This window comes from Coregonus clupeaformis, chromosome 3, assembly GCF_020615455.1.
Source record: "Coregonus clupeaformis isolate EN_2021a chromosome 3, ASM2061545v1, whole genome shotgun sequence".
Taxonomy (NCBI): Eukaryota; Metazoa; Chordata; class Actinopteri; order Salmoniformes; family Salmonidae; genus Coregonus; species Coregonus clupeaformis.
Genome location: NC_059194.1, coordinates 16,207,073 through 16,351,251, shown reverse-complemented (window position 1 = coordinate 16,351,251; position 144,179 = coordinate 16,207,073). Strand labels below are relative to the sequence as shown.

The following is a 144,179-nucleotide window of genomic DNA, read 5'->3' as shown; positions in this document are numbered from 1 at the left end:
ATAGAGGCAGTTACTTAGAAGTTTGGCTAAAACCATTTTTGTTGGTTATCTTTCTCAGCAGACCACTTCCTCTATATGCCAAAGAGAGATTTTGTTTGTTTAAAGGCCCAATATATTTGGTACAAATCATTCCCTAAGTCCCAGAACTCAGCTGAATCTGGTAATGAATGGTGTTGCTGTTGAACAAGTTGAGGAGACTAAATTACTTGGCATTACCTTAGATTGTAAACTGTCATGGTCAAAACATATAGATTCAATGGTTGTAAAGATGGGGAGAGATCTGTCCATAATAAAGAGATGCTCTGCTTTTTTGACACCACACTCCAAAAAGCAAGTCCTGCAGGCTCTAGTTTTGTCTTATCTTGACTATTGTCCAGTCGTGTGGTCGAGTGCTGCAAGGAAAGACCTAGTTAAGCTGCAGCTGGCCCAGAACAGAGCGGCACGTCTTGCTCTTCATTGTAATCAGAGGGCTGATATAAATACTATGCAAACCAGTCTCTCTTGGTTAAGAGTTGAGGAGAGACTGACTGCATCACTTCTTCTTTTTATAAGAAACATTAATGTGTTGAAAATCACAAATTGTTTGCATAGTCAACTTACAGTACTAGTCAAAAGTTTGGACACACCTACTCATTCAAGTTTTAAAAAAAAACTATTTTCTACACTGTAGAATAATAGTGAAGACATCAAAACTATGAAATAACACATATGGAAAACATAGTATCCAAAAAAGTGTTAAACAAATAAAGATATATTCTATATTTGAGATTCTTTAAATAGCTACCCTTTGCCTTGATGACAGCTTTGCACGCTCTTGGCATTCTCTCAACCAGCTTCACCTGGAATGCTTTTCCAACAGTCTCGAAGGAGTTCCCACATATGCTGAGCACTTGTTGGCTGCTTTTCCTTCACTCTGCCGTCCGATTCATCCCAAACCATCTCAATTGGGTTGAGGTCGGGGGATTGTGGAGGCCAGGTCATCTGATGCAGCACTCCATCACTCGCCTTCTTGGTAAAATAGCCCTTACACAGCCTAGAGGTGAGTTGGGTCATTGTCCTGTTGAAAAACAAATGAAAGTCCCACTAAGCCCAAACCAGATGGGATGGCGTATCGCTGCAGAATGCTGTGGTAGCCATGCTGGTTAAGTGTGCCTTGAATTCTAAATAAATCACAGACAGTCTCACCAGCAAAGCACCCCCACACCATAACACCTCCTCCTCCATGCTTTACGGTGGGACCTACACATGCGGAGATCATCCATTCACCCACACCGCGTCTCACAAAGACACGCCGGTTGGAACCAAAAATCTCAAATTTGGACTCCAGACCAAAGGACACATTTTCACCGGTCTAATGTCCATTGCTCGTGTTTCTTGGCCCAAGCAGGTCTCTTCTTCTTATTGGTGTCCTTTAGTAGTGGTTTCTTTGTAGCGATATGACCATGAAAGCCTGATTCACACAGTCCCCTCTGACATTGACTGACCTTCATGTCTTGAAGTAATGATTGACTGTCGTTTCTCTTTACTTATTTGAGATGTTCTTGCCATAATATGGACTTGGTCTTTTACCAAATAGGGTTATCTTCTGTATACCCCCCCTACCTTGTCACAACACAACTGATTGGCTCAAACGCATTAAGAAGGAAATAAATTCCAAAAATTAACTTTAAAGAAGGCACACCTGTTAATTGAAATGCATTCCAGGTGACTACCTCATGAAGCTGGTTGAGAGAATGCCAAGGCAAAGGGTGGCTATTTGAAGAATCTCAAATATAAAATATATTTTGATTTGTTTTGGTTACTACATGATTCCATATGTGTTAGTCTCCCGAGTGGCGCAGTTGTCTAAGGCACTGCATCGCAGTGCTAGCTGTGCCACTAGAGATCCTGGTTCGAATCCAGGCTCTGTTGTAGCCGGCCGCGACCGGGAGACCCATGGGGCGGCGCACAATTGGCCCAGGGTAGGGGAGGGAATGGCCGGCAGGGATGTAGCTCAGTTTGCAACGCCAGGGTTGTGGGTTCGATTCCCAAGGGGGGCCAGTATGAAAAATAAACTAACTGTAAGTCGCTCTGGATAAGAGCGTCTGCTAAATGTTATTTCATAGTTTTGATGTCTTCACTATTATTCTACAATGTAAAAGTAAAGAAAAATCATTGAATGAGGAGGTGTGTCCAAACTTTCAACTGGTAGTGTACACACAGCTCTGATACACACACTAACCCCACCAGACATGCCACCAGGGTTTTTTTCACTGTCCACAAACAGCGTACAGTATTATATAGAGCCATTATTGCATGGAACTCCGTTCCATCTCATATTGCTCAAGTGAACAGCAAACCTGGTTTCAAAAAACAGATAAAGCAACACCACACAGCACAACGCCTCTCCCATATTTGACCTAGATAGTTTGTGTACATGTATTGTATGTAGGCGATGTGTGCCTTTTGTAAAAAAGAAAAATATTGTAGTTCTGTCTTGAGCTGTTGTTGTCTATTAATGTTCTGTATTATGTCATGTTTTGTTATGTGTGGACCCCAGGAAGAGTAGCTGCTGCTTTTGCAAAAGCTAATGGGGATTCTAATAAAATACCAATGCAGCCATTTTTATCTCAATATCAAATCATATCTGGGAAACAATTAAGTACATTACTGTGAAAAAAAAAAGTTTAATAAAATAGCTTCTTAGCAAAGAGCAATTTTTCAAGGAAGAATATTGCAAGGACTTTCAAACAGCTCTTACACTAAAAGGGCATTATCATCATTTTCACAGTTTCACATTATTATTCAAATCCCAGTGTGGAAAAATATAAATTATAAAACCTGGGCCTTTAAATAAATACCATTGTCTTAGCTTGTCTTAGATGTTCTCAGCTTGTCTTTCTCAATCTTTAAGGAACCCCATATTAGATTATAGTGATGGGGGAAAAAACCTATACAGTTACATATTGTATCGTTTTGACAATATCGCAACATTATCTTTGCGCTCGTTAGCTGTACCTTCAACAAAACTCCAGTGTTTTTCCTTCATAGCTTGTTCTCCATTTTCTTTTTAAATAGGGAGCCAGTTTGTTTTCAGCACTTTTACTGATCAAAACTAGTTTTCTCATGGCTCTCACTTGTCCCTATCACGTTTCAGGAGAAGACCCAGATGCAGACAGTGTCGAAGTAACAAAAGTATATTACAAAAACAGGGGGCAGGCAAACGACAGGTCAAGGGCAGGCAGAGGTCAGTAGTAATTCAGTTCAGAGTCCGAAAGGTATTGAACGGCAGGCAGTCTCAGGGTCAGGGCAGGCAGAGTTCAATAATCCAGGGTGGTGTGACAAGGTACAGAATGGCAGGCAGGCTCAGGGCAGGCAGAAAGGTGAAAACTAGAAAACAGGAACTTGAGAAAGACAGGTGCAAGGGGAAATAACTGGTAGGCTTGACGAAATAAAACTAACTGGCAACAGACAAACAGAGAACACAGGAATAAATACACTGGGGATAATGGGGAAGATGGGCGACACCTGGAGGCGGGTGGAGACAATCACAAAGACAGGTGAAACAGATCAGGGTGTGACAGTCCCTCTGCAGAAGACATACTGTATGGTGAGCAATATGTTTCGAACGTCGAATCACAATAAAATCACAGTATCGAATCGCAAATAAATATCGTAACAGCACCTAAATATGGTGATAATATCGTATTGTGAGGTCCCTGGCAATTCCCAGCCCTAATAGAGAACATGGACTTCATTGAGTTAGTTGTGTATCTCAGTTATTGGCATTCAATCAGGCAGAAATGCCGCCGGTATGACGTAGCACCGTGAAAAAGTCACTCTCAGTACCCTGGAAGTTAAAAGGAATACGATATTTAGATTGTGAAAATGTCTATCGTACATGTCAGATTTCAATACTGGCTGATGTCATAACTTGGGAGGATGTCTTCTCTCGAATGAGCCATTGATTATATTTTTGCGATGTTCCTACCTCGAGAAATGTGTGATTTAACTGTGGGTCTAGCACATTTTCTCTATTTGTCTGCCTCTTTAGTGCAGGGTGTATTGCATGATGCCGTTGCCAGAGATATTATAGAAAGGAGATAGGAACAAGCATTATGATATGCAGGTCTGCTGGAAACACGCTCTCTGGGTTCTAATCTCTTGCAATGTGTGAATCTGTGACCAAAGCTATTTTAGATCAAATTCATCAAGAATGGAAGAATTAGCTGGTAGAAGACCCTGCCAAGGACTCGTATTGGCAGTTCATTTAATTGAATTGTTTCAGTGCCATCCCTAAAACAGAATAACCCAGCCAGGAAGCCTCATTAACTCTTGTACTCTCTCTTCCATTTCCTGCACCCATTTCCTGTATACACCCACTGGCAGATAGATCCTTGTCAGTTATATCAATATGCACGTGTCAACAATGTATTATGTTGCTTGTTGTTAGTACTGTATACTATAGATATTGTAGATATAATATTTTATTGGCAAAGTGAAAAACTATTGTGTTGTGTTTAAACTTCCTGGTGCTGACCCATTAAACAAATCTGTCACAACGCCAGATTTCCTTTCTGAACTGAACAATGTGTTTAGCCTCTAATTCAAGCTAGAGTGCCTTCAGAAAGTATTCACATCCCTTGACCTTTTCCACGTTTTTTTCTGTTACAAAATGGGATTAAAATGGATATAATTGTCATTATCTGTCAACGAGCTACACAAAATACTCTGTAATGTCATAGTGGATTTAAAATTAATGAAAAATAAAACACTAATATACACTATATATACAAAAGTATGTGGACACCCTTTCAAATTAGTGGATTCAGCTATTTCAGCCACACCCGTTGCTGACAGGTGTATAAAATCGAGCACACAGCCATGCAATCTCCATAGACAAAGATTGGCAGTAGAATGGTCTTACTGAAGAGCTCATTGACTTTCAACGTGGTACCGTCATAGGATGCCACCTTTCCACCAAGTCAGTTCATCAAATTCTGCCCTGCTAGAGCTTCCCCGCTCAACTGTAAGTGCTGTTATTCAATCAATCAAATGTATTTATAAAGTCCTTTTTACATCAGCAGATGTCACAAGGTGCTTATACAGAAACCCAGCCTAAAACCCCTACAGCAAGCAATGCAGATGTTGAAGCAAGGCAGGAACTTAGGAAGAAACCTAGCTGAGTATAGCCTACGAAGATCTCCTCCACTGCACGAGCCCAAGGGGGCGCAGGACCGGACAGGAAGATTACGTCAGTGATCAAGTAGAGTATAGCCAAAAAAAGCCTGGCACGGCGTGACACACCCCTCCTAAAGATGGCATGGAAGAGAAACTAGTAAGCCAGTGACTCAGCCCCTGTAATAGGGTCAGAGACAGAGAATCCCAGTGGAGAGAGGGGAGCCGGCCAGGCAGCGACAGCAACGGCGGTTCGTCGCTCCAGTGCCTTTCCGTTCACCTTCGCACGCCTGGGCCAGACTACACTCAATCATAGGACCTACTGAAGAGATGAGTCATCAGTAAAGACTTAAAGGTCGAGACCGAGTCTGCGTGTCTCACATGGATAAGCAGACCATTCCATAAAAATTGAACTCTATAGGAGAAAGCCCTGCCTCCAGCTGTTTGCTTAGAAATTCTAGGGACAAGAAGGAGGCCTGCGTCTTGTGACCGTAGCGTACGTGTAGGTATGTACGGCAGGACCAAATCGGAGAGATAGGTAGGAGCAAGTCCATGTAATGCTTTGTAGGTTAGCAGTAAAACCTTAAATCAGCCCTATCCTTAACAGGAAGCCAGTGTAGAGAGGCTAGCACTGGAGTAATATGATCAAATCTTTTGGTTCTAGTCATGATTCTAGCAACCATATTTAGCACTAACTGAAGTTTATTCAGTGCTTTATCCGGGTATCCAGAGAGTAGAGCATTGCAGTAGTCTAGTCTAGAAGTGACAAAAGCATGGATTAGTTTTTCTGCATAATTTTTGGACAAAAGGTTTCAGATTTTTTCAACGTTATGAAGATGGGGAAGAAAGCTTCCCTTTAAATATTCTTGATATGTTCGTCAAACGAGAGATCAAGGTCCAGAGTAACGCCGAGGTCCTTCACAGTTTTATTTGAGACGACTGTACAACCATCAAGATTAATTGTCAGATCAAACAGCAGATCTCTTTGTTTCTTGGGACCTAGAACTAGCATCTCTGTTTTGTCCGAGTTTAAAAGTTAAATATTTGCCACCATCCACTTCCTTATGTCTGAGACACAGGCTTCCAGGGCAGGCAATTTTGGGGCTTCACCATGTTTCATCAAAATGTACAGCTGTGTGTCGTCCGCATAGCAGTGAAAGTTGACATTGTGTTTCCAAATGACATTTCCAAGAGGTAGAATATATGGTGAAAACAATAGTAGTCCTAAACAGAACCTTGAGGTACACCGAAACGTACAATTGATTTGTCAGAGGACAAACCATCCATAGAGACAAACTGATATCTAGACCAATTAGGGTTTCCAATCTCTCCAAAATAATGTAGGACTTCCAGTTTGGTGTAGTGCCAGTTCCTTTCCAGTTTTCTGGAAGCTTACTTCAGGGCTCGGGTATTTTCTGTATATAAGGGAACTCATTTTTTGAGACAAATGTTTTTTGTTTTTAGAGGTGCGACTGCATCTAGGGTATTACGCAAGGTTTAATACAGATCCTCAGTTAGGTGGTTAACTGATTTTTGTACTCCGACATACTGGGGTAGGTGGAGGGAGACTGGAAGGGCATCTAGGAATCTTTGGGTTGTCCGAGAATTTACCGGCTTTGATAATCCTTGGTTGGGGTCTGAGCAGATTATTTGTTGTGTTTGCAAACATAATAAGATGGTGGTCCGATAGTCCAGGATTATTGCGCTTGGTGACGTCTGACTGTTCCATACTAACAAGGAAACTGAGATATCTTTCGTCCTCAAAACAAGGGTCTGGCGTACTGCCAAATTGCAGATACTGATAGTGAGGATTCGTTCAATTAGTCACTTGCATGAACACAGAAATTGGTTATTAGAAAATCACAAACATGGACATTTCCATCACATTCCTTCCTCTTATCACTTGTGTGATAATAATCATTACATTTTAAGGTAAGCATTAGATTATAGCTTCTATCAAAAGGTTCAACACATAAAACCAGACACTTCATCATTTCAAACCCTTCATTCTGGGTTGTACAATCCTTCTTGTAAAACCATGGCTTAAGACCTTCGCTTCATACAGTTACACATATGCTTCATTACACAATTTCATTTATGGATTCTGGCAATGACATTTCAGCTGGAGCTTTTGTCGCGAGTGGCATGTTAATGACAGATCAGTATCTCAATGCATTTCTAGTCTAAAGTACTATACATTTTGCAGTGTGCAGACCTCCACAATCAACCTGATACCCCAAATTTTGTTGTTGTTGTTGATAAGCCTAAATTAATTACGGGCACGGTTGCCCACCCCCCTCCTCCCGACACTCATTCTTCTGGCGTTTCAGTTCGTCCTCCCAATTGCACATGTTCAAAGTAGAAGGCCCCTGATAATGTCCCGATTTCTCTCACCTGAGCCACCACTGTCCTTTACAGTCCATTATGTCTTGTCCATTTTCCTACCAGTACACCAGTAGTTTGGACGGGATTTCTCCCCATGCTCACTCCACATGGACTCATGTCGCACTCCTGAGAGAAAAGGCAATAGAGAAAAGGCAGTTGATAGCTTAGACTGGATGCTGTGTACAGGTTGCTGGCTCGGACACAGGTTTCAGGAAGAAGTGGTGAAGGACCATACTGAACGCAATTGTCGCCATCCCTTCAGCCGGTTAGAGGGGTTGAGGTTCACACTGTTCTCGACCGAATTATCCCTTCCATGTATCTAGATACCATCTATGGTCACCTTCGCCATAACCTCGATAGAGGACAGATCAGAACAACAGTTTAGTTTAGGGCATTTCTGATTCAGGAAATCCAGACAAATAATTTACTGTATGACAAATTATTACTACTACCGATATTCTTAATACAGATTTCTAAGATAAAGTTCAAAGAGAATAACAACACACAGTTGAAACAATTTTTTCCCCAAATTGGTTTATACTCCCCTATCATCTTGGTGATCTCAACGCAGAGTTACCGGGTCAGGGAGTCAGAGGGCTAATCCTTAGGGAGAAATCTCAACCATCCAGCAGTCCCAGTCTGGTGAGATTTGTATTGAAGCAAGACAAAAACAAAGAAAACAAAACAACAACAGCAATGAATTTCTTCGTATATCACTCGATACACTTCTTCATATATCACTTGAGGTGGGGAAAACTTCAATCCATTTGGAGTAACTGTCAACCATTACCAACATATATTTATTCCTTTTATAGGCAGGCGTGAACAAAATTAATTTGTATATTTACCAAAGGGCCCCAGGGGTAGGGCTGTTGCGGTGACCGTATTACTGCCACACCGGCGGTCACGGGTCATGAAGGCAGTCAAATTCCATGTGACCGTTTAATCATGGTAATTAGACTCTGATGCAGCTGATGGTCATTAGTAACCTACCAAACTTGCTAACTGCCTTGTACTCAGCACTCTATTGTCTCTCAAATCACTGACATCAATGCAAATGTCTTCGAAAATCGAATCAAACACTTCATGAGAGCCCATGAGCTCATGTTGCGCAACATTTCTATAGGCTATGCAATTGCGGGAGAAAACAGAGTGATGGCCTCTACTAAAAAGAAGAGGATCCCATCAGCTTTCTATAGGCTAGGCCTACTATATTTATTTCTCAACTTTCCTAATATTAAGCACATTGTGAATCCAAGATGGCGTAGCAGTGCGGTCATGTATTCTGTAGTGTCCTCATGTAAATAGCCTGTTTTTAAAGTTTTTTTTGTCTTTTTCGTATATATTTCTCAATCTCACTTTCCATCCTTTAACTAAATATACTTTCCTGTAACCCGCCTCACCCAATGTGGAACGGATTCTATTTATTTCGTTATACCTTTTTATCTAGAACCTCCGGCTGAAACTAGCCAGCTAGCCAGCTAACTAGCTAACTAGCTATTAGCCACTGTTAGCAGTCTTCACCATTGTCCGTGGCCTGCACTACCTACCAGCCAGCTCTAGCCTGGACAATTATCGGCCAGTCTGCACAGTCTGCACAGAGCATATCGGATTTTCTGCCGGAATCACTGAATCACTGGACCTTAACACCAGATCATCGCAACTAGCTAGCTGCAACTGAATGGCTGTTGTTGTTGGCTAATCACCACTGTCCTGAAGCAAGCACCAGTTAGCCTTGAGCTAGCCTCGAGCCAGGCCCATCTCCCGGCTATCTACCGCTCTGTCAACCGGACGGGACCTCCTATTGTTGACACAGAGCCCCGCCGATCCATTACGACTGGTCTGCCGACGTAATCGTCTGATGTGGTTTCAACGGGCTTCCCGTTGCAATGACCATGAGGATCCATCTGATAGCACACGCAATCAACAGCCGTGCCTCCTGCTCGCCTGTGTCGTAGCAGCCACCGAACTGCTCCCGGACTCACCTATTGCTGTTCACTGGACCTTATGATCACTCAGCTACACAGCTTATGCCTGCTGGACTGTTCCTTTATACGGTACCCCATCCCATTTATCTGTTTAGCCTCAGCCCAAACTTTCATCGCCATTACCAGCTGTTGTCTTAGCTCTCTCGAATAACACCTGTGATCGCTTTATGCCTCTCTCCCATGTCAATATGCCTTGCCTATTGCTGTTTCGGTTAGTTCTTATTGTACTATTTCACTGTAGAGCCCCCAGTCCCGCTCAACCTGCCTCAGATAGCTCCTTTGTCCCACCCCCCCATACATGCGGAGACCGGCTCAATCGGTGCCTCCAGTGATGCTATCTCTTTCATCGTTACCCAACGCTTAGGTTTACCTCCACTGTACTCATATCCTTCCATATCCTTGTCTGTACATAATGCCGTGAATCTATTCTACAACGCCAGGAAATCTGCCCCTTTTATTCTCTGTACCCAACGCACTAGAAGACCAGTTCTTAAAGCCTTTAGCCGTATCCTTATTCTATTCCTCCTCTGTTCCTCTGGTGATTTAGAGGTTAACCCAGGCCCTGTAGCCCCCAGTATCACTCCTACTCCCCAGGCGCTATCATTTGTTGACTTCTGTAACCGTAAAAGCCTTGGTTTCTTACATGTTAACATCAGAAGCCTCCTCCCTAAGTTTGAGTTATTCCCTGCGTTAGCACACTCCGCCAACCCTGATGTTCTAGCAGTGTCTGAATCCTGGCTTAGGAAGGCCACCAAAAATTCAGAAATGTCCATCCCCAACTACAACATTTTCCGTCTAGATAGAACTGCCAGAGAAGGCGGAGTTGCAATCTACTGTAGAGATAGCCTGCAGAGCTCTATCATACTATCCAGGTCTGTGCCCAAACAGTTTGAGATTCTACTTCTAAAAATCCACCTTTCCAGAAATATGTCTCTCACTGTTGCCGCTTGCTACAGACCCCCCTCAGCCCCCAGCTGTGCCCTGGACACCATATGTGAATTGATTGCCCCCCATTTATCCTCAGAGTTCGTACTGCTTGGTGACCTAAACGGGGATATGATTAACACCCCTGCCGTCCTACAATCTAAACTAGATGCCCTCAATCTCACACAAATTATCAAGGAACCTACCAGGTACAACCCTAAATCCATAAACATGGGCACCCTCATAGATATCAACCTGACTAATTTACCCTCTAAATACACCTCCGCTGTCTTCAACCAGGATCTCAGCGATCACTGCTTCATTGCCTGCGTCCGTAATGGGTCCGCAGTCAAACGACCACCCCTCATCACTGTCAAACGCTCCCTAAAACTTCAGTGAGCAGGCCTTTCTAATTGACCTGGCCCGGGTATCCTGGATGGATATTGACCACATTCCGTCAATAGAGGATGCCTGGTTGTTCTTTAAAAGTGCTTTCCTCTCCATCTTAAATAAGCATGCCACATTAAAAAAATTCAGAACTAAGAACAGATATAGCCTCTGGTTCACCCCAGACTTGACTGCCCTTTATCAGCACAAAAACATCCTGTGGCGTACTGCATTAGCATCGAACAGCCCCCGCGATATGCAACTTTTTTAAGGGAAGTCAGGAACCAATATACACAATCAGTTAGGAAAGCAAAGGCTAGCTTTTTCAAAACAGAAATTTGCATCCTGTAGCACTAACTCCAAAAAGTTTTGGGACACTGTAAAGTCCATGGAGAATAAGAGCACCTCCTCCCAGCTGCCCACTGCACTGAGGTTAGGAAACACTGTCACCACCGATAAATCTATGATAATCGAGAATTTCAACAAGCCTTTTGCTACGGCTGGCCATGCTTTCCACCTGGCTACCCCTACCCCGGCCACCAGCTCTGCACCCTCCGTTGCAACTTGCCCATGTCCCCCCGTTACTCCTTCACCCAAATTCAGATAGCTGATGTTCTGAAAGAGCTGCAAAATCTGGACCCCTACAAACCAGCTGGGCTAGACAATCTGGACCCTTTCTTTCTAAAATTAGCCGCCGAAATTGTCGCAACCCCTATTACTAGCCTGTTCAACCTCTATTTTGTATCGTCTGAGATCCCCAGAGATTGGAAAGCTGCCGCAGTCATCCCCCTCTTCAAAGGGGGTGACACTCTAGATCCAAACTGTTACAGACCTATATCCATCCTGCCCTGCCTTTTGAAAGTTTTTGAAAGCCAAGTTAACAAACAGATCACCGACCATTTCGAATCCCACCGTACCTTCTCCGCTATGCAATCTGGTTTCAGAGCTGGTCATGGGTGCACCTCAGCCACGCTCAAGGTCCTAAACGATATTATAACCGCGATCGATAAAAGACAGTACTGTGCAGCCGTCTTCATCGACCTGGCCAAGGCTTTCGACTCTGTCAATCATAGCATTCTTATTGGCAGACTAAATAGCCTTGGTTTCTCAAATGACTGCCTCGCCTGGTTCACCAACTACATTACATTTACGACATGTAGCAGACACTCTTATCCAGAGCGACTTATAGGAGCAATTAGGGTTAAGTGCCTTGCTCAAAGGCACATCGACAGATTTTTCACCTAGTTGGCTCGGGGATTAGAACCAGCAACCTTTCGGTTACTGGCACAACGCTCTTATCCACTAAGCTACCTGCCGCCCCACTACTTCTCAGATAGAGTTCAATGTGTCAAATCGGAGGGACTGTTGTTTGGACCTATGGCAGTCTCTATGGGGGTGCCACAGGGTTCAATTTTCAGGCCGACTCTATTCTCTGTGTTTATCAATGATGTCACTCTTGCTGCTGGTGACTCTCAGATCCACCTATACGCAGACGACACCATTTTGTATACATCTGGCCCTTCATTGGACACTGTGTTAACAAACCTCCAAACGAGCTTCAATGCCATACAACACTGCTTCCGTAGCCTCCAATTGCTCTTAAACGCTAGTAAAACTAAATGCATGCTCTTCAATGGAACGCTGCTTGCACCCGCCCGCCCGACTAGAATCACTACTCTGCGGGTCTGACTTAGAATATTTGGACAACTACAAATGCCTAGGTGTCTGGATAGACCGTAATCTCTCCTTCCAGACTCACATTAAGCATCTCCAATCCAAAGTTAAATCTAGAATCAGCTTCTTATTTCGCAACAAAGCCTCCTTCACTCATGCTGCCAAACATGCCCTCGTAAAACTGACTATCCTATGATGAAGATTTTTTAGTAAACTATTGGATAACCAAAGTTAATTACACACATGACAAACAAGGAGTCATAATTAAACATTGGTACATGTACTCCTGAGTGGCGCAGTGGTCTAAGGCAATGCATCGCAGTGCTAACTGTGTCACTAGAGATCCTGGTTCGAATCCAGGCTCTGTCGCAGCCGGCCGCGACCGGGAGACTAATGGGCGGCGCACAATTGGCCCAGGGTAGGGGAGGGAATGGCTGGCAGGGATGTAGCTCAGTTGATGGAGCATGGCGTTTGCAACACCAGGGTTGTGGGTTCGATTCCCACGGGGGGCCAGTATAATAAATAAATAAATAAATATGTATTCACTAACTGTAAGTCGCTCTGGATAAGAGCGTCTGCTAAAATGACTAAAAAAAAATACGTTGTTGCTAGGCAAGAACTTAGTGAATTCTTCTCACTAGGTTTGTGTGTGTGTAAAATGGACATCTGACCTGTTATTGGGTCAAATTCTACAGTTGTCTTATGTTATCTGTGACTGCAACCAGACTATGACCCTATAGCTCTCCTTAGGCATATCCCTGGAACGAGCCAGGGTTGAACAGAGTTCAGGCTAAACCTTTGTCTCTCCTTGGGTATCTTCTTGATTGATTACAGCATGATGGGGTGGGGTTTGTGTATGTTTGAAAGATTAAGTATGGACCTGTCATGTCCAACAATCAATCTTCAGATCAAGCCCGGGAGAGCTGGGGTTGAACAGAGTTTAAACTGAACATTAGAGTTTTTGCAAGATAAGGGATTGATTGTATTACTATTGAATCTGAACTGAAGAAAAGTCCAATTTAGCCGCTATCATAGACTAAGGGAGTGGGCGGAGCGGTAGAGAGAGGGAAACCAGAATGGTGGTAGGGGAACCCAAGAGGGAGGGGCTTTAAGCTAGGCTGGCCCTCACTACATATTCATCGCCAAACCCACTGGCTCCAGGTCATCTATAAATCACTGCTAGGCAAATCCCCGCCTTATCTTAGCTCATTGGTCACTGTTACGAACCCCGTGGCTTTGAACGTCTAGGGTGATGGACATGAGACCCGTAACATAATTCACGTAAATTATAAGTGTGGCATGGAACAGTGAGAACAAATATGACACAACAACCATGAACTACCGTCAAACACAAATGGTTTATTTCTGAACACACGGTAAAGGTTTGGGAAAAAGGGCTGAGCAGGACCCAAGAAATGAAACAATAGTGTAAAACACCCCTAAACTGATCTTGCCTGCCTCAAGAACCGCTAGGCCATCCTAGCTAACCATCCCTAAAAAACGGCGTAGCTCTCTTCTGGTGGTAGGTGCGGGAAATGCGTTTATAGCGGAGACCTTGGCATCTACAGGGCGCACCTGACCATGGCCGACCTGTTTACCAAGATAAGTAACAGTGGCCTTCCCAAACTCGCACTTTGCTAAGTTCAGGGTTAGAGAAGCGGTTTGCTAGACGTTCACACACTACCCTTAGAGTTTTAACATGATCAGACCACTCAGTTGAATAAATTACCAGATCATCAAGGTAAGCACTACAATTAGGAACTCCAGCCAATACTGTGTTAACCAGGCGTTGGAAAGTGGCTGGTGCGTTCCGCATCCCAAATGCCATGACAGCATATTGTAGGAAGTGATCTGGGGTCACAAAGGCAGATATGTCGGAGGCACGTGGGGTTAACGGCACCTGCCAGTAACCTTTAGAAGATCTAGTTTGGTTACATAAGTAGCAGCACCAACAGTATCAATACAGTCATCCAGTCTGGGTAACGGGAACGAGTCGGGCACTGTGACAGCATTGACTTTCCGATAGTCCGTACATAATCTGGATGTCCCATCAGGTTTAGGAACCAGAATGCACGGAGAACTCCAAGGACTTGAACTTGGCATAGCCAGGTTATTCTCCAGCAAATAACCGACCTCACCCCTCATTATCTTTCTCTTAGAGACGTTGACACGATAAGGATGTTGCTTGATAGGTGCAGCGTTTCCAACATTAATGTCATGTTCTAACACATTTGTACATGTAGGAACATCATTAAAAAGACATGGAAAGCTGTGTAATAGCCTCACAATATCATCTGACTGTCTGTCCGTTAAATGAATCAGGCTTGACGGGAGAGACAGCAGCATCTCTGAATTGGGCAATCTAGCACACTGCTGCTTAGTATTGCGCAACTCCAAACCATCTCCGTCCACATCATTAACATGACCTCCCACTACAGCCGTAGCAGCAATAGAGACAGCCGACTCGGCCAGTTTCTCTGGACTGTCTACCTGAGTGACGGGTCTGGTGTGGTATGTCTTCAACATGTTAACGTGGCACACACGAGATTGGCGTTTTCTATCAGGAGTCTGTATCACGTAGTCAGTTTCACTTAGTTTCTTTTCAATGACATAAGGACCAGAGAAACGTGCTGACAATGACGCTCCTGGCACAGGCAACAATACAAGAACTCGGTCACCTGGCTGCAGTGAACGAGAAACAGCCTGTGTGTCATAGTGTCGTTTCATCCGTTTCTGTGAGGGAAGACAGCGCTTCCTTTGCTAGAGCACAGGCAGCATGTAGGCGCTCACGAAAGCGACTAACGTAGTCCAACACATTTTCTTTCACACACAACTCTTGTGACAAAAACTGATCCTTAAGGACTTTCATAGGTCCTCTCATGGTGTGTCCAAACACCAGTTCAGCTGGGCTGAACCCTAGGGATTCCTGTACTGTCTCACGGACAGCAAACAACACTAGAGGAACTCCCTCATCCCAATCTTTCTCAGATTCCAAGCAATATTTACGGAGCATAGACTTCAGGGTCTGATGCCAACGTTCAAGCGCACCCTGAGACTCTGGGTGATATGCGCTTGACACACGGTGTGTAACTGACAAGGATTTTAACACCTGTTTGAAAAGTTTAGAAAGGAAATTCGTACCCTGATCAGTTTGTATCACCTTAGGTAACCCAAAAGTTGAGAAGAATTTGATCAACGCTTTACTCACCACTGGAGCAGTAATCCTTCGCAGAGGAATGGCCTCTGGGTACCTGGTGGCCACACACATAATTGTCAACATAAACTGGTTACCAGCTTTTGTTTTTGGTAATGGTCCAACACAATCAACCATCACATGTTCGAAGGGTTCACCTATGGCCGGTATGGGACAAAGAGGCGCGGGGGAAATAACCTGGTTCGGTTTCCCAACTACTTGACAGGTGTGGCAAGTCCGACAGAACTGAGCCACATCTTGTTTTAAACCAGGCCAAAAGAAATGTCGCAAAACTCGATCATAAGCCTTGGTGACTCCCAGATGTCCGGACCACTGGTGATCATGAGCGAGGGATAAAACATTTTGTCGAAAGGCTGTAGGAATCACTATTTGGTAAACAGCATTCCAATCTCCGCCAGCGTCAACATGGGATGTCCATTTACGCATGAGGAGATTACCATCAATGAAGTATGCCATGTTTTTCTTCTTTAGCTCCTCCTCTGAGACAACACTAGAAAAACATTTAGCCAGGCTAATGTCAACCTGTTGGTTAGCGATCAGCTGCTCACGAGTAACTGGTAACTGTATTGCCTCAGCAACAAGTTCTACATCCTTCTTCCTTTCTCTGGGCTCTTGGTCAGACTGCACCAGCTTACCAGAGGTAGCACCCGAACTATCCTCTGGGTCACACTCTCTGAATAGAATCGTGTTCGACAAATCTATCACTTCACCCACTTGTCGTGCTTGAGCACGTGTGACAGCACAAGCGGGGAACACATCTGGATAACCCTGTGCCAGCTCCTCGGAGAGAGACTGGTCACTTTTATCCAATACCTCCAATACGGGTATCACCTTTCCTCCGGCAATATCGTTGCCCATTATAAATGTCACACCTTTTACTGGCAACATAGGACGTACTCCAACTCTGAACACTCCACTGACTAACTCAGAGTGTACGTTCACAAAGTGCAATGGCACTGGAACAAATCCCATTTCAATTCCTTGTACTAACACACTGGAACCACAATATGTATTATTAGACAAGGGCAACACATCAGCTAGTATGAACGACTGCGCCGCACCAGTATCTCTGAGGATTCTAACTGGACGCTGAGACGCTTCGTCATCTGATATAGAAACAAACCCCTCAAAAATGAACGGTTCATAACTGTGATCTGGGACAGGGACTTTCAAACCACATTCACTATGAGGCCTCTGTCTTGATTCCGGCCTTACAACCGCATGTAATCAGCCCAACACCCGTTGGCGGCCTGGCGTGCTGAGGCATCCCGGTTTGCGTTTTAGCAGAAAGCAATCATTAACCATATGTCCCACCTTATGACAATAGAAACAGTGACGCACATCTTTTGGGCGTGCTGGATGTACTGCTGGTCGACTAGGACTAAAAGTTAGCAACTCCGCAGCCCTGCTCTCCGTACGAGCCGAAAACACGCTCTTATGCGTCAACACAAACTCGTCTGCCAATACAGACGCTTCCGACAGTGAGGATACTTTCTGTTCGTTCAGATAAACTACAATGCGTTCGGGTAAGCAATTTTTAAACTCTTCTAACAAGATTAACTCCCGTAGAGAGTTAAAATCAGTTACCTTACTAGCACTGTGCCATTTGTCAAACAGATTTCCTTTGTCTCTAGCAAACTCCACATGAGTCTGAGTAGGAGACTTTTTATGAGACCTAAATCTCTGTCGATATGCCTCAGGAACAAGCTCATAGGCACGAAGAACAGTAGCTTTGACCACGGCATAATTCAAACTGTCTTCAAGAGGTAGCGCTGCCAGAACCTCTTGGGCTTTACCTGTTAGTTTACACTGAAGTAATAGGCACCATACCTCTTCGGGCCATTTCAATGCTACCGCTATCCGTTCAAACACACTGAAATAGGAATCAACCTCTGACTCCCTGAACACAGGTACCAAGGTGATCTGCCTACTAAAGTGGTTATCCCACTGGCTATAGGGTGAACGCACCAATTTGTGAGTCGCTCTGGCTAAGAGCGTCTGCTAAATGACGTTAATGTGCCCTTGAGCAAGGCACTTAACCCTAATTGCGCCTGTAAGTCGCTCTGGATAAGAGCGTCTGCTAAATGACTAAAATGTAAAATGTAAATGTAAATATCAAACGTAGCAGATGACACAGCTGGTGAGGATGGCTCACTAGCAGGCATAGTATTAGCAGAGACTAACCTCGCTGTTTCTGCCTCTAGTTCCATTTTACGCACCTCCAGTTCCATCTTACGCATCTCCAGTTCCATCTTACGCGTCTCCAGTTCTTGATCAAGCCTACGCGTCTCCAGTTTGTCTAGCCTGATTTGTGCCCGCTCTTCCGCCTCCATTTGGAGCCGTGTCAAGCGGACATCCATCCTGGCATCACTGTCAGTCAGTGGGGAGAGTGGGTCATAACGGGGCAATGTGGCCGGAGCCTCGTCCTCAGACACTGATGGGCTTACAGGAACAGCCACCACCTCCCCTACAGGAGCAGCAGACTCAGGCGGCGGTAACTCAAGCACTCGCTCGCTCAACAATATTTCTAACACTGCTTTCCTCACTTCGGCTTTCACTAAAACCCTTGATATCGGTACAGAAAAGTGGTCAGCCAAAACCTGTAGATCCACTCTACGGCAATTCTCAAAAACCCCCCACGTAGGGTTTTCCAAAAATGCTTCCAACTCAAAAGTTTACATGAGTAGCATGGGATAGATCCCGGACGAACCCCCACTTTATGTTACGAACCCCGTGGCTTTGAACGTCTAGGGTGATGGACATGAGACCCGTAACATAATTCACGTAAATTATAAGTGTGGCATGGAACAGTGAGAACAAATATGACACAACAACCATGAACTACCGTCAAACACAAATGGTTTATTTCTGAACACACGGTAAAGGTTTGGGAAAAAGGGCTGAGCAGGACCCAAGAAATGAAACAATAGTGTAAAACACCCCTAAACTGATCTTGCCTGCCTCAAGAACCGCTAGGCCACTGCTACCATACAAAAATACAGTGGGTGGTCCGCTCAGGTCTAACTAGTGTTTATAGACAGTTCTTTCTACGGGAAATGTATGCCCAAGGGCAGCTAGCTCAAACTCCCCTTTTCCCAGAAACACACAATAGTTACCAAACAGAGTAACCAGCAAACTAATGAGTACTCTAAACACAGGACATCACAGTATCCATTACTCACATACAAAACAGTGGTCTAACAGAATTACCAATCATAGTAACCAGCAACTGAGTGAGTAAACAAAAACAGGACACCACAGTGTCCATACTCACATACAGAAATATTCTCTCTCTCTAACAAACACAAGTGACTGGTTTTTATATAATGGGATGTGTGATTGAAAAAACGAGTAACAGGTGGTGCAATGCACAGGAATGTTCACTGATTGGTCCAATCAGCAGACACCTCAACGACCACCAATCAGGAACATACAGGACACCTGTGATTAGGGCAGAAGGAGTAGAAACACACAAAAACACAGGATATCTGTATCCGTAACAGTCACCATAGCAACACATTTACATCATTTAGCAGACGCTCTTATCCAGAGCGACTTACAGTTAGTGCATACATTATTATATATATATTTTTTTTTATACCCCCCGTGGGAATCGAACACACAACCCTGCCGTTGCAAACGCCATGCTCTACCAACTGAGCTACATCCCTGCCGGCCATTCCCTCCCCTACCCTGGGCCAATTGTACGCCGCCCCACGGGTCTCCCAGTCGCGGCCGGCTACGACAGAGCCTGGATTCGAACCAGGCTCTCTAGCGGCACAGCTAGCACTGTGATGCAGTGACCACTGCGCCACTCGGGAGGCACCCGTAGTATGCGCTCCAGCAGGTATATCTCACTGGTCATCCCCAAAGCCAACACCTCCTTTGGCCGCCATTCCTTCCAGTTCTCTGCTGCCAATGACTGGAACGAACTGCAAAAATCTCTGAAGCTGGAGACTCTTATCTCCCTCATTAACTTTAAGCATCAGTTGTCAGAGCAGCTTACCGATCACTGCACCTGTACACAGCCCATCTGTAATTAGCCCACCCAACTACCTCATCCCCATATTGTTATTAATTTTGCTCATTTGCACCCCAGTATCTCTATTTGCACATCATCTTCTGCACATCTATCATTCCAGTGTTAATACTAAATTGTAATTATTTTGCACTATGGCCTATTTATTGCCTTACATCCATAACGTACTACATTTGCACACACTGTATATAGATTTTCTATTTTTCTATTTTTGTTTGTTAGTACTGTATACTATAGATATTGTAGATATAATATTTTATTGGCAAAGTGAAAAACTATTGTGTTGTGTTTAAACTTCCTGGTGCTGACCCATTAAACAAATCTGTCACAACGCCAGATTTCCTTTCTGAACTGAACAATGTGTTTAGCCTCTAATTCAAGCTAGAGTGCCTTCAGAAAGTATTCACATCCCTTGACCTTTTCCACGTTTTTTTCTGTTACAAAATGGGATTAAAATGGATATAATTGTCATTATCTGTCAACGAGCTACACAAAATACTCTGTAATGTCATAGTGGATTTAAAATTAATGAAAAATAAAACACTAATATACACTATATATACAAAAGTATGTGGACACCCTTTCAAATTAGTGGATTCAGCTATTTCAGCCACACCCATTGCTGACAGGTGTATAAAATCGAGCACACAGCCATGCAATCTCCATAGACAAAGATTGGCAGTAGAATGGTCTTACTGAAGAGCTCATTGACTTTCAACGTGGTACCGTCATAGGATGCCACCTTTCCACCAAGTCAGTTCATCAAATTCTGCCCTGCTAGAGCTTCCCCGCTCAACTGTAAGTGCTGTTATTCAATCAATGAAATGTATTTATAAAGTCCTTTCTACATCAGCAGATGTCACAAGGTGCTTATACAGAAACCCAGCCTAAAACCCCTACAGCAAGCAATGCAGATGTAGAAGTAAAGCAGGAACCTAGGAAGAAACCTAGCTGAGTATAGCCTACGAAGATCTCCTCCACTGCACGAGCCCAAGGGGGCGCAGGACCGGACAGGAAGATTACGTCAGTGATCAAGTAGAGTATAGCCAAAAAAAGCCTGGCACGGCGTGACACACCCCTCCTAAAGATGGCATGGAAGAGAAACTAGTAAGCCAGTGACTCAGCCCCTGTAATAGGGTCAGAGACAGAGAATCCCAGTGGAGAGAGGGGAGCCGGCCAGGCAGCGACAGCAACGGCGGTTCGTCGCTCCAGTGCCTTTCCGTTCACCTTCGCACGCCTGGGCCAGACTACACTCAATCATAGGACCTACTGAAGAGATGAGTCATCAGTAAAGACTTAAAGGTCGAGACCGAGTCTGCGTGTCTCACATGGATAAGCAGACCATTCCATAAAATTGAACTCTATAGGAGAAAGCCCTGCCTCCAGCTGTTTGCTTAGAAATTCTAGGGACAAGAAGGAGGCCTGCGTCTTGTGACCGTAGCGTACGTGTAGGTATGTACGGCAGGACCAAATCGGAGAGATAGGTAGGAGCAAGTCCATGTAATGCTTTGTAGGTTAGCAGTAAAACCTTAAATCAGCCCTATCCTTAACAGGAAGCCAGTGTAGAGAGGCTAGCACTGGAGTAATATGATCAAATCTTTTGGTTCTAGTCATGATTCTAGCAACCATATTTAGCACTAACTGAAGTTTATTCAGTGCTTTATCCGGGTATCCAGAGAGTAGAGCATTGCAGTAGTCTAGTCTAGAAGTGACAAAAGCATGGATTAGTTTTTCTGCATAATTTTTGGACAAAAGGTTTCAGATATTTTCAAAGTTACGAAGATGGGGAAGAAAGCTTCCCTTTAAATATTCTTGATATGTTCGTCAAACGAGAGATCAAGGTCCAGAGTAACGCCGAGGTCCTTCACAGTTTTATTTGAGACGACTGTACAACCATCAAGATTAATTGTCAGATCAAACAGCAGATCTCTTTGTTTCTTGGGACCTAGAACTAGCATCTCTGTTTTGTCCGAGTTTAAAAGTTAAATATTTGCCACCATCCACTTCCTTATGTCTGAGACACAGGCTTCCAGGGCAGGCAATTTTGGGGCTTCACCATGTTTCATCGAAATGTACAGCTGTGTGTCGTCCGCATAGCAGTGAAAGTTGACATTGTGTTTCCAAATGACATTTCCAAGAGGTAGAATATATGGTGAAAACAATAGTAGTCCTAAACAGAACCTTGAGGTACACCGAACGTACAATTGATTTGTCAGAGGACAAACCATCCATAGAGACAAACTGATATCTAGACCAATTAGGGTTTCCAATCTCTCCAAAATAATGTAGGACTTCCAGTTTGGTGTAGTGCCAGTTCCTTTCCAGTTTTCTGGAAGCTTACTTCAGGGCTCGGGTATTTTCTGTATATAAGGGAACTCATTTTTTGAGACAAATGTTTTTTGTTTTTAGAGGTGCGACTGCATCTAGGGTATTACGCAAGGTTTAATACAGATCCTCAGTTAGGTGGTTAACTGATTTTTGTACTCCGACATACTGGGGTAGGTGGAGGGAGACTGGAAGGGCATCTAGGAATCTTTGGGTTGTCCGAGAATTTACCGGCTTTGATAATCCTTGGTTGGGGTCTGAGCAGATTATTTGTTGTGATTGCAAACATAATAAGATGGTGGTCCGATAGTCCAGGATTATTGCGCTTGGTGACGTCTGACTGTTCCATCCTAACAAGGAAACTGAGATATCTTTCGTCCTCAAAACAAGGGTCTGGCGTACTGCCAAATTGCAGATACTGATAGTGAGGATTCGTTCAATTAGTCACTTGCATGAACACAGAAATTGGTTATTAGAAAATCACAAACATGGACATTTCCATCACATTCCTTCCTCTTATCACTTGTGTGATAATAATCATTACATTTTAAGGTAAGCATTAGATTATAGCTTCTATCAAAAGGTTCAACACATAAAACCAGACACTTCATCATTTCAAACCCTTCATTCTGGGTTGTACAATCCTTCTTGTAAAACCATGGCTTAAGACCTTCGCTTCATACAGTTACACATATGCTTCATTACACAATTTCATTTATGGATTCTGGCAGGGACGTTTCAGCTGGAGCTTTTGTCGCGAGTGGCATGTTAATGACAGATCAGTATCTCAATGCATTTCTAGTCTAAAGTACTATACATTTTGCAGTGTGCAGACCTCCACAATCAACCTGATACCCCAAATTTTGTTGTTGTTGTTGATAAGCCTAAATTAATTACGGGCACGGTTGCCCACCCCCCTCCTCCCGACACTCATTCTTCTGGCGTTTCAGTTCGTCCTCCCAATTGCACATGTTCAAAGTAGAAGGCCCCTGATAATGTCCCGATTTCTCTCACCTGAGCCACCACTGTCCTTTACAGTCCATTATGTCTTGTCCATTTTCCTACCAGTACACCAGTAGTTTGGACGGGATTTCTCCCCATGCTCACTCCACATGGACTCATGTCTTACTCCTGAGAGAAAAGGCAATAGAGAAAAGGCAGTTGATAGCTTAGACTGGATGCTGTGTACAGGTTGCTGGCTCGGACACAGGTTTCAGGAAGAAGTGGTGAAGGACCATACTGAACGCAATTGTCGCCATCCCTTCAGCCGGTTAGAGGGGTTGAGGTTCACACTGTTCTCGACCGAATTATCCCTTCCATGTATCTAGATACCATCTATGGTCACCTTCGCCATAACCTCGATAGAGGACAGATCAGAACAACAGTTTAGTTTAGGGCATTTCTGATTCAGGAAATCCAGACAAATAATTTACTGTATGACAAATTATTACTACTACCGATATTCTTAATACAGATTTCTAAGATAAAGTTCAAAGAGAATAACAACACACAGTTGAAACAATTTTTTTCCCCAAATTGGTTTATACTCCCCTATCATCTTGGTGATCTCAACGCAGAGTTACCGGGTCAGGGAGTCAGAGGGCTAATCTTTAGGGAGAAATCTCAACCATCCAGCAGTCCCAGTCTGGTGAGATTTGTATTGAAGCAAGACAAAAACAAAGAAAACAAAACAACAACAGCAATGAATTTCTTCGTATATCACTCGATACACTTCTTCATATATCACTTGAGGTGGGGAAAACTTCAATCCATTTGGAGTAACTGTCAACCATTACCAACATATATTTATTCCTTTTATAGGCAGGCGTGAACAAAATTAATTTGTATATTTACCAAAGGGCCCCAGGGGTAGGGCTGTTGCGGTGACCGTATTACTGCCACACCGGCGGTCACGGGTCATGAAGGCAGTCAAATTCCATGTGACCGTTTAATCATGGTAATTAGACTCTGATGCAGCTGATGGTCATCAGTAATCTACCAAACTTGCTAACTGCCTTGTACTCAGCACTCTATTGTCCCTCAAATCACTGACATCAATGCAAATGTCTTCGAAAATCGAATCAAACACTTCATGAGAGCCCATGAGCTCATGTTGCGCAACATTTCTATAGGCTATGCAATTGCGGGAGAAAACAGAGTGATGGCCTCAACTAAAAAGAAGAGGATCCCATCAGCTTTCTATAGGCTAGGCCTACTATATTTATTTCTCAACTTTCCTAATATTAAGCACATTGTGAATCCAAGATGGCGTAGCAGTGCGGTCATGTATTCTGTAGTGTCCTCATGTAAATAGCCTGTTTTTAAAGTTTTTTGTCTTTTTCGTATATATTTCTCAATCTCACTTTCCATCCTTTAACTAAATATACTTTCCTGTAACCCGCCTCACCCAATGTGGAACGAATGCTATTATTTCGTTATACCTTTTTATCTAGAACCTCCGGCTGAAACTAGCCAGCTAGCCAGCTAACTAGCTAACTAGCTATTAGCCACTGTTAGCAGTCTTCACCATTGTCCGTGGCCTGCACTACCTACCAGCCAGCTCTAGCCTGGACAATTATCGGCCAGTCTGCACAGTCTGCACAGAGCATATCGGATTTTCTGCCGGAATCACTGAATCACTGGACCTTAACACCAGATCATCGCAACTAGCTAGCTGCAACTGAATGGCTGTTGTTGTTGGCTAATCACCACTGTCCTGAAGCAAGCACCAGTTAGCCTTGAGCTAGCCTCGAGCCAGGCCCATCTCCCGGCTATCTACCTCTCTGTCAACCGGACGGGACCTCCTATTGTTGACACAGAGCCCCGCCGATCCATTACGACTGGTCTGCCGACGTAATCGTCTGATGTGGTTTCAACGGGCTTCCCGTTGCAATGACCATGAGGATCCATCTGATAGCACACGCAATCAACAGCCGTGCCTCCTGCTCGCCTGTGTCGTAGCAGCCACCGAACTGCTCCCGGACTCACCTATTGCTGTTCACTGGACCTTATGATCACTCAGCTACACAGCTTATGCCTGCTGGACTGTTCCTTTATACGGTACCCCATCCCGTTTATCTGTTTAGCCTCAGCCCAAACTTTCATCGCCATTACCAGCTGTTGTCTTAGCTCTCTCGAATAACACCTGTGATCGCTTTATGCCTCTCTCCCATGTCAATATGCCTTGCCTATTGCTGTTTCGGTTAGTTCTTATTGTACTATTTCACTGTAGAGCCCCCAGTCCCGCTCAACCTGCCTCAGATAGCTCCTTTGTCCCACCCCCCCATACATGCGGAGACCGGCTCAATCGGTGCCTCCAGTGATGCTATCTCTTTCATCGTTACCCAACGCTTAGGTTTACCTCCACTGTACTCATATCCTTCCATATCCTTGTCTGTACATAATGCCGTGAATCTATTCTACAACGCCCGGAAATCTGCCCCTTTTATTCTCTGTACCCAACGCACTAGAAGACCAGTTCTTAAAGCCTTTAGCCGTATCCTTATTCTATTCCTCCTCTGTTCCTCTGGTGATTTAGAGGATAACCAAGGCCCTGTAGCCCCCAGTATCACTCCTACTCCCCAGGCGCTATCATTTGTTGACTTCTGTAACCGTAAAAGCCTTGGTTTCTTACATGTTAACATCAGAAGCCTCCTCCCTAAGTTTGAGTTATTCCCTGCGTTAGCACACTCCGCCAACCCTGATGTTCTAGCAGTGTCTGAATCCTGGCTTAGGAAGGCCACCAAAAATTCAGAAATGTCCATCCCCAACTACAACATTTTCCGTCTAGATAGAACTGCAAAAGAAGGCGGAGTTGCAATCTACTGTAGAGATAGCCTGCAGAGCTCTATCATACTATCCAGGTCTGTGCCCAAACAGTTTGAGATTCTACTTCTAAAAATCCACCTTTCCAGAAATATGTCTCTCACTGTTGCCGCTTGCTACAGACCCCCCTCAGCCCCCAGCTGTGCCCTGGACACCATATGTGAATTGATTGCCCCCCATTTATCCTCAGAGTTCGTACTGCTTGGTGACCTAAACGGGGATATGATTAACACCCCTGCCGTCCTACAATCTAAACTAGATGCCCTCAATCTCACACAAATTATCAAGGAACCTACCAGGTACAACCCTAAATCCATAAACATGGGCACCCTCATAGATATCAACCTGACTAATTTACCCTCTAAATACACCTCCGCTGTCTTCAACCAGGATCTCAGCGATCACTGCTTCATTGCCTGCGTCCGTAATGGGTCCGCAGTCAAACGACCACCCCTCATCACTGTCAAACGCTCCCTAAAACTTCAGTGAGCAGGCCTTTGTAATTGACCTGGCCCGGGTATCCTGGATGGATATTGACCTCATTCCGTCAATAGAGGATGCCTGGTTGTTCTTTAAAAGTGCTTTCCTCTCCATCTTAAATAAGCATGCCGCATTAAAAAAATTCAGAACTAAGAACAGATATAGCCTCTGGTTCACCCCAGACTTGACTGCCCTTTATCAGCACAAAAACATCCTGTGGCGTACTGCATTAGCATCGAACAGCCCCCGCGATATGCAACTTTTTTAAGGGAAGTCAGGAACCAATATACACAATCAGTTAGGAAAGCAAAGGCTAGCTTTTTCAAAACAGAAATTTGCATCCTGTAGCACTAACTCCAAAAAGTTTTGGGACACTGTAAAGTCCATGGAGAATAAGAGCACCTCCTCCCAGCTGCCCACTGCACTGAAGTTAGGAAACACTGTCACCACCGATAAATCTATGATAATCGAGAATTTCAACAAGCATTTTGCTACGGCTGGCCATGCTTTCCACCTGGCTACCCCTACCCCGGCCACCAGCTCTGCACCCTCCGTTGCAACTTGCCCATGTCCCCCCGTTACTCCTTCACCCAAATTCAGATAGCTGATGTTCTGAAAGAGCTGCAAAATCTGGACCCCTACAAACCAGCTGGGCTAGACAATCTGGACCCTTTCTTTCTAAAATTAGCCGCCGAAATTGTCGCAACCCCTATTACTAGCCTGTTCAACCTCTATTTTGTATCATCTGAGATCCCCAGAGATTGGAAAGCTGCCGCAGTCATCCCCCTCTTCAAAGGGGGTGACACTCTAGATCCAAACTGTTACAGACCTATATCCATCCTGCCCTGCCTTTTGAAAGTTTTTGAAAGCCAAGTTAACAAACAGATCACCGGCCATTTCGAATCCCACCGTACCTTCTCCGCTATGCAATCTGGTTTCAGAGCTGGTCATGGGTGCACCTCAGCCACGCTCAAGGTCCTAAACGATATTATAACCGCGATCGATAAAAGACAGTACTGTGCAGCCGTCTTCATCGACCTGGCCAAGGCTTTCGACTCTGTCAATCATAGCATTCTTATTGGCAGACTAAATAGCCTTGGTTTCTCAAATGACTGCCTCGCCTGGTTCACCAACTACATTACATTTACGACATGTAGCAGACACTCTTATCCAGAGCGACTTATAGGAGCAATTAGGGTTAAGTGCCTTGCTCAAAGGCACATTGACAGATTTTTCACCTAGTTGGCTCGGGGATTAGAACCAGCAACCTTTCGGTTACTGGCACAACGCTCTTATCCACTAAGCTACCTGCCGCCCCACTACTTCTCAGATAGAGTTCAATGTGTCAAATCGGAGGGACTGTTGTCTGGACCTATGGCAGTCTCTATGGGGGTGCCACAGGGTTCAATTTTCAGGCCGACTCTATTCTCTGTGTTTATCAATGATGTCACTCTTGCTGCTGGTGACTCTCAGATCCACCTATACGCAGACGACACCATTTTGTATACATCTGGCCCTTCATTGGACACTGTGTTAACAAACCTCCAAATGAGCTTCAATGCCATACAACACTGCTTCCGTAGCCTCCAATTGCTCTTAAACGCTAGTAAAACTAAATGCATGCTCTTCAATGGAACGCTGCTTGCACCCGCCCGCCCGACTAGAATCACTACTCTGCGGGTCTGACTTAGAATATTTGGACAACTACAAATGCCTAGGTGTCTGGATAGACCGTAATCTCTCCTTCCAGACTCACATTAAGCATCTCCAATCCAAAGTTAAATCTAGAATCAGCTTCTTATTTCGCAACAAAGCCTCCTTCACTCATGCTGCCAAACATGCCCTCGTAAAACTGACTATCCTATGATGAAGATTTTTTAGTAAACTATTGGATAACCAAAGTTAATTACACACATGACAAACAAGGAGTCATAATTAAACATTGGTACATGTACTCCTGAGTGGCGCAGTGGTCTAAGGCACTGCATCGCAGTGCTAACTGTTCGAATCCAGGCTCTGTCGCAGCCGGCCGCGACCGGGAGACTAATGGGCGGCGCACAATTGGCCCAGCGTCGTCCAGGGTAGGGGAGGGAATGGCCGGCAGGGATGTAGCTCAGTTGATACAGCATGGCGTTTGCAACACCAGGGTTGTGGGTTCGATTCCCACGGGGGGCCAGTATAATAAATAAATATGTATTCACTAACTGTAAGTCGCTCTGGATAAGAGCGTCTGCTAAAATGACTAAATAATTAAAAAAAAATACATTGTTGTTGCTAGGCAAGAACTTAGTGAATTCCTCTCACTAGGTTTGTGTGTGTGTAAAATGGACATCTGACCTGTTATTGGGTCAAATTCTACAGTTGTCTTATGTTATCTGTGACTGCAACCAGACTATGACCCTATGGCTCTCCTTAGGCATATCCCTGGAACGAGCCAGGGTTGAACAGAGTTCAGGCTAAACCTTTGTCTCTCCTTGGGTATCTTCTTGATTGATTACAGCATGATGGGGTGGGGTTTGTGTATGTTTGAAAGATTAAGTATGGACCTGTCATGTCCAACAATCAATCTTCAGATCAAGCCCGGGAGAGCTGGGGTTGAACAGAGTTTAAACTGAACATTAGTGTTTTTGCAAGATAAGGGATTGATTGTATTACTATTGAATCTGAACTGAAGAAAAGTCCAATTTAGCCGCTATCATAGACTAAGGGAGTGGGCGGAGCGGTAGAGAGAGGGAAACCAGAATGGTGGTAGGGGAACCCAAGAGGGAGGGGCTTTAAGCTAGGCTGGCCCTCACTACATATTCATCGCCAAACCCACTGGCTCCAGGTCATCTATAAATCACTGCTAGGCAAATCCCCGCCTTATCTTAGCTCATTGGTCACCATAGCAACAGATTTACGTCATTTAGCAGACGCTCTTATCCAGAGCGACTTACAGTTAGTGCATACATTATTATATATATATTTTTTTTCATACCCCCCGTGGGAATCGAACACACAACCCCGCCGTTGCAAACGCCATGCTCTACCAACTGAGCTACATCCCTGCCGGCCATTCCCTCCCCTACCCTGGACGACGCTGGGCCAATTGTACGCCGCCCCACGGGTCTCCCAGTCGCGGCCGGCTACGACAGAGCCTGGATTCGAACCAGGATCTCTAGCGGCACAGCTAGCACTGCGATGCAGTGACCACTGCGCCACTCGGGAGGCACCCGTAGTATGCGCTCCAGCAGGTATATCTCACTGGTCATCCCCAAAGCCAACACCTCCTTTGGCCGCCATTCCTTCCACTTCTCTGCTGCCAATGACTGGAACGAACTGCAAAAATCTCTGAAGCTGGAGACTCTTATCTCCCTCATTAACTTTAAGCATCAGTTGTCAGAGCAGCTTACCGATCACTGCACCTGTACACAGCCCATCTGTAATTAGCCCACTCAACTACCTCATCCCCATATTTTTATTAATTTTCCTCATTTGCACCCCAGTATCTCTATTTGCACATCATCTTCTGCACATCTATCATTCCAGTGTTAATACTAAATTGTAATTATTTTGCACTATGGCCTATTTATTGCCTTACATCCATAACGTATTACATTTGCACACACTGTATATAGATTTTCTATTTTTCTATTGTGTTATTGACTGTACGTTTTTGTTTATAAAAAATTCCCTGTCTTAGGTCATTTAGGATCACCACTTTATTTTAAGAATGTGAAATGTCAGAATAATAGTAGAGAGAATGATTTATTTCAGCTTTTATTTATTTCATTACATTCCAGTGGGTCCGAAGTTTACATACACTCAATTAGTATTTTGTAGAATTGCCTTTAAATTGTTTAACTTGGGTCAAACGTTTCGGGTAGCCTTCCACAAGCTTCCCACAATGAGTTGGGTGAATGTTGGCCCATTCCTCCTGACAGAGCTGGTGTAACTGAGTCAGGTTTGTTGGCCTCCTTGCTCGCACAAGTTCTTTCATTTCTGCCCACAAATTTTCTATAGGATTGAGGTCAGGGCTTTGTGATGGCAACTCCAATACCTTGACTTTGTTGTCCTTAAGCCATTTTGCCACAACTTTGGAAGTATGCTTGGGGTCATTGTCCATTTGGAAGACTAATTTGCCACCAAGCTTTAACTTCCTGACTGATGTCTTGAGATGTTGCTTCAATATATCCACATAATTTTCCTTCCTCATTATGCCATCTATTTTGTGAATTGCACCAGTCCCTCCTGCAGCAAAGCACCCCCACAGCATGATGCTGCCACCCCCGTGCTTCACGGTTGGGATGGTGTTCTTCGGCTTGCAAGCAACCCCCTTTTTCTTCCAAACATAACGATGGTCAAAATTGCCAAACAGTTCTATTTTTGTTTCATCAGACCAGAGGACATTTCTCCAAAAAGTACGATCTTTGTCCCCATGTGCAGTTGCAAACCATAGTCTGGCTTTTTTATGGCAGTTTTGGAGCAGTGGCTTCTTCCTTTCAGGTTATGTCGATATAGGACTCGTTTTTCTGTGGATATAGATACTTTTGTACCTGTTTCCTCCAGCATCTTCACAAGGTCCTTTGCTGTTGTTCTGGGATTGATTTGCACTTTTCGCACCAAAGTACATTCATCTCTAGCAGACAGAACGCGTCTCCTTCCTGAGCCGTATGACGGCTGCGTGGTCCCATGGTGTTTATACTTGCATACTATTGTTTGTACAGATGAACGTGGTACCTTCAGGCGTTTGGAAATTGCTCCCAAGGATGTACCAGACTTGTGGAGGTCTACAATTTTTTTTCTGAGGTCTTGGCTGATTTCTTTTGATTATCCCATAATGTCAAGCAAAGAGGCACTGAGTTTGAAAGTAAGACTTGAAATATATCCACAGGTACACCTCCAATTGACTCAAATTATGTAAATTAGCCTATCAGAAGCCATGACATCATTTTCAGGAATTTTCCAAGCTGTTTAAAGGCACAATGAACTTTTTGTATGTAAACTTCTGACCCACTGGAATTGTGATACAGTGAATTATAAGTGAAATAATCTGTCTGTAAACAATTGTTGGAAAAATGACATGTGTCATGCACAAAGTAAATGTCCTAACCGACTTGCCAAAACTATAGTTTGTTAACAAGACATTTGTGGAGTGGTTAAAAAAAGAGTTTTAATGACTCCAACTTAAGTGGATGTAAACTTCCGACTTCAACTGTATGTAACTCTGTGTTGTTGTTGTTTTTACCACACTGCTTTGCTTTATCTTGGCCAGGTCGCAGTTGTAAATGAGAACTTGTTCTCAACTGGCCTACCTGGTTAAATAAAGGTTAAATAAATAGAGTTGTAATGATATCATGTCATAGTATTGTGAGGACCGAGGTAGAGTTACGAGATAATTGGTTTGGTTCCACTGAGTCTACATTCCTTATGTCAAAGGAGATTACTGATGTTTATGGTAGTATGATTGATGGACAGGATATAATGACCTGGGGCAAAGGGTAATAATAACAGAGAAAGGGAGTGCCTATGATGGTTGCCAGATGTATGTGAAAGGAAGGATAACCAAGAGTATAAAGGAGGCGATATTTGTGTGTAGGGGCAGTTCAATTGACAAAGGGCAGAGCTATGTCCGTTTGTTAGATGAACCCACGAGCTCGTGATCCAATAAATACTTGGTATAAAATCTCCACAGCATGTCTAAGCAAATTCTTGCATCCTTGATTACTTGAATACCCGAGAAACTCATCATAACAAGAGTATAGCCTACCTGGCTGGCATGAAAATGAACCAAGGGAAAATCGTCCTCCATTCGCTATTTAAGTGCATAGATGACATGTATTTTTTCCCACAACCCTAGTTTCGAGACAGGTGCATGATAATTGTCCATTCTATATCAAAACAAATTTCACACATACATTATTTAGTATATGTTAAGACAAGATTAAATCAAGAATAGTCTGATGGGTGACAATATTAGTCTATCAATTGTGAATGATATATTATCACTTGTGAATGATGCCCAGCATAAGATACTGCCTATTTTTTTTGCTACTTTTTCTAATCATAGTCGCACACCTCATGTAGCCTAGTCCGTAGGTCTATTTGTTTTGATAAGGTTTGTATCACAACTAAAGTGGCCAAATAACTTCTTAAAATTAAGCACGTTAATCTGCTTTACCAGTGGTTTAGAGCCTAACTGGCATACATAAGCAGCGTGCGAGTTTCAAGTTTGGGGAAGATAATTTTCACCATAAAAATGCACCTTTATAATAAAAGCATTAGATGCATAATCACATTTGCGGTCACTTTTGATAATGGTGTTTTCCCGCTAATTGAACATTTGCGCTTATAATCTAATGCCATGTGCGTATTGCTACGCTTATGATGTGAAGAAATAGCCTAATAGTTTATCAACATTTAAGCTAAATGTTCTAATATGTTGCGTCAGCCACATTGCGTAAAAAATGTTTTTTGATGCAAGTCGTATTAATTTGGGATCTATTGCAGCCCACAGCTGTCCCAGACTATGTTTGGAATATTTGTTTCTCGCACAGAATAGGTAGACTTTTGTACTATGGGGGATAGTAGATTGACATAGGCTAGTGCTTTTGCTGTTCGTTAGACCTACACATCTTGTTGGCTGACGAAAAGTAAATGTGGACAATTCTTCCAATATCTTCAATATTCACCTTGGAATTGGATAAGGACCTGTGCATTTGCGTCTCCGATGTGTCTGTCTTCACTTGTAGTCTGTGAGAAAGACCCGATCACGTGATGGAAAGCCATGTGAGTGAGAGGTGCTTAGGAGCACGCAGCACTCAGGGAGAAGGGCACAAAGCAGCACTCCGGGCCAAGCGCAGAACGGCCACTGGCCGCAAAAGGCATGGATTTTTTTAGGGTGCATTTTGGCCACAAAGGGGATGCCATTGTGAAATTCGAGGCATTATCAAGTGCTTGTCAAATTGTGAATGAGAGACTAATGAAGAGTGTACAGCCTGCGCAAAAAACAAAGCAGCGCTTATGCCTTTCAAGCATCATGCAGCCTTACAATGTATTAAAAATCAAAACATATAGCCCAACGTTTGTAGAACAACTAAAGTTACATTAATAACTCTAAATTAAGCATATAGGAGTACTTATTTCTTTGTTAACCGCACAGAATAGCCGCATGTGCGCACTCCCTCAAATAATTTGGAGAAAATATTTATATTTTATTCAGCTTTGTTCAATTGTATTCTTCATACTCTAAAATAATATAAAATAATGCCATGGAATTCTAAGCAAATCTTGACTGCTAAATGAACTAGTGTAGCCCACAGCCATTTGGCATAGCCAGATCATGACCTAACATAAGGACAACTCAGAGAATGCTATTCTGTTCATCTGAAATACACTACATTTTCTTCATATCATGCTTCTTTAGACCTGTCTAAAATAAATAATGGATTTATTGTGAAGGTGTAGGCTATATTACATGGATTTATTAGACTTTTTCAAATGTAGATGTTCCAAAAGTCTGCATAAGTGGCTTATGGCTATGTGTGGAAGCCAGGAGATGCTAAGTGTGTTAATGTTAATTAACGGTCAATTACCGTGAGACCGACAGTTATTTGCTTGAAAATCACCGGCTGCCGAAATTTTGTGACAGCCACAGCCCTACCCAGGGGACTGGTAATAAAAAACAACAACACTGCCTGTTAAATCAAAATAACAAATAAAATTACAACCCTTGATGTCTCCATCTTAACTTAATTGCATCCCATAAGGTAATGGTAAAATAGACTAGAGACAGGTGTCCCTCATTCAGGGGCAGCACTCTCTCTCTCTCTCCTTCTCGTGATCCGAATCACACATAGGACTGTTGATAAATGATACCCTTCTTCCTAATTATCTAGTGTTTACAATGCCCATTTAAATCTCACCCAATGTCTCTAGTCTTTCTAGTGAGGGTGATCAGGCCTCACCAGAAAGTCAGAACAGAGGTCAGAGGTCAGTCAGCCCTATTAAGTAGGTGTTTGTTTCCCTGTACCTCAGACATTATTTAAAGATATTTCAAACATTTCAAACATTTTGTGTATCAGGTTTACATTGGGTTTTTAGTACATTTCTTATCAAGAGAATTTACATGTGTGCAACCAAAACTCTGACAATAGAAACTTCCGAAAATTTCATTTGTGTGCCCGTTAAGGTGCATCCTTTCTAACCCGTGAAAAACCCACTAAAACCAAAATAACGAGACCCCACACCATAAATCAAACAGAGTATTAACACCACTAATAAATATTCATAACACATGGGTTGTGTTTGGATGCTGGCAAGTGTGTGGTAAAAATCTTAGGTTAAAAACAAACATAATTGCCAGGCCTTACTTAATTTGGGAGGTCCCTTAACAGCTGGATCCGGGTACTTTTAACTGCCTTAGGAAGCCTTTCAAAGGGAGAGATACAAAATAATTGATAAACACGTTTAAAAAAACTTTGTCCTGGAAGAAAGAAAATAAACTTAATCGAGTTTACTGCATCTTAGGCAGGAAGTCTTGATAAAACCCATGCAGAATTATACGTCAGACACGTCAGATGATTCAGTGTCCCGTCAAGCTGAATAGGCACCTTCTAAAGTAAACAATCCCAGAGCCCCTCTCTTGTAATCATTGTCATTTTGACCTGTTGCATTGACATACAGTTCTGTACAAAATGTCCCTGGGACATAAAATAGTCAAAATATGAAACCTGTTGTTTAACAATTCTGCTAGGACCTTCAAAAAGTTGGTGCTAGTTTATCAGCTAAATATTCGATACAAAACATTTCCTTGGATCTACTTAATTCTGAACACAGTTCCACATAATGGAAACAGATTATACAGTGTGAACAGTGGATATCTGTTGTTCCACAGGAAGCTTATCTCTAACCCAAACTCCAGATGGTGGCCTCTAATTTAATATCAGTCCCAATGCTCAATCCCTCTGTTCGTCATGTGACCTTGTATTGAAACATTTACTTCTTCAAATTACTAAGACATTGCATTATTAGAGTGCTATCTGAAAGCCAATTACCATTCACTTTGTTACTTTCACTAGTCTCCATATCTGTTTCCATCAACTTGGACTCCCTTCCCAATAGGAAGACTTCAATCACTACTGCTAATACACTCGGATCACTCTCAAACAATGTTCTGCTTTACCCCCTATTGCAAGGTTTAAAACAAAACAACACAAACATGATAACTTTCTCCATATTGAAAGGCATTGTTTTCATTTTAGTATACCTTTAAAAATTACTCTATATTTGTATTACCAATCTCTGTTGGATATTCACTTTCTGCTTCAATATTTATTAAATGTCTATTATTTTAAGATTCATATGTAATGCTATGGAGGGATCAATATGTATTAACTAGGCTGGCACTGTCTATCAGTCCCCTGTAGATGGCACGCTCTATCCATAATCAGTCTGGCACTTGAGACAGCATAGACAGGGAAACAGAGGCAGTTTCCATTTTGCCTACTCACGAATTGGTTTAGAACGTAATCATTTGGGATATCAATGAAAACTCCATTGGGAGTACAATAAATTGTAGCATTAAGTTTAGTTAACAGAAAATCATGATCAACATTCATTGGTTCTACTAATAGTTTTAATGGTTAGGTGTAAGTCAAGTCCTGTACCTTTACCAAAAGTGGATATAGGCCAATCTTTGTCTGAGACTCTATTTCTAGTAACCCATTATACATTTGTGTTACATCACAAATTCCTCCTCTACATCAGTGTTCTATTCATACAGGAGTTTAAATATTCACTCGTATTCTATTTAACAACATATTTGGAAATTGTCCTCTATTCTTTCATATATTTGCATTCACTTTTCCCTATGTAACAATACTTAGGTATTCACATCCACACCACACCATGTGCATCCTATGCACCATATGTATCTTCAATGGTTCTCTAGCCTCCCAAAGACTATGGTACAGTGGTCCCAGACCACATAGACAATACCCAGAAATGCCTATAGACCGCTACTTCAAATAAAACAACAATAACCCTTGTGCTATTATTAGTAGTCCCAGACTACGATGGGCGGTGGTGGACAGAACCGCTAGATAACGTTATAGATCGGAAAACTCAGCTCACACAGAACTGGTTGTGTTATCCATTCAATCATCTTTCTCACTGGAGCTAGTCCCCTGACAGCTCTCATTCCCGCTCTAATTAATAGCTACATTTCAATCTCTTATTATCAAATTTCAATCAGCTTATTTTCCAAATTTAATTCCTCTTATTATCCAAATTTCAATCAGCTTATTATCACATTTCAATCTCTTATTAGCCAAATTTCAATCAGCTTAATATCCACATTTCAATATTTTATTATCCAAATTTCAATCAGCTTAATATGTCATATTTCACAATCACACAACTTTAACATCCAAACACACTCAGTAATCTCCCTTACCACTCTTTCTTTTTTTTCTTTTTTTATTTTTTTCCTTTTTTTTTGGGGGGTAGGGGAGGGTAGAAGGATTACTTTTATCCTATCCCAGGTATTCCTTAAAGAGGTGGGGTTTCAAGTGTTTCCGGAAGGTGGTGAGTGACTCCGCTGTCCTGGCGTCGTGAGGGAGCTTGTTCCACCATTGGGGTGCCAGAGCAGCGAACAGTTTTGACTGGGCTGAGCTGGAACTGTGCTTCCGCAGAGGTAGGGGGGCCAGCAGGCCAGAGGTGGATGAACGCAATGCCCTCGTTTGGGTGTAGGGACTGATCAGAGCCTGAAGGTACGGAGGTGCCGTTCCCCTCACAGCTCCGTAGGCAAGCACCATGGTCTTGTAGCAGATGCGGGCTTCAACTGGAAGCCAGTGGAGTGTGCGGAGGAGCGGGGTGACGTGAGAGTTGTAGGGGTTTAATGGCACAGGCAGGGAGCCCAGCCAACAGCGAGTTGCAGTAATCCAGACGGGAGATGACAAGTGCCTGGATTAGGACCAGTGCCGCTTCCTGTGTAAGGTAGGGTCGTACTCTGTGAATGTTGTAGAGCATGAACCTACAGGATCGGGTCAACGCTTTGATGTTAGCGGAGAACGACAGGGTGTTGTCCAGGGTCACGCCAAGGTTCTTTGCACTCTGGGAGGAGGACACAACAGGTTTGTCAACCGTGATGGCGAGATCATGGAGAGGGCAGTCCTTCCCTGGGAGGAAGAGCAGCTCCATCTTGCCGAGGTTCAGCTTGAGGTGAACCTCAAGCTATACAGTGCCTATAGAATAGCACCTCATGCTATTATCAGTGGCTGCAGACCATGTAGATATTTCTCTTTATAAATGCCTACAGACAGCTGTCAGCGGGGCATGGTACCGTTACTTGCCCTCACTCTAGTCTTCTCTCTAAGACTCTCTAAGACTAGCTCTAGCCTTCTTCTGTCATATGTATCACTGCCGCGGTTCCTCATACCGCTTAGGAAGTAAACGCCTTCTGTCTCCTACGGATGAACGTACTTTGGTGCGAAAAGTGCAAATCAATCCCAGAACAACAACAAAGGACCTTGTGAAGATGCTGGAGGAAACATGTACAAAAGTATCTATATCCACAGTAAAATGAGTCCTATATCGACATAACCTGAAAGGCCGCTCAGCAAGGAAGAAGCCACTGCTCCAAAACCGCCATAAAAAAGCCAGACTACGGTTTACAACTTCACATGGGGACAAAGATCGTACTTTTTGGAGAAATGTCCTCTGGTCTGATGAAACAAAAATAGAACTGTTTGGCCATAATGACCATCGTTATGTTTGGAGGAAAAAGGGGAAGGCTTCCAAGCCAAAGAACACCATCCCAACCGTGAAGCACGGGGGTGGCAGCATCATGCTGTGGGGGTGCTTTGCTGCAGGAGGGACTGGTGCACTTCACAAAATAGATGGCATAATGAAGAAGGAAAATTATGTGGATATATTGAAGCAACATCTCAAGACATCAGTCAGGAAGTTAAAGCTTGGTCGCAAATGGGTCTTCCAAATGGACAATGACCCCAAGCATACTTCCAAAGTTGTGGCAAAATGGCTTAAGGACAACAAAGTCAAGGTATTGGAGTTGCCATCACAAATCCCTGACCTCAATCCTATAGAAAGTGTGGGCAGAACTGAAAAAGCGTGTGCGATTACATTAGCCATATACCACACCCCCTTGGGCTTAATTACGTTTCCGGCCCTCGACCATCGGCTCAAGAAAAACATCTTCCTGCAGCTGAATCTAGTTGATGATCCCTGCTCTGTAGTCTCTACGGTCGCCATAGTCTCTATAGTATCTATAGTCCCTGAGCATCCATAGTCCCTATAGCATCACAGTCCCTTTAGCATCCATAGTATCTATGGTCCCTATAACATCATATTCCCTACAGCATCTATAGTCCCTCCATAGTATCAATAGTTTATATAGTCATAAATGCTATGGTTTCTATAGAATCTATAGTCTTGCCGCATACACATAGAATAACACACATATTTTGACACATTCACTCAGTACTTATCTTTCTATTTTTATACAAATTCATTTAAATTGACTTACTGAAATCAGAAGACATGTCCCTCAATTGTTCGCGGATGTGTCTCCTCCTGGGCATCTCACAGTAAGTTTCTGGTCTGGGCAGGTCTCGTCGTCTTTTGGTCAGACAGGAATTTCCCTCACGCTTCATCAAATGTGGCACCGGTTTTCTTTGCAGACCCCCACTGGAAAATTGCGCAGGCAGAATCAATAATCTAGTTTGTGACGCCAAATTGCTGTGGAAATTCTACAGAGGGACACTCTAAGTCAATCTTAATTGAATCATTCTTTATTATCAGGGCGCTGGAGAGGTTCCAACCAATTCAGAAGCTCCACCGGGGCAGTCCCGTTAGTTCTCTTGTATACAGACAAGTTATATTTGCATAATTTAGGTTATTCATCATTCATAATAATTCATCATTAATGTTTGCTTCATTCATGTAACTGACCAATACTGGGTCATGCATATGACAGACCAATACCTCACGAGGATTCTTCTCTCCAAGCTGAGACATTGAAACTGAGACACCCCTTTCAGTTCTCAAAACAATGTTCTGGACATACTGCCAAATTGCTTATACTGACAGTGAGGATTCCTCCCAGGCACGATCAATCAGTCACTTGCATGAACCCAGAAATTGGTTTTTAGAAAAGCACAAACATACAATTTTCCTTCACAACTTCTTTCCAGAAGCCATGAGAAAATTGTCTGGTTGTGGGGACTGTGCAGGGAGATTAACACTACTACCTGTATTTACTGGTGGCACAGACGCGGTATCATCCTCCTTTCCTACATGTCACACCCTGATCTGTTTCACCTGTCTTTGTGATTGTCTCCACCCCCTTCCAGGTGTCGCCCATCTTCCCCATTATCCCCAGTGTATTTATACCTGTGTTCTCTGTTTGTCTGTTGCCAGTTCGTTTTGTTTCATCAAGCCTACCAGCGTTTTCCCCTTGCTCCTGTCTTTCTCTAGATCCTGTTTTCTAGTTTTCCCTGTTTTGACCATTATGCCTGTCCTGACCCTGAGCCTGCCTGCCGTTCTGTACCTTGTCACACCACCCTGGATTATTGACCTCTGCCTGCCCTGACCCTGAGACTGCCTGCCCCCTGTTTTTGTAATAGACTTTTGTTACTTTGACACTGTCTGCATCTGGGTCTTCTCCTGAAACGTAATAGTACGAACTGGCCATGAGTGACCCAGCAGACTCGGACCAGCTCTGCAATGCCATCTCCTCCCAAGGAGCCACCATTGGAAGGCACGAGGAGTTGCTTCGTGGTCTCATGAAAGGGTTCCAGACCTTGGCCGAAAGCCATGACCGAGCATTTAACACATTGCTGGAACAATTCCGCGGGTTGTCTGTTAGGGAGCCTACCACGACGGTAACCTCCCAGCCCCTCAGTAACCCGGCTGTTAGCAGTGCAGCCTCCCCGGCCACCCCGGTTTCCTTAGGACCCCGCTTACCTCCCCGGAACGCTTCGCTGGAGAGTCGGGCATTTCCCGCTCAATGTTTGCTCATCATCGAGCTGCAGCCCTCCTCCTTCCCCTCGAACCGCTCTAAGATAGCGTACCTCATCACGCTGATGTCTGGGAGGGCTCTCGCCTGTACCACGGCAGTGTGGGAACAACAGTCGGCCGTATGCTTCAATCTGTAGGAGTACATGCAATAGGTAAAGAAGGTGTTTGATGCTCCATTGTCAGGGAGTGAGGCTGCCAGGAAGTTACTCCAGCTTCGGCAAGAATCCCGCAGTGTGGCAGACTATGCAATGGATTTCCACACGTTGGCAGCTGAGTGTACCTGGAACCCGGAAGCGCTGTTCGACACGTTCCTGCAGGGCGTATCGGAGGAAGTAAAGTGTTCTCCAAGCTGGACCAACGGAACGCCTACCACCTGGTGTGGATACGGGAGGGGGACGAGTGGAAGACAGTCTTCAACACGGCCAGCGGTCACTACGAGTATCTGGTCATGCCATTTGGCCGTACCAATGCTCAAGCTGTGTTCCAGGCCCTGGTTAATGATGTTCCCTGACACATGTTGAACCGGTTTGTCTTCGTCTACCTCGATGACATCCTCGTCTTCACCTGCTCCGCCCAAGAACACGTGCTCCACGTCCGACAGGTCCTCCAACACCTCCTGGAGAACCAGCTTTTTGTGAAAGCGGAGAAATGCTAATTCCATTGCTACACCATCCCCTTCTTGGGCTACATCATCGCTGCAGGTAGTGTACAAATGGATCCCGGGAAGGTGAGATCGGTGGTGGATTGGCCCCAGCCTACCGCCAGATAACCAGATGTTTGTTCCTGACGCTGTCCGCTCCTCGGTCATGGAGTGGGCCAACCCCCTCCCAGGCTTGCCTGCCACCCGGGCTCCCATCGGACCCTGGCCTTTGTGCGACAACGCTTTTGGTGGCCTACCATGGTTTCTGACGTCTCCACGTTCGTCGCCGCCTGCACGATCTGTGCGCTGAACAAGACTCCTCGGCAATCTCCGGGTTGTCTCCTCCAACCTCTGCCTGTTCCTCACCGTCCCTGGTCTCACATATCCCTGGACTTTGTCATGGGTCTTCTCCCGTCTGATGGCAACACCGCCATCCAGACAGTTGTGGACTGGGTTTCCAAAGCCGCCCACTTCATTCCTTTCCCCAAGCAACCCTCCGCCAAAGAGACTGCCCAGCTCGTGGTGCAGCACGTCTTCCGGATCCATGGACTCCCACTGGACATGGTCTCCGACCAGGGTCCTCAGTTCTCGTCCCGGTTCTGGAAGGCATTCTGCACACTCATTGGGTCGTCGGCCAGCCTGTCCTCCGGTTTCCACCCTCAGTCCAATGGCCAGTCGGAGCGAGTTAACCAAGACCTGGAGACGACTCTGCGCTGCCTGGTCTCCGCCAACCCCACCACCTGGAGCCAGCAACTAGTGTGGGTCGAATACGCCTAAAACACCCTTCCCTGCTCTGCCACGGGTCTTTTGCCCTTTGAGTGTTCCCTGGGTTATCAGCCCCCGATCTTCCCGGAGCTAGAGGAAGAGGTCGGCACACCCTCAGCCCAGATGTTTGTCCACTGTTGTCGTCGTACCTGGAGGAGAGCCCAGTCGGCACTTCTCAAGACCACCTCCAGGTATCGACAACAAGCGGACTGCCACCGGACCCCGGCTCCCCGGTATCATCTTGGGCAGAAGGTATGGCTCTCCACCTGAGATCTGCCCCTCCGGGTGGAGTCCCGCAAACTTTCCCCCCGGTTTATCAGCCCTTTCCCCATCTCCAAGATCATTAGCCCCTCTGCCGTTCTGTACCTTTTGAACTCTGATTTGGATTACTGACCTCTGCCTGTCCTTGATCTGTAATTTGCCTGCCCCCTGTTTTTGTAATACATTTTTGTTACTTCGACACTGTCTCTATCTGGGTATTCTCCTGAAACTTGATACTACACTTAAATTGCCCTTGCGTAACGATTGTGTCTGAAGCCGAGCTTGAAACTCGGGTATTCTCACCATAAGGCGATATTTCTCCTGTATATTAAGAGTATAGCGACTGCAATTAGAAGGCATAATGTTACTTAGGTTTTTTATATTCATTTATTATAATTTTTTTGGGTGGGGGAGGTTCTGCAGATCTAAGTCCAGATAAAGCATCCGGGGTGAAAAAGTTGAATTCAAAAAGTTGCATAGTGGCAACTGTAGAGTTCGGTGGAGGAGGAATAATGGTCTAAGGCTGTTTTTCATGGTTCAGGCCAGGCCCCTTAGTTCCAGTGAAGGGAAATCTTAACACTACAACATACAATGACATTCTAGACGATTCTGTGCTTCTAATTATGTGGAAACAGTTTGGGGAAGGACCTTTCCTATTTCAGCATGACAACGCCCCCGTGCACAAAGCGTGGTCCATATAGAAATGGTTTGTCGAGATCGGTGTGGTAGAACTTGACTGGCCTGCACAGAGCCTTGACTTCAACCCCTTCGAACACCTTTGGGATGAATTGGAACGCCAACTGCGAGCCAGGCCTAATCACCCAACATCAGTGCCCGACCTCAATAATGCTCTTGTGGCTAAATGGAAGCAAGTCCCCGCAGCATTGTTCCAACATCTAGCGAAAAGCCTTCCCAGAAGAGTGGAGGCTGTTATAGCAGCAAAGGGGGGACCAACTCCATATTAATGCCCATGATTTTGTAATGACATGTTTGACGAGCACCAAAAATCTGAACTCATCATGAGGGGCCGCAGTTGCTCGCTTCATCATGAGGGGCGCGCAATTGGCCCAGCGTCGTCCAGGGTAGGGAAGGGAATGGCCGGCAGGGATGTAGCTCAGTTGATAGAGCATGGCGTTTGCAACGCCAGGGTTGTGGGTTCGATTCCCACAGGGGGTATGACATTTTTTAAATGTATGCACTAACTGTAAGTCGCTCTGGATAAGAGCATCTGCTAAATGACTTAAATGTAAATGTATATCAGGGTTTCCCAAACTCGGTCCCCGGGACCCCTAGGGGTGCACGTTTTGGTGTTTGCCCTAACAATACACAGCTGATCCAAATAATCAACCAAGCTTTGTAGTGTTAGGGAAAAAAACTAAACGTGGGCCCCAGTGGCAGAGTTTAGAAAACGCTGGTGTATATGGAAGCATTCACATATCACACTACAATGTGTAGCTAGGTGCAGAGTAAATGGTTCTAATTTCAGTTGCGTGAGCAGCAGCAGCAGTATACTGTTGGGGCTGATTGTCCAGCCAATAACACACTTGATTGACCAATGAATCTCAGCTGGGCTCTATTAGCCTCCTAACTGGGAAGCTTCTGGAAGGGCGTGGTAGGAGCATTGGCCCTTTACAGCACCACAACCCTTAAGAGGATAATTAAAAAACATTCTAGTGCTTAAGTTAGTCATTACTGGGGCCCGGCACAAACATTTTTCACCGGAACTCATAAAAAGGGAAACAGTCCAAAAGTAAGTTATATATATTGGTCTAGTTTTGACAACTTCCTGTTCATCATATTCAAGATTTGGAGTGCTGCCTGTTAACTTTGATTGTTCAATTCTATCATTTCAACAAAGCATTGTTAGAACTTTGATATTATTTTACCTTCTGATTTACCAATAGATTGGGAATGGGAAGACTGAAGTTACTGATATTGTTTTTGTTTGTAATGATCAACATTTATATTTTAACAGTAAGTTAAAGCTCTTTCATATTCTTAATCTTACATAAGATGAATTCAAGTACTGTAACATGATTGAAATCCCTAAACTTAGGCTACTTTAAGATGTGATAATTTCAAATGCCATTTTAATTAGCCTTTGTCTATTCAGATTACTCTATATTGCTCTGGTTTTGGTCAAAATAATGATTCATGAAATAGTTAGTTGTTGAAAAGCGTAACTTAACTTTACAGCCTGGTCTCAGCTTTACACTGCTATGTTCAATGTTCCTCCAAGTTAGTTATAGGCTGGGAGGCAAAGTAGCAGTGGTGATAGTTTGTCCCCAAGAGAACAGTTGAGCATGTGATGTACGGTCAGGTCCGAAATGATTGACACCCTTGATAAAGATGAGCAAATAAGACTGTATAAAATTGTATGCAAGATAAATGTGGAAATTATATTATTTAAACTAATACAATTGAAAGATTATTTTGTTAAACAAGTAATATTTATTTTTCTCAAGTTAGGGGAAAAATATATTGGCACCCCTGTTTTTCAATACCTCACCTTGCAAGGATAAGGACAGAGTCTTTTTCTAAAATGTTTTATGAGATTGGAGAACGCATTGAGAGGGATCTTACAGAATATTTCCAGATTTTTGATATCCTTCGGTGTGCACTTATGGACTGTCCACTTCAATACAAACCACAGGTTTTCAATGGGATTCAAGTCCGAAGACTGAGATGGCTATTGCAAAATGTTGATTGCAGTAAGATCCACTTGCGGCCAAGATTAAGCCTCCTGGCCGAGGCACCCATATTTTTGGCTAAAATGTTCTGAAACTGGGTAAAGTTCATGATGCTTTTGACCTTAACAAGGGCCCCTGGACCAGTGGAAGCAAAATAGCCCCATAAACATCCAAAGATCCACCACCATATTTTACAGTGGGTATAGGGTTCTTTTCTGCATGTGATTCTTTTCGACGCCGAACCCACCACTGGCCAGAGAGCTATAATTTTCTAAGATCCCTCCCAAACATTTTAGAAAAATGCTCAGTGAGGTATTGAAAACAGGGGTGCCAATAATTTTGACCCCCTAACTTTTTGTGATTCTTAAACAATCCCTTTACTGTTTTCAATTGTGTTAGTATAAACAAATATGATTTCCCAATTTTTGAAGATACGATATAGCTCAGTGTTTGTATTTATTTTAGTCTTCTTTTTACTAGTCTTTGCTCATCTTTTATCAAGGGTTTTTAATACTGGACCTGACTATAATACTGGACCTGAGTGCCTAGTTAAATTCTGCACAGCCTTGCACAGTTCAGTTTGCTGCCTTAAATTTAAATCTAAAAGGGGTTTAAATTGGGATGTGCCACAGCAAAGGATTTGAAGAACATCTAAGTACAGGAGAAAATATATTCATAAATAATAACAATATGCCATTTAGCAGATGCTTTTATCCAAAAGCGGCGGCCATCTTCCCTGCGACTTACAGTCCGGCGTGCATACATTTTTGTGTATGGGTGGTCCCGGGGATCGAACCCACTACCCTGGCGTTACAAGCGCCGTGCTCTACGGACACAATTTGTTGAATGGGGTACATCTGTTTACAAAAGTGGCGGTTCTCATGATTTAAGAATAACTTCCCGTCTCTGTAAGGTCCCTCAGTTGGATGGTGAATTTACAATAGTTTTGACATCCAATCAGCTTTAAAAACATGAAAGGGATAAAGTGTTTTAATGCGCTGACTGAACGGGGCTGATTTAATTATGAGAGAGTTTTGTACTCGATTGATTACGAGTCCTCATTGTCTGAGACGGAGTCAAGAAGTTGTAATACTTGAGGGCGGTTTTGAGTACTACAACAATGGATATCATTATGAGGCTGAAAATGTTCAGGCCACAGAGTTCATTGGCTGAGCTGTAAGAACTGTGAATATAGCACAGTTCATGAGATCATACTTTAAATGTAATAAGGGCTACCATGTCTTTCCATTTCAGGTGTGTCGAGACAACCATTGCCAATTGAATATTCTTTCACATTACCTTCAAGTCAACCACACTACCGTTACCACTCATACTCCACATGTTCATATTTGTAGTGGAATCACCAACAGGACATTTACACCAATCAATGACTCCTTAATAAGTAAAGAGGAATGGGAATCTCTGGTCACAGAGCTACAATGGTCATTACCGCCTGTTGACCTCTTATCCACAGATGAGGCCACAAACCCCACTAAGTGCTCATTCTCTGTTGTCAACCCCAATTCAAACCACACAGTTGGAGGGTTTATAGATGTGACTTTGATAGCTAGAGATACTAAAAACAGGATCAAAACCTATGGAGGGGACTTTTTTCAGGCCAAGTTGTTTAACGCAGAACTTAAGGCCAGTACTTATGGAGCTGTAACAGACCACTTTAATGGCACCTACACTGCCCGCTTGGCCCTGCTTTGGCCCGGACCTGCCAAGGTGTCCATCCGCCTAGTGCACTCCAGTGAGGCCGTGCAGGTACTGTGTAGGCACAGGGAACAGGACCCAGATAAGGTCTACTTCCTAGGCTACTTTGAGGAGGGTGGCAAGCAGGAAACAACGATGTGCAATGCCCAGAGAAGTCCTAGGCTGGTGGGGAATGACTTGCAGTGTTGCTGTGAGTACAGAGAGCCAGTCACTGGAGAGTCCTGGTTCTGTCGGCGGCCATCTTCCCTGCCCTGCCATGCTTTGACCTACCACAGCATGGGTGGTTACCAGGCAGTACTCTCCAAGTTGGAGACAACTCTTCTTAAGAGGTAGATATGGTTCCATCACTGATCACATTCAGTTTGGATTGTAGTATTAATCAAATAACAAGAGTTCCTTTTTTGCAGATTCAACATTATTCTCCCAGGTGATAATTCAGTTGTACATGTCCAGCAACAGGGCAACAAAACCCGTAAGACCCTACAACATATTCCTCCTTTCCCTCCTGTACTGTAATACCACAATACAGAATACAGCAGTACCTTGCGTTACTGTAATACCACAATACAGAATACAGCAGTACCTTGCGTTACTGTAATACCACTACACAAAATAGTCATACAGCAGTACCTTGCTTTACTGTAATACCACTACACAGAAGATAGCAATACCTTGCTACCGACATAAGTCACATTCTTTAAACAAGTCCTATCCTTTCATATGGTTTAAACCTGGCTTGTTATCAACTTGCAAACTGGCGTCATTATTACAACCCAGTGTCGTCTAATGCTAGCGATGCAGATTTTGCTCAGATTATCTAACAATTGTTTTTCTCTCTCTCTAGGATCACAAACAAAATGCCGTCCTGGTTTGCACACCCCAGTACCGTCTGGGTTCTACCTCCAAGATCGCTGGACTTCCCTGGTGTGTGACTCAAAATCATTTCCCGCAGCTGAACTGGTATCTGGATGCCTGAAGGACAAACAGATCCTTTTGATGGGTGACTCCACTCTCCGTCAATGGTTGGAGTACCTGGAGAAAACTGTGCCAAGTAAGATATATATTCTGTAATCCTTTCAGTGTTAAGATACTTCAGATATGTGGTTATGTATTACTTTGAGTGGCCTCATTGGCTGTACACCGTAAACAAAGAAAGGGTTTGGAAACATTCTTGCAGGTAGTTGCCACCATTTTGTGGGTGTTGGGAAACACTTGGATTCAATTCGATTTTACATTAGAAAATTAAATTCTTGAATTAACTCATGAAGTGGAGAATTTACGTGGAATTCAATTTGAATTGCAATAATCAATTGATCATATCAATTGAATTGGAATTAGTTTGTTTCAAAAAATAAAGGGGATTTAATTCCGATGTTCTAATTAAATTATTATGGGCGGATATTTTTGCATTTCCCATTTAATAGAAATTATGGTTGAAGTATCAAAATTGACTGCAGGATTTGTACCCAATGTGATCTTTCTGCAGCACTGAAACGCCTGAACCTTCACACATCAAGCAAATCGGGCCCCTTTGAGGCAGTCGACACCCAGTCCAACACCCGTATCATCTGGCGAGCCCATGGGATACCTATACGGACGAGCAAGACCCCCTGGGCTGACCTCCACTACATCGCCAGGGAGGTGGAGGGTCTGGCAGGGGGTGCACACTCTGTAGTCGTCTTCACCATCTGGGCTCATTTCACCACGTACCCACTGGCTATGTATGCACACCGTCTGGTCGTCATCCGTAGGGCTGTGGCGTCGCTGCTAAGAAGATCTCCCACTACTCTGGTAGTGATCAAATCAGCCAACACGGGCTACAAGGATGTGTACGGCAGCGACTGGCTCTCCTGGCAGCTCGACATGGCTCTAAGGGAAATATTCAGGGACTTGCCCGTGGTCCTCATTGACGTTTGGCAGATGACCTCCTGCCACTATTCTCCAGATAACATTCACCCGCCCCCCGTGGTGATCCAAAATGAAGTGGACCTCTTCCTGTCCTTTGTCTGTCCGCAGTGAGAAAAGAGAAGCATTCAAAAGGGATTGTCTGTAAAATCAACTGCATAGAAAATGGCAACCAATACATAAAAAAATATAACCACATCATGAAAACAACAGTCAAATTCTAGGTGCTGTTCAGTGCTCTGATAGCCATTATTGTATATGGTTGGGAAACTCAAGGTGACCAGTGAGACTGTATTACTACCGTAGATTCTTCCCAATTAATGCCCTCTGGTGTTTGTCAAACTATTGCCTGCTTTCAGCTCTGCCTTGATTCTTCTGTTATACATAAAAGATAGTTAAGCAATGATTCATTTATAGAACTTGTGTACTGTTTTTATAGCAAATTGTCTGTTAAAATGTATTTATTCTAATTCTAGACACTGTACCCCTCCGAACACATCGATTGGCACGTGTTTTTCTGTTGCTCTTTAGTAAAACAAGATTTCAGTCTTGAAGGTGTTTCCTAACCGATTCCATGTTTGGTAAATTATGTTTGTCCCCTATGGGACACTCTAGAACAGGGGTGTCAAACTCATTTTAGCTCAGGGGCCACATGGAGGAAAATCTATTCCCAAGTGGGCCGGACCGGAAAAATCATGGTGTGTATATATAACTTAAAAACAACAACTTCAGATTGTTTTCTTTGTTTTAATACGATCAACATACAACATAAAGCTGGAGCCTGAGGACAGTGTGTCCAAAATAGTACAAGCACAACATCACTATTAATCATAAAACACGTCAAGTTTATTTGAAAATTCTAAAGAAAAAGAACACACAAACACACAATGCCTCAGTGATTAACAGAACTGTTTCACAGATCACAGAACTATATCAGGGTGTCATTTCTCAGGCAGAAATGTAGATAAAAATAATGACATCCTGTTCCCCAAACAAGTGCAAGAACCACAGAGTCAAGAATAGGTTAAATATACAAATAAAATCAATTAAAAACAATAGCACATCAACATAAAAACATATAAACATAAAGCTGGAGCCTGAGGACAGTGTCCAAAAGCACAACATCACTATTAATCATAAAACACCAAGTTATTTGAAAGTTCTGAGGACAAAGAACACACAAGCACACAATGCCTCAGTGATTAACAGAACTGTTTCACAGATCACAGAACTATATCAGGGTGTCATTTCTCAGGCAGAAATGTAGATAAAAAATAATGAAATCCTGTTCCCCAAACAAGTACAAGAACCACAGAGTCAAGAATAGGTTAAATATACAAATAAAATAAAATCAATTAAAAACAATAGCACATCAACATAAAAACATATAAACATAAATCTGAAAGCGTTGCTCAAACTCCCGTAACAGTCCCGTTATTTTATCTTTGAACCGCTTCATGTCTGCCACATGTTGGGTCGCGCACACATTTTTCAGACAGGGGAAGTGAGCTGCATCACCACCGGCAAGTTGCGTCTCCCACAATGACAGCTTCAACTTGAAAGAACGTATGCTGTCATAATACTGCGTGACAACTTTGTTGCGCCCTTGCAGCTGTTTGTTCAAGTTATTCAGGTGCTCTGTAACATCCACCATAAATGCAAGGTCCTGCATCCATTCTGCGGAATGAAATTCTAACACTGGTTTGCCCTTTTCTTCCATGAACTGTTCAATTTCTTCTCATAAATCAAAGAAACGCCTCAGCACAGCACCTCGGCTTAACCATCTTACCTCAGTGTGGTATGGCAGGCCATAGATGTGGTCTTTCTCTCTGAGAAGGCTGTCAAACTGACGGTGATTCAGGCTTCTGGATCGGATGAAATTAACAGTTTGGATGACCACCTTCATGACATTATCCATCTTTAATGACTTGCAACACAAAGCCTCCTGGTGCAAAATACAGTGAAAAGTCAAAAAAGCACGTCCTCCATTTGCAGATTGCACTTTCTCTATGAACTTTGTCACAACGCCTGCTTTTTTCCCGATCATTGAGGGCGCACCATCTGTAGCCAGGCTGACAGCGCGGGACCAGTCCACTCCGACCCTGTCCAGCGCGCCGACGAGTGCGGTAAAAATATCAGCTGCTGTCGTTGTATCTGTCATCGGCACGAACTCCTCGGTGACGGTCAATGTGTCATCAACTCCGCGGATGAAAATGGCCAGTTGTGCAACAGCTGTAATGTCCGTGCTTTCATCAATTGCAACCGAAAACGCAATAAATGACTTTACTTTTTGCTTCAACTGGCTGTCCAAATCCACTGAAAGATCAGAAATCCTGTCTGCAACTGTGTTTCTTGTCAGGCTGATATTTGCAAAAGCCTGCCGCTTTTCAGGGCACACAATCTCCGCTGCCTTCATCATGCATGTTTTTACAAATTCACCCTCACTAAATGGTTTTGAAGCCACTGCGATTTCATTAGCAATGAGGTAGCTAGCTTTCACTGCAGCGTCACTGATGTCTCGGCTGTGAGTAAACACAGACTGCTGTTTCTTCAGACCCGCCAACAGTTCATTCACCTTCTCTCATCTCCGCTGTCCTTGAAAGTTGTCATATTTGTCGGCATGAAGACTCACATAGTGGCGACGAAGGTTATATTCTTTCAGCACTGCAACATGCTCTGAACACACCAAACATACAGCTTTCCCATTCAATTCCGTGAATAAATAGGATGACCATTTTTCTTGGAACACTCTGCACTCTGCTTCCACTTTTCTCTTTTTTGACAGAGACATATTGGGGCAATGAGGGTGCCAAAGCACATAATGTTAAAAGTAGAAGCCGTAATAAATATCGCGGGCAAAACAAAGTAGCTCATTGGCTGCACGTGCTTGACCTACTTGCTCTGCCCCGGTATAAACAGTTTGCTTGCTTAACACAATTGCTATTGCGCCATCCAGTGGACGCAATTGGAACAGCAGTTTATTTTATTGAAAAATTGCAGCGCATTTTTATACTTTACAAAATTATTATTATTATTATTATTATTATTTTTTTAATTTTTATTTTTTTTATCATCTCGCGGGCCGGATTAAACCCGTTTGCGGGCCTGATCCGGCCCGCGGGCCGGACGTTTGACACCCCTGCTCTAGAAGCAGAAGCCTATTTCACTTTCTCAAAATCCCCAGAATGAATTTAAGATAACGTTTTTGCTGAGTATGTTTAAGTTGAGCAATTTTACATCTAAAAAGGTGTTTGGTGCAGTATTTCTCAAGTAAAGAAATGCATGACGTGTTGTCTTATGTAAACAAAGTCGGGCTGCTGGGCAGGTCTGTCTCACTGTCTTATACTATTGGATAGAGGACAATCACTGGAGCTGTTCACCCCATGTTAGTGGGCAAATGTACATAATCAAAACCCAACCTTAATTCACCCGTTGTGACACGTGGATGTTCCAAACTCCGTTTTAGATGAGAATGACTTCATGACAAATTGTTCTATTTACACTTCAGTCAATTTTGACACTAGAGTTTCTGACTCATATCAATGCCACGTAGGCCATTTGCAAAGGGATTCATTGCTTTTTAAAGGCAGACACTCTTTTAAAATTGGGCTTATCACTCAGGTCACACACTGTAATACTCCTGGACAAACTCATTGCCCTATAGGGAGGATGAAAACCCTGTCAAACTGCAGCACTTGTACATATGAATTATATATTTTAAACTAGGCGAATGGGGGTTTCCACTACAGACCTAGACAACTGCGATTAGACAAGATAATTAACAGTGCTGAGCTTGCTTAATGCTGGGTTGCATCATGTAGCCTATAGATACACCTGGAATTGAATAGTTACAGGTGTATTAAGTCTAGCTTGTCATCACTTTCTGTTGATTTGATTAGTTCCAGTCAATTTTGGACTTAAAAAAGGCCTAGGTAGCCTAACCAACCAAAGTTTGAATATAAACCAAATTTGATCACATTCACATTTTCTCTTTACACAGTTAAATTGGCTTAGGCTATAAATACCCTGCTCAAAAAAATAAAGGGAACACTTAAACAACACAATGTAACTCCAAGTCAATCACACTTCTGTGAAATCAAACTGTCCACTTAGGAAGCAACACTGTTTGACAATACATTTCACATGCTGTTGTGCAAATGGAATAGACAACAGGTGGAAATTATAGGCAATTAGCAAGACAAGCCCAATAAAGGAGTGGTTCTGCAGGTGGTGACCACAGACCACTTCTCAGTTCCTATGCTTCCTGGCTGATGTTTTGGTCACTTAAAAAAATGCTGGCGGTGCTTTCACTCTAGTGGTAGCATGAGACGGAGTCTACAACCCACACAAGTGGCTCAGGTAGTGCAGCTCATCCAGGATGGCACATCAATGCGAGCTGTGGCAAGAAGGTTTGCTGTGTCTGTCAGCGTAGTGTCCAGAGCATGGAGGCGCTACCAGGAGACAGGCCAGTACATCAGGAGACGTGGAGGAGGCTGTAGGAGGGCAACAACCCAGCAGTAGGACCGCTACCTCCGCCCTTGTGCAAGGAGGAGCAGGAGGAGCACTGCCAGAGCCCTGCAAAATGACCTCCAGCAGGCCACAAATGTGCATGTGTCTGCTCAAACGGTCAGAAACAGACTCCATGAGGGTGGTATGAGGGCCCGACGTCCACAGGTGGGGGTTGTGCTTACAGCCCAACACTGTGCAGGACGTTTGGCATTTGCCAGAGAACACCAAGATTGGCAAATTCGCCACTGGTGCCCTGTGCTCTTCACAGATGAAAGCAGGTTCACACTGAGCACATGTGACAGACGTGACAGAGTCTGGAGACGCCGTGGAGAACGTTCTGCTGCCTGCAACATCCTCCAGCATGACCGGTTTGGCGGTGGGTCAGTCATGGTGTGGGGTGGCATTTCTTTGGGGGGCTGCACAGCCCTCCATGTGCTCGCCAGAGGTAGCCTGACTACCATTAGGTACCGAGATGAGATCCTCAGACCCCTTGTGAGACCATATGCTGGTGCGGTTGGCCCTGGGTTCCTCCTAATGCAAGACAATGCTAGACCTCATGTGGCTGGAGTGTGTCAGCAGTTCCTGCAAGAGGAAGGCATTGATGCTATGGACTGGCCCGCCTGTTCCCCAGACCTGAATCCAATTGAGCACATCTGGGACATCATGTCTCGCTCCATCCACCAACGCAACGTTGCACCACAGACTGTTCAGGAGTTGGCGGATGCTTTAGTCCAGGTCTGGGAGGAGATCCCTCAGGAGACCATCCGCCACCTCATCAGGAGCATGCCCAGGCGTTGTAGGGAGGTTATACAGGCACGTGGAGGCCACACACACTACTGAGCCTCATTTTGACTTGTTTTAAGGACATTACATCAAAGTTGGATCAGCCTGTAGTGTGGTTTTCCACTTTAATTTTGAGTGTGACTCCAAATCCAGACCTTCATGGGTTAATACATTTGATTTCCACTGATAATTTTTGTGTGATTTTGTTGTCAGCACATTCAACTTTGTAAAGAAAAAAGTATTTAATAAGATTATTTCATTCATTCAGATCTCGGATGTGTTATTTTAGTGTTCCCCTGTACATACCGTTTACCACTTCTTTCCCCCGGCCAGATGTGACAGGGTGCATAGGTAGGCTAGAGTTGATCAGACCGATAGGCTTACAGCATGTCAGATTGCTAATGTTTAGGTGTAGGCTGCTACAACAATACTTTAAAGACTTTTTATTTTTCTTGTGTGTGTGGCGGGAGTGAATTCTTTTCCATCTGCTTTCTATAGACATGTGCGCCATGCCCGATCTGAATCAGATTTGTCAAGACACACACAACATGTAGCACTCTGATGAGGACATAGGCTACTAATTGTGTGTGAGTTGACAAATGATGAGCTTCAAAAAAATGTATTAAAGTGGTGGGCGGTACCCCACCTAATTGAAAAGTGCTGGGGCAAATGCCTGCTCGCCACACCTTTGCCGGTGGCCCTGGTTGGGTTGTTTTCTTTTAAAAAGAGCAAGATTGGTTATTTATGCTGGGTTATTAGGGTATTACCCAGCTAGTCAGATCAGAAGACTAGAGGCATAGATTAGTAGGGACTGTATTTTTTGCAACCCGTGAGATTAAATGTCATTCCAGATAATCTATTTTGTTGCATTCTTGTCACGTTATGGTTGAACACTGACAGTTTTAAAGCATCATTGAGGCTTATAGACGTCTTATAGAGTTCCTTAAAAGCGTATGCAAATCCCAACGCTGGTAGGGATATCATCTTAATATTAGTTTTTGTTCAATAACATAATTTTTCAGATGAAAGTACAAACTGATAACACTTGTAATCCCCCTATCTTATGTTCAGTAGATTGGAAAAAAGTGTTATGGACAGATGAATCGAAGTTTGAGGTGTTCGGATCACGAAGAAGAACATTTGTGAGATGCAGACTAAATTAAAAGATGCTGGAGGAGTGCTTGTTGACATCTGCCAAGCATAGTGGAGGCAATGTGATGGTCTGGGAGTGCTTTGGTGGTGGTAAAGTGGGAGATTTGTACAGGGTAAAAGGGATCTTGAAGAAGGAAGGCTATCACTCCATTTTGCAACGCCATGCCATACCCTGTGGACGGCGCTTGATTGGAGCCAATTTCCTCCTACAACAGGACAATGACCCAAAGCACAGCTCCAAACTATGCAATAACTATTTAGGGAAGAAGCAGTCAGTTGGTATTCTGTCTATAATGGCCAGCACAGTCACTGGATCTCAACCCTATTGAGCTGTTGTGGGAGCAGCTTGACCGTATGGTACGTAAGAAGTGACCATCAAGCCAATCCAACTTGTGGGAGGTGCTTCAGGAAGCATGGGGTGACATCTCTTCAGATTACTTCATCAAATTGACAACTAGAATGCCAAAAGGTCTGCAAGGCTGTAATTTCTGCAAATGGAGGATTATTTGACGAAAGCAAAGTTTGAAGGACACAATTAATATTTACTACATTTCCTATGCATTTTGCTATATTTCCTATTCAAACTCATTTCATGTATGTTTTCATGGAAATCAAGGAAATGTCAGTGACCCCAAACTTTTGAACAGTACTGTTTATGTGTGTGTGTGTGTGTGTGTGTGTGTGTGTGTGTATATATATATATATATACACACACACACACACACACACACACACACACATAAACAGTACCGGTCAAAAGTTTTAGAACACCTACTCAGTCAAGGGTTTTAATTTATTTTGACTATTTTCTACATTGTAGAATTCCGGAGTGGCGCAGTGGTCTATCGCAGTGCTAGCTGTGCCACTAGAGATCCGTTCGAATTCAGGCTCTGTCGTAGCCGGCCGCGACCGGGAGACCCATGGGGCGGCGCAAAATTGGCCCAGCATCGTCCAGGTAGGGCAGGGAATGGCCGGCAGGGATGTAGCTCAGTTGGTAGAGCATGGCGTTTGCAACGCCAGGGTTGTGGGTTCGATTCCCATGGGGGCTTGTATGAAAAAAAAATATATATGTATGCATGTATGCACTCACTAACTGTAAGTCGCTCTGGATAAGAGCGTCTGCTAAATGACTAAAATGTAAACAATAGTGAAGACATCAAAACTATGAAATAACACTAGGGCTGTCAAAAATAGCGCGTTAACGACGTTAATTAGTTGTTTGCTGTTAATTACGTCAATTTTTTTAACGCATTTCACGCATGCGCAGTGTGACAAATTATTCAGGTCAGGAAAGTGGTTGGGAGCTAGAGGCGAGATGGAGCAAGGTGAGCAAAGTGGGCCTATTGACGGATTCAAATATAAAAAGAATGATGATGGTACAGTTAACAAGTACAAGGTTATTTGCAAGATTTGTAAGAAGGAGTTTCAATTTCACCGGAGCTGTTCAAGCTTGAAGTACCATGTCAACGCCAAACATGCGTTTGCTGGGCCGTCAGATTCTGTCATCGCAGCCCTGGACAATCAGGAGCACAAACTCGTTTTGCCGACCGCAGCAGAGTGGGATAAACTGCAGAGGCTGGAGACACTTCTAGAGCCATGCAGGTAAATCAGTCTGTAACTTATCAAATAACATCGCTTTGATTATTTTCTGGAATGAATTAAACCAAGTCAAATATCAATAACATGTATCTATGTAAAAAATAATGATGATGATAATAATAATAATAATAATAATATGTTGATAACCACTGTTCTAATAATACACTGTCTCTGTGTGCATGTGTGTGTTTGTGTGCGTAGGTATGTAACTGAGCTCCTGGGTGGAGAGGCCTATGTCTCCTGTTCTGTGGTACTACCTTCTCTCTGCCACTTGCGTCTCAAGATGGAAGCCTGTGATGAGGACCCTGCATATGTGGTGAGATTCAAGACCAAGTTCAAGGAGGACCTAGCATCCCGTCAAGAACAGCTCAACAATGCATGGCTCCAGATTGCTACAGTTTTGGATCCTCGTTTCAAAGACTTGAAATGCCTGCCCAAGACAGACAGGGAAGAGGTGTGGACCACACTTGAAGGGATGCTGCAACAAGAATCACCCAGAAGGTCTTCACAGACACATGATGATGGGCCACCCAGGAAGAAAATCAGCCTTCTGCAAATGGGCTCAGATTCAGAATCAGAAGATGAAGAGGTCCAACCTGCCATACAGAGGTACAGAGCAGAGCCCACCATTAAATTGGAGGACTGCCCCTTGAGGTGGTGGGCATCTCATTCAGGAGCCCATGAGAAGCTGGCCTCACTAGCTCACAAATATCTAGCCACTCCTGCAACCACTGTTCCCTGTGAACGACTTTTCTCAGTTGCAGGTCACATTGTGAACAAGAAAAGGTCAGCTTTACTTTCAGAAAATGTGAACAAGTTAGTTTGCCTCAGCAACTGGCTGAAAGATGATGAAGCTCAGTAGATTTGAAAGGTGATGTTCAAACAAAAAGACCAGTTTCAGTGCAACATGTTATAGTAGTTAGCAACTGGATTTTTGAGCAACTGGATTAAAGAATGGAGGAAAAGGTAAAAGATTGTTCTTTGGTTTGATTTAAAAGTTTTTTTGAAAATGTTTTTTTCCACAGATGACTCAAATTGTGCAAAAATGTGGTAGGTCACTGTTATGATTTGACTACATTTATTGCTTTCTGTTCAATTGAATACTGTAAATTGTACATCCTGGTTAAGAGGAATGCCAAAGAGGAAGTGATGGAACATTACAAAGACAAATATTATGGTGTGTAGTATTCAGCTTGATTTAAAACACCATTATTTGGCTGTGTTAATAAACAGACATAATATGAAAATTATGTATCTGTGTCCTGTTATTTATCTTTTGGTATGCATTTCAGAAAAAAAAATGGTTAGGATTCAGGTGTAATTGCAAATAGTGATTAATCATGATTAATCCACTGAAAATTCTGATTAATTTGATTAAAAATTTAATCATTTGACAGCCCTAAATAACACATATGGAATCACGTAGTAACCCAAAAAGTGTTAAACAAATCAAAACATATTTTATATTTGAGATTCTTCAAAAAGCCAACCTTTGCCTTAATGACAGCTTTGCACGCACTTGGCATTCTCTCAACCAGCTTCATGAGGTAGTCACCTGGAATGCATTTCAATTAACAGGTGTGCCTTCTTAAAAGTTAATTTGTGGAATTTCTTTCCTTCTTAATGCGTTTGAGGCAATCAGTTGTATTGTGACAAGGTAGGGGGGGTATACAGAAGATAGCCCTATTTGGTAAAAGACCAAGTCCATATTATGGCAAGAACAGCTCAAATAAACAAAGAGAAATGACAGTCCATCATTACTTTAAGACATGAAGGTCAGTCAATACGGAAAATGTCAAGAACTTTGAAAGTTTCTTCAAGTGCAGTTGCAAAAACCATCAAGCGCTATGATGAAACTGGCTCTCATGAGGACCGCCACAGGAATGGAAGACCCAGAGTTACCTCTGCTGCAGAGGATGATAAGTTCATTTGAGTTACCAGCCTCAGAAATTGCAGCCCAAATAAATGCTTCACAGAGTTCAAGTAACAGACACATCTCAACATCAACTTTTCAGAGGAGGCTGTGTGAATCAGGCCTTCATAGTCGAATTGCTGCAAAGAAACCACTACTAAAGGACACCAATAATAATAAGAGACTTGCTTGGGCCAAGAAACACCAGCAATGGACATTAGACCGGTGGAAATTTGTCCATTGGTCTGGAGTCCAAATTTGAGATTTTTGGTTCCAAACGCTGTGTCTTTGTGAGACGCGGTGTAGGTGAACGGATGATCTCCGCATGTGTATATCCCACCATAAAGCAATGAGGAGGAGGTGTTATGGTGTGGGGGTGCTTTGCTGGTGACACTGTCTGTGATTTATTTAGAATTCAAGGCACACTTAACCAGCATGGCTACCACAGCATTCTGCAGCGATACGCCATCCCATCTGGTTTGGGCTTAGTGGGACTGTCATTTCTTTTTCAACAGGACAATGACCCAACACACCTCCAGGCTGTGTAAGGGCTATTTTACCAAGAAGGAGAGGGATGGAGTGCTGCATCAGATGACCTGGCCTCCACAATCCCCAACCTCAACCAAATTGAGATGGTTTGGGATGAGTCGGACAGCAGAGTGAAGGAAAAGCAGCCAACAAGTACTCAGCATATGTGGGAACTCCTTCAAGACTTTTGGAAAAGCATTCCAGATGAAGCTGGTTGAGAGAATGCCAAGCGTGTGCAAAGCTGTCATCAAGGCAAAGGGTGGCTATTTGAAGAATCTCAAATATAAAATATATTTTGATTTGTTTAATACTTTTTTGGTTGCTACATGATTCCATATGTGTTATTTCATAGTTTTGAAGCCTTCACTATTATTCTAAAATGTAGAAAATAGGACAACTTTTAACTGGTACTTTGTGTATAGATTTATATATTTACCCACACACAGTATTTGACTCATTGTGCAAAATGTTTTTATCATTTGTATCTAATGCAGATTGTGAGCATGTTGAGAAAAGGCAGTCTTACAGCTTTATCTTTATACAGTACATAAGTTGGACAAATCATCAGAAATGGGGTATTGTAAAACAGTTGGTAACTGTGAAAATGTAGTATGGTGTTGTATTCCATTTCTGTCACATGCACCATTTCATAAGATCACCTTTTTTACGTGACTTGTCAACTGATACAGTAGTGCCTGTTTCTCTGCTTGAAATTCACCAGTTTACAGTGTATCAATGAAATTCAGATAATGAGCGGAATACTGTTCTATACTTTGCCTTCAGAAAGTATTCATACCCCTTGACTTATTCCACATTTTGTTACAGCCTGAATTGAAAATGGATTACATTTTTGCTAATTTATTGAGATAAAATTATAGAAATATCTCATTTATACTGAACAAAAATATAAACGCGACATGCAACAAGTTCAAAGATTTTACTGAATTAAAGTTAATATAAGGAAATCAGACAATTAAAATAAATTCATTAGACCCTAATCTATGGATTTCATATAACTGGGAATACAGATATGCATCTGTTGGTCACAGATACCTTAAAAACAAAGGTAGTGGCATGGGATCAGAAAACCAGTCACTATCTGGTGTGAACACCATTTGCCTCATGCAGCGCAACACATCTTATTCGCATAGAGTTGATCAGGCTGTTGATTGTGGCCTGTGGAATGTTGTCTTACTCTTCTTCAATGACTGTGCGAAGTTGCTGGATATTGACGGGAACTGGAACACGCTGTCGTACACGTCGATCTAGAGCATCCCAAACATACTCAATGGGTGACATGTCTGGTGAGTATGCAGGCCATGGAAGAACTGGGAAACTTTCAGCTTCCAGGAATTGTGTACAGATCCTTGCCACATGGGGCCGTGCATTATCATGCTGAAACATGAGGTGATGGTGGCGGATGAATGGCACAACAATGGGCCTCAGGTTCTCGTCACGGCATCTCTGTCATGAGCACTCTCTCTCCCTGGTAGCAACATTAATTGCATTCAATTATCTTCCACTCTGCTCACCTCCCTCTCTCTACTCAGCCTAACTAGCTCCACCTGCCCTGCTCTGCTCTTGTTACCTGGCCAGCTGCACTGCATTTCCCACTCACCATCCTCACCTTGCCTCACTCTGTTCTAATTACTCTGCCAGCTGAACTGCATTTCCCCACTACCTCTCCCAGTATATCAAGCCCTGGTTTTCAGCCAAGCCCTGTCAGATCGTCTTCAAACCCGGACCAGTAACCTGCCTGTCTGCGCTCTGACTCCTGTTTGTGATACCGATCCTTTCTTGACTGCCTCCTTGTTCTACTGCCCCGTCTATCCCAACCTGCCTTCTGGACCTCGACTACTCTCCGATCTTCAGCCCCTCCGGTAACTCGTTTCTGCCTTCTGTCTCTCACCACGTTATTTGCCCAGCCCTGATCTGTACTTCTGCCTGCCATTCATATTGCTGTTGTGTGTGTGTGTTCCCCCAGGTCTCCGACCACCAGATGAGCGTGCCCAGACGTTTCACCACCCTCAGCCCGATACGCCGCTCCATCACTGGGGAACACACACACTAAGCACTTGGACTGGACACCCCCGGACATTTGGTGACCCCCGAGCACAGGTACCCACAGGAGGACCCTGAAAGACCCCTGACACCCCTGGGACTCCTCTTCCCGCCTGTAACCTTGAATAAAGAACTCTGAATTTGAACTTGCGCTCTTGGGTCCTCTTCTGTTCGTGACAGAACGATCTGACCATCATGGACCCAGCGCACTCCCTGACCACGATGGAGGAAGAGCCAGAGAGGACTGCCCTACAGCGACTGGAACGCTCTGAGGGAGACATAAATCGGATGGCTGGCGACATCGCTTCCCTTCTCCAGCTATTCAACCAGCAGCAACAACAGTTCCAACTGCAGCAACAACAGCTAGCCCAAGCCCTGCAACTACTCTCAAGCCCGGCTACTCCACCTGCACCCCCCCTGGTCCTTTTGTTCCTGTACCACCGATACTCCTTCATCCCTCCGCTGGAGGTCCCAATGCTGCAGGCCCGGCAGTGCTGCCACCAGATCCCCACGCTCCTGAACCAAGGATTGGGAACCCGGAACGTTTTGATGGCAACCAGAAGCAAGTAAGACCATTCTTGAGCAGCTGCCGAATCCAGTTTGCACTACAGCCCAGGACTTTCTCAACAGAGGGAGCCAAGGTGGGGTATGTCATCACACATCTCACCGGTCGAGCTCGGTTGTGGGGAACGGCGGAATTCGACCGGCAAACCCCAGCCTGTGCCTCCTTCAGTGCCTTTGAGGAGGAGATGTTAAAGGTCTTTGACCTAGGCTCGCCAACAGCCGAAGCGTCACAAGCTCTGCTCACCATCCGTCAGGGCAATCGGACAGTGGCAGACTTCTCCATTGACTTTCGTACCCTGGCCAGTCAAAGCTCGTTTAACCCAGAGGCACTGGTGCAAGCCTTCCTCCATAGCCTGGCGGACTATATCAAGGACGAGCTTGTTTCCCATGACCCGCCCTCAACGCTTGATGCCGCCATTGACCTTGCCGTTCGCATTGACCGCCGTATACAGACCCGGAGGAGGGAGAAGGGCCGTCTCAGTCAACCTGCCATCCGTACTCGGGTCGATACCGCTTCTGTCCAGCCCCTGCCTGTCAAGTCCCATAGCCAACTCAATCAGCCTGAGCCCATGGAGATTGGCCGTGCCTCTCTGACTCCCGAGGAGCGTCGGCGCCGTCTAAGCTCCAACCTTTGCCTCTACTGTGGTGGCGAGAATCACCGTGTCGCTACTTGTCCGGCAAAAGCCGCAGCTCACCAGGTGTAGGGGAGATCCGGGTGAGCTCAACAAGCCTTCAGTCTCCCTCCATCCGAAAGACCCTGCTTCATCTCCGCCTTCAGCTTTCTGACAAGACTCATACATTGGCCGCCCTTGTGGATTCCGGGAGCCGAAGCAAACATCATGGACCCTGAGCTTGCACAGCAACTGGGCGTGAACCATCATCAACTGACACAACCCATTCCTGCACGAGCCCTGGATGGGCATCATCTTGGCACTGTCACTCATATCTCCGCCCCTGTGACAATCCTGCTGTCAGGAAACCACCAGGAGTCCATCCAGTTTCACCTCCTACACTCACCTGGCCAACCACTCATTCTTGGATACCCGTGGCTCCGTCAGCACAACCCCCACATCGACTGGGAGACAGGAACAGTCCGTGAGTGGGGAAGGAGTTGTCACCAGACCTGTTTAAGGGGGGCCACCCTGCCCGTTCACCGGGAAGGATCTAGCGCTACCTCCGACATATCCAATGTTCCGGCCTGTTACCACAGCCTGAAAGAGGTGTTCAACAAATCCAAGGCGACATCTCTACCCCCACACAGACCCTATGACTGCGCGATTGATCTCCTGCCTGGCACAGCACCTCCCAAGGGTCGTCTGTATTCACTGTCAGCCCCGGAAAGAAAGGCCATGGAGGACTACATTAATGACTCTCTTGCCTCCGGGATAATTAGACCGTCGTCTTCCCCGCAGGAGCGGGATTCTTCTTTGTCGGCAAGAAGGACGGTTCTCTTCGTCCATGCATAGATTACCGGGGTCTGAACGACATCACGGTTAAGAATCGCTACCCACTGCCCTTACTTTCGTCTGCCTTCGAACTGCTGCAGGGAGCCACTGTATTCACTAAGCTGGACCTTCGCAATGCCTACCATCTGGTGCGGATGAGGGAGGGAGACGAATGGAAGACAGCGTTCAACACACCAACCGGCCACTATGAATATCTCGTCATGCCCTTCGGCCTCACCAATGCCCCAGCAGTTTTTCAAGCCCTAGTGAATGATATCCTCAGGGACATGCTAAATACGTTCGTATTTGTGTACCTTGACGATATTTTAATATTCTCAAAGACTCTGTCAGAACACACGCACCACGTCCGGTTGGTCCTGCGCCGCCTGCTGGAGAACTCTCTTTTCGTGAAGGCAGAGAAGTGCGAGTTCCATGCCAAGACCGTTTCATTCCTGGGGTATGTGGTGACCGAGGGCAGCATTCAGATGGATCTCACGAAGGTGTCGGCTGTCACTTCCTGGCCAGTTCCTGAGTCTCGGAAGAAGTTGCAACAGTTCCTGGGCTTTGCCAACTTTTATAGGAGATTCATCAGAAACTATAGCACAGTGGCTGCACCCCCTCACGGCGCTAACCAGCACTAAACAACCGTACCAATGGACATCAGCTGCTGATAAGGCCTTCAATATCCTCAAGACATGTTTCACTTCTGCTCCCATCCTCCAGATGCCAGATGCAGCAAGGCAGTTTGTGGTGGAGGTAGATGCTTCGGACGTGGGAGTGGGTGCAGTGCTTTCTCAAAGAGCAGCTGAGGATGGCAAGATGCACCCCTGTGCCTTCTACTCCCGTCGGCTAACCCCTGCCGAATGCAACTACGACATTGGGAACCGCGAGCTGTTGGCTGTCAAGCTCGCCCTTGAAGAATGGCGGCACTGGTTAGAGGGGTCAAAGGAACCATTCGTAGTGTGGACAGACCACAAGAACCTGGAGTATATCCAAACAGCCAGGAGGCTGAACTCCCGTCAACAGCGGTGGTCTCTGTTCTTTACGCGCTTCAATTTCACGCTCTCCTACCGCCCGGGATCTCGCAACATCAAACCTGATGCTCTTTCCCGGATGTTTCAGAAGGACGAGACCACCGCCATGACAGCTCCCATTCTTCCCAGCCACTTGGTCGTAGCGGCCCTCACCTGGGAGATCGAGAAGCAGGTCATGGAGGCTCTTCGGGACCAGCCAGGTCCAAGCACCAGCGCCCCCAACCGTCTGTTTGTTCCAGCAAATCTCAGGTCACCTGTGATTCAGTGGGGGCACGAATCCCGTCTGGCCTGTCATCCCGGCATCACTCGCACCCTTCATCTGGTCCGCCAGCGGTTCTGGTGGCGGGGGATGAGACGGGATGTCCGAGAATTCATCCGAGCTTGTCCCACTTGTAACCGAAACAAGACTCCCAACCAGCCTCCTGCTGGGTTGCTGCAACCCCTACTCATACCCAAGAGGCCCTGGTCCCACGTTTCACTGGACTTTGTTACGGGCCTTCCGCCCTCTGACGGACACACAGTCATCCTTACCATTGTTGACCGCTTTAGTAAGATGACCCACTTCGTGCCCCTTCCCAAACTACCCTCTGCTAAAGAGACCTCCCAGGTGGTCCTGGAACATGTGTTTCGTATCCATGGCCTACCCCAGGATATAGTGTCAGACCGGGGCCCGCAATTCTCAGCAACCTTTTGGAAGGAGTTCTGTCATCTCCTTGGGGCCACCGCCAGCCTATCGTCTGGATTCCACCCGCAGTCAAACGGCCAGACTGAACGCATGAACCAGGAGCTGGAGAAGGCACTGAGGTGTGTGGCTTCCCAAAATCCCCGGGCCTGGGCTCAACACCTGCTCTGGGTGGAATATGCCCATAATTCACTCACCAGTTCCTCCACCGGGCTCTCCCCCTTTCAGTGTGTCTACGGGTATCAACCTCCACTGTTTGCCAGCCAGGAGGCGGATGCCACCTGTCCGTCTGCTCTTGCGTATGCCCGCCGCTGCCGCCGCACTTGGGCCCAGGCTCGCACTGTGCTCCTGAAGTCTGGAACCAGCTACGCCGTCGGTGCCAACCGACGGAGGACCCCAGCACCTACTTACCGGGTTGGTCAGAAGGTCTGGCTGTCTGCCCGGGATCTGCCGCTGCGGGTTGTATCACGAAAGCTGGCCCCTCGCTTCATTGGTCCTTTTCCTGTGCAGAAAGTCATCAGTCCAACGGCGGTCCGACTTCAGTTGCCCGCTTCCATGCGGGTCCACCCCACCTTCCACGTCTCCAAGGTCAAGCCGGTCCATGAAAGTCCCCTGGTCCCTGCAGCTCCGGCGCCACCTCCTCCGCGCCTCGTAGATGGCGGTCCTGTCTTCACCGTCCGGCGGCTGCTCCGCTCTAGGCGAAGGGGTAGGGGTCTCCAGTACCTCGTTGATTGGGAGGGATATGGTCCAGAGGAGAGGACCTGGATCCCGGCCAGGAGGATAGTGGACCGGACCCTTATCACTGACTTCCACCGACTACATCCTGATCAGCCTGCAATCCGTAGGGGCCGTCCAAGAGGGGTTCCTAGCCGTCCGGCCCGCCCTGCTCCTGTCTCAGTGCCTGTCCTGTCTCCCGACCGTGACCCTCCAGCTCCTTCTGAGGATGAGGAGATTCACTCGGACCGCTCGGAGGAGTTCTGACCCGCCGCCTGCTCCCCTCCACCCTCCCGGCATGATGTTGTTCTTGGGACTTCTGGGGCCGTCCCTTGGAGGGGGGTCCTGTCATGAGCACTCTCTCTCCCTGGTAGCAACATTAATTGCATTCAATTATCTTCCACTCTGCTCACCTCCCTCTCTCTACTCAGCCTAACTAGCTCCACCTGCCCTGCTCTGCTCTTGTTACCTGGCCAGCTGCACTGCATTTCCCACTCACCATCCTCACCTTGCCTCACTCTGTTCTAATTACTCTGCCAGCTGAACTGCATTTCCCCACTACCTCTCCCAGTATATCAAGCCCTGGTTTTCAGCCAAGCCCTGTCAGATCGTCTTCAAACCCGGACCAGTAACCTGCCTGTCTGCGCTCTGACTCCTGTTTGTGATACCGATCCTTTCTTGACTGCCTCCTTGTTCTACTGCCCCGTCTATCCCAACCTGCCTTCTGGACCTCGACTACTCTCCGATCTTCAGCCCCTCCGGTAACTCGTTTCTGCCTTCTGTCTCTCACCACGTTATTTGCCCAGCCCTGATCTGTACTTCTGCCTGCCATTCATATTGCTGTTGTGTGTGTGTGTTCCCCCAGGTCTCCGACCACCAGATGAGCGTGCCCAGACGTTTCACCACCCTCAGCCCGATACGCCGCTCCATCACTGGGGAACACACACACTAAGCACTTGGACTGGACACCCCCGGACATTTGGTGACCCCCGGAGCACAGGTACCCACAGGAGGACCCTGAAAGACCCCTGACACCCCTGGGACTCCTCTTCCCGCCTGTAACCTTGAATAAAGAACTCTGAATTTGAACTTGCGCTCTTGGGTCCTCTTCTGTTCGTGACAATCTCTGCCCATTCAGATTGCCATCGATAAAATGCAATTGTGTTCATTGTCCGTAGCTTACGCCTGACCATACCATAACCCCACCGCCAACATAGGGCACTCTGTTCACAACGGTGACATCAGCACACCGCTCGCCCACACGACGTCATACATGTGGTCTGCGGTTGTGAGGCCAGTTGGACATACTGCCAAATTCTCAAAAATGACGTTGGAGGCAGCTTATGGTAGAGAAATTAACATTCAATTATCTGCCAACAGCTCTGTTGTACATTCATGCAGTCAGCATGCCACTTGCACACTCCCTCAACTTGAGACATCTGTGGCATTGTGTTGATATGACAAAAGTGCACATTTTAGAGTAGCCTTTTATTGTGCCCAGCGCAAGGTACATCTGTGTAATGATAATGCTGTGTAATCAGCTTCTTGATATGCCACACCTGTCAGTTTGGTGGATTATCTTGGCAAAGGAGAAATGCTCACTAATAGGGATGTAAACAAATTTGTGCACCACATTTGAGAGAAATAAGCTTTTTGTGCATATGGAACATTTCTGGGATCTTTTATTTCAGCTCATGAAACATGGGACCAACACTTTACATGTTCCGTTTATATTTTTGTACAGTGTCGTTAATGGGTAGGCTACGTGTTGTCGATTATTTGTGTATTTTCCAAGAGCTTGCTCGATTGTTTTGTTAAAATATATTTTTTTCTTCAGTTTACTCCATATTGGCTTAAATGGGTTTAATATTAAATAAATACTAATAACTACATTATTTATGTTGCCAGTTGTCATTATTGTGTACTTGTATTGCTGTGTTATGGTGTATTATAATGTTGCATAATCACCTTCCGGTGTAAAAACTGTTTTAAGTGAGAAGTAGGCATTGGTCTGAAGCCGAAAAAGGAAATTCATGAGCACCACAATGCCTACTCCACCCATGCTCTACCAAGATTTTCCAGCACACAGCTTTGACCTACTACAGTAGCTATGTTGGTCTATTGTACTTCAATGTGTATGCCGGTTGCTTGGGATACAAACCTTCTCGAACAGCCTAGATCATACTCTTCCGTGGAATAATGGACTTTACATTGTCCAGCATACACATTGTTTGAAATACAATAGACCAACATACTGTAGCTACTGTAGTAGGTTGAAGCTGTGTGCTGAAAAATCTTGGTGGCGCTCATATGAATTTCCTTTCTTTTTCGGCTTCAGACTAATGCCTACTTCTCACTTAAAACTGTTTTTGTTTTTAATCATTATAAGTGCCAAGTGTGCACAAAAGCAATAAAATCAGCACAAAAGCAATAATGGCATTATAATGAATGTGTTGATATTACCGCAGTCAAAAATAGTCAATTATTGTCAGCTCGTGCTTACATGGTGTGCGCATTCACGCAATGGCATCAGTTGGAGCATGTCACATAAACAACAAAAGCGGATGAGTGCATTGGTGATGTTGTTTTTTGCTTGAGATGTAGGGCCTGCTCTCTGTGATGACATTTTGTGCTGATAATCGCCCGTAGCATTGTCACCGGCTTGTTCTATCCAAATGGTGCCGTCAATTCCTCACTCCTGTCTCACCGTTTCATTTGGTGGTGGCGCGGGCACCTGCTCAGTGTGCACCATTCTGTATTTTTTGCACTTAGGCCTCAGAGGTGAGGTTCAGGCTCAGAGTCAGAAGAATAATCATCAGAGATGTCATGATTCATTTCTTCCCCACCATCTAAGTCGTTTTCATTCAGATTTTGTATCAACGCTAACGCAGCATGTGCATCCATTCATCTTGGACTTCTTGCCATTGTAAATTACGTACACTCTCACTACTCCAAGTAGGCCAGAGTAGACTGATAAGACTGCTTGGATTCGGTGGACTGATATAGGGTACATACCATTTAGAGATTATAATTACAACGCCCGTTCTACATTCACAATTGTTGATTACAAAATTATGCATTGTTGGCTTCCCTTCACTTATGAACTCACCCATTCTCCGCAAGCATGCTTAACTTCATTTGTTTGCTGTATTGTTAAGTTCTAGGCCCTCTCCTATTCTCTCTATACACCAAGTCACTTGGCTCTGTCATATCCTCACATGGTCTCTCCTATCATTGCTACGCAGACGACACACAATAAATTCTTCTGATAACCAGGAGGCGACATATCAGTGTGGATATCAGAGTCACATTTATTTATTTTCCAAGAGCTATAGCACACAATGTTTTACATACAGCAGGTTTTTAAAGGAGGAAAGAGAAAGAAAAATGGCATTGGAAAACATATTGCGATTCTGGTATCGTCACAGCCCTAAAAATTGTGTAATTCTGGGACAGGAGAGACATTTTATTGAGTGGTAGTGTCACAGCATGGAAAGTGACCGGTTTAGGTCTGGTGTCACGAATTCAGCCGAGGCTGCCCCTCCTTGCTCGGGCAGGTTTTGGTGTTCGTCGTCACCGGCTTACTAGCCACTACCGCTCCAATATATCATCACTCCATTTGTCTTGTCTTGTCTTGTCAATCACACACACCTGGTACTCATTCCCTCATTAGTCTGTGTATAAGTGTTCCCTCTGCCCCCTTGTCCTTTGTGAGTGATTGTTCGTTGTGAGAGTGAGTAGCTCGGTTGAGCTACTCACTCTCGGTTTTACCTCCTGCGCCTGACTCGTCATTCACACCTCATCACAAAATCACTCACCAGCTATGGAGTCAGCGGGAGAAGAGCGCACACCTGGACTCGTGGCAAGGGTCCAGGAGCATTCCACGATGCTGGCCAGCTTGGGGGAAGCGATGGATCGGGTTCTTCAGGTCATCCAACGCCTGGAGAGAAGAGGAACCGATCTATCGAGACCAGCTGGCCAACCGGATCCAGCCACCTACATCACAGCACCCGGAGGGATCCAGATATCCCGACCTTGGGCGTTCGATGGGACGCCGGCTCTATATCAGGGATTCCTTCTCCAACTGGAGCTGTACTGCTCCAGTGTCAGGCTGGCGCCATCAGATCGAGAGCAGGTGTCCGTCCTCATTTCCTGCCTCTCGGGGAAAGCACTGGAGTGGGCCAACGCGGTTTGAAGAGAAGGAGGAGCCGCGTTGGAGGACCACAGGGAGTTCGCCCGCCTATTTCGGGCTGTTTCCGATCACCCGCCCGAGGGTGAGCAGCTGGTCCACATGAGGCAGGGGACGAGGATAGTACAGGAGTTCGCGCTGGAGTTCCGGATCCTGGCAGCAGGGTCCGGGTGGAACGAGCGGGCCCTGATCAACCAGTTCCGGTGCCATCTACGGGAGGACGTCCGACGGGAGCTAGCCTGTCGTGACACCAGTTTGTCTTTTCCCGAACTGATGGACATGGCCATTCGTCTGGATAACCTGCTGGGAACCAGAGGACGTCCTGGAGGAGGTCTGCCCGTTCCCGCCCCAACTGATGCAGATCCAGAGCTCATGGAGCTGGGTGGTACCGCGCACTGAGAGAGCGGAGGACGACAGAGCCAGTGCCACTCGGATGGCACGAAGGGACATTCCACCACATGTTGTCGTCAGCGCTCTTTTGTGTCAGGAGGCGGCCGGCAGGGCACTCTCGCATCACCCCAGGTATTGAGCACCCACTCTTGTTCAGAGCCCTCTGCTAAGCACTGTACTATACCCATATACTTCCCTGATCACATGAGAGATCCCAAGTATAAGGCGCTTGTCGATTCAGGCGCAGCTGGGAACTTTATGGACAAAACCTTCGCACGCCGCCAGGGCATTTCATTAGTTCCCCTATCCATTCCACGCCCCATCAGAGCACTTGATAGTCGACCATTAGCGTCCGGGTTGATAAAGGAAGTCACGGTACCAGTCACCATGATCACACAGGAGACGCATTGTGAGCAGGTCACTTTTTCCATCATTGCGTCTCCTGCTTTCCCTGTGGTGTTAGGTATTCCATGGCTAGTACTCCACAACCCCACTTTCTCATGGCCGCAGAGGGTTCTCATGGGGTGGTCGCGAGAGTGTCAGGGTAGGTATTTGAGTGTTTCCGTTGGTGCAACCACGGTGGAAAGTCCAGACGGTGCCTCCACCGTGCGCATTCCCCCCGAAGTCTTCTCTAAAAAATAAAGCGACTAAATTACCAACTCATCGGGCGGGGGATTGCGCAATAAACCTTCGGGTAGACGCTGTACCTCCCAGGAGTCATGTGTATCCCCTGTCGCAGGCGGAGACAGAGGCTATGGAAACATACGTTACAAGTCCCTGCGCCAGGGGTACATACTTCACCCGCCTCCTCAAGTTTCTTTTTTGTGAAGAAGAAAGACGGCGGTCTCCGCCTGTGCATTGACTATCGACCACTGAACAAGGAGACGATTAGATTTAGTTATCCTCTCCCCCTCATTCCGTCAGTGGTTGAGCATGGAGCATGCTTCTTCACTAAATTAGATCTCAGGAGTGCGTACAACCTGGTGCGTATCCGAGAGAGAGATGAGTGGAAGACAGCATTCAGCACAACCACGGGGCATTATGAATACCTGGTCATGCCCTATGGTTTGATGAATGCTCCCTCAGTCTTCTAGTCCTTTGTGAATGAGCTGTTTCGGAACATGCTTGGTCCCGGTGTAGTGGTCTACATCGATGACATCTTGGTGTATTCCGCTACGTGCGCCGAGCATGTGTCCCTGGTTCGCAAAGTACTGGCCCGACTGTTGTAAAATGACCTTCATGCTAAGGCAGAAAAGTATACGTTTTTCCATCAGTCCGTCTCCTTCCTCAGATACCACATTTCTACCACAGGTGTGGAGATGGAGGGCGACCGCATTACAGCCGTGCGTAATTGGCCGACTCCAACCACGGTAAAGGAGGTGCAGCGCTTCCTTGGCTTCGCCAACTATTATTGAAGGATTATCCGGGGCTTTGGCAAGGTCACAGCTCCCATTACATCTCTGTTGAAGGATGGGCCGTCCCGGCTCCGCTGGTCTGCTGAGGCTGACAGGGCCTTCAGTAACCAGAGGGAACTGTTCACCTCGGCCCCGGTACTGGCCCACCCCGATCCATCACTACCGTTCGTAGTGGAGGTGGATGCGTCCGAGGTTGGGGTGGGAGCAGTCCTGTCTCAACGCTCGGGCACGCCACCCAAGCTCCGCCCTTGTGCGTTCTTCTCAAAGAAGCTCAGCCCGGCGGAGCAGAACTACGGCGTTGAAGATCGGGAGCTGTTGGCTGTTGTCCGAGCTCTGACAGTGTGGAGACATTGGTTCGAGGGGGTGAAACACCCATTCCTCGTCTGGACGGACCACTGTAACCTAGAGTACATCCGGGCAGCGAGAAGGCTGAACCCTCGCCAGGCCAGGTGGGCCCTATTCTTCACCCGGTTTGATTTCACACTGTCATACATTCCGGGTACGAAGAATGTGAAGGCAGATGCACTGTCCCAGCTGTATGATACAGAGCAGAGGCACAGAGACAATACCCCCATACTGCCAGACTCCTGCATTGTGGCGCCAGTAGTATGGGCAATGGATGCGGATATAGCGCAGGCATTACGCACAGATCCATCTCCACCGCAGTGTCCAGCTGGGCTGCAGTACGTGCCTGCGCTTATCCGTGATCGTCTGATCTACTGGGCACACACGTCACCCTCCTCTGGTCACCCAGGTATCGGTCGTACAGTGCACAGCCTGATCAAAAAGTACTGGTGGCCTACCTTGGCTAAGGGTGTATGTTTCCTCCTGCTCAGTGTGAGCCCAGAGTAAGGTACCCAGGCACCTCCAAGTGGGTAAGTTAAAACCTTTGGCACTACGGGGTACCAGAGGATATAGTGTCTGACGGAGGCCCCCAGTTCACGTCAAAAGTCTGGAAGGTGTTCATGGAACGTCTGGGAGTCTCAGTCAGCCTGACCTCTGGGTTCCACCCTGAGAGTAATGGGCAGGTGGAATGGGTTAATCAGGATGTGGGTAGATCCCTGAGGTCCTATTGCCAGGACCAGCCGGGGGAGTGGTCAGTGTTCCTGCCATGGGCAGAATATGCCCAGAACTCTCTCCGCCACTCCTCTACGAACCTAACGCCATTTCAGTGTGTTTTAGGTTATCAACCGGTTTTGGCACCGTGGCACCAGAGCCAGACCAAAGCTCCTGCGGTTGATGACTGTGGAACGCTGCCCATGTTCACCTCCAACCTGCCGTGTGTCGTCAGAAGGCCAACACTGACCGTCACCGCAGTGAGGCCCCCGTCTTTGTACCGGGGGATCGGGTCTGTCTCTCGACCCGGAATCTGCCCCTCCGCCTGCCCTGCTGGAATCTGAGCCCGCGGTTTGTAGGGCCGTTCAAAGTCCTGAGGAGAATCAACGAGGTCACATATAGGTTATTACTCTCCCCTGATTACCGTATTAACCCCTTGTTTCATGTGTCTCTCCTCAGGCCGGTGGAGGCTGGTCCGCTCCAGGAGTCTGAGGTGCGAGAGGACCCTCCACCTCCTTTGGACATCGAGGGGGCGCAGGCGTACTCTGTCCGGTCCATCCTGGATTTGAGGCGCCGGGTGGGGGGCCTTCAGTACCTCATGGAGTGGGAAGGGTACGGTCCGGAGGAACAGTGTTGGGTCCCGGTGAGGGATATCCTCGATCCCTCTCTGCTGAGGGACTTCCATCATCGCCATCCGACTCGCCCTGCTCCGCGTCCTCCTGGCCGTCCCAGAGGCCGGTGTCGGCACGCTGCTGGAGCTGCACGTCAAGGGGCGGGGGTGGGGTACTGTCACGAATTCAGCCGAGGCGGCCCCTCCTCCTTGCTCGGGCAGGTTTCGGCGTTCGTTGTCACCGGCTTACTAGCCACTACCGCTCCATTTATCATCACTCCATTTGTCTTGTCTTGTCTTGTCAATCACACACACCTGGTACTCATTCCCTCATTAGTCTGTGTATAAGTGTTCCCTCTGCCCCCTTGTCCTTTGTGAGTGATTGTTCGTTGTGAGAGTGAGTAGCTCGGTTGAGCTACTCTTTACTTGTATGCAGCCAAGGTTGATTTTCCCTTGTGCTAGTTTCGTTCTGTCGCTATATGCGCTACATTATTGTACACTGAATAAACTCTTGATTTCGGTGTTTCATTCACACCTCATTTCTCTCCATCATTCACACCTCATTACATCTGGGTTGAGCAGGCAGCGTGAAGCAGAGACAGACAACGAAAGGGACAGTTTATAACATTTATTTTGTAAGGCATGGTTTTCCATTATTACGTTTCAGCACATTCTCCATTCTGTTTCTCAATTCGGTTAGAATGCTTAGGTGCCATATTTCTGTGAGTCTGGGTTGCAGTATATTTTACTTTACATGCTAATTTAAAAATCTGACACATACAAACCAAATCAAATTGAACAAAAAGGGGACACTATTTGGCATGACAGGCCCAACACGCGGGTGTCCATCTTAATTTCTAAGACTTGGATCGCGTTCCCCTGCTCAGCCGTTACATGCATCAACCAATGGTTGCATGCCACATCATGGACTGTGTCATCGACTGATAGATTGCTATAACATAAGATGTGGTTAGCTGATACGTTAAGTAACTATCTAGGCGTTGTAAGATCTGGCATGCGTCAGCAACATCTGAGCTTCCCACTGCCTGTCACCAAGGGAGTACCCCAAGGCTCGATCCTAGACCTCACGCTCTTCTCAATTTACATCAACAACATAGCTCAGTCAGTAGGAAGCTCTCTCATCCATTTATATGCAGATTTTACAGTCTTATACTCAGCTGGCCCCTCCCTGGATTTTGTGTTAAATGTTCTACAACAAAGCTTTCTTAGTGTCCACAAGCTTTCTCTGCCCTTAACCTTGTTCTGAACACCTCCAAAACAAAGGTCATGTGGTTTGGCAAGAAGAATGCCCCTCTCCCCACCGGTGTGATTACTACCTCTGAGGGTTTAGAGCTTGAGGTAGTCACCTCATATAAGTACTTGGGAGTATGTCCAGACGGAACACTGTCCTTCTCTCAGCACATATCAAAGCTGCAGGCTAAGGTTAAATATAGACTTGGTTTCCTCTCGTAATCGCTCCTCTTTCCCCCCAGCTGCCAAACTAACCCTGATTCAGATGACCATCCTACCAATGCTAGATTACGGAGACATAATTTATAGATCGGCAGGTAAGGGTGTTCTCGAGTGGCTAGATGTTCTTTACCATTCGACCATCAGATTTGCCATCAATGCTCCTTATAGGACACATCACTGCACTCTATACTCCTCTGTAAACTGGTCATCTCTGTATACCCGTCGCAAGACCCACTGGTTGATGCTTATTTATAAAACCCTCTTAGGCCTCACTCGCCTCTATCTGAGAAACCTACTGTAGCCCTCATCCTCCACATACAACACCCGTTCTGCCAGTCACATTCTGTTAAAGGTCCCCAAAGCACACACATCCCTGGGTCGCTCCTCTTTTCAGTTCGCTGCAGCTAGCGAATGGAACGAGCTGCTAAAAACACTCAAACTGGACAGCTTTATCTCCATCTCTTCATTCAAAGACTCAATCATGGACACTCTTACTGACAGTTGTGGCTGCTTCTCGTGATGTATTGTTGTCTCTACCTTCTTGCCCATTGTGCTGTTGTCTGTGCCCAATAATGTTTATACCATGTTTTGTGCTGCTACGATGTTGTGTTGCTACCATGTTGTTGTCATGTTGTGTTGCTACCATGCTGTGTTGTCATGTGTTGCTGCCATGCTATGTTGTTGTCTTAGGTCTCTCTTTAAGTAGTGTTGTGTTGTCTCTCTTGTCGTGATGTGTGTTTTTTCCTATATTTTTATATCATTTGTTATTTTTAATCCCAGCCCTCGTCCCCGCAAGAGGCCTTTTGCCTTTTTGGTAGGCCGTCATTGTAAATAAGAATTTGTTCTTAACTGACTTGCCTAGTGAAATAAAGGTTAAATAAAATAAATACAAATAAAAGATGCACTATGGTGTTGATTGCATCATCAGTTCCACAACTTTGCTTATAGGCAAATTGATAAGGATCTAACAGGGTTCACATCTGAACGGAGTTCGCACACCATGATCTTTTCAAAACACTTCATTACAATGGGGGTCAGAGCAACAGGTCTGTAGTAATTGTTTTTTTGTTGCACAAGGCTTTTTGGAGACTGGAGAGATCATGACCTTTTCCCACAGAGATGGGACAGTATGGGAGTCTACAGACCTCTGAAAGATAGGGCACCAAGCCGGAGGAAGTTCCTCTGCACCTGTTTTTAGAAGAAAAGCAGAGATGTCATCAGGACCTGTTGCCTTATTCATACAGGTGTGCTTGAAGACTCTAGTGACAACTATAGGGTTGATTTCCAACCTATTAACACAATGATCAATAACAATGAAGTCAATCACATTATCACACTCAACAGAAAAGTAATGTACTTTACATCAAATCTTGCATAAAAACATTTAGCTAATTGGCTTCGGTCAGCTCATCTGGTGTGTGCAAGGATTTTTTTTGCAGAGTTCATTTCGTGATTGATCACAAGAGGCAAGCATTCAAAAACAAGGACCAACAACAACTGAAATTTGTGCAAAAGGAGCTCAAACAAAAGCTCAGGGAGACAATGAAACAACACAAGGAATCAATGGAAAAATAATTCCTTACAATGAACTGAGTCCTTTGTGATGTACGGTGTGTTGTTCAGGTATGGCCTTTCTGTCTTTGAGTCAACACAGAAATGGAAGTAGTCTGTGACAACCTGTGTGGATGTGTGCATGTCTAACTTGTGAAAAATATCCCAATCTGTACACAAAAAACAACCATTAATTGATTATATGCTGTCCACAGTCCACACATTCCCAGATTTCACAAGGGGTTTACTGCTCCTGAAAGCTGTACGGTAGGTGGGGATGAGCTGGACAGTGTTGTGAACTGAGTTAGACAGGGGTGGTTTGGCTCTAGCTCTGTAGGCATTTTTAACATTTCCATAACATTTGTCAAGGATTGTTATGTCACATTTAACATATTGTTCATACCCATGTAGTGACATTTCCAGTTTGAAGTTCCCCAAAATGAAAATAGGGGCTTTTGGGGTGCATTGTAGTTGTTGGTGGACAGTCAGCCACTTGAGCAGCAGCCCTTGCAGCCTTGGTACTAGTGGGTAGGTACACAGAGCAGATAAGAATGTTTCTGAATTCCCGGGGTAGGTAAAATGGTCTGAGACTCAAACACAGCAGTTCAAAATCAGGATTGCAGATTCTGTCTTGTTCTGCATATTGTCTACACCACTTGTCGATGATGTACACAGATACCACTCCTCTGCTCTTCCCTGAGTCATCACTCCTATCCAAGCGGACATGAGTAAGCCCCTCTATTTCAATAAGAGAGTCAGGGATGTCTTGATGTAACCAAGTCTCAGTAAATTCATGATGCAGGACTCACGGTACTTGGAGCATGCTCTGTTGAGTCTGAGCTCATCTATTTTATTCTTCAGAGAACAGGCCTTGCACAGGATCATAGATGGTCTCAGAGCATTTCGTATTATTCTTTACGTAAATCCAAGACACTCCATTAAGTATGATATGTTACATTTCGTATGGTATGTATTCATTTGTGGATGTCCATTATCAATTTCTTATAGTCTATGAGACCAGGCTGATGGTAGAGGTGGTCTGCTGCTCCTTCGTTGTCTGACCCACCCCACCCCCCTTGTTTGCCTCTCTTCCGCAGTCGCCCTGGTCGTTTCCCTTCCTCGGGCAGGTCAACGAGAAGGCTGTATGATCCAGCTACTCCGGAGTCTCATAGTGACAGAAGCGTATGTCTGGTGTAGGCCCTATGTGAGCGGTGCCTGGCTGTTTGTGAGCGATGCCTAGTTTCCCACGCGAGCCGGTAAAGTTTGATGTGAGGAGGTGAAAAGCGAGAAGATCAGTGCCGCAAACAAAAAACAAATGTAACAAATAATACAGCATGTGTCCGGGGTCAAGCAGAGCAGCACCACCACAAACGAAATACAACTAAACATTGACAAAACACTGGTTGTTAACATCAGGGGTGGAGCATGGAAATTATACAATAGATTGCAATAGTAAGCTTTTATTTGTATTTTCTGTAGCAGGAGGAATGGATAATAGCAGCAATGATTTCACCATAAATATGTTCTATAATGAATTATTGGATCGCTCTGCACAGCTCAATCATCACATATCAAACATAGTCGCCCAGCAACTTGGAAATGTGTCCTCACATTTTATACAATAAGCCAAAGGCAAAAAAGCTCTAGCATGCAGTAATAATAAATAAATAAAGACTGGACTCTCCCAATGTCTGCTGAATTCTTTCTCTTTGCTCTGGTTTTCCTTAATAGGATGTTGGTGGGTGGAGCCGGGAGGGTCGTCAGCGAAATGGGACACACCTGGGCTCGGGTGTGTCCCGGGGATAAATACACCTTTCCCCCATACATTGAGGAGACTCTCTCCACACAGACACACTGTTATTTTTGGTTGTGGCATTTTGGGGGCTTCTTTGTGTTAATTTGTTTTGGCACCTCTGAACACCCCTCATTATCACCATCTATGCACACATCCACTCACTTAAACTACTGACTACACACCATTGTTATTTGTATAAAGTTTACTTTGTTTAATAAATATATTTTTGTTATTTCTTTAGCTCAGTGTTGTCTCCCTCTTTGTTACGGGCTACGAGCCGGTTCGTAACAAGTGGGGGCTTGTCTGGGATCATAAGGTTGGTTCCTAGACATTTTGGCGTGTAGTATTTTGTTGCATTATGATGGGTTAATGCTAATTGGGATGCGCTATGGTTGGTATTCACTGCCTAGTCTTATAAGTGTTCGGTATAGTGCCTTAGAGAGGTATCAGTGATTCTGGTTGTCTGGTGATGTCATCAAACAGGTGCGTTGCCTGGAAAAGTATGCCAGGAAGCCTAATACTAGCATTGCTAAGCTAACTAGTATGAGTATTTTGTTAGGGAGAAAACATGGAGTTAGTGTTTGATAAACTCTGTAGGTGCTTTGTTTGCATCTTTTGTTACAGCTTTTTTGAGTTGCGCTGTTTGGTAGGCCCAGTGTTGGTTGCCTTTGTTTGTTTGGTAAACTTGCCACTGCGCTGGATAGTTGGTTGTGTGCTGCGTTGGAGAGCATAACATTGGTTAGTTTCCAGGCCCCTGCAAAGGCTGGAAACTCTTGCTCTACTCGCTTTTGGGACATCGGTCCGATGAGGTAAGTACAATCGGCTGTGTACCTCAGTGGGAGATTTGTGTAGGGTAGTTCTATTTGCTACCCGGAGCTATAGCCTTTATTTTCCCGTGTTAGGCTTCGCAACGTGTTCCACTTTGGAATATGTTGGGCATGGTTATTTTGTTGTTTTTGTGTGGTGTCCGTGGACGGAGCAGTTGCCTCGGGGGCACATCCATGGCTTGGGGGGAATCCACCAGCATGCTTTTTTTTTACATGCCATCGGGCTACAGTGCGTAATTACCCAACGTGAATCCGCACGAAGATACGGGTTAAGTTATTGTAGGATTTGGGGAAGGTCATCCTTCTCAAATCAAATCAAATCAAATTTTATTGGCCACATGCGCCGAATACAACAGGTGCAGACATTACAGTGAAATGCTTACTTACAGCCCTTAACCAACAGTGCATTTCTTTTTAACAAAAAAAGTAAAAATAAAACAACAACAAAAAAAGTGTTGAGGAAAAAAAGAGCAGAAGTAAAATAAAATAACAGTAGGGAGGCTATATATACAGGAGGGTACCGGTGCAGAGTCAATGTGCGGGGGCACCGGCTAGTTGAGGTAGTTGAAGTAATATGTACATGTGGGTAGAGTTAAAGTGACTCTGCATAATTAATTAACAGAGTAGCAGCAGCGTAAAAGGATGGGGTGGGGGGGCAGTGCAAATAGTCCGGGTAGCCATGATTAGCTGTTCAGGAGTCTTATGGCTTGGGGGTAGAAGCTGTTGAGAAGTCTTTTGGACATAGACTTGGCACTCCGGTACCGCTTGCCGTGCGGTAGCAGAGAGAACAGTCTATGACTAGGGTGGCTGGAGTCTTTGACAATTTTGAGGGCCTTCCTCTGACACCGCCTGGTATAGAGGTCCTGGATGGCAGGAAGCTTGGCCCCTGTGATGTACTGGGCCGTACGCACTACCCTCTGTATTGCCTTGCGGTCGGAGGCCAAGCAGTTGCCATACCAGGCAGTGATGCAACCAGTCAGGATGCTCTCGATGGTGCAGCTGTATAATTTTTTGGGGATCTGAGGACCCATGCCAAATATTTTCAGTCTCCTGAGGAGGAATAGGCTTTGTCGTGCCCTCTTCACGACTGTCTTGGTGTGTTTAGACCATGATAGTTCGTTGGTGATGTGGACACCAAGGAACGTACATTAACGAAGGAAAATTGAAGACTGTCTCTGAAGCTGTGGCTTTGGAGGATGAGTATGTTTTGACTCACAAAAGTCGTTTTTCAGAGCCTCGTATTCTGAGTGAGTGGGGCGTTAGGTGAGATTTGGGCCTCGCCCACCAAGATACTCTGGTTCATGGGCAGAGCTTCATTCATCTAGCCTCCCGTGGTAAAGCTGACTTCAGTCAAGAGTCACTACTATCAGGGTTCAGGTCATTGGAAAAACGTCCTGTTTTCAGGGCTAAGGGTAAATTCAGTACTCGCGCTAATGTTAAACCTAAGCCTACGGCGTTAGCAGCGCCGGTCCCACATCCGTTCACTCCTGTCACGCCATTTCATGCCCAGCGGGATGTGAAAGTCCCAATTGACGCATATTATTTACCTTTCATTACAGAGGGTTTTGTGTCTCTGTTAGGAAGTAACAACCTAGTGCCAGTGAAGATAGTGTTTTTTAATAAGGGGAATCGGGTTGAACACTGTCAGTTCCATTGCATGTACTGATGTTGGATTCTGAACTGGTGAAAGGCGGTTGTTGTAGGGTTGCGTCCTTTGTTGCCTATTGAGGGTATCAACGTTATCCTTGGGATTAACTTGGCTGGTGAGCGGGTATGGCCTGTCGTGTCTCCATCTCTAGTGGTTTCCGCTAAGCCATCGTTTGTAGGGATTCCCGGTGAGAGCTCGCAGAGTTTCCCAGAGGTGTTTTCGGCATGCGCGGTGACATGGCGACCTGGTCACTGAGCCGGCTAACAATGAAGTTACAAATAAATCTGTCACAACTTTCCCTGTGATACCATTATCTGTGCCCCGCTCCGATCTAATTTGACATTTTTACATTTTAAGTCATTTAGCAGACGCTCTTATCCAGAGCGATTTACAGTTAGTGAGTGCATACATAATTTTATTTTTCATACTGGCCCCCCTTGGGAATCGAACCCACAACCCTGGCGTTGCAAACGCCATGCTCTACCAACTGAGCTACATCCCTGCCGGCCATTCCCTCCCATACCCTGGACCAATTGTGCACCGCCCCATGGGTCTCCCTGTCGCGGCCGGCTACGACAGAGCCTGGATACGAACCAGGATCTCTAGTGGCCTTAGACCACTGCGCCACTCGGGAGGAATCAAGGAGCAACGGGCTGACCCCACATTAGAAGAGTTGCGTGACCAAATTGTGCCTGTGGAACAGTCTGGAGATGTCGCCCATGGCTATTTTCTCCAGGATGATGTCCTGATGAGAAAGTGGGTGCCTTATAGTAGTTGTTTTGTGAGGGAGGCTATTAGTCAGGTTGTTGTACCAGTTGAGTTGGTGTTGAAAACTTCCAACAACAATGTACTCCTGAGTGGCGCAGTGGTCTAAGGCACTGCATCGCAGTGCTAACTGTGCCACTAGAGATCCTTGTTCGAATCCAGGCTCTGTCGCAGCCGGCCGTGACCGGGAGACTCATGGGCGGCGCACAATTGGTCCAGGGTAGGGGAGGGAATGGCCGGTAGGGATGTAGCTCAGTTGATAGAGCATGGTGTTTGCAACGCCAGGGTTGTGGGTTTGATTCCCACGGGGGGCCAGTATAAAAAAGAAAATAAATGTATTCACTAACTGTAAGTCGCTCTGGATAAGAGCGTCTGCTAAATGACAGTAAAATAATGTTGCTGGACATCTGGGCGTGAGGAAAACCTACAATTGCATACTGAGACATTTATTTTGGCCTAGGTTAAAGAGGGATGTTTCTGCGTTCATCAAAACCTGTCACACCTGTCAATTAACGGGTAAACCTAATCAAGCTATTAAGCCGGCATCGCTGTTTCCTATTTCCGTAGTCAGCCAGCCTTGAGTATCTGATTATTGACTGTGTTGGCCCTCTGCCTCGCTCTAAGAATGGTAGTAGTTACCTGTTCATTGTGATGTCAGACCACTAGGTTTCCTGCTGCCTATCCTCTCCGGTCTATCACGACTAAGTCCATGCTAAAAGCTTTGACTCAGTTTCTCGCTGTTTGGAATCCCTAAGGTCATTCAGAGTGACCAAGGTTCTAATTGCACCTCTAATCTGTTTGGTCAGGTTCTCCAACCGCTCCATATTAAACACAATTTGGCTAGCGCCTATCACGCGCAGAGACAAGGAGCGCTGGAACGTTTCCATCAAACACTTTGTCTTTGTTGAGAGCTTATTGTACGGAGATGGATAAGGATTGGGAGGAGGGGTTGCCATGGTTACTGTTAGCTGCCAGGGAGGTTTCACAAGAGAGCACAGGTTTCCGTCCAAATGACCTAGTGTTCGGACATAGTGTGCGTGGGCTTCTAGCAGTGCTCCAGGATGACTGGAAGTCTCCTAAGCCACCTCAGTCCCTGTTAAGTTACGTGTGTGATTTCTGGCGATGCCTGTGTGCCGCTGGTGAGATGGCTACAAAGAAGCTGTCATCTTCACAGGGGAGGATGAAGGGAATATTTGATCGGCGAGCAGAGCCTCGTCACTTTAGTCCAGGTGATCAGGTTTTGCTCTGCTGCCAATTGTTGGTTCTCCTTTTCAAGCCAGGTTTGAAGGTCCATATACGGTTGTGTGCCAGTGCACTGATCAAAACTATCTAGTTGCCAATCCGGAACAGAGGAAAGCACTAAAACCCTATTATGCTTGTTCCTCTGGGGCCGAACAGTGGGAGTACGCAGAGGAGGGTAAACCTGTTATTTTGGCCGGTACTGTTACATCACTGGGTTATTTTTGTCATGCTAGGTCCGTGCATGGCAAGGAGGATGTCCCTGGTCCCGACAGTTGCGTACTGCAGGGTAAAATTCAGTCACTGGATGTTTTGAATAGCCTTCTCGCTCATCTACCTGCTGATATGCGAGATGAGTTAGTCGGTCTGATTCTGAGTTTTCCAGTTTTGTTTTCTGATACACCTACACGTACAAACTTAATAGAACACAATATTGACGTTGGGGATGCTGACCCCATCCGTAAGCGGTTCAATAGTTTCTTCAGAGAAACGGCGTTGTCTGGATGCTGAGATCAGGTACATGCTGGAGAGTGATATTGCAGAGCCTTTCTCCAGCTGTACTTCTCACTGTATCTTGGTCAGTAAACCAGATGGAACAAACAGATTTAGTACGGACTACCGTAAGGTAAATAGTGTCACTAAACCAGATTAATTTATTCTTCCTCGGATGGAAGACTGCGTTGATCAGGTCGGAGCAGCGAAGTTTGTGAGCAAGTTTGCCCTGTCAAAGGGCTATTGGCAGGTGCCACTGACGAGTAGGGCCTTTATTACACCCTCCGGTCTGTATTCATATTCGGTTATGAGTTTGGGCGTAATGCACCTGCCACTTTTCAGCGCTTTATAAATATCAATCAATCAATCAAATTTGATTTATAAAGCCCTTTTTACATCAGCAGATGTCACAAAGTGCTATACAGAAACCCAGCCTAAAACCCCAAACATTAAGCAATACAGATGTAGAAGCACGGTGGATAGGAAAAACTCCCTAGAGAGGAACCAGGCTCTGAGGGGTGGCCAGTCCCCTTCTGGCTGTGCTGGGTGGATATTATAACAGTGCATGCATGGCCTTTAAGGCCAGATTTTTATCCAAGATGTTCAAACGTTCATAGATGACCAGCAGGGTCAAATAATAATCACAGTGGTTGTAGAGGTTGCAACAGGTCAGGAGTAAATTTAGAGATTGAAATAGCAGGTGAGATAGAGAGAGAGAGTTGAAAACAGCAGGTCTGGGACAAGGTAGCACGTCCGGTGAACAGGTCAGGGTTCCATAGCCGCAGGCAGAAGAGTGGAAACTGGAGCAGCAGCACGTCCAGGTAGACTGGGGACAGCAAGGAGTCATCAGGCCAGGTAGTCCTGAGGCATGATCCTAGGGCTCAGGTCCTCCGGGATGGGAGGGAGAGATTGTCTCCGGTCTGGTCGGATACACTGCAACTCCCCTCCATGTCTCCGACCACTACTTTGTATCCTTTTCTCTCTCGCTCTCCTCCAACACTACTCACTCTGCCTCTACTCAGATAGTAATGCGCCGTCGCAACCTTCGCTCTCTCTCTCCCGCTACTCTCTCCTCTTCCATCCTATTCTCTTCCCTCTGCTCAATCCTTCTCCCTCCAATCTCCTGATTTTGCATCCTCAACCCTCCTCTCCTCCCTTTCTGCATCCTTTGACTCTCTATGTCCCCTATCCTCCCGGCCGGCTCGGTCCTCCCCTCCTGCTCTGTGGCTTGATGACTCATTGCGAGCTCACAGAACAGGCCTCCGGGCAGCCGAGCGGAAATGGAGGAAAACTAGACTCCCTGCTGACCTGGCATCTTTTCACTCCCTCCTCTCTACATTTTCTTCCTCTGTTTCTGTTGCCAAAGCCACTTTCTACCACTCTAAATTCCAAGCATCTGCCTCTAACCCTAGGAAGCTCTTTGCCACCTTCTCCTCCCTGCTGAATCCACCCCCCCCTCCTCCCTCTCTGTGGATGACTTCGTCAACCATTTTGAAAAGAAGGTTGACGACATCCGATCCTTGTTTGTTAAGTCAAATGACACTGCTGGTCCTGCTCACACTGCCCTACCCTATGCTTTGACTTCTTTCTCCCCTCTCTCTCCAGATGAAATTTTGCGACTTGTGACGGCCGGCCGCCCAACAACCTGCCCGCTTGACCATATCCCCTCCTCTCTTCTCCAGACCATTTCCGGAGACCTTCTCCCTTACCTCACCTCGCTCATCAACTCATCCTTGACCGCTGGCTATGTCCCTTCCATCTTCAAGAGAGCGAGAGTTGCACCCCTTCTCAAAAAAACTACACTCGATCCCTCTGATGTCAACAACTACAGACCAGTATCCCTTCTTTCTTTTCTCTCCAAAACTCTTGACTGTGCCGTCTTTAGCCAAACTCTCTTGCTATCTCTCTCAGAATTACCTTCTTGATCCAAACCAGTCAGGTTTCAAGACTGGTCATTCAACTGAGACTGCTCTTCTCTGTGTCACGGAGGCTCTCCGCACTGCTAAAGCTAACTCTCTATCCTCTGCTCTTGTCCTTCTAGACCTGTTTGCTGCCTTTGATACTTTGAACCATCAGATCCTCCTCTCCACCCTCTCCGAGTTGGGCATCTCCGGCGCGGCTCACTCTTGGATTGCGTCCTACCTGACAGGTCGCTCCTACCAGGTGACGTGGCGAGAATCTGTCTCCGCACCACGTGCTCTCACCACTGGTGTCCCTCAGGGCTCAGTTCTAGGCCCTCTCCTATTCTCGCTATACACCAAGTCACTTGGCTCTGTCATATCCTCACATGGCCTCTCCTATCATTGCTACGCAGACGACACACAATTAATCTTCTCCTTTCCCCCTTCTGATAACCAGGTGGCGAATCGCATCTCTGCATGTCTGGCAGACATATCAGTGTGGATGACGGATCACCACCTCAAGCTGAACCTCGGCAAGACGGATCTGCTCTTCCTCCTGGGGAAGGACTGCCCATTCCATGATCTCGCCATCACGGTTGACAACTCCGTTGTGTCCTCCTCCCAGAGTGCAAAGAGCCTTGGCGTGACCCTGAACAACACCCTGTCGTTCTCCGCTAACATCAAGGCCGTGACCCGATCCTGTAGGTTCATGCTCTACAACATTCGCAGAGTACGACCCTGCCTTACACAGGAAGCGGCACAGGTCCTAATCCAGGCACTTGTCATCTCCCGTCTGGATTACTGCAACTCGCTGTTGGCTGGGCTCCCTTCCTGTGCCATTAAACCCCTACAACTAATCCAGAATGCCGCAGCCCGTCTGGTGTTCAACCTTCCCAAGTTCTCTCACGTCACCCCGCTCCTCCGCACACTCCACTGGCTTCCAGTTGAAGCTCGCATCTGCTACAAGACCATGGTGCTTGCCTACGGAGCTGTGAGGGGAACGGCACCTCCGTACCTTCAGGCTCTGATCAGTCCCTACACCCAAATGAGGGCATTGCGTTCATCCACCTCTGGCCTGCTGGCCCCCCTACCTCTGCAGAAGCACAGTTCCCGCTCAGCCCAGTCAAAACTGTTCGCTGCTCTGGCACCCCAATGGTGGAACAAGCTCCCTCACGATGCCAGGACAGCGGAGTCACTCACCACCTTCCGGAGACACTTGAAACCCCACCTCTTTAAGGAATACCTGGGATAGGATAAAGTAATCCTTCTACCCCCCCTTACCCCACCCCCCCAAAAAATTAAATATATATATATATATTGTAAAGTGGTTGTCCCACTGGCTATCATAAGGTGAATGCACCAATTTATAAGTCGCTCTGGATAAGAGCGTCTGCTAAATGACGAAAAATGAAAAAGGAAATGAAATGAACGACCGTTCCACAGGTGCATGTTCCTTAATAATATGGGAAACAGTGTTTAAACCCTTTACAATGAAGATCTGTGAAGTTATTTAGATTTTTTCAAATTATCTTTGAAAGACAGGGTCCTGAAAAAGAGACGTTTATTTTTTTGATGAGTTTATATTGTGTGATCCTGTTTTTAAAACAGGTCAGTTTTTTTTTTGTATGGATTCAGTTCCACCAAGGATGACGAGCCGCCCGAACCCAGAACATCCATAAGAAGATTTGCATGCAAAGATTTATTTTTCCTTTTCCTTGGAGGACACTGAATGTGCACTGCCATACTACGGTGTGGTAGGATTCTTTGTTGCAAGACATCATAGCATCATACATTGCAGTTGAACTGTCATAAGCACATACCACATTTAAACACCTTACAGTGTTTATTGATAGGCACAGTCACTCACATTTGATTCCATCTCATAGAGGTTTATAAGTCAGTATTTGTGAATTGGGTTGTGTTTTTCTGTGGATTCATGTTTATTGTATTTGTATTGGACATTGAAAGCTGAGATACCCTCAGATTAAAATAGAGTTGGCTGCACCCTAGTAAACTATAGGCGGAATATATGGCCGATATCGAAGTCTATTGTCCTGTTGATATATTGAATTCATATTGAGCTCATTGTACAAATTTCACATATAAATATTTACTCAAGGTGAATATTTTTTTTTAAAAGTATTTTTATTTAGAAAATACAAGCCGGCATTCTTTTCCTAAATTATTCAGTTGTGCTGTTTTCATTTCTCCCTACTGCTCCAGTAGCAAACCTAACTGGTCCAATAGAGTTTAAGCTTAAACATACAGTAGGCCATAGTGTTAAATAATTGTTACACTGCCATTGAACTTGAAGCAGTCAGACTCAATGTGCCATTGAATCCCTAGTGGTCTTTCTGATGGCAACTCATCAAATGTAAGGTTAAGGTCCTTAATGTCGGATGCACGTTCAAATGGCAGTATGCTTTCTAGGACAGCTCTGTCATTTGATACAAACTTGTGCAGTCGAAGACCACCCATGGCACAAAGTTCTTGAACCTCACGGCAAACTGAATAGCATGTTCCATACTGTCTATGCTTGTGATCCCGTCATCGACGTAAAAGTCTCTCATGATGAATTGTGAGCCTAGAGGGTATAGGTCTCTGTTCTCCTTAGCCAGATGCTTCAGCCCATAGTTTGCACATCCAGGAGATGATACAGCGCCAAGTAGATGGACCTTCATGTGGAACTCTTGAGGCTGTGCAGTAATGTATCCCTTTTTCCACCAAAGGAAGCGCAGATAGTTTTGGTCAGTCTCAGGCACATGGAATTGGTAAAACATATTCTCAATGTCACACATCAATGCAATAGGGTGCCGCCGAAAACGCATGAGGAATCCGTTCAGCTTGTTCGTCAAATCAGGCCCTGGAAGCAGATGGTCATTCAAACTGGTTCCCTTGTACTTGGCAGAGCAATCAAATACTACGAAGAGCTTATCTGGCTTCTCAGGATGATGAGAAAAATACAATTCCTCGCTTTAATTTCCATCATCTTCAACTTCTACCCTTTTCAATGACACCCATGAACTTGACATAACGATCTTTATACCTTTCATCCTTTAACAGTTTCCCTTTGAGATGGCTGAGCCGTACAATGGCGAGTTGTTTGTTGTCCGGTAGATTGGGTCTCTCCTTAAAAGGAAAGGGCATTTCATAGTGGCCATGACCATTTTTCCTTATACCATCATTCAGCTTGTTCAGGAAGAAGATGTCATCCTGAGACACTGTCTTGCCATCTTCACTGGTGTCCTTGAAATCGGACTCCAGAATGTGAATAGCATCTGCATCTGCAGGGGTTACTGAGGGGACCTCTTTTATGATGACCCGGTGACACAGACTAGCGACCCCACAATGCTCCATCCAAGTCAGTTCGAACAGCAGATGGCTCATCATTTCCTCCTAAAATTACTTGTTTTGGTTCCATTGCCCTTTAGCAGTTGTAGCCTATCAGAAGGCCAACCTCACAATCCTACTACCGTGGAGAGATGATTCCAGTGCTTGGCCGTTTCAGCCATTAAAGCATGGTGCTAGCAACCAGGGCCATAAATACATATGAGGACACCGAGGTCCAGACCTCATCTTTTATTTCTAATTAGAAAAAATATATAATAATAAAAATATTTTGTACAAAATAAAGAAAATCAATTATGGGTCAACATCTAAATATTGCTCCCAGTGTTGATCAGAGCTCAGAAGGGGTGGCGGTCTGTGTATATTTGTAAACAACAGCTGGTGCATGATATCTTACGAAGTCTCGAGGTTTTGCTCGCCTGAGGTAGAGTATCTCATGATAAGCTGTAGACCGCACTATCTACCAAGAGAGTTTTCATCTATATTCTTCGTAGCTGTCTATTTACCACCACAAACCAATGCTGGCATTAAGATTGCACTGAGTTGTATAAGGCCATAAATCAACAGGAAACGCTCATCCAGATGCAGCGCTCCTAGTGGCCGGGGACTTTAATGCAGGGAAACTTAAATCCGTTCTACCTAATTTCTACCAGCATGGTAAATGTGCAACCAGAGGAAAAAAAACTCTGGACCACCTTTACTCCACACACAGAGATGCATACAAAGCTCTCCCTCGCCCTCCATTTGGCAAATCTGACCATAACTCTATCCTCCTGATTCCTGCTTATAAGCAAAAACTAAAGCAGGGAGCACCAGTGACTCGGTTACTAAAAAAGTGGTCAGATGAAACAGATGCTAAGCTACAGGACTGTTTTGCTAGCACAGACTGGAATATGTTCCGGGATTCTTCCAATGGCATTGAGGAGTACACGACATCAGTCACTGGCTTCATCAATAGGTGCATCGATGACGTCGTCCCCACAGTGACTGTACGTACATACCCCAACCAGAAGCCATGGATTACAGGCAACATCCGCACTGAGCTAAAGGGTAGAGCTGCCGCTTTCAAGGAGCGGGACTCTAACCTGGCTGGTCATGGCTAACATCAACACCATTATCCCAGAAACCCTAGACCCACTCCAATTTGCGTACCGCCCCAACAGATCCACAGATGATGCAATCTCTATTGCGCTCCACACTGCCCTTTCACACCTGGACAAAAGGAACGCCTATGTGAGAATGCTATTCATTGACTATAGCTCAGTGTTCAACACCATAGTGCCCTCAAAGCTCATCACTAAGCTAAGGACCCTGGGACTAAACACCTCCCACTGCAACTGGATCCTGGACTTCCTGACGAGCCACCCCAGGTGGTAAGGGTAGGTAACAACACATCTGCCACGCTGATTCTCAACACGGGGGCCCCTCAGGGGTGCGTGCTCAGTCCCCTCCTGTACTCCCTGTTCACTCATGACTGCATGACCAGGCACAACTCCAACACCATCATTAAGTTTGCTGATGACACAACAGTGTTAGGCCTGATCACCGACAACGACGAGACAGACTATGGGGAGGAGGTCAGAGACCTGGCCGTGTGGTGCCAGGACAACAACCTCTCCCTCAACGTGATCAAGACAAAGGAGATGATTGTGGACTACAGGAAAAAGAAGAGGACCGAGCACGCCCCGATTCTCATCGACGGGGCTGTAGTGGAACAGGTTGAGAGCTTCATGTTCCTTGGTGTCCACATCACCAACAAACTAACATGGTCCAAGCACACCAAGACAGTCGTGAAGAGGGCACGACAAAACCTATTCCCCCTAAGGAGACTGAAAAGATTTGGCATGGGTCCTCATATCCTCAAAAGGTTCTACAGCTGCACCATCGAGAGCATCCTGACTGGTTGCATCACGGCCAGGTATGGCAACTGCTTGGCCTCCGACCGCAAGGCACTACAGAGGGTAGTGCGTATGGCCCGGTACATCACTGGGGCCAAGCTTCCTGCCATCCAGGACCTCTATACCAGGCTGTGTCAGAGGAAGGCCCTAAAAACTGTCAAAGACTCCAGCCACCCTAGTCATAGACTGTTCTCTCTGCTACCGCACGGCAAGCGGAACCGGAGCGCCAATTCTCGGTCCAAAAGGCTTCTCAACAGCTTCTACCCGATAGCCATAAGACTCCTGAACAGCTAATCATGGCTACCCAGACTATTTGCACTGCCCCCCCCACCCCATCCCCCTCTTTTACGCTGCTGCTACTCTGTTTATTAATTATGCACAGTCACTTTAACTCTACACACATGTCCATATTACCTCAATTACCTCGACTAGCCGGTGCCCCCACACATTGACTCTGCACCGGTACCCCCCTGTATATAGCCTCCCTACTGTTCCTTTATTTTACTGCTGCTCATTAGTTATTACTTTTTTTTACTTATTTTTATTTTATTTTTTAAAAATGATGCATTGATGGTTAAGGGCTTGTAAGTAAGCATTTCACTGTAATGTCTACACCTGTTGTATTCGGCGCATGTGGCAAATACAATTTGATTTGATTTGATATTTATCACACTTTGATGAGCATCTATAGGTTATGGGTGCTTTGTATATGTTTCTGTGGCTTTTACATCACTGTTGCGCCTTGATAGGATGCAAGCGAGGGCACTCAGGATATGTGATGGGGTATTTGAAACTACACCAGTTGAGGCTTTACACTGACAGTATTTAAAGACTGTTGGGAATTTGAACGATATCAAAAGAGGGGTTTTGGCCCATAGATTGGAAAAAGGGTTGCTGAATATGGACTCAGAGATATTGTTGTAGGGCCTTCTGTGACAATAGGAAATGTGCCACCGTGGTTTTATACAAGACTACATGTTGACCTTAGTCTGATAGAAGAAAATAAACAGTGGTGTGAAGGGGATAATGTAGGAACAATAGTGGATCAATATATTCGTTTTATTCTTGTCTTGCAGTGTATACAGATGGTTCAAAGGATCCTATGAATGGGAAGACAGGGGCAGGTGTATTTATTCCTGAGTTCGATGGTAATCTATACAGGAGACTAACTAATGATTTATCTGTATATTCAACAGAAATGGTTGCGATAATTGTTGGATTACAATGGATAGAGGTGGTGCAACCAAGAAGAGTAGTAATATGTTCGGACTCTGCATCAGTTTAAGATCTGGAAAGTCAGAACGTGAGGATTTATGGTTAGAAATAATGATGCTGTTGTTGGGGTTACAAATATTTTTTTTGAAAATACAGTTCTGTTGGATTCCGGCTCATACAGGTGTTTATGGAAATGATTTTGAGGTTATCAAATCAAATTGTATTTGTCATATGCGCCGAATACAACCTTACCGTGAAATGCTTACTTAAAAGCCCTTAACCAACAATGAAGTTTTATGAAAAATAAGAGTTAAGAAAAGAATTACAAAAGAAACTAATGTAAAAAAAAATTAAGAGCAACAATACTGAGGCTATATACAGGGGGTGCCGGTAAAGAGTCAATGTGCGGGGTTACAGGTTAGTTGAGGTAATATGTAGGTATGGATTATGTTGTGTAGGATGAGATTAGGGCAAACAGGATTTAATTCATCTTCGAAACATGGTACTGGAATGGATGTATGGTAGAAGAAACAGTTGAACATGTATTATTATTTTGTGAAATGTACTGTATGATGTACATTTACGTCATTTAGCAGACACTCTTATCCAGAGCGACTTACAGTTAGCGAGTGCATACATTTTCATACTGGCCCCCCGTGGGAAATGAACCCACAACCCTGGCGTTGCAAGCGCCATGCTCTACCAACTGAGCTACAGGGAACCTGTATATGTAGAAAGGGAGAGGTTGTTTGATAGCGTCAGAGAGGTTGGATGGGAATGGGGAGTGGGTGGTAGTTAGGGTGGGGGTAATCAGAGTAGTGAGGTTTGTATGGAATTATTTTATTATAAATTCAGGGTTTGTTAAGAGAACATTGTGGTATAGATAGGTCGTGACTGGCCTCACACTCCAGTACAGTAGGTGGCGGTGTATGCACCTGTCAGTTGGTTACGATTCACCAATAAAACTTAAAGAAGAAGAAAATCACCTTTAGTTGGCTCTCCCTATTTTGATTTCTCAGACAAACAATCCTTTATCTGATCTTCCCTGTTTTTGTTTTTGCTCCACTTTTTGGGCTGCTTCCTGCCTTTAAGTTTGGTGTGGGTTTTTCTTTTGTTTGCCTATTCTTGGGCAAATTTAGTGGGCGATCATGTTGGGTGAATTTTAGGTTCCAGTTGTTGTTGCTAGTCAACTTTCAGTAGACACCCCATGAGTGTCTTTCAGAACCCCTCCTATAACCCCACCTGTTTTGTTTTGGTTGTTGGTCAGTGACTCTTTGTTAGTTCCCCCTTCTGTTTGAGTGACATTTTTGGTTTTCTTGCTGGGCAATGTAACAGTTACCACAAGTTCAAAATAACCAAATTTGCTAGTTGGGTAGCTTCCTTAATTGTTTCCTTTGGATTGTATTAAAAACTGAGGAGAAATCAACAAATAAGACATTGGCATGGCATTTGGCTTCCTTAAGTGTTTGTAGATTAGGTACATTTAAATATTTTAAAGAGAAAGCCAAAGACAATTTTTATCTAAATGTAAAAGTCCTATGTAGAAGTAAAATCCATGTAGTTATTTTATGTTGCAAAACATATTGCCATTCCGTTTACAAAGATAGTGAATCAGGCTATAGTAGCCCTTTAGAATGGGGCTATGGGGAACTTTGTCCATAAGCTTTGAAGTATTAATTTCACTGAGTTAGGACTTGACAACTGTATGTGAGATTTGGCAGTGAATTGCTAATTGATAGAAAGTAGAAAAGTGGTCCTTCTCTACACCAGTTATCAGTTCTTATTCTCTACAAGCATTTCGCTACACCCGCAATAACATCTGCTAAACACGTGTATGTGACAAATAAAATTTGATTTGATAATAAGAGTCCTTCAACTTAAACATTGAACAGGAAGGACAAACTTTAAAAAACTTTTCTTAAACTTTAAAATAGAGGCAGTTAATTAGAAGTTTGGCTACAACCATTTTTGTTGGTTATCTTTCTCAGCAGACCCCATCCTCTGTATGCTTAAAAGGATAGTGCAGCTAGATTACATACAGTACCAGTCAAAAGTTTGGACACACCTACTCATTCAAGAATTTTTCTTAATTTTTTACTATGTTCTACATTGTAGAATAATAGTGAAGACATCAACACTATGAAATAACACATATTGAATCATGTAGTAACCAAAAAAGTGTTAAACAAATCAAAATATATTTTATATTTGAGATTCTTCAAAGTAGCCACTCTTTGCCTTGATGACAGCTTTGCACACTCTTGGCATTCTCTCAACCAGCTTTATGAGGTAGTCAACTGGAATGCATTTAAATTAACAGGCCTCCTTGTAGCTCAGTTGGTAGAGCATGGTGCTTTTATTTTTTATTTTTTTATTTCACCTTTATTTAACCAGGTAAACCAGTTGAGAACAAGTTCTCATTTACAACTGCGACCTGGCCAAGATAAAGCAAAGCAGTGCGATAAAAACAACAACACAGAGTTACATATGGGGTAAAACAAAACAAAGTCAAAAATACAACAGAAATACATATAATATACAGTGTGTGCAAATTTAGCAAGTTATGGAGGTAAGGCAATAAAATAGGCTATAGTGCAAAATAATTACAATTAGTATTAACACTGGAATGATAGATGTGCAAGAGATGATGTGCAAATAGAGATACTGGGGGTACAAATGAGCAAAATAAATAACAATATAGGGATGAGGTAGTTGGGCGGGCTAATTTCAGATGGGCTGTGTACAGGTGCAGTGATTGGTAAGGTGCTCTGACAACTGATGCTTAAAGTTAGTGAGGGAGATAAGTGTCTCCAGCTTCAGAGATTTTTGCAATTTGTTCCAGTCATTGGCAGCAGAGAACTGGAAGGAATTGCGGCCAAAGGAGGTGTTGGCTTTGGGGATGTCCAGTGAGATATACCCGCTGGAGCGCAGACTACGGGTGGGTGTTGCTATGGTGACCAATGAGCTAAGATAAGGCGGGGATTTGCCTAGCAGTGATTTACAACACCAGGGTTGTGGGTTCGATTCCCACGGGGGGGCAGTATGAAAAAATGTATGCACTCAGTTGCTCTGGATAAGAGCGTCTACTAAAATGTAAATGTGGAATTTCTTTCATTCTTAATGCGTTTGAGCCAATCAGTTATGTTGTGATAAGGTATAGAGAAGATAGCCCTATTTGGTAAAAGATCAAGTCCATATGTGACCGACCGGCTCAAATCGGTCTTATGTAGCAACATTTGAAATTGAGTTTTTTACATTGGATAAAAGTAAAGACTCAGAGCTACAAAATGGTACATCATACACTACAGTTGAGGACCAATGGGAAAATAATTTTGCTTTGAAAGTTGCTAAACTTGTAAACTCACTTTTGAGAAAATGGTCTTTGAATGTTTTGGTGCTACTATCGGAGAGCCCTTCACCCATTCAGCATCGTTCTCATGAGGACTGCCACAGGAAAGGAAGACCCAGAATTACCTCTGCTGCAGAGGATAAGTTCATTAGAGTTACCAGCCTCAGAAATTGCAGCCCAAATAAATGCTTCACAGAGTTCAAGTAACAGACACATCTCAACATCAACTCTTCAGAGGAGACTGTGTGAATCAGGCCTTCATGGTCGAATTGCTGCAAAGAAACCATTACTAAAGGACACCAATAATAAGAAGAGACTTGCTTGGGCCAAGAAAGACGAGCAATGGACATTAGACCGGTGGAAATGTGTCCTTTGGTCTGGAGTCCAAATTTGAGATTTTTGTTCCAACCGCCGTGTCTTTGTGAGACGCAGTGTGGGTGAATGGATGATCTCCGCATGTGTAGTTCCCACTGTAAAGCATGGAGGTGAAGGTGTTATGGTGTGGGGGTGATTTGCTGGTGTCACTGTCTGTGATTTCTTTAGAATTCAAGGTACACTTAACCAGCATGCTACCACAGCATTCTGCAGCGATACGCCATCCCATCTGGTTTGCGCTTAGTGGGACTATCATTTATTTTTCAACAGGACAATGACCCAAAACACACCTCCAGGCTGTGTAAGGGCTATTTGACCAAGGAGAGTGATGGATTGGTGCATCAGATGACCTGTCCTCCACAATCACCCGACCTCAACCCAATTGAGATGGTTTGGGATGAGTCGGACCGCAGAGTGAAGGAAAAGCAGCCAACAAGTGCTCAGCATATGTGGGAACTCCTTCAAGACTGTTGGAAAAGCATTCCTCATGAAGCTGGTTGAGAGAATGCCAAGAGTGTGCAAAGTTGTCATCAAGGCAAATGGTGGCTACTTTGAAGAATCTCATATATAAAATATACTTTGATTTGTTTAATACTTTTTGGGTTACTACATTATTCCATATGTGTTATTTCATAGTTTTGATGTCTTCACTATTATTCTACAATGTAGAAAATAGTAAAAATAAAGAAAAACCCTTCAATGAGTAGGTGTGTCCAAACTTTTGACTGGTACTGTATTTGCATACTCTTTACTTTGACAGCAGGTTATAGACAAAGAGAGATTGTGTATGTTTAATTAGCCACAATGTTTTTTTAAACACACACACATATTCAATAAAGATTTCAATGATCCAATTTCAATGTGTTTTATGGTAGTTATATACAGTTGAAGTCAGAAGTTTACATCCACTTAAGTTGGAGTCATTAAAACTCGTTTTTTAACCACTCCACAAATGTCTTGTTAACAAACTATAGTTTTGGCAAGTCGGTTAGGACATCTACATTGTGCATGACACAAGTCATTTCTCCAACAATTGTTTAAAGACAGATTATTTCACTTATAATTCACTGTATCACAATTCCAGTGGGTCAGAAGTTTACATACACTAAGTTCATTGTGCCTTTAAACAGCTTGGAAAATTCCAGAAAATGATGTCATGGCTTTAGAAGCTTCTGATAGGCTTATTCACATCATTTGAGTCAATTGGAGGTGTACCTGTGGATGTATTTCAAGGCTTACCTTCAAACTCAGTGCCTCTTTGCTTGACATCATGGGATAATCAAATGAAATCAGCCAAGACCTCAGAAAAAAAATTGTAGACCTCCACAAGTCTGGTTCATCCTTGGGAACAATTTCCAAACGCCTGAAGGTACCATGTTCATCTGTACAAACAATAGTACGCAAGTATAAACACCATGGGACCACGCAGCCGTCATACTGCTCAGGAAGGAGACGTGTTCTGTCTGCTAGAGATTAACGTACTTTGGTGCGAAAAGTGCAAATCAATCCCAGAACAACAGCAAAGGACCTTGTGAAGATGCTGGAGGAAACAGGTACAAAATTATCTATATCCACAGAAAAACGAGTCCTATATCGACATAACCTGAAAGGCTGCTCAGCAAGGAAGAAGCCACTGCTCCAAAACTGCCATAAAAAAGCCAGACTATGGTTTGCAACTGCACATGGGGACAAAGATCGTACTTTTTGGAGAAATGTCCTCTGGTTTGATTAAACAAAAATAGAACTGTTTGGCCATAATGACCATCGTTATGTTTGGAGGGAAAAAAAGGTTGCTTGCAAGCCGAAGAACACCATCCCAACCGTGAAGCATGGGGGTGGCAGCATCATGCTGTGGGGGTGCTTTGCTGTAGGAGGGACTGGTGCACTTCACAAAATAGATGGCATAATGAGGAAGGAAAATTATGTGGATATATTGAAGCAACATCTCAAGACATCAGTCAGGAAGTTAAAGCTTGGTGGCAAATTAGTCTTCCAAATGGACAATGACCCCAAGCATCCTTCTAAAGTTGTGGCAAAATGGCTTAAGGACAACAAAGTCAAGGTATTGGAGTTGCCATCACAAATCCCTGACCTCAATCCTATAGAAAACTTGTGGGCAGAAATGAAAAAACTTGTGCGAGCAAGGAGGCCAACAAACCTGACTCAGTTACACCAGCTCTGTCAGGAGGAATGGGCCAAAATTCACCCAACTTATTGTGGGAAGCTTGTGGAAGGCTACCCGAAACGTTTGACCCAAGTTAAACAATTTAAAGGCAATGCTACCAAATACTAATTGAGTGTATGTAAACTTCTGACCCACTGGGAATGTGCTGAAAGAAATAAAGCTGAAATAAATAATTATCTCTACTATTATTCTGACATTTCACATTCTTAAAATAAAGTGGTGATCCTAACTGACCTAAGACAGGGAATTTTTACTAGGATTAAATGTCAGGAATTGTGTAAAACTGAGTTTAAATGTATTTGGCTAAGGTGTACAGTGAGGGAAAAAAGTATTTGATCCCCTGCTGATTTCAAACCAAATCAAATCAAATCAAATCAAATTTTATTGGTCACATGCGCCGAATACAACAGGTGCAGACATTACAGTGAAATGCTTACTTACAGCCCTTAACCAACAGTGCATTTATTTTAAACAAAAAAGTAAGAATAAAACAACAACAAAAAAGTGTTGAGAAAAAAAGAGCAGAAGTAAAAATAAAGTGACAGTAGGGAGGCTATATATACAATAGAATAAAGTGACAGTAGGGAGGCTATATATACAGGGGGGTACCGTTGCATAGTCAATGTGCGGGGGCACCGGCTAGTTGAGGTAGTTGAGGTAATATGTACGGCTAGTTGAGGTAGTTGAGGTAATATGTACATGTGGGTAGAGTTAAAGTGACTATGCATAAATACTTAACAGAGTAGCAGCAGCGTAAAAGTATGGGGTGGGGGGGGCAGTGCAAATAGTCCGGGTAGCCATGATTAGCTGTTCAGGAGTCTTATGGCTTGGGGGTAGAAGCTGTTGAGAAGTCTTTTGGACCTAGACTTGGCACTCCGGTACCGCTTGCCGTGCGGTAGCAGAGAGAACAGTCTATGACTAGGGTGACTGGAGTCTTTGACAATTTTGAGGGCCTTCCTCTGACACCGCCTGGTATAGAGGTCCTGGATGGCAGGGAGCTTTGCCCCTGTGATGTACTGGGCCGTACGCACTACCCTCTGTAGTGCCTTGCGGTCAGAGGCCAAGCAGTTGCCATACCAGGCGGTGATGCAACCAGTCAGGATGCTCTCGATGGTGCAGCTGTAGAATTTTTTGAGGATCTGAGGACCCATGCCAAATCTTTTTAGTCTCCTGAGGGGGAATAGGCTTTGTCGTGCCCTCTTCACGACTGTCTTGGTGTGTTTGGACCATGATAGTTCGTTGGTGATGTGGACACCAAGGAACTTGAAGCTCTCAACCTGTTCCACTACAGCCCCGTCGATGAGAATGGGGGCGTGCTCAGTCCTCTTTTTTTTCCTGTAGTCCACAATCATCTCCTTTGTCTTGGTCACGTTGAGGGAGAGGTTGTTGTCCTGGCACCACACGGCCAGATCTCTGACCTCCTCCCTATAGGCTGTCTCATCGTTGTCGGTGATCAGGCCTACCACTGTTGTGTCGTCGGCAAACTTAATGATGGTGTTGGAGTCGTGCCTGGCCATGCAGTCATGGGTGAACAGAGAGTACAGGAGGGGACTCTCTGTATGTTTATTATTATTTCCCTAATTAAAATGCAAATCAATTTATAATATTTTTGACATGCGTCTTTCTGGATTTTTTTGTTATTATTCTGTCTCTCACTGTTCAAATAAACATACCATTAAAATTATAGACTGATCATGTCTTTGTCAGTGGGCAAACATACAAAATCAGCAGGGGATCAAATACTTTTTTCCCCTCACTGTATGTAAACTTCCAACTTCAACTGTTTCAAAGGGCGTTCAGCCTCAGAAGTTTAGTTAATATGTAATAGACATATTAGAGTTTGTCCTTCCAGCAACACTGCGTGTCTATCAACGTTTCTGGGTATGTTAAATGTATTATAAGGTTTTCATTAATGTTTTATCTACTTTGTCAATATCATTGGATCTGTGATGAGGGATAGTTTAAAATGTTGAATGTTCGTATGAAAGGATTTAGGGTTGGTTTGCCATCAGTGCTTGGGGGTGCGTTCACACATTGTGTTTTACCCCCCTATTTTGCTGCTTATGTGACAAATATAGTGAGCACCAGAAATCACACGTCTGGTACAGCATAATTCATGTTTATATGCCATATAGAGTGGTCCAATAATAAATACTTATAGTATTTCTGGAACATGAGATTCATTTTATTGAGCGGTAGTGTCACAAAGTGAAAAGTGACAGGTTCTAGGTCTTAGTTGAGCAGGCATCTTGAAGCAGACAACAAAAGGGACAGTTCAACATTTATTTTGTAAGGCATGGTTCCCTTTGTTGGTCACCTGGTGTAACATACTATGTGCAGTTAACGACCTGAAGAAAACTAAAAACCCGCCCAACGGGCCAATGAATGCAGAGCCTGCTCTCGGAAGTCCCGCTTTCCTGGCTATAACACTGGGGCTTGCATTACTTTTCTCAATTCTTTGCTTTTCAGGCCTGAAGGACAAAGTGTCACGCAATTTACAAACTTTTCAAGCACACTAAGACTACTAGATTCAGCTCCAGCTTAGGTGTCTGTTAGTGGGGAGCGAGTACTCGTCCCCCTAGATGTTGGTGTTTGTGTTTACTAAAAGCTAACTACTTTCTGCTTGTGTAGCTAATGCTTCCTTGCTTGGGTAGGATTTGTGTTTGCTAAAAGACTACCACTTCTGCTCTGCTTGTGTAGCCAGTGCTTCCTTGCTTGAGTAAGATGGCCAGTGGTAAGAGTAAGTTCAAAAAGGCTAACCAGACGGATATGAACCTCCGACCGTGTTCTAGGGCATGTGGTTTCACAATGAAAATTAAAGATACTTAGAAGTGCTGTCTTGTTTGCCTGGGGTGGAAAACGCTCAGGCTTCCTTGGCTCGGACCAGTTTGTGTGACCGGTGTCACCGGCTGAGTTCACTCTTTTGTACACTGACTTCTTAGGAAGATTGGGGTTACTGGAGAAGGCCCTCTCTTTGAAGAAAAAGCTTATACAGAAAAAGCTTATACAGAAACCCAGCCTAGAACCCCAAACAGCAAGCAATGCAGATGTAGCATGGTGGCTAGGAAAAACTCCCTAGGAAGAAACCTAGAGAGGAACCAGGCTCTGAGGGGTATCCTGTTCTCTTCTGGCTGTGACGGATGGAGATTATAAGAGTAAATGGCCGTTAAGGCCAGATTGTTCTTCAAGATGTTCAAATGTTCATAGATGACCAGTAGGGTCAAATAATAATCACAGTGGTTGTAGAGGGTGCAACAGGTCAGCACCTCAGGAGTAAATGTCAGTGGCTTTTCATAGCCGGGCATTCAGAGGTTGAGACAGTAGATGGGATAGAGAGAGAGGAGGTCGAAAACAGCAGGTCCTGGACAAGGTAACACGTCAGGTGAACAGGTCAGGGTTCCATAGCCGTAGGCAGAACAGTTGAAACTGTGGTCGGAGTTGTTCCCCGCCTGTCATGCGACTGGTGCAATATGACCTTCATGCTGGGAAAATGCGCATCCAGCTCTTGATTATGACTAGGAGATTCGGGTATGATATCTGGACCCTGATCTTTTTCATATGTGGGGCTTCGATGTCATGCACCACTGAGAAGGACAAGCAGGGCCTTTTTAGGCTGTCAATGGTGGCATTGTGCATTTGCATTTTGGTCATTTGGTGGATCCTGTTATCCAGAGCGACTTGCATTAGTGAGTGCAGTGCGTCTACCGAAGGATCTGTGGTGTCCAAGGGTATGGAAAGTATGGTATCACCCATATATGAGCATAAATCAGTCTCTTCCCCACAGTCGGACACAAGGTTGTTGGGAGTGGCGGGTGTGAGAGGACATGACAAAATAACCACATTATCCTAGTCCTCCAGGTGGTGCTCCGCTCCTTCAGATGTCAATGTATGGGAGGTTGGCCATGTGGTCCACCCAGTGGCGGGCATGCGAGATGTCATCATGGGTGTGTCCTAGCACCTGTTTTAAAAGGAGAATTCCTCTTAATTGAAAGAGGGCTATTCTGGTGGTTCCCTTGTCGGAGGTACGGAGCGGTTGGTACAGCAGGTATTTCTTAGTTCCTAAGAGCAATAGAATGCTGCATCCCATCCTGGACTTCCATGGTTTGGACAAGCACCTCAAGGTGTGCAAGTTCAAAATGCTCACGCTGTGACAGCTAATACAGTCGGTGCAGCCCAGCAAATTCTGTCTCTGTTTGGCACGGTTTCCGCTGGGGCACTTTTCGCTTGTGCCTGCGGTTATTGGGTCTGATGGCCTCTATGATAGCTGTGGTGCCTCTGGGACTTCTTTTGATGCATCTGTTTTATTGCTGGGTATCTCTCCCCTAAACCTGGCCGATGTACCTTCCCAGATCTCTCAACGTTGTTGCAGTTCTACTTTTCGTGGGAGGGGGGGGGTGTATCAGTGGCCCTGGACCCTGCTCTATGCGTTTCTCCGGTGGACCTGATACAGGCCACCGTGGAGAGGGTCCGTCAGGAGGGTCTGTTGGTCATCCGCCTGTTGGGTGGGGACCCGTAGGGGGTCCGTGTCATCGAGATCTATTGCACCCACGACCGCAGATATGGGATCTGTAGGTTTGGCCACTGAAAGGTTGAATTTGATGGCTAGGGGTTTACCCTCGAACGTGATTACGACTATGGCGCGTGTGCCCTCTACGAGAGGCTTGTATATATATAAGCGGTGTGCATTTGAAGGTTGGTGTCAGGTTGATGGAGTTTCTCCTTTTCAGAGCTCTTGGGTGGACATTTTGATGTTCTTGCAAGAGCCTATGGCTCCGACCTGGGACTTGGTTTTGGTCCTGTACACTATGTATGAGCCTTCGTTTGAACTCTGAGTCTGTGGACCTGAAGGTCCTTCCCGACAAGACTGCCCTGCTCATGGCCTTGACGTCGGTCAAGCGCGTTGGGGATCTCCACGAGCTATCAGCACACCCTTTCTGTTTGGAGTTTGCGCCTGGCGACTTCAAAGTGAGGTTACGTCCTAATGCAGTTTGCTCCCAAGGTTATACCTACAGTACCAGTCAAAGGTTTGGACACACCTACTCATTCCAGGGTTTTTCTTAATTTTTAAGGGCTATTTGACCAAGACGGAGAGTGATGGAGTGCTGCATCAGATGACCTGGCCTCCCCACCACCCGACCTCAACCCAATTGAGATGTTTTCGGATGAGTTGGACCGCAGAGTGAAGGAAAAGCAGCCAACAGGTGCTCAGCATATGTGGGAACTCCTTCAAGACCGTTGGAAAAGCATTCCTCATGAGGCTGGTTGAGAGAATGCCAAGAGTGTGCAAAGCTGTCATCAAGGCAAAGGGTGGCTACTTTGAAGAATCTCAAATATAACATATATTTTGATTTGTTTAACACTTATTTTGGTTACTACATGATTCCATATGTGTTATTTCATAGTTTTGATGTCTTCACTATTATTCTACATTGTAGAAAATAGTAAAAATAAAGAAAAACCCTTCAATGAGTAGGTGTGTCCAATCTTTTGACTGGTACTGTAAGTCTATGGTTTTCCCTTTCTCACCTCCTCCGTTTGGCTTTACGCACGTACAAGGATACCCGAGTTTGTGACCAGCTTTTTGTCTGTTTTGCTAATCCAGCTCGGGGTATGGCGCTTTCTAAGCAGTGTCTTTCTCATTGGATTGTGGAGGCTATCTCTATGGCGTGTGACAGCAAAGGACAAGGGTTGCCTAGCGGTGTGCGTGCTCACACTAGGGGTGTGGCGGCTTCGTTTGCATTGTTCAGGGGAATGATGATTGGTGATATCGGTGCTTCAGCAAGTTGGGTTCCCCACATACCTTTTGAGGTTTTATCACTTGGATGTAACTGCTCCCAGTGTGGCTCATAGTGTTCTTATGGCGGGGTCCTGGAGTGGGTGATAAGCTGCGCGCAGGTTACACCTTTATCCAGGTTACCACAGTTTCCCTATGGGTTTGAGCCTTGGGCTGCGGCGGTCCATTGACTCTGGTCGATGCTATGCAGAGTGTGTGCACTTTACCAAGTCACAACAGGTGTTCTGTTGTTTTGGACTTGCGGGTCCTTGTACGATTTCTGACATTTCAGGTTCGCAAGGTAAGTATTGTTGGAACCGCGGGGGATTATGGACTTGGGCTGCAGTGACGGCGTGTCAGTGAAGTCACAAGCTCTGCTGGTCGGCTACTGCGTAGCAACCTTGCGGTGTCAAAGGCCCTGGTCTGCCCTAGAAAGCCTATGTAAGTTACGATCGCCAGATCGGCCAAACAACATTCATTTAGATGGCAGTTTTGAGCTCTAAAATGTGGATCCCCACGTTGAATTATTTTTAAGTTTGCTACAAATCGAAATATTTAATTAAATAGTGATCCATTCTGACTACTACATTTGTCGTCACACAGGATCACATGTTGACACAGACAAATCACAGGGCAGCAGGCTACGAGGAGGCCCCATAGACATCACTATCTACTAGTTTTAATGTCTAAGGTCAGTGCGCATAGCCAAGCTGCAGCAGGTGGTTCTGGTTCCCTATATGGGGCTCTGACAGTTCAGGCCTCATGAGGCTCTGACAGTTCAGGCGTCTTGGTTAAGTATTAGTGGCTTCTGTAACCCCTTTTTGGAGCCGGTGGAACCTGTGTGTGTTTGGGCTGCCGTGGGCCTCCTAGTTTGGTACCCTCTGAGCCGGCTTGGGGAGTGATTGTATGTCCCCATAGTATGTTATACAGAGTGACCGACTGAAAGGGAGCATACAGTTATATATATAACTACTGTTCCCTGAAGGAGGGAACGAGATATAACAAACACTATATATACAAAAGTATGTGGACACCCCTTCAAATTAGTGGATTTGGCTATTTCAGCCACACCCGTTGCTGACAAGTGTATAAAATCGAGCACACAGCCATGCAATCTCCATAGACAAATATTGGCAGTAGAATGGCCTTACTGAAGAGCTCAGTGACTTTCAACGTGGCACTGTCATAGGATGCCACCTTTCCAACAAGTCAGTTCATAAAATTGCTGCCCTGCTAGAGCTGCCATGGTCAACTGTAAGTGCTGTTATTGTGAAATGGAAATGTCTAGGAGCAACAACAGCTCAGCCGCGAAGTGGTAGACCACACAAGCTCACAAAATGAGACCGGCGAATGCTGAAGCGCGTAGCGTGTAAAAGTGTCTGTCCTCGGTTCCAACACTCACTACCGAGTTCCAAACTGCCTCTGGAAGCAACGTCAGCACAAGAATTGTTCGTCGGGAGCTTCATGAAATGCGTTTCCATGGCCGAGCAGCAGCACACAAGCCTTAGATCACATTGCACAATGCCAAGCGTTGGCTGGAGTGGTGTAAAGCTCGCCGCCATTGGACAGTGGAAACGCATTCTCTGGAATTACGAATCACGCTTCACCATCTGGCAGTCCGACGGACGAATCTGGATTTGGCAGATGCCAGGAGATTTCTACCTGCCCGAATGCATAGTGCCAACTGTCAAGTTTGGTGGAGGAGGAATAATGGTCTGGGGCTGTTTTTCATGGTTCGGGCTAGGCCCCTTAGTTCCAGTGAAGGGAAATCTTAATACTACAGCATACAATGACATTCTAGAGCAGAGGTACTCAACTTTTACCCTGTAAGGTCCAGAGCCTGCAGTTTTTTTGTTCTACCTGATACTGAATTGCACCCACCTGGTGCCCAAGGTTTAAATCAGTCCCTGATTAGAGGGGAACAATAAAAAAAAATGCAGTGGCACTGGCTTCGAGGTCCAGAGTTGAGTTTGAGGGTTCTAGACAATAATGCACTTCCAACTTTGTGGCAACTGTTTGGGGAAGGCCCTTTCCAGTTTCAGCATGACAATGCCCCCGTGCACAAAGCGAGGTCCATACACAAATGGTTTGTCGAGGTCGGTGAGGAAGAACTTGACTGGCCTGCACAGAGCCCTGACGTTAACCCCGTAAAACATCTCTGAGATTAATTGGAACGCCGACTGTGAGCCTGGCCTTCTCGCCCAACATCAGTGCCTGACCTCACTAATACTCTTGTGTCTGAATGTGGCTGAATGGAAGCAAGTCCCTAGAGCAATGTTCCAACATCTAGTGGAAAGCCTTCCCAGAAGAGTGGAGGCTGTTATAGCAGCAAATGCCCATGATTTTGGAATGAGATGTTCGACGAGCAGGTGTCCACATACTTATTGTCATGTGTATTTTGGACCCGCGCCGTCAGGGGGTTTAGGCTCACTGAAGAGCGCAACTGATTTGAGGAAATGAATGCGAGCCCCGGTGTTATAGCCAGGAAGGTGGGGTTTCCGAGGGCAGTCTCAGCATTCATTGGCCTGTTGGGCGTGTTTTCAGTTTTCTTCAGATTAATATGATTGGTCAATGTTGACTCCCCATAGTACGTCATATATTGCCTTCAGAAAATATTCATAGCCATTTACTTATTCCACATTTATTTGTGTTACAGCCTGAATTCAAAATTGATTGAAATAAAACAGTATTCTCACCCATCTACACACAATACCTCATAATGACAAAGTGAGAAATGTCTGCAAAGTTATTGAAAATTAAATACAGATATCTCATTTATATAAGTATTCCCTCCCCTTTGTCAATACTTTATAGAAGCACCTTTGGTGGTGTTTACAGCTTTGAGTCATCTTGGGTATGGCTGTATCAGCTTTGCACATCTGTATTTGGGGATTTTCTCCCATTCTTCCTTGCAGATTTTCTCAAGCTTTGTTAAGTTAGATGGGGAGTGGAGGTGAACAGCAATCTTCAAGTCTTTCCACAGATTTTCAATGGTATTCAGGTCTGGGCGTTGGCTGGGCCACTCAAGGACTTTCACATTTGTGTTCTGAAGCCATTCCAGCATTGCTTTGGCTGTATGCTTGGGGTCATTGTCCTGTTGGAATGTAAATATTTGCCCCAGCCTAAGGTCGTTTGCGCTTTGAAGCAGGTTCTCGTCAAGGATTTGCCTATTTTTGGCTCCATTCAATGTTCCCTCTATCATTACCAGTCCCTGCTGCTGAAAAACATAGCATGATGCTGCCATCCATGCTTCACAGTAGGGATGGTGTTAGACGGGTGATGAGCTGTGCCTGGTCTTCTCCAGACATAGTGCTTTGCATTCAGGCCAAAGAGTTCCATTGTTGTTTCACCAGGAGTGCTGTCATGCCTTTCTCAGGAGTGGCTTCCATCTTAAATGCAAAGCCTTATGTTGGGGCAAATACAACACATCACTGAGTAACTGCCTCCATATTTTCAAGCATGGTGTTGGCTGCATCATGGCTTGCTTGACTTTGGAAAATACTGGGGAGTTTTTCAGGATAAAAAGAAACGGGATGGTGGTAAGCACAGGCAAAATCCTAGAGGAGAACCTGCTTTACACCAGACACTGGGAAAGGAAGTCACCTTTCAGTAGGAGGACAATAACCTACAACCTGAGTGGCCAAGTTACAGTTTTGACTTAAATCTGCTTGAAAATCTATGGCAGGACTTGCTGTCCAGCCATTATCCTCAACATCATGACAGAGCTTGAAGATTTTTGAAAATAATAATTGGCAAATATTGCACAATCCAGGTATGCAAACTAAGCTTTTAGAGACTTACCCAAGAAGACTCACAGCTGTAATCGCTGCCAAAGGTGTTTGTAACATGTATTGATTCCGGGAGCTGAATACTTATGCAACGACTATTTTAGTTATTGCATTTTTATTCATCTTTAACAATATATAAAAAATACATTCACTTTGATATTAGAGTATTTTGTGTCTATTGTTGACAAATTCACAAGAACATTATTTTTAATCCCACTTTGTAACACAAAACAATGTGGAGAAATCCAAGGGGTCTGAATACTTTTGTGTCTATCTTTGAATGAATCTGAAGAGATGCAAGTGAGTGAGTAAGGAAGTGGGTGCAAATGTCTGTCCATGTGTGTCTGCAAGGAAGAGTTGTGCCATAGAGTGTGAGTAGCCATGTTTGTGCAGAGATGGGAAATACTTTCAAAAAGTAATAATAAAATACTAAATATTAAAGCGGTGATACTTATCATTTTGTCTTATCATGATGGAAAGTTGCCCAACCCTAACTACATTAGACACCTGACAGCACAGAGGTGCTGAAGAAGAAGGGTCGCCTCGGGGGACCAGCGTGAGGGTATTGAGGGGGAGGGGGGTATCTGAGCTCCATCAGCCAGGACTAGACATTGGGCAATTGAAATCTACCCATCCCGGGAAAATGTGGATGCTCCTCTTGAACGGCTACAACGGTATCCACATTCACTTAGCAAGTCTACTCTTGAGCTGGGCTCGGGAGTGGAACAAGTGTGTGAGGGTCTGTCGGAGAATCGGGATCGTGAGCTTGAGGTTGGATGCGTGTGAGTGTGTGAGTGTGTACTAGTGGAAGGGAAGGGGAGATATGTAGAGATGTGAGGGTGGGGGCGTGTAGGCATCCCACTATCATGGCTATATGGTGATGATAATAGGGACCATATGCAACGTGGTCTCAGAGCATTTTGCATTATACTATTAAAAAATATATTTTTATTTACTTTTTTCTCCCCAATTGGTAGTTACAGTCTTGTCCCATCACTGCAACTCCCGTACGGACTTGGGAGAGTTGAAGGTTGAGAGCCATGCGTCCTCCGAAACACGACCCTACCAAGCCGCACTGCTTCTTGACACACTGCTCTCTTAACTTGGAAGCCAGCCACACGAGTCAGTGTGCATGCGCCTGGCCCGTCTCTAGAGCGCGATGGGACAAGGACATCGCGGCCGGCCAAACCCTCCCCTAACCCGGATGACGCTGGGCCAATTACGCGCCGCCTCAAGGGTCTTCCGGTCGCGGCCGGCTGCAACACAGTCTGGTATCGAACCCGGGTCTGTAGTGACGCCTCTAGCACTGTGATGCAGTGCCTTAGACCGCTGCTCCACTCGGGAGGCCATTTCTCATTATTCTGTACGTAAATCCGAGACACTCCATTTAGTATGATACTGTATGTTACGTTTCGTAAGGTAACTATTAATTTGTGGATGTCCATCATCCATTTCATATGATATGTTACGAATTGCAATTCGTTCAATGTTATGAATTGCAATTCGTACAATATGTTACAAATTTGCTAAACGTATGATATGTTATGAATTCCAATTTGTTGTGGTTAACGTTAACTAGGTGGCTAACCCTAACGTTAGCTAGCTGGCTAACGTTAGCTCTAGGGGTCAGGGTTAGGGTTAAGGGAAGGCTTAGTTAAAAGGTTAAGGTTAGTGTTAGGGGAAGGGTTAGCAAAGAAGCTGAAAAGTAGTAAGTAGTTGCAAAGTTGCTAATTAGCTCAAATTTCCATGATGAGATTCGAACACGCAACCTTTGGGAATCTCAAGCTATAACATAAAATAATATCTGCTTGCCTAAATGTAGATTTTCTACTGCCGGTTCCTTTGTCAAAGGTAGCTCTCCTTTTGAAAGAAGTGCCTAAAATTATTACGCATACTATCCATCTAATGTGAAAGGAATTAAGGTATTCGGAAAAAAAGATATATACACAAAAGTTTTATAGTACAACCGAGGCAAAAGGGATAGAAATGTTTACTGCTGCTAACCTGGTTTTGTGCTGCAAGTGGGAAATTGGAGGACAACTGGAGGTCTGCAGTATGTTTAGCAGGGCATCTATCAAGGTACAGCTACATAGATAAGACAGGCATCTATTATGGTACAGCTACATAGATAACAGACAGGCTTCTATCATGGTACAGCTACATAGATAACAGACAGGCTTCTATCATGGTACAGCTACGTAGATAACAGACAGGCTTCTATCATGGTACAGCTACGTAGATAACAGACAGGCTTCTATCAGGAATGTGATAGCGTCGGTGGTCGGGAGAGGTTGTGTTTTCTCTAGCAGGAGGTAAGCTTGGCTTCTTATATGGTGTTGAGTAAAGCTTAAACCATGTATTTAGATTGTAGGTAGGTATTGTAGTTGGGTATTGTAGGTAGTTTACTTAGGTAGTTATTGTAGGTAAGTATTGTATTCGGCGGACCACGGCGAAGCACGAGGCTAGCTGACCCACTACTTAGACCAACAAAGCTAGCGGGTAGCTACTGGTAACTTTTAGCAACTGTGGTTAGTTGTGTCCAATGTTATTTCACGCTTAAGAGTACCTGTGATTGAGCCAGCTAACTGCCTACCATTCAGCTGTTTTTCTAACCTCATTATCCGAGGCATTAACATTTACATTACATTTTAGTCATTTAGCAGACGCTCTTATCCAGAGCGACTTACAGTTAGTGAATACATATTTTTTATACTGGCCCCCCGTGGGAATCGAACCCACAACCCTGGCGTTGCAAACACCATGCTCTATCAACTGAGCTACATCCCTGCCGGCCATTCCCTCCCCTACCCTGGACAACGCTGGGCCAATTGTGCGCCGCCCATGAGTCTCCCGGTCGCGGCCGGCTGCGACAGAGCCTGGATTCGAACCAGGATCTCTAGTGGCACAGTTAGCACTGCGATGCAGTGCCTTAGACCACTGCGCCACTCATTAACGTTAGGTGGTTGGTAGCTGCTGTACTTAATTACAGCTACTGATTGCAGTCTGCCACCCAGACAGCTGGCGTCGGGTAAGTTTGGCTTTATACATAGCTTGGGCTTTGTCGAGTAAGGCTTAAGCTATGTATTTAGATTGTAGTTAGGTATTATAGGTAGGCATCGTGGGCTGTATATTATTAGGTATTATAGGTAGGCATCGTGGGCTGTTGTGGGTAGTTGTTGTATGTAGTTATTGTAGGTTACTTTTGTATTCGGCGGTGCCGGGTGTAGCACGAGCTAGCTAGCTAACTCACCTCCTGGACTAGCCGGCGAAAGTGGCTATTAGCAACGGTAGCAACTGAATACAATATCCTTTTAGCCAGCTACATTCGTTTCGCAGCGACGCCGCTTTTTCAAACAAAGTCAACACAGCAGCCATTGCTAGCTAGCCAACACTACCAGCTAGCTGTACTGTAGTAGCCAAATACAATATCTTTGTGCTAGCTAGCCAACGTTTAATTATTGCTGCGTTATGAAAGAACTAGATACGGACACGAATTATCTGTTTAGTGTGTTAACACACTATTGGTAGTTTGCTGTAACCAAGTATTGGTGCTAAACTGTGTGTTATTGGATACTAGCATGCTAGTTAGCTATGGCGTCATAGTTAGCTAGCTGAATAAAGTAAGTTGAGTCTATTCCTTGAAACATTGAACCGCTGTAGTTTACAACAATTCTAATTTCTAAAGTGGAAGTTGGGAGAGTTTTATTCGGGTGGTTCAGTGAAACAATTATAGTTTCTGAGGTGGAAGTTGGGAGAGTTATATTTTTTGGTGAGGGAGGCCCTGCTCTCTCCTTTCCCAGATGTTTAGTTCATTTCATTCCGATCTCCTCTGCATTATTGTAGCCATCTATTACAGCCTGTCAACTATGCCTCTGCCTATCCCTGTTCTCTCCTCTCCGCACAGGCTACACAAACGCCTCACACCGCGTGGCTGCTGCCTCTCTAACCTGGTGGTCCCTGCACGCACCACACACCTGGAGTTCCAGGTCTCAGGCAGCCTCTGGAACTGCCGTTCTGCTGCCAACAAGGCTGACTTCATCCCAGCCTATGCTACCCTCCAGTCCCTCGACTTCCTGGCGCTGACGGAAACATGGATTACCACTGAAAACACTGCTACTCCTACTGCTCTCTCCTCGTCTGACCATGTGTTCTCGCATACCCCGAGAGCATCTGGTCAGATGGGTGGTGGCACAGGAATCCTCATCTCTCCCAAGTGGTCATTCTCAATTTTTCCCCTAACCCATCTGTCTATCTCCTCATTTGAATTCCACGCTGTCACAGTCACTAGCCCATTTAAGCTTAATATCCTTGTCATCTATCGCCCTCCAGGTTCCCTTGGAGAGTTCATCAATGAGCTTGACGCCTTGATAAGTTCCTTTCCTGAGGATGGCTCACCCTTCACAGTTTTGGGGGATTTCAACCTCCCTACGTCTACATTTGACTCATTTCTCTCTGCCTCCTTCTTTCCACTCCTCTCCTCTTTTGACCTCACCCTCTCACCGTCCCCCCCCTACTCACAAGGCAGGCAATACGCTTGACTTCATCTTTACTAGATGTTGCTCTTCTACTAATCTCACTCCAACTCCCCCTCCATGTCTCCGACCACTACTTTGTATCCTTTTCTCTCTCGCTCTCCTCCAACACTACTCACTCTGCCCCTACACAGATGGTAACGCGCCGCTCGCAACCTTCGCTCTCTCTCTCCCACTACTCTCTCCTCTTCCATCCTATCATCTCTTCCCCTCTGCTCAATCCTTCTCCCTCCAATCTCCTGAATCTGCCTCCTCAACCCTCCTCTCCTCCCTTTCTGCATCCTTTGACTCCCTGTGTCCCCCTATCCTCCCGGCCGGCTCGGTCCTCCCCTCCAGCTCCGTGGCTTGATGACTCATTGCGAGCTCACAGAACAGAGCTCCGGGCAGCTGAGCGGAAATGGAAGAAAACTAAACTCCCTGCCGACCTGGCATCTTTTCACTCCCTCCTCTCTACATTTTCTTCATCTGTTTCTGCTGCTAAGGCCACTTTCTACCACTCTAAATTCCAAGCATCTGCCTCTAACCCTAGGAAGCTCTTTTGCCACATTCTCCTCACTGCTGAATCCTCCTCCCCCACCCCCCCACCCTCTCTGTGGATGACTTCGTCAACCACTTTGAAAAGAAGGTTGACGACATCCGATCCTCGTTTGTTAAGTCTAATGACACTGCTGGTCCTGCTCACACTGCCCTACCCTATGCTTTGACTTCTTTCTCCCCTCTCTCTCCAGATAAAATCTTTCGACTAGTGACTGCAGGCCGCCCAACAACCTGCCCGCTTGACCCCATCCCCTCCTCTCTTCTCCAGACCATCTCCGGTGACCTTCTCCCCTACCTCACCTCGCTGATCAACTCATCCTTGACCGCTGGCTATGTCCCTTCCGTCTTCAAGAGAGCGAGAGTTGCACCCCTTCTCAAAAAACCAACACTCGATCCCACTGATGTCAACAACTACAGACCAGAATCCCTTCTTTCTTTTCTTTCCAAAACTATTGAGCGTGCCATCTTTAGCCAACTCTCCTGCTATCTCTCTCAGAATGACCTTCTTGATCCAAACCAGTCAGGTTTCAGGACTGGTCATTCAACTGAGACTGCTCTTCTCTGTGTCACGGAGGCTCTCCGCACTGCTAAAGCTAACTCTCTCTCCTCTGCTCTTGTCCTTCTAGACCTGTCTGCTGCCTTTGATACTGTGAACCATCGGATCCTCCTCTCCACCCTCTCCGAGCTGGGCATCTCCGGCGCGGCTCACTCCTGGATTGCGTCCTACCTGACCGGTCGCTCCTACCAAGTGGCGTGGCGAGAAGCTGTCTCCGCACCACGTGCTCTCACCACTGGGTGTCCCCCAGGGCTCAGTTCTAGGCCCTCTCCCTTTTCTCCCTATACACCAAGTCACTTGGCTCTGTCATATCCTCACATGGCCTCTCCTATCATTGCTACGCTGACGATACACAACTAATCTTCTCCTTTCCCCCTTCTGATAACCAGGTGGCGATCGCGATCTCTGCATGTCTTGCAGACATATCAGTATGGATGACGGATCACCACCTCAAGCTGAACTCCTGGCAAGACGGAGCTGCTCTTCCTCCCGGGGAAGGACTGCCCGTTCCATGATCTCGCCATCACGGTTGACAACTCCGTTGTGTCCTCCTCCCAGAGTGCGAAGAGCCTTGGCGTGACCCCTGGACAACACCCTGTCGTTCTCCGCTAACATCAAGGCGGTGACCCCGATCCTGCAGGTTCATGCTCTACAACATTCGGAGAGTACGACCCTGCCTTACACAGGAAGCGGCACAGGTCCTAATCCAGGCACTTGTCATCTCCCGTCTGGATTACTGCAACTCGCTGTTGGCTGGGCTCCCTGCCTGTGCCATTAAACCCCTACAACTCATCCAGAATGCCGCAGCCCGTCTGGTGTTCAACCTTCCCAAGTTCTCTCACGTCACCCCTCCTCCGCACACTCCACTGGCTTCCAGTTGAAGCTCGCATCCGTTACTAAGACCATGGTGCTTGCCTATGGAGCAGTGAGGGGAACGGCACCTCCGTACCTTCAGGCTCTGATCAGTCCCTACACCCAAACGAGGGCATTGCGTTCATCCACCTCTGGCCTGCTGGCTCCCTTCCTCTCGCGGAAGCATAGTTCCCGCTCAGCCCAGTCAAAACTGTTCGCTGCTCTGGCACCCCAATGGTGGAACAAGCTCCCTCACGACGCCAGGACAGCGGAGTCACTCACCACCTTCCGGAGACATTTGAAACCCCACCTCTTTAAGGGAATACCTGGGATAGGATAAAGTAATCCTTCTACCCCCCCAAAAAAAAAAAAAAGTGGTTATCCCACTGGCTATAGGGTGAATGCACCAATTTGTAAGTCGCTCTGGATAAGAGCGTCTGCTAAATGACGTAAATGTAAATGATGGTACAGCTATGTAGATAACAGACAGGCTTCTATCATGGTACAGCTACGTAGATAACAGTCAGGCTTCTATCATGGTACAGCTACATAGATAACAGATAGGCTTCTATCATGGTAGAGCTACATAGATAACAGACAGGCTTCTATCATGGTACAGCTACATAGGTAACAGACAGGCGTCTATCATGGTACAGCTACGTAGATAACAGACAGGCTTCTATCATGGTACAGCTACGTTGATAACAGAAAGGCGTCTATCATGGTACAGCTACGTTGATAACAGACAGGCTTCTATCATGGTACAGCTACATAGATAACAGACAGGCGTCTATCATGGTACAGCTACGTAGATAATAGACAGGCTTCTATCATGGTACAGCTATGTAGATAACAGACAGGCGTCTATCATGGTACAGCTACGTAGATAACAGACAGGCTTCTATCATGGTACAGCTACATAGATAACAGACAGGCGTCTATCATGGTACAGCTACGTAGATAACAGACAAGCTTCTATCATGGTACAGCTACGTAGATAACAGACAGGCATTGATTCTGGTGGTACTGATAGGTATGGATAAGTATTTCAAAATAATAAGGATAGTGGTAAGTATCTCAAAATATAACCCATCATGGTAATTGGTGACTTGAATATAGCTAGCTATAATTCCAATGGTTTGGCTGATAATAGGAAAATAATAGCAGTTTTTACATGGCTAAAGGAGAAGGATTACCATATTTATTCTTTACAGGAAACTCATTCGATATCTTCTGACAAAGTGGCCTGGGAAAAAGAGTGGGATGGTTAAATATATTTCTGTCATGGGCTAAGGAATTCAAAAGGTGTTATGATCCTACTGAAAAACTGTCTAGATCTTGAGGTGCAATCAGTTAAAATAGATCATCAAGGAAGATGGATTGCCCTAAATATACTACTTGACAATAAGCCGATGTGGCTCATAAATCTATATGGACCGAATAATGATGATCCAAACTCCTTTCTACAGACTATCAGTAACATTTCAACTATCTACTCACCCTTACCCTAACCCTACCTGTAACCTTAGCAAGCAGTTGCTTATCAACAGATAGTTTGTTGATAATATGACAGATGCGTCTAAAGGTGAACTATCTGGACTATACAAATAAAGTGTGACCAAATACTTATAATAATGTTAGTCTCCAAGATACAAATAATTATATTATAATGGTAGTTTTGTGCACAACAATAGACCGTAAAGGCAATCATACTACCAACTATCAGCCCTGGCACTCAAAGAGATAACGAATATTATGGACACCTTGGAATTGACTGATATTTGGAGGCTTAAATACCCGGATCTTGTAAGATATACTTGGAGGAGGCATAATCAAGCTAGCCGGATTGATTATTTTGTGGTATCATTTACTATGGTGCCAAAAGTGAAAAAAGTATTGATTTGAGCATCGAATGTGATCAGACCATGAACTTATATCCCTCCAGATAACTATGTCAGACTTTCCACAAGGAAGGGGATATTGGAAATTTTATCAGGATTTATTGACTGACAGTACTTTCTTAACAAAAACTAAGAAATTCATAACAGATTTTTCATGCACAATACAGGTTCAGTATGGGATGCCTTTCAACGTGCCTTTAGAGGCCACTTAATTCAGTTTTCATCCCAAAAACAAAAATGGTTTCGATCAGCAGAGAAACGACTTACAACAGAAATAGAAAAACTAACATTACACATCAGTGATGTTGATGAATGTACTACTGAAACACTGAATAATCTAGACGCGAAAAGATCGGGTTTCATTTATCTAAAAAAAGGTTGGAGAATGGCCAAAAAATTCACCATGTTTTCGTAAACATTTCAACATAGAAATGCAACCAAAAAGAACCACAAAACATATTTGTAAAGATAGAGAAATCCTTATCTCGCTAAAATCGTTTTTATTTTTATTTTTTGTTGTTGTATTTTACCCCCTTTTTCTCTGCAATTTCGATCTTGTCTCTTCGCTGCAACTCCCCAACGGACTCGGGAGGTGACGGTCGAGTCATGCATCCTCCGAAACATTACACACCAAACCACGCTTCTTAACACCCGCCTGCTTAACCCGGAAGCCAGCCGCACCAATGTGTCAGAGGAAACACTGTTCACCTGACGACCGAGTTCAGCATACAGGCGCCTGGTCCGCCACAAGGAGCCACTAGAGCGCGACGAGCCAAGTAAAGCCCCCCCCGGCCAAACCCTCCCCTAACTCAGACGACGCTGGACCAATTGTGCGACACCCTATGGGACTCCTGATCACGGCCGGTTGTGATACAGCCCGGGATCGAACCCGGGTCTGTAGTGAAGCCTCTAGCACTGCAATGTAGACCACTGTGCCACTTGGGAGGCCCACGAAAAGAGATTTAGAATAAAGAAGTAAAATATTTTGGGTTTTGACGATGGGTTTTGTGATTTCCTTTTCCTAAAAAATTATCTATCTGCGAAACCAAAAATCTTGTGATGGCCTAATTCCACTGGACGAACTACGGTTGGAAATTGATTCCTTTCAGATGGGGAAAACCCCTGGCCTCGATGGCATTCCAATAGAGATACTGTATATCAAACTTTTTATGAACTACTTAAAGATCCACTACTATCATGTTTTAATTACTTGTGTGTATATATACTTAACAAAAATATAAACGCAACATGTAACGTGTTGGTCCCATGTTTCATGAGCTGAAATAGAAAATCCCAGACATTTTCCATACGCACAGAAAGCTTATTTCTCTCAAATTTTGTGCACAAATTTGTTTGCATCCCTGTTTGTGAGCATTTTTCCTTTGCCAAGATAATCCATCCACCTGACAGGTGTGGCATATCAAGAAGCTGATTAAATGGCATGATCATTGTACAGGTGCACCTTGTGCTGGGGACAATAAAAGGCCACTCTAAAATGTGCAGTGTTGTCACACAACACAATGCCACAGATGTAAAGTTTTGAGGGAGCGTGCAATTGGCATGCTGACTGCAGGAATGTCCAGCTGAATTTAATGTTAATTTCTCTACCATAAGGCGCTTCCAATGTTGTTTTAGAAGCCTGCATACTCACCAGACATGTCACCCATTGAGCATGTTTGGGATGCTCTGGATCATTGTGTACGACAGCGTGTTCCAGTTCCCATCAATATCCATAAACCTCGCACAGCCATTGAATAGGAGTGGGACAACATTCCACAGGACACAATCAACAGCCTGATCAACTCTATGTAAAGGAGATGTGTTGCGCTGCATGAGGCAAATGGTGGTCACACCAGATACTGACTGGTTTTCTGATCCACGCCCCTACCTTTTAAAAAAGTTATCTCTGACTAACGGATGCATATCTGTATTCCCAGTCATTTGAAATCCATAGATTAGGGCCTAATGAATTTATTTCAATTGACTGATTTCCTTATATGAACTGTAACTCAGTAAAATCTTTGAAATTGTTGCATGTTGCATTTATATTTTTGTTCAGTGTAAATGGTGCCAACTATCGGACACACAAAGGGAGGGACTGATCTCTCTCCTACTGAAGCAGGAGCCACGGGGACAGTACAAAAACTAAGTATCTCCAAGAAATTGGAGGCCTCTCAATGTTCCAATGCAAAAATATCGGCAACATTTATTGCTCATAGAACTAAAAAGGTCCTATCGGACATTATTCATCACGATCCGACGGGATTCTTAAAAATAAAATATATATTGGAGACAACATTAGACAACTACTAGAAATCTATGAAAACTATGAGAATATGAGAATACCTATTTATTGTGGCCGTTGAAGTGTTAGCGTAAAAAATCTGATCCAATGATAACATTAAGGGGCAAAAAATGTATGTGTTAGAGACAAAAAAATTCATGTATGCCGATGATTCAAGTTCTCTCTTGAGTCCTCAATCTTCAACCTTGAAGGGCCTGATTGAGGACCTGGATATTTTCTCCAGTTTCTCTTGACTAAAACTCAACTGTAATAAGTGTACTATTTTACGGATTGGGTAGCTAGAAGATACAAACTTTAAATTGCCATGTGGTCTCCTAGTTAAATAGGCGGATGGTGAAGTTGTTGTGCTTGGTGTACATCCCGGAAAGGTCTAACGATCTTGCAACTATTAACTTTGATAGGAACTTAGTCAAATAGATACGGTAGGCTCTTGAAACCTTGGAGAGGGAAACACCTGTCCATCTATGGGAAAATTACCCTGATTAATTCCCTAGTATATCTATTCATGGCTGTACCGACTCCAGGATCATATTTTTTCCAAGTCATGTGAGAATTTGTTTTTTACATTTAATCTGGATTGGCAAACCAGACAAAGTTAAATGGGCATATTTATATAACAATGCGTATGGAGGGTTAAAACTATCAAACATTAAGGCATTAACCTCTCACTTAAAGCCTCCATTGTAACAAAATTGTTTATACAGTTGAAGTTGGAAGTTTACATACACCTTAGCCAAATACATTTAAACTCAGTTTTTCACAATTCCTGACATTTAATCCTGGTACAAATTCCCTGTCTTAGGTCAGTTAGGATCACCACTTTATTTTAAGAATGTGAAATGTCAGAATAATAGTAGAGAGAATTATTTATTTTAGCTTTTATTTCTTTCATCACATTCCCAGTGGGTCAGAAGTTTACATACACTCAATTAGTATTTGGTAGCATTGCCTTTAAATTGTTTAACTTGGGTCAAACGTTTCAGGTAGCCTTCCACAAGCTTCCCACAATAAGTTGGGTGAATTTTGGCCCATTCCTCCTGACAGAGCTGGTGTAACTGAGTCAGGTTTGTATGCCTCCTTGCTCGCACACGCCTTTTCAATTCTGCACACAAATTTTCTATAGGATTGAGGTCAGGGCTTTGTGATGGCAACTCCAATACCTTGACTTTGTTGTCCTTAAGCCATTTTGCTACAACTTTGGAAGTATGCTTGGGGTCATTGTCCATTTGGAAGACCCATTTGCGACCAAGCTTTAACATCCTGACTGATGTCTTTAGATGTTGCTTCAATATATCCACATAATTTTCCTTCCTCATGATGCCATCTATTTTGTGAATTGCACCAGTCCCTCCTGCGGCAAAGCACCCCCACAGCATGATGCTGCCACCCCTGTTCTTCACGGTTGGGATGGTGTTCTTCGGCTTGCTAGCCAACCCCTTTCTCCTCCAAACATAACGATGGTCATTATGGCCAAACAGTTCTATTTTTGTTTCATCACACCAGAGGACATTTATCCAAAAAGTACGATCTTTGTCCCCATGTGCAGTTGCAAACCGTAGTCTGGCTTTTTTATGGCGGTTTTGGAGCAGTGGCTTCTTCCTTGCTGAGCGGCCTTTCAGGTTATGTCGATATAGGACTCGTTTTACTGTGGATATTGTCACGGAATCAGCCGAAGCTGCTCCTCCTCCTTGCTCGGGCAGGCTTCGGCGTTCGTAGTCCCCGGAGTACTAGCTGCCACCGATCTATGTTTCGGTGTTTGACTTGTTTTGTCCTGATTGTGTACACCTGTTCCCCATTATGTTGTATTGTATTCCCTATTTAACCCTCTGTCGTTCATTGTGTGTTGTGTGTTATTGTATTCGTCATCGGCAGTGTTTTGTGTGCGGGTTGTTTATTCCTCCTTATGTGGAGATTGTTTTTTTCTACTCTGGTTACTTTCGAGTAAAGTACGTTTCCAGTAAGCTCTGTGTCCTGCGTTTGACTTCGCATACCGCATTTCACCGTCGCACTCTGACAGAATAACACACCACCATGGAGTCAGCAGGATCGGCGGTGCCAAGGGGATCACTGGAGGAGCGTGTAATCCACCAAGAGGCCATGATCCAGAACCTGGGCACCACCATGCAAGGGGTGATGGACACCTTGAGGCGATGGGAGAGTGGAGGTTTGCCCACACCTCCTCCTACGATACCACCACCATCAGCCATCGTTCCATCTCCGGAGTCCAGTGGGATTCGGCTCTCGCTCCCGAGGGCTTATGATGGCACCGCGGCCGGGTGTCAGGGTTTCCTACTCCAGGTTGAACTCTACCTAGCAACCATTCACCCGGCGCCCTCGGGATACGAGAGCGTGTCCGCCCTCATCTCCTGTCTGTCCGGCAAGGCGCTTAGTGGGCCAACGCCGAATGGGGTGGGATAGACGCCGCTACAGTCAGCTATGCGGAGTTCACCCGCCGCTTCCAGGCAGTATTCGATCATCCCCCAGAGAGTAAAGCGGCGGGTGAGCGTCTATTCCACCTTAGACAGGGGAGGAGGAGCGCCAGGAGTTCGCGCTGGACTTCCGGACGCTAGCTGCCAACACGGGATGGAATGAGAGGGCCCTCATCGACCACTACAGATGCAGCCTGAGGGAGGACGTGCGTCGGGAATTGGCCTGCAGGGACACCAACCTCAGCTTTGTTCAACTGGTGGACATGTCGATTCGCCTGGATACCCTGTTGGCTACCCGCGGACGTCCGGATTCGGGGCCGTCCATTCCGTCCCCCAGCACTTCCGAGCCGACCCCTATGGAGCTTGGGGGTGCTGGTGCTAGGGAGACCAGGAGGGAGACCAGGAGGGAGGCCGTCCCCTGCACCAACTGTGGCCGCAGAGGACACACTGCTGGTCGGTGCTGGGGAGGGTCTCCTAGGAATCGAGGCAGTGGGCGACGCACTGATGAGTCATTCCAGGTGAGTAGGCACCCAACTCACCCAGAGCTCTCTGCTGATCATATGTGTATTAAAGTGGTGTTTCCCGAGGTTTCTCCTCACTCCCAGCATAAGGCGCTAGTAGATTCAGGCGCAGCTGGGAATTTTATCGATCGCCAGTTCACCTATAAGTTAGGGATTCCTATCGTACCTGTTGATGTGCCCTTCCCCATTCATGCCCTAGATAGCCGCCCGTTGGGGTCAGGATTGTTTAGGGAGGTCACGGCGCCTCTCCGGATGAAAACGCAGGAGGGTCATGAGGAGATAGTACGTTTGTATTTGATTGATTCTCCTGCGTTTCCTGTGGTGTTGGGGCTTCACTGGTTAACATCTAATGACCCCAACATTTCATGGCAGCAGAGAGCTCTCCAGGGATGGTCTGATCAGTGTACTGGGGGGTGTGTAGGCGTTTCCGTAGGGGCATCGACGGTGGAGAGCCCGAACCAAGTTCCCACCTTGCACATTCCATCTGAGTATGCCGATTTGGCTCTCGCCTTCAGAAAGAAGAAGGCGACTCAATTACCACCTCATCGACAGGGGGATTGTGCGATAGACCTCCAGGTAGGCGCTGCGCTTCCACGTAGTCACGTGTATCCTCTGTCTCAGGAGGAGACGGCCGCTATGGAGACCTACGTCACCGAATCTTTGAGACAGGGTTACATACGGCCGTCTACTTCCCCTGCGTCCTCGAGTTTCTTTTTTGTGAAGAAGAAGGATGGGGGTTTACGCCCGTGTATTGATTACCGTGGTCTAAATCAGATCACCATCAAATACAGCTATCCTCTCCCTCTGATTGCTAGTATGACGGAGTCATTACACGGGGAGCGATTCTTCACAAAATTGGATCTCAGGAGCGCGTACAACCTGGTGCGCATTAGGGAGGGAGATGAGTGGAAGACAGCATTCAGTACCACCTCAGGTCACTATGAGTACCTCGTCATGCCATACGGGTTAATGAATGCTCCTTCAGTCTTCCAATCATTTGTGGACGAGATTTTCCGGGACTTGCATGGACAGGGTGTTGTGGTATATATTGATGACATTCTAATATACTCCGCTACACGAGCCGAGCATGTGTCCCTGGTGCGTCGAGTGCTTGGTAGACTGTTGGAGCATGACCTGTATGCGAAGGCGGAGAAATGTCTGTTCTTCCAGGAGTCCATCTCCTTCCTGGGACATCGGTTGTCCGCGTCAGGGGTAGAGATGGAGATTGACCGCGTTTCTGCCGTGCGTAATTGGCAGACTCCCACCACGGTAAAGGAGGTGCAGCGCTTCTTGGGTTTTGCCAATTACTACCGGAGGTTTATCCGGGGCTTTGGACAGGTAGCGGCTCCCATTGCCTCTCTGCTAAAGGGGGGTCCGGTGCGCCTGCAGTGGTCAGCTGAGGCGGACAGGGCGTTTAAACGTCTGAAGGACCTGTTTACCTCGGCTCCGGTGCTGGCGTATCCGGATCCCTCTTTGGCATTCCAGGTGGAGGTGGACGCTTCCGAGGCTGGGATCGGCGCTGTGCTGTCTCAGCGCTCGGGTACGCCACCTAAACTCCGCCCCTGTGCTTTCTATTCTAAGAAGCTCAGTCCGGCGGAGCGCAATTATGACGTGGGGGATAGGGAGCTGCTGGCTGTGGTTCAAGCCCTGAAGGTGTGGAGACATTGGCTTGAGGGGGTTAAACACCCTTTTCTCATTCTGACTGACCATCGTAACCTGGAGTACATCAAGGCAGCGAGGAGGCTGAATCCTCGCCAGGCAAGGTGGTCAATGTTTCTTTCCCGCTTTGTATTTAAGCTCACCTATAGACCAGGGTCCTAGAACGCTAAGGCAGACGCCCTGTCCCGACTATATGACACAGAGGAGAGGTCCATTGAGCCCACTCCCATACTCCCGGAGTCTTGTTTAGTGGCACCGGTGGTGTGGGAGGTGGATGCGGAAATCGAGCGGGTGTTACGTTCCGACCCTACTCCTCCACAGTGTCCAGAGGGTCGGAGGTACGTGCCGCTCGAGGTTCGCGATCATTTGATATACTGGGCTCACACGTCACCCTCCTCTGGTCATCCGGGTATTGGTCGGACAGTGCACTGCCTTAGTGAGAAGTACTGGTGGCCAACCTTAGCTAAGGACGTGAGGGTTTATGTTTCCTCCTGCTCGGTGTGCGCCCAGTGTAAGGCACCTAGACACCTGCCCAGGGGGAAGTTACAACCCCTACCCGTTCCACAACGGCCGTGGTCTCACCTATCGGTGGATTTTGTCACGGACCTTCCCCCCTCCCAGGGGAATACCACGATTTTGGTCGTTGTGGATCGGTTTTCTAAAGCCAGCCGTCTCATTCCCCTGCCAGGTCTCCCTACTGCCCTACAAACTGCTGAGGCCCTGTTTACACACGTCTTCCGGCACTATGGGGTGCCTGAGGATATAGTGTCTGATCGGGGTCCCCAGTTCACCTCTAGAGTCTGGAGGGCATTTATGGAACGTCTGGGGGTCTCGATTAGCCTCACCTCAGGTTTTCACCCCGAGAGTAATGGGCAGGTGGAGAGAGTTAACCAGGATGTGGGTAGGTTTCTGAGGTCATATTGCCAGGACCGGCAAGAGGAGTGGTCGGGATATATTCCCTGGGCAGAGATAGCCCAAAACTCCCTCCGCCATTCGTCCACTAACCTTACGCCTTTTCTTGTGTGTTTTAGGTTATCAGCCGGTTCTGGCACCTTGGCATCAGAGCCAGACCGAAGCCCCTGCGGTGGACGAGTGGTTTCGGCGCTCGGAAGAAACTTGGAACGCTGCGCATGTCCATCTGCAGCGGGCCATCAGGCGGCAAAAGGCGAGCACCGATCGCCACCGCAGTGAGGCTCCGGTGTATGCACCGGGAGACCGGGTCTGGCTCTCGACCCGAAACCTGCCCCTTCGCCTGCCCTTCCGGAAGCTGGGTCGGCGGTTTGTGGGGCCCTTTAAAGTCCTGAGGAGATTGAACGAGGTATGTTATAGGTTACAACTGCCCGTTAATTACCCCATTAACCCCTCATTCCATGTGTCTCTCCTCAGGCCGGTGGTGGCTGGTCCACTCCAGGAGAGTGAGGTACGAGAGGCTCCTCCGCCCCCGTTGGACATCGCGGGGGCTCCGGCGTACTCAGTCCGTTCCATCTTGGATTCGAGGCGTCGGACGGGGGGCCTGCAGTATCTCATGGAGTGGGAGGGGTACGGTCAGGAGGAACGGTGCTGGGTCCCCAGGAGGGACATTCTAGATCCCTCCATGTTGAGGGACTTCCACCGGAGTCATCCGACTCGCCCTGCTCCGCGTCCTCCTGGCCGTCCCCGAGGCCGGGGTCGGCGCACGGCTAGAGCCGCGCGTCAAGGGGGGGTACTGTCACAGAATCAGCCGAGGCTGCTCCTCCTCCTTGCTCGGGCAGGCTTCGTCGTTTGTCGTCCCCGGAGTACTAGCTGCCACCGATCTATGTTTCGGTGTTTGACTTGTTTTGTCCTGATTGTGTACACCTGTTCCCCATTATGTTGTATTTTATTCCCTATTTAACCCTCTGTCGTTCATTGTGTGTTGTGTGTTATTGTATTCGTCATCGGCAGTGTTTCGTGTGCGGGTTGTTTATTCCTCCTTATGTGGAGATTGTTTTTCTACTCTGGTTACTTTCGAGTAAAGTACGTTTCCAGTAAGCTCTGTGTCCTGCGTTTGACTTCGCCTTCTGCATTTCACCGTCGCACTCTGACAGATATAGATAATTTTGTACCTGTTTCCTCCAGCATCTTCACAAGGTCCTTTGCTGTTGTTCTGGGATTGATTTGCACTTTCCGCACCAAAGTATGTTCATCTCTAGGAGACAGAACGTATCTCCTTCCTGAGCGGTATGACGGCTGCGTGGTCCCATGGTGTTTATACTTGCGTACTATTGTTTGTACAGATGAACGTGGTACCTTCAGGCGTTCTCCCAAGGATGAACCAGACTTGTGGAGGTCTACAATTTTTTGGCTGATTTCTTTTGATTTTCCAATGATGTCAAGCAAAGAGGCACTGAGTTTGAAAGTAGGCCTTGAAATACATCCACAGGTACACCTCCAATTGACTCAAATGATGTCAATTAACCTATCAGAAGATTCTAAAGCCATGACATCATTTTCTGGAATTTTCCAAGTTGTTTAAAGGCACAATGAACTTAGTGTATGTAAACTTCTGACCCACTGGAATTGTGATACAGTGAATCATAAGTGAAATAATCTGTCTGTAAACAATTGTTGGAAAAATTACTCGTGTCATGCACAAAGTAGATGTCCTAACCGACTTGCCAAAACTATAGTTTGTTAACAAGAAATTTGTGGAGTTGTTGAAAAACGAGTTTTAATGACTCCAACCTAAGTGTATGTAAACTTCCGACTTCAACTGTACAGTAAATCCAAGCTGGCTTTCCATTAGCTTACTAAAAGAGGCACATCCAATGTTCAAAAGGGTGCTTTTTGCCGTTATGCAGATTAAAACTAACAATTTCTGGTGGATTGACAATGGAACAATGTTTAAAGTATCCTCCTTTCTAAATGAAGCCATACAGAGTTGGTTACAATTCCAATTTCATCCTCCAGAAGAGGCTGAACAAATATTACAGAAACTAATATGGCTAAACTCCAGTGTACTCATAGAGGAAAGACCAATTTTCTTGGAAAGATGTATAAGGAAGGTATCATGTTTATGAATGACATTGTAAATAAGGCCAGTAAAATGTTGTCACACATGCAATTAACAAAGGTGTATGGAGATGTATGCTCAATACAAAAGTATAACAAACTCATCGCAGCGCTGCCACAAAAATGGAAGAGGCATTTACTAAAAAGAGAAAGGAATTCATTAGTTTGTCTGCTGCCAATCAAAAACTATGCATTGCGTAGCCCTTTACACTCGTACCCTTCTATGGGTGTAAAATGGTAGATTTGGGCATTGATTATGCCTAAATTGGAATGCAGTGGCTGTACAGTAACATTCAGCTTCACAGCGCTGTATGGGTTTTGACAGACAACCGTTCTGAACTTGAGCACCTTGCGCAACGAGAAGTTGCCCCCATCCCTCATGCTAATTGGGCAACTTTTGCAAATGTTGCTTGTCTGAAGGAGGGAAATGCTGTAAATTAAGAGGACTATGTATTTTGAAAGATGAGATGTTGAGGATTATAATAAATACTGCTTTGATATCATACAAGCAAGCCAAACACCTGTGAGTCCTGGAGACCTCTCACTCAAACCCTTGAAACTTTATTGTCTTATGTTGCACTAAATATTTTGAGTACATAAATCAACCTATTTGTCAAAATTGTTACTTTTATCAAAAAGTGAATGATTTAATCACCACACTAATACTTGTGATTGATTTGCTGCCAAATTTGGTGCTTTTATGACAAACTGAACAATCCATTTGCTTAGCCACCCCACTAATAGGAAATATTATTTTCACAAACAAAACAAAGCTGCAAGAACCCTTAAGAGAATGAAAACATATTTCCAGTAGTATTGTTAGTTAGTCATTACTGGGGCCCTGCACAAAAAATGTCACAGGAACTCATAAAAAGTAAAACTGTCCAAAAGTAAGTAATGTATATGGCTCTAATTTTGACATTTTCCTGTGTCCATCATAGTCAAGATTTGGAGAGCTGCCTTTCCTGTCTGTTCGAACATAGATATTATTTTACCTTCTGATTTACCAACAGATTGAGAATGGGAAGACTGCGGCTACAGATATTGGTTATGGTGGTAACGATCACCATTTTGTTTTTATCAGTAAGTTCTAAAGCGCTTTTTATATTCTTGATCTTATAAAAGATTATAAGACATATAAATACAAGTACTGTAAGATGCTTGAAATCATTAAAAAGCTTAGGCTCCATTAAGGTCTAATCTAATTTAAAAAGCCATTTTAATTTGCCTTTGTTCAGTCAGATTACTTTTTATTGCTCAGGTTTTGGTCAAAATAATGATTCATTAGTTACTTGTTAACTTGACAGCCTGGTCCCCAGCTTTACACTGCTACATTCAATGTTTCTCCAAGATGAAATTATACACCAGGAGGCAATTTAGCAGTGGCGGTATTTCGTCCACAAGAGGACCGTTGACCATGTGATATATACGTGATCCTCTGTAGCTCAGCTGGTAGAGCACGGCGCTTGTAACGCCAGGGTAGTGGGTTTGATCCCCGGGACCACCCATACACAAAAATGTATGCACACATGACTGTAAGTCGCTTTGGATAAAAGCGTCTGCTAAATGGCATATTATTATTATTATTATATACAGTGGGGAAAAAAGTATTTAGTCAGCCACCAATTGTGCAAGTTCTCCCACTTAAAAAGATGAGAGAGGCCTGTAATTTTCATCATAGGTACACGTCAACTATGACAGACAAAATGATAAAATGTTTTCCAGAAAATCACATTGTAGGATTTTTTATGAATTTATTTGCAAATTATGGTGGAAAATAAGTATTTGGTCAATAACAAAAGTTTCTCAATACTTTGTTATATACCCTTTGTTGGCAATGACACAGGTCAAACGTTTTCTGTAAGTCTTCACAAGGTTTTCACACACTGTTGCTGGTATTTTGGCCCATTCCTCCATGCAGATCTCCTCTAGAGCAGTGATGTTTTGGGGCTGCCGCTGGGCAACACGGACTTTCAACTCCCTCCAAAGATTTTCTATGGGGTTGAGATCTGGAGACTGGCTAGTCCACTCCAGGACCTTGAAATGCTTCTTACGAAGCCACTCCTTTGATGTGTTTGGGATCATTGTCATGCTGAAAGACCCAGCCACGTTTCATCTTCAATGTCCTTGCTGATGGAAGGAGGTTTTCACTCAAAATCTTACGATACATGGCCCCATTCATTCTTTCCTTTACACAGATCAGTCGTCCTGGTCCCTTTGCAGAAAAACAGCCCCAAAGCATGATGTTTCCACCCCCATGCTTCACAGTAGGTATGGTGTTCTTTGGATGCAACTCAGCATTCTTTGTCCTCCAAACACGACGAGTTGAGTTTTTAACAAAAAGTTATATTTTGGTTTCATCTGACCATATGACATTATCCCAATCCTCTTCTGGATCATCCAAATGCACTCTAGCAAACTTCAGACGGGCCTGGACATGTACTGGCTTAAGCAGGGGGACAAGTCTGGCACTGCAGGATTTGAGTCCCTGGCGGCATGGTGTGTTACTGATGGTAGGCTTTGTTACTTTGGTCCGAGCTCTCTGCAGGTCATTCACTAGGTCCCCCCGTGTGGTTCTGGGATTTTTGCTCACCGTTCTTGTAATCATTTTGACCCCACAGGGTGAGATCTTGCGTGGAGCCCCAGATCGAGGGAGATTATCAGTGGTCTTGTATGTCTTCCATTTCCTAATAATTGCTCCCACAGTTGATTTCTTCAAACCAAGCTGCTTACCTATTGCAGATTCAGTCTTCCCAGCCTGGTGCAGGTCTACAATTTTGTTTTTGGTGTCCTTTGACAGCTCTTTGGTGTTGGCCATAGTGGAGTTTGGAGTGTGACTGTTTGAGGTTGTGGACAGGTGTCTTTTATACTGATAACAAGTTCAAACAGGTGCCATTAATACAGGTAACGAGTGGAGGACAGAGGAGCCTCTTAAAGAAGAAGTTACAGGTCTGTGAGAGCCAGAAATGTTGCTTGTTTGTAGGTGACCAAATACTTATTTTCCACCATAATTTGCAAATAAATTCATAAAAAATCCTACAATGTGATTTTCTGGAGAAAAAAAATCTCAATTTGTCTGTCATAGTTGACGTGTACCTATGATGAAAATTACAGGCCTCTCTCATCTTTTTAAGTGGGAGAACTTGCACAATTGGTGGCTGACTAAATACATTTTTTCAAGTATTTGATACACTGCCGATTTTGCAGGTTTTCCTACTTACAAAGCATGTAGAGGTCTGTAATTTTGATCGTAGGTACACTTCAACTGTCGCTGGGCAATACGGACTTTCAGCTCCCTCCAAAGATGTTCTATTGGGTTCAGGTCTGGAGACTGGCTAGACCACTCCAGGACCTTGAAATGCTTCTTACGGAGCCACTCCTTAGTTGCCCTGGCTGTGTGTTTCGGGTCGTTGTCATGCTGGAAGACCCAGCCACGACCCATCTTCAATGCTCTTACTGAGGTAAGGAGGTTGTTGGCCAAGATCTTGCGATACATGGCCCCATCCATCCTCCCCTCAATACAGTGCAGTCGTCCTGTCCCCTTTGCAGAAAAGCATCCCCAAGAATGATGTTTCCACCTCCATGCTTCACGGTTGGGATGGTGTTCTTGGGGTTGTATCATCCTTCTTCTTCCTCCAAACACGGCGAGTGGAGTTTAGACCAAAAAGCTCTATTTTTGTCTCATCAGACCACATGACCTTCTCCCATTCCTCCTCTGGATCATCCAGATGGTCATTGGCAAACTTCAGACGGGCCTGGACATGCGCTGGCTCGAGCAGGGGGACCTTGCATGCGCTGCAGGATTTTTATCCATGACGGCGTAGTGTGTTACTAATGGTTTTCTTTGAGACTGTGGTCCCAGCTCTCTTCAGGTCATTGACCAGGTCCTGCCTTGTAGTTCTGGGCTGAGCCCTCACCTTCCTCATGATCATTGATGCCCCACGTGGTGAGATCTTGCATGGAGCCCCAGACCGAGGGTGATTGACCGTCATCTTGAACATCTTCCATTTTCTAATAATTGCGCCAACAGTTGTTGCCTTCTCACCAAGCTGCTTGCCTATTGTCCTGTAGCCCAGCCCAGCCTTGTGCAGGTCTACACTTTTATCCCTGATGTCCTTACACTGCTCTCTGGTCTTGGCCATTGTGGAGAGGTTGGAGTCTGTTTGATTGAGTGTGTGGACAGGTGTCTTTTATACAGGTAACGAGTTCAAACAGGTGCAGTTAATACAGGTAATGAGTGGAGAACAGGAGGGCTTCTTAAAGAAAAACTAACAGGTCTGTGAGAGCCGGAATTCTTACTGGTTGGTAGGTGATCAAATACTTATGTCATGCAATAAAATGCATATTAATTACTTAAAAATCATACAATGTGATTTTCTAGATTTTTGTTTTAGATTCCATCTCTCACAGTTTAAGTGTACCTATGATAAAAATTACAGACCTCTACATGCTTTGTAAGTAGGAAAACCTGCAAAATCGGCAGTGTATCAAATACTTGTTCTCCCCACTGTATATACAGTTCATAGATAAAGTCTTCACACCCCTGCACAGTTTTCACATGTAAGACATCCAGATATTTTGGGATCCATCTTTTTGCAAAAGTGGTGGTTCTCATGATTTAAGAATAACTTCCCCTGTCTCTGTAAGGTCCCTCAGTTGGATAGTGAATTTAAAATGATTTTTTAACCTCCGAGTCACCAATAAGCTTTAAATGCCAGGGATAAAAATAATTGCGCTTGAATGCGCTGACTGAATGGGGCTGATAATTATAACACCGTAGACTTTTGTAAACGACTGGATAGGTCTAGGGAATAAAATATATTTCCTCATTGTCCGAGATGTTGGCTGATTTGCAAGAAATCTGTGCATGGATCAACGACATTGCATTCACTCCACATTAAAAGGCCCCTAGATAATACTGCAAGACAAGAAATCAACTTTTTGGCCTAAATGAAAAACTGTAGGTTTGGCCAAATCCAACACAACACATCAGAGTGAAATCCTCCTTCTTTTCAAGTATTGATGTGGCAGCATCATGTTATGGGTATGCTTGTCAATGACAGGAACTGGGGAGTTTATCAGGATAAACATGGAATGGTCAAAGCCCAGGTAAAAATGTAAGAGGAAAACCTGCATCTGTCTTTTGAAGGCCTAAGACTAGCATAACATGAATGCCAGACTGGTTTTCCAAGAGGTGTTGACTGTTCCTGAGTGGTCCAGTCTGCTAGACAATCAGAAACAAGACTTGAATACTCCTGTCCTGTCCTGTCCATCAATGTTCCACTTGAGGCGTGTTTTATTTTATTTCCTTCACTTTGAAAATGTGGAGTAGGTTGTGTAGATCAGGCAGACAAAAATAAAATGTAATTTTACAAAAACATCAGTCGAGTCCGAATGGTTTGAGCTACAAACTATTAAAAAAGTGATCTATGAAAAGCCGAGACTCTCACGAACATGCACATGTAACATGCTTTGCACTATGAGGTTCAGAAGCTATACAAGTGTAGTTAGAAGGTAAGGGGTTCTTCATTAGATTTATGGCAGAACATTTTGGAAATTGTACAAGGGGTGCGTAGACTGTCACTAGGCACTGTGTGTGTATATATATATATATATATATATATATATATATATATATATATATACAGTGGGGAGAACAGGTATTTGATACACTGCCGATTTTGCAGGTTTTCCTACTTACAAAGCATGTAGTGGTCTGTAATTTTTATCATAGGTACACTTCAACTGTGAGAGACGGAATCTAAAACAAAAATCCAGAAAATCACATTGTATGATTTTTAAGTAATTAATTTGCATTTTATTGCATGACATAAGTATTTGATCACCTACCAACCAGTAAGAATTCCGGCTCTCACAGACCTGTTAGTTTTTCTTTAAGAAGCCCTCCTGTTCTCCACTCATTACCTGTATTAACTGCACCTGTTTGAACTCGTTACCTGTATAAAAGACACCTGTCCACACACTCAATCAAACAGACTCCAACCTCTCCACAATGGCCAAGACCAGAGCGCTGTGTAAGGACATCAGGGTTAAAATTGTAGACCTGCACAAGGCTGGGATGGGCTACAGGACAATAGGCAAGCAGCTTGGTGAGAAGGCAACAACTGTTGGTGCAATTATTAGAAAATAGAAGAAGTTCAAGATGACGGTCAATCACCCTCGGTCTGGGGCTCCATGCAAGATCTCACCTCGTGGGGCATCAATGATCATGAGGAAGGTGATGGATCAGCCCAGAACTACACGGCAGGACCTGGTCAATGACCTGAAGAGAGCTGGGACCACAGTCTCAAAGAAAACCATTAGTAACACACTACGCCGTCATGGATTAAAATCCTGCAGCGCACGCAAGGTCCTCCTGCTCAAGCCAGCACATGTCCAGGCCCGTCTGAAGTTTGCCAATGACCATCTGGATGATCCAGAGGAGGAATGGGAGAAGGTCAAGTGGTCTGATGAGACAAAAATAGAGCTTTTTGGTCTAAACTCCACTCGCCGTGTTTGGAGGAAGAAGAAGGATGAGTACAACCCCAAGAACACCATCCAAACCGTGAAGCATGGAGGTGTAAAAATCTTTGCTTTTCTGCAAAGGGGACAGGACGACTGCACCGTATTGAGGGGAGGATGGAAGGGGCCATGTATCGCGAGATCTTGGCCAACAACCTCCTTCCCTCAGTAAGAGCATTGAAGATGGGTCGTGGCTGGGTCTTCCAGCATGACAACGACCCGAAACACACAGCCAGGGCAACTTAGGAGTGGCTCCGTAAGAAGCATCTCAAGGTCCTGGAGTGGCCTAGCCAGTCTCCAGACCTGAACGCAATAGAAAATCTTTGGAGGGAGCTGAAAGTCCGTATTGCCCAGCGACAGCCACAAAACCTGAAGGATCTGGAGAAGGTCTGTATGGAGGAGTTAGCCAAAATCCCTGCTGCAGTGTGTGCAAACCTGGTCAAGACCTACAGGAAACGTATGATCTCTGTAATTGCAAATAAAGGTTTCAGTACCAAATATTAAGTTCTGCTTTTCTGATGTATCAAATACTTATGTCATGCAATAAAATGCAAATTAATTACTTAAAAATCATACAATGTGATTTTCTGGATTTTTGTTTTAGATTCCGTCTCTCACAGTTGAAGTGTACCTATGATACAAATTACAGACCTCTACATGCTTTGTAAGTAGGATAACCTGCAAAATCGGCAGTGTTCTCCCCACTGTATATATATATCATTTTGACGAGGCAATGCCATAATTTTCACCAGCAAGGTGGGCAGTATACGTGGGACTTGCATTCAACCCGATCTCATCTTTCGTTGCGTTACTGGACATTTGACTCCAGCCGCCTCCCAATTGCATATTTTGGACAAACATCAAATATAGCAGAGTTGAGATCATATTTTAAATGTAATAAGGGCTACCATGTCTTTCTGTTTCAGGTGTGTCGAGACAACCATTGCCAATTGAATATTTTTTCACATTACCTTAAAGTCAACCACACTACCTTTACCACTCATACCCCATATATTACCACTCAAACTCCACATGTTGATATTTGTAATGGAATCACCAACAGGACATTTACACCAACCAATGACTCCTTAATAAGTAAAGAGGAATGGGAATCTCTGGTCACAAAGCTACAATGGTCATTACCGCCTGTTGACCTCTTATCCACAGATGAGGCCACAAACCCCACTAAGTGCTCATTCTCTGTTGTCAACCCCAATTCAAACCACACAGTTGAAGGGTTTATAGATGTGACTTTGATAGCTAGAGATACTAAAAACAGGATCAAAACCTATGGAGGGGACTTTTTTCAGGCCAAGTTGTTTAACGCAGAACTTAAGGCCAGTACTTATGGAGCTGTAACAGACCACTTTAATGGCACCTACACTGCCCGCCTGGTCCTGCTTTGGCCCGGACCTGCCAAGGTGTCCATCCGCCTAGTGCACTCCAGCGAGGCCGTGCAGGTACTGTGTAGGCACAGGGAACAGGACCCAGATAAGGTCTACTTCCTGGGCTACTTTGAGGAGGGTGGCAAAAAGGAAATAACAATGTGCAATGCCCAGAGAAGTCCTAGGCTGGTGGGGAATGACTTGCAGTGTTGCTGTGAGTACAGAGAGCCAGTCACTGGAGAGTCCTGGTTCTGTCGTCGGCCATCTTCCCTGCCCTGCCATGCTTTGACCTACCACAGCATGGGTGGTTACCAGGCAGTACTCTCCAAGTTGGAGACAACTCTTCTTAAGAGGTAGATATCTTTAAATCGGGTGTCAAATATGCAGCTTGGGGGTCATTGTTTACCCACCATCTGATTTAATGTGTCCCCTCTTGTTATCCAAACACAATCCTCTCCTATTATTTGAAAATGTTTTATGTTGGGGAAAGAGTAACTCACATACAGTGGGAGAAAAAAGTATTCAGTCAGCCACCAATTGTGCATGTTCTCCCACTTAAAAAGATGAGAGAGGCCTGTAATTTTCATCATAGGTACACGTCAACTATGACAGACAAATTGAGAAAAAAAATCCAGAAAATCACATTGTAGGATTTTTAATGCATTTATTTGCAAATTATGGTGGAAAATAAGTATTTGGTCAATAACAAAAGTTACTCAATACTTTGTTATATACCCTTTGTTGGCAATGACACAGGTCAAACGTTTTCTGTAAGTCTTCACAAGGTTTTCACACACTGTTGCTGGTATTTTGGCCCATTCCTCCATGCAGATCTCCTCTAGAGCAGTGATGTTTTGGGGCTGTCGCTGGGCAACACAGACGTTCAACTCCCTCCAAATATTTTCTATGGGGTTTCTATGGGGTTGAGATCTGGAGACTACAATTGGTGGCTGACTAAATACTTTTTTTCCCCACTGTAACATTGGTGAATTGACAATTCATGCTGTTCAGGAAAAAAGTAAATTGCTGTAGACCCAATGTTAGCAGAAATGTGTACAAACCATGACTGCACTGCATCCTGTTCCATCACTTAATGGTAGTGTCTCCAAATTATTGATTGTTGTTCTTCACACTCAAATAATATTTCATTTTTTGCAGATTCGCAAACATTATTGTACCATATGATAATTCAGTTGTACATGTCCAGCAACAGGGCAATGAATCCCGTAAGTCCCTACAACATATTCCTCCTTTCCCTCCTGTTACTGTAATACCATTACACAGAATACAGCAGTACCTTGGGTTACTGTAATACCATTACACAGAATACAGCAGTACCTTGGGTTACTGTAATACCATTACACAGAATACAGCAGTACCTTGGGTTACTGTAATACCACTACACAGAATACAGCAGTTCCTTGGGTTATTGTAATACCATTACACAGAATACAGCAGTACCTTGGGTTACTGTAATACCATTACACAGAATACAGCAGTACCTTGGGTTACTGTAATACCATTACACAGAATACAGCAGTACCTTGGGTTACTGTAATACCATTACACAGAATACAGCAGTACCTTGCGTTACTGTAATACCACTACACAGAATACAGCAGTACCTTGCGTTACTGTAATACCATTACACAGAATACAGCAGTACCTTGGGTTACTGTAATACCACTACACAGAATATAGCAGTACCTTGGGTTACTGTAATACCACTACACAGAATACAGCAGTACCTTGGGTTACTGTAATACCACTACACATAATACAGCAGTACCTTGCTACCTACATAAGTCACATTCTTTAAACAAGTCATATCCTTTGTTATCTGGTTTAAACCTGGCTTGTTATCAACTTGCAAACTGGTGTGATTATCACAACTCAGCGTCCTCTACCTCGACTAACCTGTACCCCCATACATTGACTCGGTACCCCCTGTATATTTTATTTTTTACTTTATTTTATTTAGTAAATATTTTCTTAACTTTTTAATGCATTGTTGGTTAAGGGCTTGTAAGTAAGCATTTCACGGTATTCGGCACGTGAAAATAACATTTTATTTCATGCTAGCGATGCAGATTCGGCTCAGATGATCTAACAATGATTTCTCTCTCTCTAGGTCCAAACACAAAATGCCGTCCTGGTTTGCACACGCCAGTACCGTCTGGATTCTACCTCAAGGATCGCTGGACGTCCATGGTGTGTGACTCAAAATCATTTCCCTCAGCTAAACTGATATCTGGATGCCTGAAGGACAAACAGATCCTTATGATGGGTGACTCCACTCTCCGTCAATGGTTGGAGTACCTGGAGAAAACTGTGCCAAGTAAGATATAGTCTGTAATCCTTTCAGTGTTAAGATACTCATATATGTGGTTATGTATTTCTTTGGGTGGCCTCATTGGCCGTACACCCCAAGATTGGAAACATTCTTGCAGGTAGCTGCCACCATTTTGTGGGTGTTGGGAAACACCTGAAAATGTGTTGTGTTGAATTCCATTTTACATTGAAATTCCAATTCAATTTTTTCATTCACTCATGAAGCAGTGAATTTACTTGGAAATCAATTCGAATTGTAACAATCTATTGATTCAATTGATCATATCAATGGAATTTTATTGGAATTAGACTGTTTCAATTGGAATTGTAACAAAAATGTAAATCTTTGGAATTTAATTGTAGCTCAGCTGGTAGAGCATGGCGCTTGTAATGCCAGGGTAGTGGGTTCAATCCCCGGGACCACCCATACACAAAAATGTATGCACAAATGACTGTAAGTCGCTTTGGATAAAAGCGTCTGCTAAATGCCATATTATTATTATTATTATTAATTGAAAATACATTTTTGTGGGGGATATTTTTTGCATTTCCCTTTTAATGGTAATTATGGTTTAACTATCAAAATTGACTGCCGGATTTGAACCCAACATGATCCTTCTGCAGCACTGAAACGCCTGAACCTTCACACATCAAGCAAATCGGGCCCCTTTGAGGCAGTCGACACCCAGTCCAACACCCGTATAATCTGGCGGGCCCATGGGATACCTATACGGACGAGCAAAACCCCCTGGGCTGACCTCCACTACATCGCCAGGGAGGTGGAGGGTCTGGCAGGGGGTGCACACTCTGTAGTCGTCTTCACCATCTGGGCTCATTTCACCACGTACCCACTGGCTATGTATGCACACCGTCTGGTCGTCATCCGTAGGGCTGTGGCGTCGCTGCTAAGACGATCTCCCACTACTCTGGTAGTGATCAAATCAGCCAACACGGGCTACAAGGATGTGTACGGGAGCGACTGGCTCTCCTGGCAGCTCGACATGGCTCTAAGGGAAATATTCAGGGGCTTGCCCGTGGTCCTCATTGACGTTTGGCAGATGACCTCCTGCCACTATTCTCCGGATAACATTCACCCGCCCCCCGTGGTGATCCAAAATGAAGTGGACCTCTTCCTGTCCTTTGTCTGTCCGCAATGAGAAAAGAGAAGCATTCAAAAGGGATTGTCTGTAAAATCAACTGCATAGAAAATGGCAACCAATACATTTTAAAATATAACCACATCATGAAAACAACAGTCAAATTCTAGGTGCTGTTCAGTGCTCTGATAGCCATTATTGTATATGGTTGGGAAACTCAAGGTGACCAGTGAGACTGTATTACTACCGTAGATTCTTCCCAATTAATGCCCTCTGGTGTTTGTCAAACTATTGCCTGCTTTCAGCTCTGCCTTGATTCTTCTGTTATACATAAAAGATAGTTAAGCAATGATTCATTTATAGAACTTGTGTACTGTTTTTATACCCCTCCCTATGTGTGAAACTTTGAATACCATAGTCGCATGCCTTTATGGCCCAGTTTCAAAACAATCCCCTAGGTTTTAAGTTAAGACTCGTAAAGCAGAAGCCTATTTCACTTTCTCAAAATCCCCAGAATGAATCTAAGATAACTCTACTAATTTTGACGTTTTTGCCGAGTATGTTTAAGTTTAGCAATTTTACATCTAAAAAGGTGTTTGGTGCAGTATTTCTCAAGTAAAGAAATGCACGACGTGTTGTCTTATGTAAACAAAGTCGGGCTGCTGGGCAGGTCTGACTCACTATTTTATACTATTGGATAGAGGGCAATCACCACAGCTGTTCACCCCATGTTAGTGGGCAAGTGTACATAATCAAAACCCAACCTTAATTTACCCTTTGTGACACGTGGATGTTCCAAACTCTGTTTTAGACGAGACTGACTTCATGACAAATTGTCCTATTTACACTTTAGTCCATTTTGACACTAGAGTTTCTGACTCATATCGATGCCACGTAGGCCATTTGCAAAGGGATTCATTGCTTTTTAAAGGCAGACACTCTTTTAAAATTGGGCTTATCACTCAGGTCACACACTGTAATACACCTGGACAAACTCCTTGCCCTATAGGGAGGATGAAAACCCTGTCAAACTGCAGCACTTGTACATATGAATTATATATTTTAAACTAGGCGAATGGGGGTTTCCATTACAGACAGAGACAACTGCGATTAGACAAGATAATTAACAGTGCTGAACTTGCTTAATGCAGGGTTGCATCATGTAGCCTATAGACACACCTGGAATTGAAAAGTTACAGGTGTATTAAGTCTAGCTTGTCATCACTTTCTGTTGATTTGATTAGTTCCAGTCAATTTTGGACTTAAAAAAGGCCTAGGTAGCCTAACCAACCGAAGTTTGAATATAACCAAATTTGATCACATTCACATTTTCTCTTTACACAATTAAATTGGCTTGCATAGGTAGGCTACAGTTGATCAGACCGATAGGCTTACAGCATGTCAGATTGCTAATGTTTAGGTGTAGGCTGCTACAACAATACTTTAAAGAGTTTTTATTTTTCTTGTGTGTGTGGCGGGAGTGAGTTCTTTTCCATCTGCTTTCCATAGACGTGTGCGCCATGCTCGATCTGATTTCTGTCAATCTGATTTGTCAAGACACACACAACATGTAGCACTCTGATGAGGACATAGGCTACTAATTGGGTGTGAGTTGACAAATGATGAGCTTCAAAAAAATGTATTAAAGTGGTGGGGCGGTACCCCACCTAATTGAAAAGTGCTGGGGCAAATGCCTGCTCGCCACACCTTTGCTGTTGGCCCTGGTTGGGTTGTTTTCTTTTAAAAAGAGCAAGATTGGTTATTTATGCTGGGTTATTACCCAGCTAGTCAGATCAGAAGACTGGAGGCGTAGATTACATTTTACAATTACATATTAGTCATTTTAGCAGACGCTCTTATCCAGAGCGACTTACAGTTAGTGAGCGCATATATTTTTCATACTGGCCCCCCGTGGGAATTGAACCCACAACCCTGGCGTTGCAAGCGCCATGCTCTACCAACTGAGCTACAGGAGGCCTGTAGATTAGGCCTGGAGATTAGTAGGGGCTGTATTCTTTGCAACCTGTGAGATTAAATGTCATTCCTGATAATCTATTTTGTTGCATTCTTGTCACGTTATGGTTGAACACTGACAGTTTAAAGCATCATTGAGGCTTCCTTAAAAGCGTATGCAAATTCCAACGCTGGGAGGGATATAATCTTAATATTAGTTTTTGTTCAATAACTTTGGCAAATTTTTCAGATGAAAGTACAAACTGATAACACTTGTAATCCCCCTATTTTATGTTCAGTAGATTGGAAAAAGGTGTTATGGACAGACGAATCGAAGGTTGAGGTGTTCGGATCATGAAGAAGAACATTTGTGAGACGCAGATTAAATTAAAAGATGCTGGAGGTGTGCTTGATGCCATCTGTCAAGCATGGTGGAGGCAATGTGATGGTCTGGGGGTGCTTTGGTGGTGGTAAAGTGGGAGATTTGTACAGGGTAAAAGGGATCTTGAAGAAGGAAGGCTATCACTCCATTTTGCAACGCCATGCCATACCCTGTGGACGGCGCTTGATTGGAGCCAATTTCCTCCTATAATAGGACAATGACCCAAAGCACAGCTCCAAACTATGCAATAACTATTTAGGGAAGAAGCAGTCAGCTGGTATTCTGTCTATAATGGAGTGGCCAGCACAGTTACTGGATCTCAACCCTATTGAGCTGTTGTGGGAGCAGCTTGACCGTATGGTACGTAAGATGTGCCCATCAAGCCAATCCAACTTGTGGGAGGTGCTTCAGGAAGCATGGGGTGACATCTCTTCAGATTACCTCATCAAATTGACAACTAGAATGCCAAAGGTCTGCAAGGCTGTAATTGCTGCAAATGGAGGATTCTTTGACGAAAGCAAAGTTTGAAGGACACAATTATTTATCAATTAAAAATCAGTATTTCTAACCTTGTCAATGACTACATTTCCTATGCATTTTGCTATATTTCCTATTCAAACTCATTTCATGTATGTTTTCATGGAAAACAAGGAAATGTCAGTGACCCCAAACTTTTGAACGGTGCTGTGTATGTGTGTGTGTGTGTGTGTGTGTGTGTGTGTATATATATAACACACTACCGGTCAAAAGTTTTAGAACACCTACTCATTCAAGGGTTTTAATTTATTTTGACTATTTTCTACATTGTAGAATAATAGTGAAGACATCAAAATTATGAAATAACACATGGAATCACGTAGTAACCAAAAAAGTGTTAAACAAATCAAAACATATTTTATATTTGAGATTCTTCAAAAAGCCAACCTTTGCCTTAATGACAGCTTTGCACGCCCTTGGCGTTCTCTCAACCAGCTTCACCTGGAATGCTTTTCCAACAGTCTTGAAGGAGTTCCAAACTTTTGACTGGTACTGTATTTGCATTCAGTATTTGTTTCTTTGAAAGCAGGTTATGGACAAAGAGAGATTGTGTATGTTTAATTAGCCACAATGTTTTTTTTTACACACACACACACATATTCAATAAAGAATTCAATGATCCAATGTCAATATGTTTTATGGTAGTTATATATCAATGGGCATTCAGCCTCAGAAGTTTAGTTAATATGTACTAGACATCTTACTGTTTGTCCTTCCAGCAACACTGCGTGTCTATCAACGTTTCTGGGTATGTGAAATGCTTTATAAGGTTTTCATTAATGTTTTATCTACTTTGTCAATATATCATTGGATCTGTGGTGAGGGATAGTTTAAAAAAAATAAGTTATTTTTTTTTTTACAGTATGTTGAATGTTCGTATGAAAGGATTTAGGGTTGGTTTGCCATCAGTGCACTGTGTTTTACCCCCCTATTTTGCTGCTTATGTGACAAATATAGTGAGCAACAGAAATCACACGTCTGGTACAGCATAATTCATGTTTATATGCCATATATAGTGGTCCAATAATAAATACTTATAGTATTTCTGGAACAGGAGATTGATTTTATTGAGTGGTAGTGTCACAAAGTGAAAAGAGACAGGTTCTAGGTCTTGGTTGAGCAGGCATCTTGAAGCAGACAACCAAAGGGACAGTTCAACATTTATTTTGTAAGGCATGGTTCCCTTTGTTGGTCACCTGGTATAACATACTATGTGCAGTTAACGACCTGAAGAAAACTCAAAACACGCCCAACGGGCCAATGAATGCAGAGCCTGCTCTCGGAAGTCCCGCTTTCCTGGTTATATTTTTCTCAATTCTTTGCTTTTCAGCTGGCCTGAAGGACAAAGTGTCACGCAATTTACAAACTTTTCAAGCACACTAAGACTACTTGATTCAGCTCCAGCTTAGGTGTCTGTTAGTGGGGAGCGAGTACTCGTGTCCCTAGATGTTGGGAGTTTTGGGTATTTTTATTGGTGTTTGTGTTTACTAAAAGCTAACTACTTTCTGCTCTGCTTGTGTAGCTAATGCTTCCTTGCTTGGGTAGGATTTGTGTTTGCTAAAAGCCTACCACTTCTGCTCTGCTTGTATAGCCAGTGCTTCCTTGCTTGAGTAAGATGGCCAGTGGTAAGAGTAAGTTCAAAAAGGCTAACCAGACGGATATGAACCTCCGACTGTGCTCTAGGGCATTTTCACAATGAAAATTAAAGATACTCAGAAGTGCTGTCTTGTTTGCCTGGGGTGGAAAAACGCTCAGGCTGCCTTGGCTCGGACCAGTTTGTGTGACCGGTGTCACCGGCTGAGTTCACTCTTTTGTACACTGACTTCCTACTCATTCAAGGACTTTTATTTATTTTTTACTATGTTCTACATTGTAGAATAATAGTGAAGACATCAAAACTATGAAATAACACATATGGAATCATGTAGTAGCCAAAAAAGTTCAAGCGTCTTGTTTAAATATTAGGGGAAAAAAGTGGCTTCTGTAACCCCTTTTTGGAGCCGGTGGAACCTGTGTGTGTTTGGGCTGCCGTGGGCCTCCTAGTTTGGTACCCTCTGAGCCGGCATGGGAAGTGATTGTATGTCCCCATAGTATGTTATACAGAGTGACCGACTGAAAGGGAGCATACAGTTATGTATATATATATAACTACTGTTCCCTGAAGGAGGGAACGAGGTATAACAAACACTATATATATACAAAAGTATGTGGACACCCCTTCAAATTAGTGGATTCGGCTATTTCAGCCACACCCGTTGCAGACAAGTGTATAAAATCGAGCACACAGCCATGAAATCTCCATAGACAAATATTGGCAGTAGAATGGCCTTACTGAAGAGCTCAGTGACTTTCAACGTGGCACTGTCATAGGATGCCACCTTTCCAACAAGTCAGTTCATAAAATTGCTGCCCTGCTAGAGCTGCCATGGTCAACTGTAAGTGCTGTTATTGTGAAATGGAAATGTCTAGGAGCAACAACAGCTCAGCCGCGAAGTGGTAGGCCACACAAGCACACAAAATGAGACCGGCGAATGCTGAAGCGCGTAGCGTGTAAAAGTGTCTGTCCTCGGTTCCAACACTCACTACCGAGTTCCAAACTGCCTCTGGAAGCAACGTCAACACAAGAATTGTTCGTCGGGAGCTTCATGAAATGCGTTTCCATGGCCGAGCAGCAGCACACAAGCCTAAGATCACAATGCACAATGCCAAGCGTTGGCTGGAGTGGTGTAAAGCTCGCCGCCATTGGACAGTGGAGCAGTGGAAACGCGTTCTCTGGAATGATGAATCACGCTTAACCATCTGGCAGTCCGACGGACAAATCTGGATTTGGCAGATGCCAGGAGAATTCTACCTGCCCTAATGCATAGTGCCAACTGTAAAGTTTGGTGGAGGAGGAATAATGGTCTGGGGCTGTTTTTCATGGTTCGGGCTAGGCCCCTTAGTTCCAGTGAAGGGAAATCTTAATTCTACAGCATACAATGACATTCTAGAGCAGGGGTACTCAACTTTTGCCCTGTAAGGTCCGGAGCCTGCTGGTTTTCTGTTCTACCTGATACTGAATTGCACCCACCTGGTCCCCAAGGTTTAAATCAGTCCCTGATTAGAGGGGAACAATAAAAAAATGCAGTGGAACTGACTTCGAGGTCCAGAGTTGAGTTTGAGGGTTCTAGACGATTATGCACTTCCAACTTTGTGGCAACTGTTTGGGGAAGGCCCTTTCCAGTTTCAGCATGACAATGCCCCCGTGCACAAAGCGAGGTCCATACACAAATGGTTTGTCGAGGTCGGTGAGGAAGAACTTGACTGGCCTGCACAGAGCCCTGACGTCAACCCCGTCGAACACCTCTGAGATTAATTGGAACGCCGACTGTGAGCCTGGCCTTCTCGCCCAACATCAGTGCCCGACCTCACTAATGCTCTTGTGTCTGAATGTGGCTGAATGGAAGCAAGTTGTTCCAATATCTAGTGGAAAGTCTTCCCAGAAGAGTGGAGGCTGTTATAGCAGGAAAGGGGGGACCAACTCCATGTTAATGCCCATGATTTTGGAATGAGATGTTCGACGAGCAGGTGTCCACATACTTATTGTCATGTGGGGTTTAGGCTCACTGAAGAGCGCCACTGATTTGAGGAAATGAATGCGAGCCCCGGTGTTATAGCCAGGAAGGCGGGGTTTCCGAGTGCAGTCTCGGCATTCATTGGCCTGTTGGGCGTGTTTTCAGTTTTCTTCAGATTAATATGATTGGTCAATGTTGACTCCCCATAGCATACATTGCCTTCATAAAGTATTCATAGCCATTGACTTATTCCACATTTCTTTGTGTTACAGCCTGAATTCAAAATTGATTGAAATAAAATATTATTCTCACCCATCTACACACAATACCCCATAATGACAAAGTGAGAAATGTCTGCAAAGTTATTGAAAATTAAATACAGATATCTCATTTTTATAAGTATTCCCATCCCTTTGTCAATACTTTGTAGAAGCACCTTTGGTGGTGTTTACAGCTTTGAGTCATCTTGGGTATGGCTGTATCAGCTTTGCACATCTGCATTTGGGGATTTTCTCCCATTCTTCCTTGCAGATTTTCTCAAGCTTTGTTAAGTTAGATGGGGAGTGGCGGTGAACAGCAATCTTCAAGTCTTTCCACAGATTTTCAATGGTATTCAGGTCTGGGCGTTGGCTGGGCCACTCAAGGACTTTCACATTCGTGTTCTGAAGCCATTCCAGCATTGCTTTGGCTGTATGCTTGGGGTCATTGTCCTGTTGGAATGTAAATCTTCGCCCCAGCCTAAGGTCATTTGCTCTTTGAAGCAGGTTCTCGTCAAGGATTTGCCTATTTTTGGCTCCATTCAATGTTCCCTCTATCCTTACCAGTCCCTGCTGCTGAAAAACATAGCATGATGCTGCCACCCATGCTTCACAGTAGGGATGGTGTTAGACGGGTGATGAGCTGTGCCTGGTCTTCTCCAGACAAAGTGCTTTGCATTCAGGCCAAAGAGTTCCATTGTTGTTTCACCAGGAGTGCTGTCATGCCTTTCTCAGGAGTGGCTTCCATCTTAAATGCAAAGCCTTATGTTGGGGCAAATACAACACATCACTGAGTAACTGCCTCCATATTTTCAAGCATGGTGTTGGCTGCATCATGGCTTGCTTGACTTTGGCAAATACTGGGGAGTTTTTCAGGATAAAAAGAAAAGGGATGTTGGTAAGCACAGGCAAAATCCTAGAGGAGAACCTGCTTTACACCAGACACTGGGAAAGGAAGTCACCTTTCAGTAGGAGGACAATAACCTACAACACAAGGCCATATCTACATTGAAGTTGCTTACTAAGAAGACAGTGAATGTTCCTGAGTGGCCAAGTTACAGTTTTGACTTAAATCTGCTTGAAAATCTATTGCAGGACTTGCTGTCTAGCCATTATCCTCAACATCATGACAGAGCTTGAAGATTTCTGAAAATAATTATTGGCAAATATTGCACAATCC

At 44.9% G+C, this 144,179-nt stretch overlaps 2 protein-coding genes across 4 annotated transcripts; both read left to right on the top strand.

The window, feature by feature from the left end:
* The first annotated feature begins 43,741 nt into the window (after positions 1-43,741).
* LOC121541129 (NXPE family member 3) lies at positions 43,742-46,822 on the top strand. 2 transcript variants are annotated; one of them, XM_041850110.2, is made up of 3 exons: positions 43,742-43,833; positions 43,988-44,057; positions 46,028-46,822. In XM_041850110.2, the coding sequence occupies exons 2-3, from the start codon at positions 43,995-43,997 to the stop codon at positions 46,820-46,822; spliced, it is 858 nt and encodes a 285-aa protein (XP_041706044.2). In that variant the 5' UTR covers positions 43,742-43,833; positions 43,988-43,994. The 2 variants fall into 2 exon arrangements, 1 of the variants encoding a protein (XP_041706044.2); XR_006657418.1 differs by lacking the exon at positions 43,988-44,057 and having other exon boundaries at positions 46,028-46,114.
* A 585-nt stretch (positions 46,823-47,407) lies between these two features.
* On the top strand, positions 47,408-136,672 carry LOC121541139 (NXPE family member 3-like). Of its 2 annotated transcripts, none has more exons than XM_045207453.1 (6): positions 47,408-47,540; positions 125,995-126,064; positions 132,430-133,241; positions 134,047-134,114; positions 135,020-135,226; positions 135,844-136,672. In XM_045207453.1, exons 1-6 carry the CDS (start codon positions 47,509-47,511, stop codon positions 136,374-136,376), a joined length of 1,722 nt encoding a protein of 573 aa, XP_045063388.1. In that variant the 5' UTR covers positions 47,408-47,508; the 3' UTR covers positions 136,377-136,672. The 2 variants fall into 2 exon arrangements, with proteins under 2 accessions (XP_045063388.1, XP_045063389.1); XM_045207454.1 differs by lacking the exon at positions 47,408-47,540 and adding an exon at positions 98,955-98,979.
* Positions 136,673-144,179: the final 7,507 nt, after the last annotated feature.

Coding starts and splice junctions, on each gene's coding strand:
- LOC121541129 (XM_041850110.2), top strand. CDS start 43,995: ATGGGAAGACTGAAGTTACTGATATTGTTTTTGTTTGTAATGATCAAC. Junction 44,058..46,027: donor TCAACATTTATATTTTAACA/GTAAGTTAAAGC, acceptor TTTCCATTTCAG/GTGTGTCGAGACAACCATTG.
- LOC121541139 (XM_045207453.1), top strand. CDS start 47,509: ATGGTTGGAGTACCTGGAGAAAACTGTGCCAA. Junction 47,541..125,994: donor CCTGGAGAAAACTGTGCCAA/GTAAGATATATA, acceptor ATTTACCAACAG/ATTGAGAATGGGAAGACTGC. Junction 133,242..134,046: donor GAGACAACTCTTCTTAAGAG/GTAGATATCTTT, acceptor CATTTTTTGCAG/ATTCGCAAACATTATTGTAC.